General features: G+C 43.0%; 1 protein-coding gene and 1 long non-coding RNA gene across 6 annotated transcripts; one reads left to right on the top strand and one right to left on the bottom strand.

The window, feature by feature from the left end:
* Positions 1-4,848: 4,848 nt before the first annotated feature.
* Positions 4,849-8,524, bottom strand: LOC139153612 (uncharacterized). Its single transcript, XR_011556861.1, has 2 exons — positions 8,292-8,524; positions 4,849-7,571 (listed from the first exon to the last, which is right to left on the bottom strand). It is a non-coding gene; the product is annotated as an uncharacterized lncRNA (long non-coding RNA).
* On the top strand, positions 8,342-82,134 carry PDCD6 (programmed cell death 6). Of its 5 annotated transcripts, none has more exons than XM_070727761.1 (7): positions 8,342-8,546; positions 8,717-8,778; positions 50,038-50,157; positions 71,526-71,570; positions 73,204-73,362; positions 80,641-80,750; positions 81,091-82,134. In XM_070727761.1, exons 1-7 carry the CDS (start codon positions 8,494-8,496, stop codon positions 81,187-81,189), a joined length of 648 nt encoding a protein of 215 aa, XP_070583862.1. In that variant the 5' UTR covers positions 8,342-8,493; the 3' UTR covers positions 81,190-82,134. The 5 variants fall into 5 exon arrangements, with proteins under 5 accessions (XP_070583862.1, XP_070583863.1, XP_070583864.1 ...); XM_070727762.1 differs by having other exon boundaries at positions 8,345-8,546; positions 73,204-73,356; XM_070727763.1 differs by lacking the exon at positions 50,038-50,157 and having other exon boundaries at positions 8,349-8,546.
* The last annotated feature ends 42,993 nt before the right edge of the window (positions 82,135-125,127 follow it).

Here is a 125,127-nt window from a genome sequence, read left to right on the forward strand (position 1 = left end):
AGGCTCAGTTTCTGGGCACCTCCTTAAATGATCGATGTGCCTAGTCCAAACTCGGCCATCGTTTAACAATATTAAATATGTTTTTGGTGCTTTTTGTTGTAACACTGTGCCCTTAAGCCACTTAAGGCCTCCATCAAAACTCCTTGCAAATACACATTGCCCCATAAACATATGTCTCTCAGCATTTTCAGTCATATAATTCTTTGTACAAAACACAGGGTGTAATCTATCCAAGGTTGACCTGAGTTTCCTGCCCATGAGAATTTCTGCAGGGCTCCTGTTGGTTTTTGCATTGGGAGTTATATGTTGTGCCAATAGGAATTCATCTAGATGCTCTTGCACCTCCCCAGGGCCAGCCCTTTTTAATGCCTCTTTGGCAACCCGAACATATCTCTCTGCCAATCCGTTCGCCCATGGCGAAAAAGGAGATATGAGGGCGTGCCTTACCCCTAACTGGTCTAGGAAGAGTTCAAACTGTCTGGCTGTCAGTTGGGGCCCATTATCAGAAACTAACACATCTGGACAGCCATGCGTGGCAAAAAGATGGCGTAAAGCTTTTATAGTTGAACATGTGGTGATGTTATGCATTAAGATTATCTCGACCCACTTAGAATATGCATCTACTACAATTAAGAAATATTTTGAATCAATGGGGCCAGCGAAATCTATGTGCAATCTAGACCAGGGCCCCTGGGGTTGATCCCAGTCCATAGGCGTTGTTTTTGGAGGTCTTGGCCTTGACTCCTGACAAGGGTCACACTTGGACACCCACCTCTCAATGTCGGCATCAAGTCCTGGCCACCAGAAATGCCCCCTTGCTAGCCCCTTCATCCTTACGATGCCTGGATGACCCACATGCAGCATATTCAAAACTTTAGACTTTAAAGTTTCTGGAATTACGACCCGGTCACCCCACAATAGGCATCCTTTAATATAGGATAGTTCTAACCTCTTACTTTAGAACTCAGACAGGTCTGCCCCCAAATTTTCATTGTTCCATCCCTTAAGAACACAATTAACAACCTTCATGAGAGTGGGGTCTTTAGTTGTATGCTCTGCCACTTCTTTGGCAGTTGTCAGGGGGTTATCAGCTAAATCTATCAGTAAGACATCAGCCGAGGGGGCAGGGTCTTCTACTAAATCAGGAATGGGGCATCTGCTAAGGCCATCCGCATGGTTAATGGTTGTCCCTCCTTTATGAATTAGCTCATATTGGTATCCTGACAAAAAAATACCCCATCGTAGTAAGCGAGGGGACATGAATGGTGGAGTTGGTCTGTCTGGGGCTAGAAGGCCTAACAATGGTTTGTGATCGGTTACTAATTGAAATTTCCGACCAAAAATGTAGTTGTGGAATTTTTTAACCCCTGATACTAATGCTAAAGCCTCTTTGTCCAGCTGACTGTAGTTCCTTTCTGTGCTGGACAACGTTCTGGAGAAGAATGCGATAGGGGCCTCCGTACTGTTAGGCAGCACATGAGCCAGTACACTACCCACCCCATAGGGTGAAGCATCGCACGTAAGACGTAGGGGAAGTAACGAACTGTACTGTACCACTACGCTTTTGGACGTTAAGAGATTCTTTATTCGGGAAAAGGCTTCACTTTCAATTTTCCCCCATTGCCAAGGAACTTCCTTCTGAAGCAGCCAGTGTAGGGGTTCTGCTGCTGTGGCCTTCTGCCTCAAAAAAACAGAATAGAAGTTAAGTAACCCTAAAAAGGCTTGCAATTCCGGCTTACTCTTAGGCTCTGGGGCGTCTTGTATTGCCCTGACCTTATCACTAGTGGGATGGATCCCTTCGCCATCAATGGTGTAACCCAAAAAATTAACGCTTCTGGTTCCCCATACGCATTTGCCAGGTTTAACTCTGTCCTGCAGTCTGGTTAGAACTTGTCTTATTCTCGAATTTAACTGGGTCTGATCCCTTCCTGAAATTAGAATGTCATCAAAGTAAGGTATGGTTCCCCCTATTCCTGTTAGCAGTCGTTCCATCAAACTCTGGAAAATTCCCGGGGCTACACTGACTCCAAATTGCAATCGGGTGCATCGGAAAGCTCCCCTATGGGTGACAATAGTTTGGAATAATGATGTAGGTTCGTCTACGGGGAGCTGCTGGTATGCCTGGGCCAGGTCAATCTTTGCGAATACCTTCCCCTCCCCCAGGGAGTGGAGTAAATGTTGTACTACCGGTATGGGGTATGGATGATGTTGTAAGGCTCTATTCAGGGTTGATTTGTAGTCTGCGCAGACTCGCAAAGAGCCATCTGGTTTGAGGGGAGTGACAATTGGGGTTTCCCATGGCGCTTGATCTATTGGAACTAAAATGCCTTGATGGAGGAGTTTGTCTAATTCGATATCTAATTTAGGCAGTAATGGCAAGGGAACTCTCCGTGCTTTGAGACGGATTGGAGGCACTTTAGGGTCAAGCGAGAAAGATATAGGTGGCCCTGTATATGTACCCAGAGTCGGACTAAATACATTTGGAAATTCTTTGACAAAATCAGGAATATCAGAATGTGTAATTGTGTGGATGCCTGAAATTCCTATACCCAGGGGAGTCATCCACTCCAAGCCTAAAAGGGAGTGTGTTGGCCCTGACACCACTAGCAGTGGAAGTTCACCTTTAAAACATTTGTATACAATTGGTACATTTAGCATACCTAGAACAGGAATTAATACCCCTTGAAAATCCTTAATACTTAAATCAGAATGCATTAAATCATTTTTCCCAATATGAGGCAAATAAAGTTTAACCTTTGTCCAAGGCATAATGCTATATCTAGAACCAGTGTCCAGTTCCATCTGGCATGGTTTAGAATTTAGAAGCAAAGAAATGTTAATTTTTGTTTTGTTCGTTGTTACCGTATTATTAATTGAAACGTCCCGGGTACCTCTTATGTAGTCGCGGTTATAGTTGGAGTGCTTGTTGCGGCCGAAAGAGCGGAATCCTCTGTTTCCTCGCAGTTGATTGTTGAATCTGGGTGCCCTTTGAGAGGAGAATGTGTCCTCTGGCGCGGGGGCTCTGCATGCTTCGGCAATGTGCCCACGGCGGCCGCAACGGCGGCAATCGGCGTCCCGGAAGCGGCATTGGTGGCGGGGATGGTTGCCGCGGCAACCAGAACACGGAAGAAATTGACGAGGCTGCCTTGTGGTTTGGAGGTGGTCTTGCCGGATTAGAAAACAGTCGTCTTCGGGAATTGTAGGTGGGCTGACTTCGGATGGAGAGTTTGCTCTGCGAGTAGGCGAATCGATGTGAGCCACGACTTCCTGCTTATCGTTGTGCTTTAGCTCTTTCGCAGCCACCTCAGCCACTTCCGCGGTCTGGCCTAGCTTGATTACATTTTGAAGTGAAGGCTCCTCTTCGGTCAGGAGTTTGTTCCTGACAGTTGAATTTCTCATTCCAAAGATGAGGGCGTCAATCAGGCGTGCTTCCGGGTTTTCAAACCGGCATTTTGACAGGACGGTTCTCAGGCGCGTAGCGTATTGGTTGATCGACTCTGCCTCAAGCTGTCCCATTCTGGAAAACTGGTGTCTATAGACGATTGCCGGCTTCGTAGGTTTGAAGTGGTCGGATAGCTTCATCTTCAGGGAGTCCCAGGAGATGGAATTCGCCGGAGTCGGGTCGGTTAATGTCTGGGCGAGATCGAACATCTCCGAGCCGCAGTAATTCAAAAAGATCGCTCTCTTCCGATCGCTGTCGGCATCTCTCATGCCAGCAGCCTCGAGGAAAACGTCGAACTTCGCGAGATAGGCGTCCCATGTAGTTTTCTCCGGGTTGAAGAATTCCGGAGCTCTCCCGACAGGCAAGGAATCCATAGCGGCAAGCGAAGGCTCGTTCTTCCGTCGTCGCCAGGTGAAGTGACTCGAGACAGCAAGTAAACGAGACGGTTCTCTTTATTATCAGCTCTTTAGGAAGTGACTACCAGCTGGAACGCGTCTCAGCTGGCAAGGGAAAAGCCGGCTCTATTTATACAATTTTTCCCCCCGCTCAAAACGAGCTGTCAGCGCCTTAACCAATCAGGCGCAACCTATTTACATAGTTTCCCCGGTAACAGTTTACACAGAGTACTCAACACCAATCATTTTTCCTTCCATTTTTCTAGGCACAATTTCTTTGCATTCTTCACTAAAGTGCTGCACTTTGCTGCATTTTGGCACTCGTTTGAGGAGGGTCTCCATGCACTTGCCCATGTTCCCGGCTCAGTCACAGCCAACCAAGTGGTCACGAGAGGAGGAGGGAGGAGTATGGTAGCCTGAAGGGAGGGGGGAGAGAGACAGACACACATACATAGAGAGGGGGGGAGGAAGAGAGATAGACAAAGGGAGAGAGGGGGTGGTAGGGCGGGGGAGAGACAAAGAATGGTTTTGTGGCTGGCTAGGTGTGTCTGGGATGGTCATGTGATTGAGAGGGAGAGAGTGACATTGAATTGGCCATGCATCGAGTTGGACATTCTGGTAACACACCGTGAGCTAGGTTTTGTGGCTCCCGGTGTGGTTTTTTTTCTGTAGGAAATGGGTCCAGGTTTACGGTTGCTTGGTCTAGACAGTTTGTAATGGACAAACTGCTCTTACCAAAATGACAGTCAACAAATTCTAGATTACATATAAAATATGGAAACTGGGATACAATAGCTTGTGTAATAAAATTGAGCAGCAATCTGGATAATCAGTATGTAATTTCTTTCTCTTCACTCTCATTTTTACCAACAAACAAAATGAATAGTTGATTTAATGTACAAAAACTAATTTAGAATACTTCAGAGTGCCCCTAAAAATACAAACACTCTCATGAGATCAATGTTTATCCATAGTGATTAAGCATTTGAAAAAATTAAAGGTGCAGTCTTCAGCTGTTGAAAGTTTATTGCTACACAAAAATGCATTAATGAATCTTAATCCACAATTTTCTGATTCAACAGAATAGGACTCAAAGTTATTTTTATATTACATATAATGGTTATGCAACACATTTTTTTGAAGTCTCACAAAATTTTCATTGAAAGTAAACAGAATTTAACATATTAAATCATAATATGGTTTATAATTTTTGGCTTAGCAAGAGCATAGTCAATTAGTTTTCACGAAACAATTAAAAACCAATATTTAGGATGTAGAAGCTCATTAATTCAAATAAAGAATGCCCAAATTACTAATGCAATATTAATTATATTAATATTGTATCATCAATATTGTATCACGTTAATATAAATATATACTGTTGAGGGTCGATACTTATCTCGGCTCTCAATAGTTCAGGTTCAGGTTCAGGCCCAGCTACAGCACAGAAACTGCTTTAGTCTCACAGACAGATGATCTCTGGCAGGCCCAGGATAGGTGTCACTCCTCTATCCTGGTTCTTCTTGACCTCAGCAACTTTCGATACCATCGACCATGGTATCCTTCTGCACCAACTGGAGGGGTTGAGTGTGGGAGGCACCGTACTATAGTAGTTCGACTTCTTCAGTTGGTTGCAGTTGATGTTGGCAGAAATCAGAGGTCAGCTCCTAAGTCCCTCTTTGTGGAGTTCCTCAGGAGTCAGTCCTCTCTTTCCTGCTGTTTAATATCTACATGAAACTGCTGGGTGGGATCATCTGATGACATGAAGTTATTTAGAATCAGTACACTGATGATACCCAATTGTACATCTCCACCTTGTGCCAACTCAGTGAAGCAGTGGAAGTGATATGTTGGTGTCTAGAGGCTGTTAGGGTTTGGATGGGTGTTAATAGGCTCAGGCTCAGCCCCGACAAGACAGAGTGGCTGTGGGTTTTGCCTCCCAAGAACCCCATCTGTCCATCCATTACCCTGGGGAGGGGAGAGCTCTTAAACCCCTCAGAGAAGGTCTACAACTCAGGTGTCCTCCTTGAGCCACAACTGAGCTTAGAACACCATCTCTCAGCTGTGGCGAGGGGGGCATTTGCACAGGTTTGCCTGGTGCACCAGTTGCAGCCCTATTTGGACAGAGTTTCTCCTTACTCCTTACTCATGCCCTTATTACCTTGAGGATCGATTACTGCAATGCTTGCTACATGGGGCTACCTTTGAAGAATGTTTGGAGCTAGTCTAAAATGCAGCCGCGAGAATTGTCATGGGCTTATCAAGGTTTGCCCATGTATCTACATCACTCCGCAAACTGCATTGGCTGCCAGTTGATCTCCGAACAGAATTCAAAGTGTTGGTCATTACCTATAAAGCCCTACATGGCTTAGGACCAAGTTACCAACAAGATCGTCTCCAGCGTCACGTATCCCAGCGATCAGTCAGAGCCCACAGAGTTGGCCTTCTCCAGGTTCCGTCAAATAAGCAATGCCGGCTGGCAGGCCCTAGGGAAGGGGCCTTCTTTGTGATAGCTCCAACCTTCTGGAACCAACTCCCTCCAGAGATTCGCACTGCATCCACTCTGCTGGCCTTCCAGAAGGCCATGAAAACCTTTGCCAGCAAGCCTGGGTCCGTTGAGCTTTGACATTTTGCTTCAGCTGTTAGTATGACTATGGTATGAATGTGAGTGTATGGTTCTTAATTGGGTTTTTAAAATTTTAATATTGGTGTTTTGAATCTGTTTTTGTACTTTTATATCCTGTAAGCCATCCTGAGTCTTTGGAGAATAAATAAATAATAATGTAATGTAATGTAATAATACAACATAATAGTATTAACATTGCTAATACAACATTAGAACATTTTCTGTTAGATATGTTTTCTTAGTTTCAGGAGAATCAAAAGTTTCTAAAGAAATAAGCATTGACTGGAGTCAGAAAAACATATGTAACTAGTTTGCTTATTGATAAGTTATGATTAGCAAGTTATGTAAACTTGGATGAATATTTCATCTTTTGTATGTGATAAGGAAAAAATATATATGTAAAGATGGAAAACAGATTACCCCACCTAAATCCTTCATATATACACAAAGCTGCATGACAGCCCACTTTCTTTTTTTTTAGACGCAATCTGAGAAAGAAAAATAATTGTTTACTGCTTCTTGAATGAAGAACATTCTCAGGGAGAATGTAGGAAGAGACAGATGCAGAAACAAGGAAAAATTAGATCTGTCTGCGCTCCCACTACATACTAAATTAAAATGTGTTTGACTTGTTTGCGGCTTCGGAGAGGGGCGGCATACAAATCGAATAAATAATAATAATAATAATAATAATAATTAGTGCAAAACAAGTCAGAGAATACATGTATAATTGATTGTGTGTGATGCAACATGCAGGTAGTTTGTTAAGTGAACTGAGGGCTAGACTAGCGTGTGAATTAAAACTTGAAGTGTATGATGTTCACATGGCAAGGGTTCCTATCAAGATATTAATACTGATGGCTAAATGTACATAATATGCTGAGGCATGGTTTGCTAAATAGTAAAATGAATAAACTGTAATCTCTAAATAAGCCATGTCCAATATGTGGCCCTGGGCAGCTAGTAATGTGGCCTCACAAAACTCTAATAAAAATAGTTTTAAAAATAAATTGTTATTTGTATACATTACATATTTTATATGCAGTCCAAACCAATTCCTCTTCACTCTGTGTAGTCCAGGCAAGCAAAAAGGTTGGATACATCTGAGCTAGATCATACAAAAGTAATATACCAGTTTAGTATTGTGTCTTCATATATACTTTGTAGGATTCCTTCATTCCTAGAATCAATGGTTAGATTTGTAGATATCATTGGCTACATCCATGCAAATAACAAATTTTCCACCTATATTTTAAACCTGAATGTTATTCAACCACAGCCAGTGAAAATGAATCTGATTCATCAAAACTATTTGCGTAGTTTATTAGGCCAAATCAAATTCTATGATTTAATTCATCAAAGGCAGCCGCGAATATTGCTTGGGTCCACAAATTTGGGCTGCAATCCAGGTAACACTACGTGGCAGCAAAGCAATGCAGAAAAAACCCTTTGTTGCCTCCTGGTTCTGGTATCTATAAACCAGCTCTAATACCTCCGATGTCTTCCATAACCCTATGTCTCAAGCACTGTGTCTCAAGCTTGGCAAAATTAAGTTGGTTGACTGGGGAAATCTGGAAGTTGACGGTTCACACATCTTAAAGCTGTCAAGTTTGAGTCACTGCCCGAACAATGAAGTAATCGCACCGGATGATAAATATTCCATAGTGTGTATAGTTAGATTTAATTAGGTAGTAACTATATCTAAAGGGAATTGGCTCACACAAACAAACATACTAAGGACAAGCCCATGATTTTTTCCAGTCACACTTAGATGCATTTAGACAATATCTTCAAGCACAAAAAACGCAGTAGAAATTGGCTTCAAAACCTTCTTTTAGTCCAGCCCCTTCTCAGAATTCCGTCTGCCGAATTGGGTGCGTCATGATTTGTGGCAGAGAAGCAGAGGTGGCTGATTCCTCTTTTCTCACCGAAGCTCGGACTAAAACCCGGAACTGATTCTGAGAAGGCCTCTTCCTTAACGAGTAGGGGTGGGGTTGGTTTTCTTCTTTACGCAGCTAGTCTGATGCGGCATGGCGTCTATAGGTATGCCTGACCCGAGCTTCTTATGGGGAGTCTTCCAAAGGTGAGTCGTGTGAAGTTTCTCTTTTTCTCTTAGGGAGAGGAGAGATAAAGCTGAATCGGGGAAGGCGACCTCGCCTCCCTCCTTTTGCGCTCGGAATTCTTGATTTGCGTCTTCTTTGCTCCTGTTCTTGGCCCGATATAATTGGAATAGTTTCTTGTGCTTGATTTCAGGGTTGATAAAGACCGTAGCGGTACCATCTCCGATACCGAGCTCCAACAAGCACTTTCAAACGGTAGGATGTCCTCTTTACTCCCTAGAAGTGCTGCTCAGGTGACAAGAATGCCGGGTCCATTCACACAACTCCGTTTTTTAATGTTTTACTTAATCATATTGCCTTTGATTAACCCAGTTCGTTGAGATCGTGTATTTTGCTAAATTCAAACATAGTTTATTATTAGATGCTTTAATGTTTCTGGAGAGCACACTCTCTCCCTCTTCCCTGTGATGTGTATTGTTGTATAGCAGAAATGTTTTCTTTTATTTATTTATTTTGTCCATTACACAATGAGGGTTTTAGTGGGTATATATCTATATACACATAGTAAAATACATGATGAAGGTTATAGAGGAGATACTCATAGTAAAATATATTTAAGAGATAATAGAAAAGAAGGTATAGTAATAGAACATATCAATGAAAGAAAGAAGAGATATAGGAATAGAAGAAACGTATAGGAGAGCAATAGGACGGGATGGAAGGCACTCTAGTGCACTTGTACTTGCCCCTTACTGACCTCTTAGGAATCTGGATAGGTCAACTGTAGATAATCTAAGGGTAAAGTGTTGGGGGTTTGGGGATGACACTATGGAGTCTGGTAATGAGTTCCACACTTCGACAACTCGGTTAATGAAGTCATATTTTTTACAGTCAAGTTTGGAGCGGTTAATATTAAGTTTAAATCTGTTGTTTGCTCTTGTGTTGATGTGGTTGAAGTAGAAGTTGTCTTCGACAGGCAGGACGTTGCAGCATATGATCTTGTGGGCAATACTTAGATCTTGTTCAAGGCGTCTTAGTTCTAAGCTTTCTAGGCCCAGGATTAAAAGTCTAGTCTCATAGGGTATTTTATTTCGAGTAGAGGAGTGAAGGGCTCTTCTGGTGAAGTATCTTTGGACATTTTCAAGGGTGTTAATGTCTGAGATGCGATATGGGTTCCAAACAGATGAGCTGTATTCGAGGATAAGATCATAACCTTCCAAATTTAATAATCTATTTTCTAAAGTTATCCAATCTTTAATCCAAGATAGGGCTGCAGTCTGATAGTATAGCTTCCAATTTGGTAAAGCTAAGCCTCCTCTTTCTTCAATATCTTCTAATGCACTTAATTTTATTCTTGCCTTTTTTTCTTGCCATACAAATTTCTTAACTATCTTTGTTAACTCTTTAAAAAAATTCCCTCCTTGGTTTATGGGTATTACCTGGAATAGAAATAATACTTTTGGTACAATATTCATCTTTATTGTTGAACTTCTCCTTAAGAAGGATAGTTGTAAGTTATTCCATATTTCTAAATCTTTTTTTATTTCGCCAATAAGTTTCAAATAGTTGTCATTTTTTAAAGAAATTGTTTTTGCTGTGATCCAAATTCCTAAATATTTCACTTTCTTAACTGTATTGATATCTGTCACTTGTTCTAATTGTCTTTTTTGTGTTTCTGTCATATTTTTAGTTAATAATTGTGTCTTATTTCTATTAATTTTTAAACCTGCAACTTCACCATATTCTTCTATTGTTTCTATTAAATTTGGTATTGATATTATGGGGGTTTCAACTATAAAGCTCACATCGTTGGCAAAAGCTTGTACTTTGTGAGTTTCTTTTCCAATGTTTAACCCTTTGATTTTATTGTTTGCCCAGATCTTGATCAACAAGACTTCCAAGGTTAATATAAACAATAGAGGTGAGAGAGGGCAACCCTGTCTCACCCCTTAAAAATCTCAAAATTTTCAAGTTGTTCATTGTTTAATATAATTTTTGCTGTTTGATTTGAATACATTGCATCTATTATATTAACAAATTTTGTTCCAAATCTCATTTTATTTAATTGCATTTTAATAAATGTACAATCCACATTATCAAAAGCTTTTTTTGCATCTAGGAATACTAATGACATCTGTCTTCCAGGATGTTGTTCATAAAATTCTAGCGTATTGACAATTCTTAAATTGTTTTTTATTTGTCTACCTGGTAGAAAGCCATTTTGGTCTTCATATATTATTTCAGTTAAAATATTTTTAAGTCTTAGTGCGTAAATAGAAGTAAAAAATTTATAATCAACATTTAATAGGGATATTGGTCTATAATTTTGTATCTTATCTTTATCTGTACCTGTTTTATGTATTAGAGTTATTAGTGGTTCCGACCAGGATTTAGGAATTTTACCATCCATTATAATCCAATTAAAAATTTCCAACATATTCCTCATTACTACCTTACTTTCCATTTTGTACCATTCTGCCGGAATGGCATCCGGGCCTGTAGCTTTATTGTTCTTTTGTTTTTTTAAGATTGTCTATAATTCAACCATAGTAAATGGACTATTTAGGCTCATCTGTTGTTCTTTGGATAATAGAGGTAAATCCGAGGAATTCAGATATTGAAAAATTTCTTTTTTTATTATTTCTTTCTTATATAACTCCTTATAAAATTCCTCCACTATTTTTGATTTTTCCTCAGTTTAAAATTTTATTTTTCCTTTATCATCTACCAATTTCTTTATTACTTTTGATTGTCTATGTTTTCTTAGTTTAAATGCAAGCCATCGTCCTGGTTTGTTTGCATGTTCAAAATATTCTTGTTTGGCTCTTTTAATTTTTTCAGCTATTTGTTCTTATTCTATAAACTTTATTTTATGCTTAATTAGTTCTATTTTTCTTCTTATCTTTTGGTCATCTGAATTATGTTGTGACACTACTTCTAATTCCTTTAATTCTTTTTCTAATTGTTCATATTGTTTCTTTTTTTCTTTATTTTTCCTCACGGTATAAGAAATCGTTTAGGCCCCTAATATATGCCTTTGCTGTTTTGTAGAGATGTTTCTGAGTTTTTATTTGATTTTTAAAAAAAATTCCAATTCTTTTTCTATCCATTCCCTACATTGTGGGTCTCTTATAATATCATCTGCCATTTGATTGGTTTCCTGTGTCTTTTCCAATATATTACTAAGGGCTTGTGGTCCGCTCATGTATTGGTGTCTATCTCTGTTTCTTTAATTTGTTCTGTAGTTGTTTTCGAGGCCCAAGCCATATCTATTCTTGTCCAAATTTTATGAGGGTTCGAGTAGTAAGTATATTGTCTAGTTAGGGGGTATCACTCCCGCCAGATGTCATTTAGTAATAATTCTGATCGCATTTTCTGAAAAGTTATTGGCAATATTGGTTTTTTTTCTTGTCTTTCTTTCCCCCCGAATGGTCCAGTAATCTATTTGAAATTGCATTAAAATCGCCTATTACAATTGTGTTCTCGATAGCTAGTTTATTTATCTTTTGATGTAATTGTTTATAAAATACTGTTTGATTATCATTCGGTGCGTAAAATGGAGACAATAACGAGAGGTTTTGGATCTATATTCACTTGTACAATTAAAATTCTACCCTCCTGATCAGTACAAAGTTGTTTGGAGTTTATTGAATTCTCTATATACATTGCAATACCTCTCTTTTTTTGATCTGATAAACTAGTAAAAATATTCCCTAATTTTGGATTACATTACTATTAGTTTTTTTAATATGAACTTCTTGTAATATAATTAGCGGTGCTTTTTGTTTTTTTAATTTTGAAAATATTTGATTTCTTTTTCTTGGTTCATTTAATCCATTCACATTAACTGAGAACATTTTCATATCCTCTGGCATGTTTATTTGTAATATTTCTTTATTATTATTAATAATAATAATAATTTATTAGATTTGTATGCCGCCCCTCTCCAAAGACGCGGGGCGGCTCACAACAATAATAAAAAACTATTATAGCGAAACAAATCTAATAAATCTAATAGATATGGCGGGAGTCACGGAGCTAGCCGTTCTGGAGGAAAAAGAGATCGCTGCTTAATAGCGATCCCTTGTTCCGGTCCCGTGAGCTCAAACCGGACCCCCTGGTGACGAGTGTAATCCAGGCCCTGGGCTCAAGCTGCTGCTACTCAATGCCAGATCGGTGGTGAATAAAGCTCTCCTCATCCGGGATCTGATCCTGGATGAGGAGGCCGATCTGGCATGTGTTACTGAAACCTGGCTGGGCCCAGAGGGAGGGGTGCCTCTCTCGGAAATATGTCCAGCCGGGTTTCAGATATGGCACCAGCCTCGACCCCAGGGAAGGGGGGGAGGAGTGGCTATTGTAGCCAGGGAGAGCCTCCATCTGCGTAGACTCGTTGCTCCTGAGATCGCGGGTTGTGAGTCATTCCTTGTGAAGTTGGACTTAGGGGTTCAGGTGGGCTTGTTACTCACGTACCTGCCTCCCAGCTGCGTGTCAACAGCCCTGCCTGTGCTGCTCGAAGAGGTGGCCGGGCTGGCGGTGGAGTTCCCCGGACTCATTGTCCTGGGGGACTTCAATCTGCCGTCGCTCGGCGGTTCCTCAGGATTAGCACAGGAGTTCATGGCCACCATGACAGCCATGGACCTGACTCAAGTAGTTCAGGGTCCGACTCACGAGGGTGGTCACACACCCAATATGGTATTCCTCTCGGAGCAACTGAATAGTGGTCTGAGACTAAGGGGCTTAGAAGCATTGCCTTTGTCATGGTCAGACCATTTTCTACTGCGGCTTAACTTCCTGGCTCCAATCCTCCCCCGCAGGGAGGCGGAACCGATTAGGAGGTTCCGCCCCAGACGCCTGATGCACCCTGAGGGCTTTCAGAAGGCGCTTGGGATTTTACCAGACTCGCTCGTCCACAGCTCGGCAGAGTCTCTTGCTGAGGCCTGGAACAAGGCTGCAGCGGAGGCTCTTGACCGAATTGCGCCACTGCGACCTCTCTGTGGCACTAGACCCCGTAGAGCTCCATGGTTCAACGAGGAGCTCCGGGAGTTGAAACGCCAGAAGAGACGTCTAGAGAAGCGATGGAGGAAGAGTAAGTCCGAATCCGACCGAACACTTGTAAGAGCTTTTATTAAGACTTACAAAGTGGCACTCAAGGCGGCAAGATGCGCGTACCATGCCGCCTTGATTGCATCAGCGGAATCCCGCCCGGCTGCCCTGTTTAGGGTGACCCGCTCCCTTCTAAATCAGGGGGGAGTTGGGGAACCCTTGCAGGGCAGTGCTGAGGAATTTAACTCGTTTTTCGCTGATAAAGTCGCTCGGATCCAAGCGGAACTCGACTCCAATTGCATAGCAGTATCGGCTGACAATGAGTCAGTTGAGGTGACTGGGGCTAAACGTCTTTGTCCATCTGTCTGGGAGGAGTTTGACTTGGTGACACCTGATGAAGTGGACAAGGCCATTGGAGCTGTGAGTTCTGCCACCTGCTTACTTGATCCGTGTCCCTCTTGGTTGGTTTCGGCCAGTCGAGCGGTGACACGGAGCTGGGTCCAGGAGATTGTCACCGCCTCCTTGGGGAGGGGGTCCTTCCCGGCTCCTTATAAGGAGGCACTTGTGCGCCCCCTCCTCAAGAAGCCCTCCCTGGACCCAGCCGTGCTTAATAACTACCGTCCAGTCTCCAACCTTCCCTTTATTGGAAAGGTTGTTGAGAAGGTGGCGGCGCTCCAACTCCAGCGGTCCTTGGAAGAAGCCGATTATCTAGGGCCTCAACAGTCGGGTTTCAGGCCCGGTTACAGCACGGAAACTGCTTTGGTCGCGTTGATGGATGATCTCTGGCGGGCCCGGGACAGGGGCTTGTCCTCTGTCCTGGTGCTTCTTGACCTCTCAGCGGCTTTCGATACCATCGACCATGGTATCCTTCTGCGCCGACTGGAGGGGTTGGGATTGGGAGGCACTGTTCTCCAGTGGTTCTCCTCCTACCTCTCCGGTCGGTCGCAGTCGGTGTTAGTGGGGGGTCAGAGGTCGACTCCGAGGTCTCTCCCTTGTGGGGTGCCTCAGGGGTCGGTCCTCTCCCCCCTGCTATTTAATATCTACATGAAACCGCTGGGTGAGATCATCCAAGGGCATGGGGTGAGGTATCATCAATATGCGGATGATACCCAGTTGTACATCTCCACCGCATGTCCAGTCAGCGAAGCAGTGGAAGTGATGTGCCGATGCCTGGAGGCTGTTGGGGACTGGATGGGTGTCAACAAACTCAAACTCAATCCAGACAAGACGGAGTGGCTGTGGGTGTTGCCTCCCAAGGACAATTCCATCTGTCCATCCATTACCCTGGGGGGGTAGCTACTGACCCCCTCAGAGAGGGTGCGCAACTTGGGCGTCCTCCTCGACCCACAGCTGACATTGGAACATCATCTTTCGGCTGTGGTGAGGAGGGCGTTTGCCCAGGTTCGCCTGGTGCACCAGTTGCGGCCCTATTTGGACAGGGAGTCATTACTCACAGTCACTCATGCCCTTATCACCTCGAGGTTCGATTACTGCAACGCTCTCTACATGGGCTACCTTTGAAAAGTGTTCGGAAACTTCAGATCGTGCAGAACGCAGCCGCGAGAGCCATCGTGGGGCTTCCCAGATTCGCCCCCGTTTCTACAACACTCCGTGGCCTGCATTGGCTGCCGATCAGTTTCCGGTCACAATTCAAAGTATTGGTCATGACCTTTAAAGCCCTACATGGCATTGGACCAGAATACCTCCGGAACCGCCTACTACCGCACAAATCCCAGCGGCCAGTAAGGTCCCACAGAGTCGGCCTTCTCCGGGTCCCGTCGACTAAACAATGTCGTCTGGCGGCCCCGACCCTCTGGAATCAACTCCCCCCGGAGATTAGAACTGCTCCCACCCTCCTTGTCTTCCGTAAACTACTTAAGACCCATCTATACCGCCAGGCATGGGGGATTTGAGACACCTTTCCCCCAGGCTTATTATAATTTATGTTTGGTATGTATGTGTTGTTTGGTTTTTTAAATTGATAGGGTTTTTAGTTTTTTCTTAATATTAGATTTGTGCCTGTACAATATTGTTTTATCGCTTGTTGTGAGCCGCCCCAAGTCTTCGGAGAGGGGCGGCATACAAATCTAATAAATTATTATTATTATTATTATTATTATTGTCTGGGTGGAGTTTGAGTTTGTTGACACCAACCCCTGAGGCATCCCACAAGGGAGAGACCTAGAGGTTGACCTCTGATTCCCCACCAACACCGACTGTGATCGACCAGAGAGGTAGGAGGAGAACAATGCCTCCCACTCCCAACCCCTCCAGCTGGCGCAGAAGGATACCATGGTCGATGGTATCGAAAGCCCCTGAGAGGTCAAGAAGCACCAGGAAAGAGGACAAACCCCTGTCCCGGGCCCGCCAGAGATCATCCATCAACACGACCAAAGCAGTTTCCGTGCTGTAGCCGGGCCTGAATCCAGACTGTTGAGGACCTAGATAATCGGCTTCTTCCAAGGACCGCTGGAGTTGGAGCGCCACCACCTTCTCAACAACCTTTCCAATAAAGGGAAGGTTGGAGACTGGACGGTAGTTATTAAGCACGGCTGGGTCTAGGGAAGGCTTCTTGAGGAGGGGGCGCACAAGTGCCTCCTTATAAGGAGCCGGAAAGAGCCCCCTCCCCAAGGAGATGTTGACAATCTCCTGGACCCAGCTCTGTGTCACCTCTCGGCCGGTCGAAACCAACCAAGAGGGACACGGATCCAGTAAACAGGTGGCGGAACTCACAGCTCCAATGGCCTTGTCCAGTTCATCAAGTGTCATCAAGTCAAACTCCTCCCAGACAGATGGACAAAGACATTTAGCCCCAGTCATCTTGACTGACTCATTGCCAGCCGATACTGCTGTGCAATTGGAGTCGGGGTCCCCCCAGATCCGAGCAACTTTATCCATGAAAAACGAGTTAAATTCCTCGGCACTAACCTGCCAGGGCTCCCCAACTCCCCTCTGATTTAGAAGGGAGCAAGTCACCCTCTAAACAGGGCGACTTGTTCCCTTTTGCCCAAGGATATAAACTTTTTCTTACTTCTCTTGTCTGCCTTTAATTTAAAAATAATTTCTTTTAACTTTAAAAGTTGTGGAATCCAAAAAGTTAATATTGAAACTTACTTTCTTCTTTTATTCTCTTCTGTTCTTCTCTGTCAGTCTTATTTTGTTGACTTCTTCCAATCGTCTCTCCCTTCCTCTGGTGCGGTCGTGCTGCTGTGGCTGTGTCCTTGGCAGAGACCAAGACACGGTTCTTCCTTCCCCAAAGCTGCGGGGCAATCCCTTCCCTCCGGGGCTTCGGTGTTAGCTCCTTGGAATCTGGGAGAACCCCTGTTCTTTGATCAGGCCATCCGAGCCCGATCAGATCGCAAATCGGTGACCTTTGGGGGGGGGAAAGGGAGCGTCGGGGACAGAGCCCTGTCCCAGACCTCCCGCTGCAGCTCTGTTCCAAACCGGAAGTCTAAAGTATTTTTTCTTAATATAGTTTTGCTCCCATTACCGCAGGATACAACTTATAATTTGAACTGGTACGGATGAGACAGGTTATCAATAAGTAATTTTGCTACTTAATTCAATGCAAAATATCTTCAAAGTAATTGCATCTGATTTATCTGCTTCTTCACCTAGCTCAGCTCCAACATGCATGTGTGTGTCAGCCAGCTGATTTTTGGCTAGCACACAGGCTCTGGGAGGGCGTTTTTGATTTCCAGAGAGGCTCTGGGCAGATAGAGGAGGGAAGCCTTTGGAGCCTGGGAAGGGCAAAACACAAGCCTACTGAGCCCACCAGAAGTTGGGAAACAGGCCATTTCTGGCCTCCAGGGGGCAGGGAAGCTGTTTTTGCCCTCCCCAGATATTGAATTATGGGTATGGACTCTCGCTCAAGTACGATAGCACACGTGCACACACTCTTTCGAAGGAAAAAAGGTTCGCCATCACTGGCCTAGGAGATACAAAAATGCTACTGCTTTTTGAATCATAGCTGGAACCACCTCTGGATCCCTTGGCACTATATATATATATAAATAAGGCCGAAATAGATCTATCCTAGTTTCCCTTAATTTTCAAATTCAGCAAAAACATGTGACATATATACACACGTACAGGACAATGGCATCGCCCTCCTCCCTTACATCAAAGGCACCACAGATAAAATCAGTAAAATTCTCCGCAAACACAACATCAAGGCAGCCTTTGGTACAGATTAAAAAAAGCCAACATCCTAAGAAACCCCAAAGACAATATCCAACTAGAAAACCAGGGAGTTTATCAAATACCATGTAAAATCTGCCCAGCCACATATATTGGACAAACTAACAGGAGAGTAAATGCATGTGTTGCAGAACATAAGAATGCATTAAGGAAAAAAGAAAAAAACTCCTCCTTTTTCCAACACTTCAAAACCACAGGACATGAAATTGATTTTGACAGTACCAAATTAATTTCCAAAACAGAACACTACAGCAAAAGAATAATCATGGAAGCCATCGAGATAGAAAAACATCCCCAAAATATGAACAAGCGGGATGATACCTCCCGCCTACCAGACATCTGGAAACCAGCCCTCAAACGTATCCCAGCCATAGAAACTGAAACCAGACTCAGAACACACATTGCAAAACAATCAAGTAGCCTGCAAGCTCCAACTACTCAGGATATCACGCCTAATCCACAACCATTAACTAATCAGCATACCTCAGCTACATCAACGACCCCAAGTGTTACCCCACTGACTCACCAGGAAGTTTCTACACAGCAGGCAATTGCTGAGCCATCAAACCACACCCAGCCACCAGTATTTATAGAAGGAAGGCAGCTCAGGTCTCGCTGTGTTCGCCCTAGAACAAGGACAGAAACACCAGCCTGAAGATGACGAGTGGGACCTCGTCGAAACATCAGGCTGAAGTTATAAGCTTCGTGCTGCTGTAAATATGGAATGTTTGCAACTGCCATTTGTTCCTTATATATAGTGTTGGGGTGGAGATTTGGTTTGAATGTAGCAAATAGATTGGGTGACTGTGTTTTAGTGATTTGATTGGTTGGTGGAATCACAATTACTTGAAGGATTGACATGGTGATGATTATGATATGTTTTTTTGTTTAAGGCTGGTTTCCAAATCTCTGGTAGGCGGGACGTGTCATCCCTTTTGTTCATGCAGAGGGGGTGTTTTTTCTATCTCTATGGCTTCCATAATAATTCTTCTGTATAAATTTTCTGTTTTGGAAAGTAATTTAGTTTTTTCAAAGCCAATTTCGTGCCCTGTTTTTTAATGTGCTGGACAAGGGAGGAAGTTTTTTCTTCTTTTTTAACTGCATTCTTATATTCTGCAATGCGTGCGTTTACTCTTCGATTTGTTTGTCCAATGTATGTGGCTGCACATGTTTTGCAAGGGATTTCATAGATTCCTTGGCTTTCGAGTTGGATTTTATCTTTTGGGTTTCTTAGGATGTTTGATATTTTTTGATTAGTGACAAATGAAGTTTTGATATTATGTTTGTGTAGAATTTTACTAATTTTGTCTGGTGCCCTTGATGTAAGGGAGGAGGGTGGTATCATTATCCTGTTCTTGGTCTTGATTTTTGGGGGGTGTCTCTTTTTTGATTAGCTTTGTAATTGTTTTTCTTTTGAATCCATTAGAAATTAATACATCTTTGAGTTTGTTCAATTCATTTTGTAAGTGTTCATGGTCAGCTAGGCGTTTGGTTCTGGTGATGAGAGTTTTGGCTACTGAGGTGATCTGTGCGGGGTGGTGGTGGGAGTGTGCATTTAAATAACGGTTGGTATGGGTAGATGGTGTGTCCTAGGGTGCCATTGGGTTTTTTATAGATTAGGACATCCAGAAAGGGAAGTTGATCATTGGCTTCTGTTTCCATAGTAAATTGTATTTTGGGGTGTAGGCTGTTGAGATGTGTGAGGAAATTGTCTAGTTTTTCTTTTCCATGTGGCCAAATTACAAAAGTGTCATCTACATATCTCAGCCAAAGTTTAGGTTTGTGTTTAGATTGCACCAATGCATTGTTTTCAAAATATTCCATATAGAGGTTGGTGATGACAGGTGAGAGGGGCGATCCCATGGGGGCTCCCTCTATCTGTTTATATCTTTGTTCATTATAGATGAAGTATGTATTTGTCAGACAGTGGTTGGTTAGATCTAAGATATATTTGGGGGGCTTGTGTTTGTTTTGGATAGCTGTTAAGGCTTCTTTAATAGGTATTTGGGTGAAAAGGGATACGACATCAAAACTCAAATAGTGGTACCTCATGATACAAACGCCCCGCCATACGAACAACCCGAGATACGAACCCGGGGTTCAGAAATTTTTTGCCTCTTCTTACAAACATTTTCTGTCTTACGAACCCGCCGCCACCGCCGAGAAGTCCCGCCGCCCAGCTGTCACTTTTTGAAACAGCCGGGGGGCTTCTCAGCATCCTCCTCAACCCGAACGCCAAACCCGAACTTCCGGGTTCGGCGTTTGGGAGGCCGCTGAGAAGCCCCACTGCCCGGCTGTCACCTTTTAAAACAGCCGGGGGGCTTCTCAGCGTCCTCCTGAACCTGAATGCCAAACCCGAACTTCCGGGTTCGGTGTTTGGGAGGCCGCCGAGAAGCCCCCCGGCTGTTTTAAAAGGTGACAGCTGGGCGGCGGGGCTTCTCGGCGGCCTCCCAAACGCCTAACCTGGAAGTTCGGCAAAAGTTCGGGTTCGGGAGGCCGCTGAGAAGCCCCGCTGCCCGGCTGTCGTCTCCCCCCAGCACTTCGCCCAGGACAACAAGCAGGGCGAAGCAGTGTGGGGCAAAGGGAGGTTTCAGCCTCCCTTTGCTCCATGCTGCTCCGCCCTGCCTGTCATCCTGGCTCAAGTGGGCGGCGGCAGACCGTCTTTGTGTTTTTGGCTGGGGGGGAGCAGGAGGACCTTCCTGACTCCCTTCCCCCAGCACTTCGCCCAGGACAATAGGCAGGGTGAAGCAGCGTGGGGTAAAGGGAGGCTGAAACCGCCGGCGGCTTCAGCTTCCCATTGCTCCGCGGGCGGTTTTGCCCGACGCTGCTTCGCCCTGCCTGTTGTCCTGGGTGAAGTGCTGGGGGGAGGGAGTTAGGAAGGTCCTCCTGCTCCCCCCCAGCCAAAAACACAAAGATGGTCTGCTGCTGTCCGCTTGAGCCAGGATGACAGGCAGGGCGAAGCAGCGTGGAGCAAAGGGAGGCTGAAACCACTGGCGGTTTCAGCTTCCCATTGCTCCGCGGGCGGCGGCAGACCGCCTTTGTATTTTTGGCTGGGGGGGAGCAGGAAGACCTTCCTAACTCTCTCCCCCCAGCACTTCACCCAGGACAACAGGCAGAGCGAAGCAGCGTGGGGCAAAGGGAGGCTCAAACCGCCGCCGGCTTCAGCTTCCCGTTGCTCCACGCCGCTTCCCCTGCCTGTCATTTTGGCTCAAGCGGGCGGCGGCAGACCGCCTTTGTGTTTTTGGCTGGGGGGGAGCAGGAGGACCTTCCTGACTCCCTCCCCCCAATGCTTCGCCCAGGATGACAGGAGGGCGAAGTGGCGTAGAGGAAAGGGAGGCTCAAGCCACTGGCAGCCGCAGACCTCCATTGTGCTTTCAGCTGGGGGTGGTGGAGCAGGAGGACCTTCCTGACTCCCCCCAGCGCTTCACCCAGGATGACATGCATGGCAAAGGGGCGGGGAGGATCGGGAGGCTCAAGCCTCCTTCGGTGGTGGCGGCCGGCTTCCTGGTATCTGAGTTTTGGGCTTGCACGCATTAATCATTTTCCATTGATTCCTATGGGAAACAATGTTTCGTCTTACGAACTTTTCACCTTACGAACCTCCTCCCGGCACCAATTAAGTTCATAAGACGAGGTATTACTGTATGTGTGTATATATATATATATATATATATATATATATATATATATATATACAGTGATCCCCCGAGTTTCGCGATCTCGATCTTTGCGAAACGCTATATCGCGATTTTTCCACCCGATGACGTCACTCCCTTCCTTTCTCATCTTTCTTTCTCTCTCTCTTTCTCTATCTTGCTTCTTCCTCTCTCACACGCTCTTCCTCCGTCTCTCATCTCTTTCTTTCCTTTTCTCTCTTTCTCTATCTCTCCCCCTCTTGCTCTCGAGCGGCAAGCGAGCAGCCGGGCGGGCGGGTGAACAGGCAAGCGGAGCGGCCGGGCGGGCGAACGGGCAAGCGAGCAGCCGGGCGGGCGGGTGAACGGGCAAGCGGCAAGCAATCTTGGGGTTTCCCCTTTGCCTGGGCGGCGGGAAGACCCAGGGAAGGTTCCTTCGGCCGCCCAACAGCTGATCTGCTCCGCAGCGCGGAGCCGAAGATGGGGTTTCCCCGTTGCCTGGGCAACGGGGAAACCCCATCTTCGGCTCCTCGCTGCTGCCGCGCTGCGGAGCAGATCAGCTGTTGGGCGGCCGAAGGAACCTTCCCTGGGTCTTCCCTGCCGCCCACACGCAAACTCCACCATCTGCACATGTGCGGCCATGGAAAAAGGGGCGTGCATGCGCAGATGGTGTTTTTACTTCCGCACCACTACATCCCGAAAAATCGATTATCGCGAGGGGTCTTGGAACGGAACCCTCGCGATAATCGGGGGATCACTGTATACACATTATATATAATATATATTATATATATATATAATCAAATCAATTCAAATCAGTTAATTCAGTTCAAATAATTTTCATCTTGAACGTTGACTTCCTAAATACATCGGCTGGTCATTCTTCTGAAGTAACAAACTGTTATATTTCTTGTGGCCAAACGATGTCACTAGGTGATCAATTCTCTAAGCCTTCTGGCTCCTCTCTGGATAACTTTAAATGAATCTTTTACTGTAGTTTCCTGTTTTTCGTACTTCCTGTCTTACGATGTTCTTTGTTTATAGAGGAAAGGAAAGATAAGGATTCCAAAACAAAAGTTTAAAATTTCCTATTCCAACAGGTGGATTTCAATTAGATAGTTGAAAGTAATCCAAATGATGGGCAGTTTCGCTATTTTAAAAGCTTTCGCTGAAATGCCATGTTGCACAGTTAGCTGCCTTCTTCAATCTCAGGCCATTTTAACCCCGTCTAGCATCCAAGAAACAAAGGTCTAAAATCCCATTCAGGCACTTTCTGCTTACCATCATAGACAGAAAAACTGCTTCCCCTCTGCAAGGTAACTCTTTCCAATTCTCTCTTCCAGATGGAATCATTTGACTATCCTCCCGGCAATGGGTAGTCTCTGCAGCTGTGTCAGAACAGGCTGCCTGTCTGACTTCACCACAGCCGGTGCGAGACAAGCCAGTTCACCCAGTGGGACATGCCGGCCCCTGCTAGGCCCCTGGCAGCGTCCCAAGCATCACTCTCCCTGCAGGACCAGAACCCCCGGGCAATGGGACTTGGGGACATTTCCCAGGAGAGAGGGAAATATCCCGGTGCTGCAGTCACGAGACACCCCCTCATCCTAGATTTATTGAAGAGTATTGGGTCTAAAATAAAACCTTGGGCTAGTCCATTACCTATTTCCCTCCATGTGGATATAGTTCTGTTTAGGGCTACATACTGACTATGATTTGTCAGCCACTTACAAATCCCATCATGTAGTAATGTTGTTTATTCTATATTTTTCTAGCTTACCAAGAAATAGATTATGGTCAACTTTGTCAAATGCCTTACTGAAATATAAGCATACTATATCTACAGCATTTCACTAATCCACTGATTTAGTCACTTTATCAAAGAATGAAATTATCTGTTTTTGACAAACCTAAGTTGGCTTCTTATTACGTACCCATATTTATTTATTTGTTTTTTTGTTTGTTTGTTTGACTTCTATGCCGCCCAATCCCGAAGGATTCAGGGCGGCTTACAACAATGATAAAAATACAGTAAAATAGATACAAAAGATAAAAGAATAATAGATACAAAAGATAAATTGGCTTTGGGTCTGCTTTTGGGGCATATAATGAAGAGTTACTTGTTTGTAGAACTTCACGTACATGTTCATCCAGTTGTGCTTACATGCACTAAAATGTTCTGAAATGTGTATATACTGGGTTTGTACATTGGAGTGCACTGGTGAGCTACTTCAGAGTTCTATATGTTGTATGAACTAAGCCTTAGAAAATAAGTTAGAGCTAGAAAGGCTAGAATTTATTGTAGACCCTTGTGAATTACCAAGCATCAGTTTTCTGTGCTTTTTATTTCTGCAAATAGTGTAGCTAAAGAACAGAATGAAAGATACTAGACTTTTAAGTTTTCAAGTCCTCCAAAACCAGGGTTTTTTAATACAAATTGTGACATGGAAATTATGTATATTTTATCCCGGTTTATATAGGGTATACCTTGTTCTAATGGTCCTTTCTGAAAAATGAAGCCAAATTGTGGATTTTTGTGCCACAAAGAATAAACATTAAATTTCATGGAAAGTGTATGAAAATCATATCTGTTTCTTTTCCTCTTTTTTGTTTTGTGGATTTGGTTTGAAATTGTGTACTAAGAAATAACATTGATTTACAGATGGAGAGTTTGAAGCTCTGAAGCTGTATGCAATTCCTCAAGACCTCTACTATAAAGTTTTACCAAAATATAATTTAGAATGTAACAGAAAATAGAAATTAGTCAATATATCACAATAATATATTATTGTAATATATTGTGATATTGTATTAATTATATTTCATTTGTGTTATTTTAATATTGAATTATTTATTAAAAAATAAATGAAATTGTTATTTTTTTAGGATCCATCTACACATTTTTTGAAGTTTGGCCATCAGCATTCCACTCAAGTCTGATCTTTGACCTGGGAAAACTATAAACTTGTAATCGAAATTCTGTCTGCACAACTTTTTTCAAGCTGAAACTATTTTTGTGTTTGAATGGGGGTCTGAGGCCCATTCTGCAAGAACAAAATTGACATAATTAATACAGAGTTCTTCCTCCTTCCCAAGTCTTGAATTTAATTTCCCTTTCTAAGTCACTTATCTTACCCCACAATGAGAATTGAGACAATAAATAATGTTCTTGTAATGTAAACTATATGATTTATTTTCCACCTCTAAAACAATGTATATAAGAAATTTCACAGGCATGATTTACTGATCTGATGTTGTACTCTTAAGAAAAAAAATAATCTCCACTACCATTGCCTGAATAACTTGATTCTTAAAGCGAGATAGGTAATACAGTGGTACCTCGAGATACGAGTTTAATTCGTTCCGGACCTGGGCTCTTAAGTCGAGCAGCTCTTATCTCGAATGACTTTTCCCCGTAGGAATTAATGTAAATAATTTTAATTGGTTCCAGCCCTCAAAAAACTCACAAAGTTAGTCTAAATTATGCAGAAAGACATGTTTTTAATGAAGAAATGTACATGTACATATAAATGAATAATGAAGTTTCTTTCACTTAACTTGTAAACTTTCTTAAACTTTTAAATTTACATATGTTCAACTTCTCTGCCACCCAATCCTGTAGGACAGAGGTCCCCAACCCTTTTTGCACCAGGGACCGGCTTTAAGCGATCAAGAGAGGAATGGGTGAATGAATGGACGGAGGGTGGGAAGGAAGGAAGGAAAGAAAGAGGGAAGGGACAGGAACAGAGGAAGGAAGCAAGGAAACTTATGAAAGGGGAGAGTAAGAGAGGAATGAGTGAAGGGAGAGAGGGAGGGAAGAAGGTGGGAAGGAGAAAGAAAAGAAGAAATAGAGGAAGGGAAGGTAAAAGAGAGAAAGAAAAAGAGCAAGAAAGAAAGAAAGAAAGAAAGGGGGAAGGGACAGGAACAGAGGAAGGAAGCAAGGAAACTTATGAAAGGGGAGAGTAAGAGAGGAATGAGTGAAGGGAGGGAGGGAGGGAAGAAGGTGGGAAGGAGAAAGAAAAGAAGAAATAGAGGAAGGGAAGGTAAAAGAGAGAAAGAAAAAGAGCAAGAAAGAAAGCTGCAAGCACCCCCCCGAGCCCCCCAGGCCGGCTGCAACCTTTTAAAACATGCGCGCCGCTTCGCAGCTGTCTCCTGAAGCCGAACGCGGAAGTTAGCGTTTGGCTTCAGGAGACAGCTCCTTGGCGCTTGTATCTCGAATTTGGGCTTGTAAGTAGAACAAAAATATCTCTCCCCTCCCAGCTCTTATCTCGAGTTGCTCTTAAGTAGAGCAGCTCTTATGTCGGGGTTCCACTGTAAAGTCAAACTGTGAAAAGACATACTGCAAGAAGCAGTATGGAGATTCATGTATTACAAGGCAAAAGAAAATTAAATAGTGAGAAGATAAAAATTGTAGCAGAAGTGTCAAAGGATGTCACTACAAAACATTAAATCTAATGTATCTGCATTCAGGAAAATAAATACTTTTCTAGTATTAGTTTTGTTTTCTTGATAGAAGAGTGAGATCTAAAATAAGATCCCAAAGGCTGCATTAGTTTTTTCTGTTTCAGCTCTTAACATAATTATATTTATAGAAAATAGTATTGGAATAAAAAGCAGTTGACACTGAAATCAATCTACCGTATATACTCGAGTATAAGCCGACCCGAGTATAAGCCGAGGCACCAGTTTTGCCACAAAAAACCTGGGAAAACTTATTGACCCGAGTATAAGCCGAGGTTAGAAAATGCAGTGGCTACTGGTAACTTATAAAAATGGAAACCAATAAAATTACATTAATTGAAATATCAGAAGATTACATGTTTTAGAATATTTATTTTAAAGAAAACCAGTAAACTAGCTCTGTAAATTTAAAACAGGATTCCTTCTCATCATCTCATCATTAATTGGATTTACATTATTGTTCTGTTTTTATATATGCTGTGAGCCACCCTGAGTCCTTGGAGAGGGGCAGCATACAGATCCAGTTAATTAATTAAATAAATAAATAAATAAATAAATAAATCTGTATATCCAAACAGAGCTTCAGCATTAGCTGCTGTGAGGTTATCAGCATAGAAAACCAGATAGGTAGGTAGGTAGGTAGATGATAGATAGATGGATAGATAGATAGATAGATAGATAGATAGATAGATAGATAGATAGATAGATAGATGATAGACAGACAGACAGACAGACAGACAGACAGACTAGTGAGACAAGCAAAACTTGCAAAACACAGACAGCTCTTGTGGTTTTGTATCCTAAATATGCAGGTCCTATTAAGAATCAAACTCATTTTTAAAATATGTAAAATGCTTCCCCTCATACTTGTTAATTGAAACTTGCTCTCAAACCCACTTTGGAATGCAGCTGCGAGAGCAATCATGGGCTTTCCCAAATATGCCCATGTTACACCAACACTCCGCAGTCTGCATTGGTTGCCGATCAGTTTCCGGTCACAATTCAAAGTGTTGGTTATGACCTATAAAGCCCTTCATGGCACCGGACCAGATTACCTCAGGGACCGCCTTCTGCTGCATGAATCCCAGCGACCAGTTAGGTCCCACAGAGTGGATCTTCTCCGGGTCCCGTCAACTAAGCAATGTCGCCTGGCGGGACCCAGGGGAAGAGCCTTCTCTGTGGCGGCCCCAGCCCTCTGGAACCAACTCCCCCCAGAGATTAGAACGGCCCCCACCCTCCTTGCCTTTCGTAAACAACTTAAAACCCACCTCTGCCACCAGGCATGGGGGAATTGAGATCCTCTTTCCCCCTAGTCCTTTACAATTCTATGCATGGTATGTATGTATGTATGTATGTTTGGTTTTTATATTAATTGATTTTTAATCATCAATACCAAATTACTATTGTACACTGTTTTATTGTCGCTGTTAGCTGCCCCGAGTCTATGGAGAGGGGCGGCATACAAATCCAATAAATAAATAAATAAATAAATAAATAAATAAATAATAAAAGGCAACTTTTAAAGATCCACAAACACACTTTAGGAATTCCTGTCTAGCTCTTGCCTTATTAGTTCCTATCCAAGCAAGGATAGCAACTACCACAAAATACCATTTTTTAAACAGTTTAAATCCTTTCAAAGGAGGGGGAGGAGAATCTGACAACAGGGGGCCTTTTTAATCCAACTAAGGGCAATGCAGAGAGAGCAAGGAATAGTTACTGTAAACCTGTTGACAAATACACACAGGGAGTAAAAAAAAAAAGCCTCCGGGTTTCAGCAAGAGGTAGCTGGCTTTTTTCACAGTGGGGGGGAGAGGGGGCATACACACACACACACACACACACACACACACACGACCTCACCGGCTTTCCATTGCTTTTTTCCCCTCTCGGTTGGAGCACATGGCTGGCTCCTTTGCTTGAGCCAGAGAGAGGAAGAACCAGCCCCACCCCTCCCACAGCTCCTACGGCAAGCAAGAGGGGGGAAAAGCTGGTGCCTCCTCGCTCTGGCTCAAGCAATGGCGCCCTCTTGTGGTGACTTTGTCAATGACCCGAGTATAAGCTGAGGTTGTGTTTTTCAGCCCATTTTTGGACTGAAAAACTCGGCTTATACTCGAGTATATACGGTACTTTGCCATTTCTTCAAAACTTTATATATGTTATACAAAAAGGAATTTGTATTTACTCTCTCTTTTTTATGAACAGCAATACATGGATAGTTTTCCAACTTCTTCCTTATTCCAACTATTAATTACTAGTAAAACTCATTATCTTTAAATGGGGAAAACAATACAGCATAGGGCAGTGATGGCGTATCTTTTTTCCCTTGGGTGCCAAAAGAGCGTGTGTGTGCATGCTATCGCGCATACACGAGTGCCCAACCTATAATTCAATGCCTGGGGAGGGTGAAAATAGCTTCCCTGCCCCCCTGAGGCCCTTTAGAGGCAGGAAACAGCCTGTTTCCCAACTTCTGGTTGGTCCAGTAGGCTCGATTTTCACCTTCTCTAGGCTCCAAAGTCTTCCCTGGAGCTGGGGGAGGGAAAAAACACTCTCTTCCCAATCCCCCGGAGGATCTCCGAAAGCCAAAAATGCCCTCCCAGAGCCAAAAATCAGCTGGCTGGCACACACATGAATGTTGGAACTGAGCTAAGGCAATAGCTCGTGTGCCAGCAGATGTGGCTCTGTGTGTCACCTATGGCACCCGTGCCATAGGTTCACCATCATTGGCATAGGGCAATCTTTTTTAACCAAGGTATCATTGGCTAATCATTTTTAATTCAAGATCCTTGACTCTTGACGAAATGAAATTTGGAAAAGTTTTGACTGTTTTAAGTGTATTAGCTACTGCTGGACCTCTACATACCATTTCTAACCTGCACCCCCTCATTCTTTTCCTAGCAACTTCCATTGGCTTTCTCCCTGCAAGCTTCCCACAAACAAAATACATGCAGAAGCTGGCAGAAATTTGTGGAAGGGAAGGAGGGATGCAGTTTTTGAATTTTCTGCCAGCTTTCCACAAAAAAATTCAATCTAAGGTAACCCCCGACCAAATAGCCCAGTGATGGCGAACCTATGGGTGCTACAGGTGGTATGTGGAGCCATATCTACTGGCATGCGACCTCAACGGCACCAAAACCACATGGAAAAAAATAGACAGTGGAGTACCACAGGGCTCTGTCCTGGGTCCTGTACTCTTTAACATCTTCATCAACGACCTGGACGAGGGAATAAAAGGGGAACTAATAAAATTTGCAGATGACACCAAGCTGACGGGGGTAGCCAACACCCTTGAGGACAGGCTCAGAGTACAAGAAGACCTAGACAGACTATCACAGTGGGCCCATACCAACAAAATGAGGTTCAACACCGACAAATGCAGAGTCCTCCACCTCGGCAAAAAGAACCCTAGACATACATACAGCCTGGGAGATACCCCACTCAGCAGTAGTGACTGCGAAAGAGATCTTGGAGTCTTGGTGGACAATCAACTAAACATGAGTCAGCAATGTGCAGCAGCAGCCAAAAAAGCCAACTCAATCCTAAGCTGCATCAACAGAGGAATATGCTCCAAGACCAGGGAAGTACTAATACCACTCTACTATGCCCTGGTCAGACCCCACCTGGAGTACTGCATCCAATTCTGGTCACCTCACTACAAAAAAGACATCGAAACTCTGGAGAAGGTGCAAAAAAGAGCAACCAAAATGATTAGGGGACTCGAAACCAAGACTTACGAAGAGAGATTGAGAGAACTGGGCATGGACAGCCTAGAAAAAAGAAGGTCTAGAGGGGACATGATAGCGGTTTACAGATACTTGAGGGGTTGCCACGGTGAGGAGGGGGTCTCTTTATTCCCCAGGGCACCAGAGGGCCGGACGAGGAACAATGGTTGGAAGCTGACCAAGGAGAGATTCAACCTGGAAATAAGGAAGAACTTCCTGACGGTCAGAGCGATCAACCAATGGAACTGCCTGCCAGGGGAGGTGGTGAACTCCCCAACTCTGGACACCTTCAAGAGGAGATTGGACTTCCATTTGGCTGGGGTGCTGTAGGGTTTCCTGCTCAGGCAGGGGGTTGGACTCGATGACATAACGGTCCCTTTCAACTCTATTAATAAACAAACAAACAAACAAACAAATAAATAAATAAAATTGCCCTAGCTCAGCTCCAACCTGCATGTGTGTGCCAGCCAGCTGATATTTAGCTTGCACAGAGGCTCTGTGAGGGCATTTTTGGCTTCCAGAGAGTCTCCAAGGTGATGGGGGAGTTCATTTTTACCCTCTCCCAGTTCCAGGAAGCCTTTCGAGCCTGGGGAGGGTGAAACACGAGCCTGCTGGGCCCACCAGAAGTTGGGAAACAGGCCATTTCCGGCCTCCAAAGGACCTCCCTGGAGCGGGGGAAGCAGTTTTCACCCTCCCCAGCCATTGAATTATGGCTGTGGGCACTTGCACAAGTGTGATAGCATGTGCCCATGCTCTTTTGGCACCCGAGGAAAAAAAGATTTGCCATCACTGAAGAAGAAAAAAGAAAGAATTCTCTGCTGTTATCAAGAAAATGCTTTCAATGTTTTTGGCAGTTGGGGCAAACACATTCCAAGTACAGGTAGTCCTTGACTCAGAACAGTTAATTTAGTGACCATTCAAAGCTAAAACATCAGGGTGGGGGGAGACATAAGACCATTTTTCACACTTGTACAATCATTCCAATATATCCATTGGCAACATGATCAAAATTCAGACACTTGGCAACTGACTCATATTTATGACAGTAGCAGTGGGATCATGTGATAACTTTTGGGAAACTTGTGACAAGCAAAATCATCTATGAAAATATAATTCTCCCCTCCCCCAAACACACACCTTTTACATTGACCCAAATGCATTCTGGGCAGTTTCCATCATTGTGGTTCTCTATTTCTGTAGAGATGTAGTTATTTCTTATATATAGTGCAACTCAACCTCCTCTTTTATTTTGTTTGTTTCTTTTAAATAATTTAAATCTCTTTAGCTGTGTATTCCATTTGTGAGTTTCATGCCATCAAGTTTCTGTAATGGAAACTATGTCATATCTGCCCTAATTTCTTTAAATTTCTAATTCACTGTTTCTTCTTCATAGAAACATAGAAGACTGACGGCAGAAAAAGACCTCATGGTCCATCTAGTCTGCCCTTATACTATTTCCTGGGTTTTATCTTAGGATGGATATATGTTTATCCCAGGCATGTTTAAATTCAGTTACTGTGGATTTACCAACCACGTCTGCTGGAAGTTTGTTCCAAGGATTTACTACTCTTTCAGTGAAATAATATTTCCTCAGGTTGCTTTTGATCTTTCCCCCAACTAACTTCAGATTGTGTCCCCTTGTTCTTGTGTTCACTTTCCTATTAAAAACACTTCCCTCCTGAACCTTATTTAACCCTTTAACATATTTAAATGTTTCGATCATGTCCCCCTTTTCCTTCTGTCCTCCAGACTATACAGATTGAGTTCATTAAGTCTTTCCTGATACGTTTTATGCTTAAGACCTTCCACCATTCTTGTAGCCCGTCTTTGGACCCGTTCAATTTTGTCAATATCTTTTTGTAGGTGAGGTTTCCAGAACTGAACACAGTATTCCAAATGTGGTCTCACCAGCGCTCTATATAAGGGGATCACAATCTCCCTCTTCCTGCTTGTTATACCTCTAGCTATGCAGCCAAGCATCCTACTTGCTTTTCCTACTGCCCGACCACACTGTTCACCCATTTTCAGACTGTCAGAAATCACTACCCCTAAATCCTTCTCTTCTGAAGTTTTTGCTAGCACAGAACTGCCAATGCAATACTCAGATTGAGGATTCCTTTTCCCCAAGTGCATTATTTTACATTTGGAAACATTAAACTGCAGTTTCCATTGCTTTGACCATTTATCTAGTAAAGCTAAATCATTTACCATATTACAGACCCCTCCAGGAATATCAACCCTATTGCACACTTTAGAGTCATCGGCAAATAGGCAAACCTTCCCTACCAAACCTTCCCCTATGTCACTCACAAACATATTAAAAAGAATAGGACCCAGAACAGACCCTTGTGGCACACCGCTTGTAACCTGTCTGCTCAGAATACTCGCCATTAACAATAACTCTCTGATGTCTATGCTTCAGCCAGCTTGAAATCCACTGAACTATCCAGGGATTAAGTCCAATCTTCACTAATTTATCTATCAGCTCTTTATGTGGAACCATATCAAAGGCTTTGCTGAAGTCCAGATAGGTAATATCTACGGCACTTCATACTCTTATGCGTTAGTGGATATACATTTGAGTCCTTTTAACTGAGTCTGTTTACTTTCTACCTGTATTAGAGTTCCTCTACTTCATCTATTTAAAGTATTTTCCCCCCTAGCCCCAATGAGGTGCTAACAATCTTCCCGGCTCTTCCCAGCTTGCAGGGTTGTTTTCATTGCTACTCCCTCTGAAAAAAGTATTTTTCAGCCCAAAATCTTTGAAGGTTTTTTTTATTCCTAATTTTTCTGAGAAATATTTTTTTAGTCCTAACCAGAGGATAACATAATGTGCTGAAGCTGACCAGACTAAGGATGTTAGCCAGATGAATACCTAGTAGGAAGATTCCTCCCCCCCCCCATTTTCCTCCCCCAAAACTAAGGTGCATCTTATACTCCAAAAATATGGTAGTTTTAGATTGCTGGGGACAGAAATGTTTTGTATCAATTAACTCCCTGTCTTCATTGTTTAGTTTAAATATTTCTCCAGAAAATCCATGAATTTAATGCCAAGTAATTTGGTCCCTTTCTTTGATGGATACAAGCCATTTCTTTTGCAGTTTTTCATTTGACTAGCTGCAGAATATAAGGGGCATTGGTACTTATCTGATACGCCTCTTCTCGTAAAGTGATGGAGTTATCATCCAGCATCGGTTGATCTCATTCAATCAGCTGAGGACTATTAATTGAATGTAGGGGCGCCGTCTTGCAGTCTGTCCATGGGGGCAGATGGGGGCTCAGAGTTATCCATCCCCCAACACATGTTGCAACTTGTGGAGCCCAAAAGAAGCATCCACCAATGTATAGGAATCAATTTTATAGTGACAGACAAACTGGGATGGTGACGCCCAAGTCACTTCTTGAGAGACCTCTTCAAGAGATGCCTGGGTCACTCATGCTGCCAAAGTTACCGCATTGCGAATAGAATGAGCTGTGATACATTCTGGATGGGGTGCCATCGAGGCATTGTATGTGACAATAATTGTTTTTTGAAGCCACTGGCCGAAAGTCAATGAGGAGACCTTCTGACCTAACAATATAGGCAGAACAGCGATGAAAAGGGACTCCATTCTGTGAAATTCTGCAGTTTCTTTAAGATAAATTCGGAGAGCCCCTGGATCTCCAATTTATGATACCTGTGTTCCAGTGTACATTCCAGACAATTTCCATCATTGTTGTGCTCTATTTCTGTAGAGATGTAGTTATTGCTTATATATAATGCAACTCAACCTCTTCTTTTATTTTGTCTGTTTCTTTTAAATAATTTAAATCCCTTTAGCTATATATTCCATTTGTAAATTGTGTATATAATTATGCGATGGATTAGGACAAAAGCTCAGCAGTACAAATTCCTGTGCTCATGGAAACAGGTGTTGATCTTGGCCACAAAAGAAGGGGACAAGTGGAGAATGACCCAATCCCAATGAAAAGCACATAGGTCCTTGTGGACTGAGAGAGCAGAGATTTGGCGGGCGAGGTGATTGCCACCAAGAAGACTACCTTATAAGACAGGTGGCACAGACTGGCCGATCTAAGCAGTTTGTATCGCCGTTGAGTAAGCAAATTTAGACTTTTGTGAGATTCCACAAAGGGAAACAGACAACAGTGGGGATGCAAGTTGGTGGTTCTCCTCAAGAACCGCGAGATGACCAGAACCTGAACCAAGGATTTGGGCTCTCCACAATTCAAAACAGAGGAGAGAGCTGCCACTTGTCTGCAAAGTGTATTGGGAGACAAACCCTTATCCCGGCCCTCCTGCAGAAAGCCATGATTTTTGAGATGGGCACCTGAACTGGGGAGCAGTTCTCCTTAGCACACAAAAGACAGAAGGCCTTCCAGCTAGCTGCATAGATACATATTATGGATGGCCGTCGAGAAGCAAGCATAGTGTTAATGGCTTTCGCCAAGAAATGTTAGAGAGCTAAAGCACTCCGTTCAAGAGCCAGGCAGTCAGTTGAACCAACCCAGATCCAGGTGACCCCGACTGAGCCAAAGAATGGAATCCGCCAACTCGGTGCTACCAACGGGGTTTCGCTTGGGTCAATGGGGAGCCAGTAAAATAACCTCTGTACATTCCTCCAGAATCTTTTGTAGCATCTTGGGAATTAGTGGTTGAGGAGGAAAGGCTGGTCCCTTGGCCAGGGGGCACAAAGAGCATTGACAGCTTCCACTCTGCAGGACAGGAACCACGAAATGAATCTGGGCTTTCTTCAGGGTCATGAAGAAATCGACTGCCAGAGGGCTGAATATGTTGACCAGGTCCCTGAAGATGGAGGGGTGTAGTTGCCATTCTGCCGGATCAACCATCTTCTGCCTGATGCAGTCCGCCTCTATGTTGGTGAACCCGGAGATATGGTCTCCTGGGAGGGACAGGAGGTGCCTCTCCACCCAGAGGCCCAGACTCATCACTTCCTATTAGAGGCTGGGAACAGGTGCCCCCTTGCCTGTTCACGTGCATCTTGGCCGTCACATTGTCCATTAGTACCAATATGTGTTGGCTGAACATCTACGGGTAAAAATGTTTAAGAGCAAGATGGATGGCTCAAAGCTCCTGCCAATTATGGCAGACGCACCACCAGATGAATTTGTTATTGACTGGCAAACTGTACTCAATATACAGTCCTTAATGGAACTACATCTACAGCTATACAGAAGGAAGTAACCAATGAAGTTATTGTTTTGATTTACATTATATATCCCCTGAACTCACCTTTTAGATCTTTTTTTTTTTAATAATAAATTTTTATTGGTTTTTTATAATAGTTTACATAGAACAGACATATAACAGTGCACAGTGCATGTGCCCATCATCTAACAACAACACCCCCCCATCACCCCCACCACCCATTCAAGAGGATTCAAAACAAAATTTAATTGTTTATCTATTATTCCTTGGCTCTATCTTGTTCTAGTATTACTAAAAGAGTGATTGCAATTTATTTTTCATATTTACATCACAGATTCTACTTAACATATAGTCTTTTACCTTGTTCCATCGCACCATCAGCTTCTCAAATTTATTCTTATCAAAATTATTTAATCTTATTTCCATAATTTCAAAATGTATGTGATCCACCATATACCAGTACCAATTTTGTAAGGTCCATTTTGTAGAATCTTTCCATCCTAATACCATCACCGCTTGAGCACTTTCCAGTGCTGCGGTTTTAATTTCCTTAAATTCTCCTAATTCTCTATATTTGATTAAAATTGCTATTTCTTTTGTAATAATCCAGTTAATGTTTAACATTTTATTAATTTCATTCTGGATTACATTCCAGAATTTCTGAATTTCTGCACACTCCCAGATCATATGCATAAAAATTCCTTTTTTCTGGCATCCGTGCCAACATATGCCCTTCTCTTTCCCCTGGAAGTGTGCAATTTGTGCAGGTGTATAGTACCATTTATGTAAGATTTTTCTTCTCATCTCTCTAACTCTCGTATTTTTAATCTTATATATATTTTCTATTATTTCTTTCATTTCTCTTTCATCTATTTGTAAATCATCCTGCCAACATCTTGTTAAACTTTTTGTTACTTCTTCTTCCATTTGTAATAGCATTCTATATATACTACCGGCTTGTGCTTTACTTTCATTTATCTTTTCACTTATTATTTTTTCTACACTATTTTCTTCCCGTAAGAAGGCTTCTTTATTCTCACTTTTGTTTAAGTATATACATATTGCATTAATCTGCAACCATTTCTGTTTACCAATCCACCATTCCAATCTAGTTCTACTAACTCTTCCATCTTTCTCATATAATTGCTCAATTCTCGTTATTCCTTTACTATTTAATATTTTAATAATTCTACTTAGATTAACGTCATCCCCTATATTCAATACATATAACGTTGATAGCCTGGATACCTTTATTCCACTTGTCCTCTGCCATTTAAGCCATATTTCTAAACATGCTTTAAAAGGATCACTTAAGGTACTGGTTTCAATTCTACTCCAATTTTTAAATAATAGTTCTTTATTGTTTATATTATTAATTTCTTTTTCTATTCGTACCCATTTCTTTTCCCCCCATAACTGTAGCTCCATTAACCTTTCCATTTGAAATGCATTTCTATATAATACTAGACTTGGGCTGCCCCGCCCACCCTCTTTCTCTTGTGCAATCTGCCAGTGTTTCCTTATTCTGGGTTTTTTATCTCCTTCAATCCAAAAATTTAGTCTGTTATCCCATTCTTTTAATTTTGCCTCAGGAAAACTACCAGGTAGAACCTGAAACAAATACATCATTTTTGGTATTATCATCATCTTAAGAGCCCTAATCTTAGCCATTCTTCCTAACTTTTTACCCTTCCAATTTTTAATCTGCTTCTGGATTTTTTCCCATATTAGGTTATAATTGACCGTTGCTATTTTTATTGGATTCTTGAATAACCAAATTCCCAAATATTTCATTTTTTTACAACCTAGTTTCAGTCTTGAAGTTTTTTGAATCTCGATTTGCTCTTTAGGGCCTGTATTTAAACATATTATCTCTGATTTGTCTATATTAACCTTCAGTCCAGATTGATCTTTAAATTCCTGAAGTAGTATCATTATTCTTTTCATCATTTCAATTGGGGTTTCAGACATCACTATAGCATCATCTGCAAATAAGTTTAATTTCAGTTCCAATTCCCCTATTTGATAGCCTCTCCATTCCTTATCATTTCTAATTTTGTTTGCTAGGGTCTCAATTGCTAATGCAAATAACATTGGGGATAGTGGGCAATCCTGCTTAGTTCCATTTTGAATTTTAACCATTTCTGTTCTATTGCCATTTACTCTAATTTGAGCCACATTATCCTTATATATTGTATCTATAACTCTACAAAATGTGTTTCCCATATTTAAATCTTTACATAATTGAAATAGGTAGTCATGGTTAACTTTGTCAAAAGCCTTATAGACATCTAATTTTAAAATGCATAGTTTTCTTTTGGTACTGGTAGCATGGTGTAAAACATTGACCACATTTCTTATTGGTTCATAAATTTTCCTTCCTTTCACAAATCCATATTGATCTTCTCCAATTATTTTTGGTAGTATATTCTCCACCCTATTTGCCAATATTTTCATAAATATCTTATAATCTTGATTTAATAGGCTGATGGGGCGATAAGAGCTCGGATCCATAAAATCACGATCTGGTTTTGAGACCATTATAATTTCTGACATTTTCCATGTCTTTGGAGTTTCAAAAGTCTCCAATACATTATTAAACAATTTCTCCATATGCGGTAATAATTCATTCATATATACTTTATAATATTCAGCAGTAAAACCATCTGGACCTGGGGCTTTGGCCGGTTTCAATCCCTTAATAACTCTAGATATCTCCTCACTTGTAATTTTTGCATTTAGCACTTGGACATCTTCTTCCTCTAATTGCTTTTTAACCTCTGAGGTTTGCGAAACAACATACTCTTTTTTATATAGTTCCCCATAGAAATCTCTCATTATTTTTTCCATTTCTACATTACTACGTTTTATTACACCATCCTTATCTTTTAAAGCAGAGATGTAAGATTTCTCTTTTCTTTTTTTCAAATAATGTACCATTTGCTTCATTGATTTATGACTCCAACCTCTAATTCTATGTTTCATAGTCATATTCATTTTGTTCCATCTTTCTTCGTCAAGTAATTGCAGTTTCTTTTTCTTAAATGATAATAATAAATTCCATTCTCTATTTCTTGTAATTTTTAAAGTTTCTTGGATTAAATCTATTTCTTTTAATAAATTATTCCTCTTAACATCCCAGGATTTCCTAATAAAAGCTTCAGTACTAATGCAGTTGCCCCTCATTACTGCTTTATGTGTATCCCAAACTATTGTTTGTTTAACTTCACCTGTTGCATTAATACAAAAGAATCCATTAAGTTCCCTTTGTAATTTAATTCTACTCTCCTCATTTGCTGAGACAATGGGGTTATACCTCCAAATTCTTTGTTTGCTACGAACCTCTATCTCTATCACAGCTAACAGAGGAGCATGATCTGACAGCCAGATAGATTTTACTTCCGCTTTCTTAAACTTTACCTTATCTGTTTTGTTAATTAACATATAATCTATACAGCTAAATTTATTATGTCTTGCAGAATAGAAAGTGTCTCTATTAACCACGTTTTCATGAAGGTCCATCATATTGAGTTTATTTAGATGTAATTTTTTCTTATCCCCCTTCCCTGCTGTTAATTCCAGATTAAAGTCTCCTGCTAAAATCACAATGCCTTCTGCAAATTCATCTAATTTCCGTTTTACATTTATTATAAATTGTTTTGCATTTACATTGGGAGCATAAATTACCGCTAAGGTTACTAGCTTGTTACTTATTTTCCCCTTAATGAAGAGCATTCTGCCATCTTTGTCTCTTTTAATATTACTTAACTGAAAATGCACTCTTCGGTGCAACAAGATGGCAACTCCTTTTGCTTTATTCGTAGCTCTCGACTCATAAACTTCCTGCCACTCTGCATTTGTGAGTAATCTGTCTGTTTTTTCCCTTCCCTTATGAGTTTCAGATAAAAATAAAACATCTGCCTTACTGTCCTTTGCCAGCTTCATGATTCTATAATGTTTTTTCTGTGATGAGAGACCATTTACGTTCAGCGATAATAATCCTATATCACCCATTTACATAATTTAAATACATTTCCTCTTCCAACAAAACAGAGCCTACCGGAAAAATATTTTTTCATTACAATGAATCCCCACCCTGGTGCCCCTATCCTGACCTCCCCCCCCAGGGGGAGGCAACGAAAAACACTTCCGTTACTAAGAGGCACTCCTGGATCTGCGTTCCCTCAGAAGGCCCCCCTTTCTTCCCCATTTTACAACATAATAAAAGATTCCCCCCTCCTTCCCTCCCCTCCCCTTGTTAACTAGCGTGAACAACCAAAAAGAAATACAGAAAAAAGATTAATTAGTTGAAAAACTTGATACCGTGTTAGCAAGTCAACTCAGTTCAGTTTATTATTTTTTTCTTCTGTCGAGTGACTCTTGGCTCGTCTTTCTTCTCCGTTTGGAGCGAAGCCAACTCTCTTTGAAGTGCGGCAATCTTCTCCTCCTTACTTTGCTCTGCCTCGCGAAACGGTTGGAGAGACAACTCTTCTTCTGCCTGGCTCTGGGTTGCTCCCTCTGGATTTAATCCCAATTGGAAAAGCAGCTTTCTTCCTTCTTCTAACGATCTCGCCTGGAAAATCTTGGTATCTTTAAACACAATTATTGTAGCAGGATAACGCCAGGAAACTTTGATTCCATTTTCATACAGCTGGGAAGATACCTCTCTCACCTTTTAGATCTGATGTTACCTGTATGAACTTGGCTGAACTGACTATTGACTATTGATTACTGACAGATTGGCTGAAAATAGAACTACTTTTTTATTACCCATATCTCTATTAATTAGTATTAATTAGGATGAATTTTAGAATTTTAGCTTTAGTTTTATGTTAATTATAGTAATTATAGTAATCATAAATTAATTTTTAAATTTTTAAATTAATTTTTAACTAATTTAATGATGGATGACTGGGAAGGGTGGAATGGTGGGTATGATACATATGAGATGAATGAATGGGGGGGGAGGGTTAAGGTTGGATGCCTGGGGAGGGAGGGCTGATTTGTATGAACTAAATGAGTGGGATGGATGGGATAATATACATTTGAATAATGAGAGCAGTATGAATGCAGAATTTAGCCTACCTGGCGGTAGAGGGACAGGAGAGATGGGGATATCTATCTCCGGGGTGACAGAGGGCCAGAATATTCCGGTCCTGCTGGGGAGATATGGTGGGAGTCACAGGGCTAGCCATTCTGGAGGAAAAAGAGATCACTGCTTAATAGCGATCCCTTGTTCCGGTTCCAAGAGCTCAACCCGGGGTCCTGGTGACGAGTATAATCCGAGCCCTGGGCTCAAGCTGCTGCTGCTCAATGCCAGATCGGTAGTAAACAAAGCTCTCCTCATCCGGGATTTAATCCTGGATGAGGAGGCCGATCTGGCATGTGTGAGTGAAACCTGGCTGGGTCCAGAGGGAGGAGTTCCTCTCTCGGAAATATGCCCAGCCGGGTTTCAGATATGGTATCAGCCTCGACCCCAGGGAAGGGGGGGAGTGGCTATTGTAGCCAAGGAGAACCTTCGGCTGCGTAGACTCGATGCCCCTGAGATTGCGGGTGGTGAGTCACTCCTGGTGAAGTTGGATTTAGGGGTTCAGGTGGGCTTGTTACTCACGTACCTGCCTCCCAGCTATGTGTCAACAGCCCTGCCTGTGCTGCTTGAAGAAGTGGCCGGGTTGGCGGTGGAGTTCCCCGGACTCTGGATTTGCACAGGAGTTCATGGCCACCATGACAGCCATGGACCTGACTCAAGTAGTTCAGGGTCCGACTCACGAGGGTGGACACCCCCCCGACATGATATTCCTCTCGGAGCAATTGAGTAATGGTCTGAAACTAAGGGGCTTAGAAGCATTGCCTTTGTCATGGTCAGAGCATTTTCTACTGTGGCTTGATTTCCTGGCTCCAATCCTCCCCCGCAGGGAGGCGGAACCGATTAGAAGGTTCCACCCAGACGCCTGATGGACCCTGAGGGCTTTCAGAGGGTGCTTGGGGTTTTACCAGATTCACTCGTCCACAGCTCGGCAGAGTCTCTTGCTGAGGCCTGGAACAAGGCAGAGGCTCTTGACTGAATTGCCCCATTGCAACCTCTCTATGGCACTAGACCCCGTAGAGCTTCCATGGTTCAGCGAGGAGCTCCGGGAGTTGAAACGCCAGAAGAGATGTCTAGAGAAGCGATGGAGGAAGAGTAAGTCCGAATCTGATCGAACACTTGTAAGAGCTTTTATTAAGACCTACAAAGTGGCGCTCAAGGCGGCAAGATGCGCGTACCATGCTGCCTTGATTGTATCAGCGGAATCCCACCCAGCCACTCTGTTTAGGGTGACTCGCTCCCTTCTAAATCAGGGGGGAGTTGGGGAGCCCTTGAAGGGTAGTGCCGAGGAATTTAACTCGTTTTTCACGGGTAAAGTCGCTCGGATCTGGGCGGACCTCGACTCCAATTGCATAGCAGTATCGGCTGACAATGAGTCAGTCAAGATGACTGGGGCTAAACGTCTTTGTCCATCTGTCTGGGAGGAGTTTGACTTGATGACACTTGATGAAGTGGACAAGGCCATTGGAGCTGTGAGTTCCGCCACCTGTTTACTGGATCCGTGTCCCTCTTGGTTGGTTTCGGCTGGCCGAGAGGTGACACGGAGCTGGGTCCAGGAGATTGTCAACATCTCTTTGGGGAGGGGGTTCTTTCCGGCTCCTTATAAGGAGGCACTTGTGCGCCCCCTCCTCAAGAAGCCTTCCCTGGACCCAGCCGTGCTTAATAACTACCATCCAGTCTCCAACCTTCCCTTTATGGGGAAGGTTGTTGAGAAGGTGATGGCGCTCCAACTCCAGCGGTCCTTGGAAGAAGCCAATTATCTGGGTCCTCAACAGTCTGGATTCAGGCTCGGCTACAGCACGGAAACTGCTTTGGTCACGTTGATGGATGATCTCTGGCGGGCCCGGGACAGGGGCTTGTCCTCTGTCCTGGTGCTTCTTGACCTCTCAGCGGCTTTAGATACCATCGACCATGGTATCCTTCTGCGCCGGCTGGACCGGTTGGGAGTGGGAGGCACTGTTCTCCAGTGGTTCTCCTCCTACCTCTCCGGTCGGTCGCAGTTGGTATTAGTGGGGGGTCAGAGGTCAACCTCTAGGTCTCTCCCTTGTGGGGTGCCTCAGGGGTCGATTCTCTCCCCCCTGCTATTTAATATCTACATGAAACCGCTGAGTGAGATCATCCAAGGGCATGGGGTGAGGTATCATCAATACACAGATGATACCCAGTTATACATCTCCACCCCATGTCCAGTCAACGAAGCAGTGGAAGTGATGTGCCGATGCCTGGAGGCTGTTGGGGCCTGGATGGGTGTCAACAAACTCAAACTCAACCCTAATGAGACGGAGTGGCTGTGGGTCTTGCCTCCCAAGGACAATTCCATCTGTCCGTCCATTACCCGGGGGGGGGATTATTGGCCCCCTCAGAGAGGGTTCGCAACTTGGGCGTCCTCCTCAATCTACAGCTAACATTGGAACACCATCTTTCGGCTGTGGCGAGGAGGGCGTTTGCCCAGGTTCGCTTAATGCATCAGTTGCGGCCCTATTTGGTCAGGGAGTGTTGTATGGTTTTTAACAGTTGGGGTTTTTTTATATAATTTTTATTATTAGATTTGTTTCATTGTTATATTGTTTTTATTACTGTTGTGAGCCGCCCCGAGTCTTTGGAGAGGGGCGGCATACAAATCCCTTTGATTTTCTTCTCGGCGTCGAGCAGGTAGGTGGACTCTGAGGGCAAAAAACCCAGGAAGCTGCAGCATCGACCACGACAGCAAGAGCAGTGCACAAAGGGAAGCGTGGGGAGGCGGAGGAAGAAAGGGACCTTCCCAAGCTGCCTAGGCTTGTCAAGGTGCGTTTTACAAGCCTCGGCAGCTCGGGAAGTTCTGACTGCTACTGCTGTTGTGGTTGATGCTGCTGTTGCCGGTGTCGCCACCGCTACCGCTCACACCTCTGGAGGGAGGCGCAGGAAGAGGTAGGCTGAGTGAATAATGTAGATCAGCAGCAGCAGAGTCTGCCTCCCCAGCAGGCAAAGAGCCGTTTTCTTTGGGGAGGAGCCGGCCCCCTCCGCCACCATCCTCTCAGCACCAGTCAATCACCATCCAGCGGGGAAAGTTTACGAAAGCGTGGATTGTTCCTCCTCGTCTCCCTCTATGTGAGGTCGCCTTTCTTCCTCCTCCTCCCCCTCCCTTCTGCTGGATGGCAATTGACCGGCACCGAGAGGAGGGTGGCAGAGGGGACCGGCCCCTCCACAAAGAAAACAGCTCTTTGCCTGCCAGGGAGGCAGTCTCTGCCACTGCAGCCGCACCCCTACCGCAGGGGTCTCAAACTCGCGGCCTGCGGGCCAACTGTGGCCCTCAGGACAATAGTTTGCAGCCCCCACCTCAATATCAAAGTTTAATGTTAGTACGGCCTGAGTTTGATACGAATAGCACTTTTCAGTGTTGTGTGCAGAGCTGAATGAACCTAACAATCACAATGGAGTATATTGCTCTTGGAGGCGGGACATCAGCCGAGCTTATTGCAAACTTGCGCCATTACCCAGGCTCAGAAGTGGAGGCGGCTGCAGAAATTGCTACTCAGCGAGACAGGAAAAAAAGCAGAAAAGACACATCAGCTAAAGTTTAGCCGCTAAACACTGAAACAGTGAAACCAAGTGGAATTATATATTACACAGCCCCAAACATGTCTTTTTCAAAGCCTGCAGTGAAGAGAAAGTTTGGTGATGTGCACAGACAATTTCCGGAAAAGTGGGAAGTGCAATACTGTATTACTTTATTGAGCACAGGGGCATCTCGATGTGTCTTATTTACACAGAGAAAATTGCGGTGCACAAAGAATATAATTTGAAATGTCATTACACAACTAGACGTGCTGAGGAGTATCAGATCCAGGGGCTTAAAGCACAGAAGGTTTTGTGCTTTTTTTAGAGGAAATGAAGTCAGAATATGGGGATGTGCTCTACTTCACTGAGGTACGTTGGCTCAGCAGGGGAAACATACTGAAGAGATTTTTTGACTTGAGATCGGAACTGAAAACCTTCATGGAGAAAGATGGGGTTGCTCTTGCTGTTCCTGTTCTAAGTGATCCAAAATGGCTTATGGACTTAGCTTTTTTTGTTGATATCAATACATGAGCTTAATGTACTGAACAAGAAGTTACAAGGCTAGGGGCAACTTGTCAGTGCTGCCTATGACAATGTGAGAGCATCTAGGTTTCTCAGACAAACCTTTGCCATTTCCCAGCATGCAAAGCACTCATGGATGCAGGCACACCATTCAGTGGTGAGGAGTATGTGGATGCCATTTTGAAGCTACAGGAGGAATTTGATCACAGATTTAAAGACTTCAAGACACACAGAGCCACATTTCAAATTTTTGCGGATCCCTTCTCCTTGGATGTGCAAGATGCCCCTCCTGTGCTTCAAATGGTGCTCATTGACCTGCAGTGCAACTCTGAACTCAAAGCCAAGTCCAGGAAGGTGAATGGAAAAGCAGACAAGCTGGCGCAATTTTTGATAGAATTGCCCCCCAGCTTCTCTGAGCTTTCCTGAATGTCCAAGCGGACCATGTATCATTTGGGGAGCACATACTTGTGCGAAAAGCTCTTCTCTACCTTGAACTTCAATAAGTTAAAGTACAGGTCCAGATTTACTGATGAGCATCTTCAACAATGTTCCTTTTAATTTTTTCTTGGTGTGGGCAGAAAAGTATAGTGTCTGAGCGGCAGTCTCTCTGAGACTGGGCAGCATTGAAGTATGTATGTATGTATGTATGTATGTATAAATAAATAAATAAATAAATGAATAAATAGTTGGGAAAAGGCTGGGGGTTTTTCTTATCTTATTATTTGGGTGCTTTTTACCATATGTTTTAAATCAAGAGTCACTTCTCTCTCTGTTTCTCTTTCCTCTTATTCTCTGCCTCAATCATTTTCTCATTTCTCTTTTTCTCCCCTTTTTTCTATCATTTCTCTCTCTTCCTTCCTCTCTTCTTTTTCTCTCTCTCTTTCTTTTTCTTTCTCTCTCCCCTTCCTCTCTTTTCTCTCTCTTTCTCTCACTCTCTCTCTTTCTTTCTTTCTCTTTCTCTCTTTCTCTCTCTTTCTTTCCCTCTCCCTCTCTTTCTCTCTCCTTCTTTCTCTCTTTTCTTTCTCTCTCTCTTGCTTTCTTTCTCTCACTCTTTTTCTCTTCTCATTCTCTCCTGCTTTCTTTCTCTCTTTTGCTATCTCTCTTTCTCTCCCTCTCTTTTTCTTTCTATCTCGCTCTGTCTGTTGCTCTTTCTCTTTCTTTCTCTCTCTCTCTTGTTCTCTCTTTCTCTCTCTGCAGAGGCCGGCAAAGGTCTTATTTTGAATGTTTTGGGCGGGCGTTCCGGAAGCTCTTGGTGAAAGTGAAGCAGCTGCGAGAGTGCTTTCTCCGGGAACGCTTACCCCGCCCTTCTCACAGCCCGTTCACTAGCGGACGGATGAGGAGGAGAAGCCGTAGCTGCTGCAGCCACCATTGCGGGAGGAGCCGCGTCCCAAGGTGGGAGGTGGAGGAGGGGAAAGTTGGAAAGGGGCGGATCGGGCAGGCCAGGGGCAGTGGCGAGAGGCCAGGGGTGCGAGGAAGCCGGAGGCACCTGGGGGGGTGGGAGCAGCAGTGGCGAGAGGCCAGGGGCGCGAGGGGGCACCATCCGCAGGGGCGGCTGCAGCTCCCTCTCCTTTTCCCACCGCCTATGTCTACTGCCAGTGATGGCTGGCGGCGGTAGACAGGTGGTGGGAGAAGGAAAGGGAGCCGCCTTCGCCCCCGCGGATGGGCCGGTGCCAAGCTTCTCAGGTGTGGCCACCCCGCACCCCCCTCCCTGGTGGGCTGGCAGGGGGATGAGGAGCGCATGCGCACATGGGCCCATCATTCAAAATAAGAAAAACCCTTTTTTGGCCTGCACACTTTTGTCGCCCCTCGCCCCAAACTCCAATTTTGCGCAGTCTTGGAAAAGGCTGTGCGGGAGGTAGTTTTTGGGTGTGCGACCATGCGGCCGTGCGCCTTAGAGGGAACATTGATCTTCAAGTCCTACTGAGGGTCTCAACTGCTTCCTCCCCTAAGCCAAATATGGCTCGGCTATGCGAGAGTAAGCGCTGCCAGATCTCTAGCAGCAAGAAGTAGGCAGAAGAAGCCACGTTCAAAACAGTTTATGTTCAATGTTCCATTTGTGTTCAGAAAATTTAATATTAAAGAACTGTTAATACAGATGTTTGAATCTGAATAATAATAATTACATTTCTCTAGTCAGCAACTATATGTGGTTTCTTCAGTCTTCTATATCTGTCATTATTATTATTATTATTATTATTTTCATTTTCATTTTATTTATTACTGATTTTTTTTCTTATGAATTTGTTAATTTATTTTTATTTTTTATCACAAAATAAGATGAAAAAAATAAAGACATTTGATAACATTGGAATGTTTTTTTAAGAGCTTTTCTTGTGAAAAACCTGATGCAGCCCAGACTCACCCAAAGTCTACCTCCAGTGGCCCCTGGATAAATTGAGTTTGAGACCTACCGGAAGAGAGCCTGCCTCTTCCCGCGCTTGCCTCCGGGTCCTGCAGCCCCGGCTTCTGGATTACGATGAGAGAAAGAAAAAGGGAGAGGAAAGAGAGAGAAAAACATAAATGAAAGTGAGAGAAATGAGAGCAAAAAGGGAGGAGAACCAAATGAGAGAGGCAGGGGAGGGAGAAGTACATAGAAGTGAGAGATACTTGGAGGGAAAGAATGAGAGGGAAAAGAGGGAAAAGAGAGAGAGAGAAAAGTAGAGAGAAAGAAAAGGGGAAAAGGGAGGGAAAGAGAAGTGGAGAGGAGGGAAGGAGAAATGGAGGGAAAAAGGAAGGAAGGAAGGAGGAAGAATGAAATGAATGGAGGAACAGAGGAAGGAAAGACTTGGGGGGGTGTAATTTTTTAAAAAAAATTCTCTCAACATATATTCAAACAATACAGTGTACCATCTAATTTTCCCAAAAAAGGGAAAAAAAATAGTCTCTATTTTCAATCAATTAAAAATAATTAACATTAATCTCCCCGACAATTCTAAATTCTGTTCCATTTATACATTAATTCAAATCAGTATCACCTACTACATATCTTATTATAATCAATACTCCTAACTTTATTAAAACAGATCAGCAATTCCTAAATTCATATATCTAAATAGAGAGGTATGTGCAGTGTTCATAGGGATTTGTTCATAGGTTTTTTTAATAGTCCGGTCCTCCAACAGTCTGAGGGACAGTGAACTGGCCCCCTGTGTAAAAGGTTTGGGGACCCCTGCTCTATAGGGATGTTTTGAGGGTTAGTCAGAATAGAGCTGGAAGGGACTTTGGAGGACTGCTATTTAGTCCAGCCCCCTGCTCAAGCAGGAGACTCCATACCTATGATGGCAAACATATGGCATGCATGCCACAGGTGGCACTTGGAGCCATGTGTGCCAGCATGCAAGGTGTTGTCCTAGCTCAGTTCAGCATGCATGTGTGTGCCTGACAGCTGACTTTTTTTGCTCTCGTGGAAGCTCTGGGAGGTCAATTTCAGGGCTTCCAGGATGGCGTGAAGGGAGTGTTTTCACCTTCCCCAAGTTGCAAGAAAGCCTCTGGAGCCTGTGGAGGGTGAAAAATGTGCCTACTGCACCCACTGGAAGTCAGGAAACTGGGGAGTGGGCGGTGTCACCCATCCATTTGCATGGGTGTGAAATGAGTGGGGCGTTTTAAATTATAGGTTTGGGCACCCTTAATTTAAATTTAAACACACACGCATTGCGTGCACACTATTTCAGCACCTGAGGAATAAAAGGTTTACCATCACTGTAATTGACCATGTAGGCATGATCTTGTGCCACTTTAAAGGCTTGGGCCAGATGTCACCTAGAAGACACTAGATTCCAGCCCACATTTCTTCTTTGATTTTATATAACAGCTTCTTGAAAGAGACTCTTCCATTCAGCAATGGAAACTATTTCTCTACTAATACCAAATGCTACTATATCTTAAAAGAGTCATTTACCCTGACACTGGCATTTTGTGTGCTCACATAGAGTACATTGAATATATGATACCTTCAGAGTCTGCATTAATTGCATTGAGAATACCAGCAGCAGAGCCGCGACACCTTGTTTAAAAGAGCAATTGGCAGTCCTACAAAGCAGAGGGTACCTGTACCTTGCTCTTACCAACAGGCACTCTTCCCTCTAAGGTGAGCGGCTACACGGCCGCTCACAGGAAATCAAACTTTAGCGCAGCATTTTCAAGTGCCGGACAATCTTAATGACTCACTTCATTTTCCCTGCGGCTGACCTTTGCACAGCCATTTGTAGCCAGTCACTTCTGCCCCCCCCCCACTGCACAGCGGGAGCTCTTCAATTCTGCTGCCTCATTTAACTCCTCCAACTCGCAGGCAGGAGGGGAAGGAGGCTCACAAAGCCTACAGGGCTCTGCTGCCCAGTGCTGCCAGGTGACTCTTCCACTAGCCAGACTGCTGCAGCTCTCACAAGCAGGCAAGGAGGGGGAAAGTGAAGGGGGGGCTTCTCTGTACTGTAGGAGCGGGTCCAGCATTCATGTGGGTTGCTCACTGTCCAATCCGCATAGGACTGAGCCTGTCTTTAAAAAGATTGCTGGATCCGCCCCTTCCCCAGAATTTGCTCAGTCCTCCTACCGGCAGAACGCATGGTGGCTCAGCTCCTCTCTAAACAAACACCTTCTCTTCTACCAAATCCAGCAAAATAAGATAAGTAATTAGTCCTTCTATTAAATCGAAGCAATTCGGCTTTCAGCCAGCCCTTCAGGGCTCGGCTCTGAGCAGAGAAGCGGCGATAAGGCTTCCAGTTAAATGCGCAATTGCCTTGCCTTATCACTTCAGTCGGCCATATTTCTTCTGCTAAATCTGTCCAGCTGAGAGGTTTTTATTACTTGACTGTTTATTTTCGCACCTCCTGCGGAGTGGGACGCTTTACAAGGGTGTTTGTTCTGTCCCCCAGACTTAGTTTAACTCTTTAGTGACTTTTCTTGACGCGAAGGCCCTCAGCATCGAGTAATACCGGCACCAACAGCCCACCCAAGCACTGGCCGTCTGGCACCATAAAGTCCGCCGCATGGCCCAGAGTAGGCAGTGAGAGTGTCAGACTTGTACTCCCATGCTAGGCCTCTCAACCAGTGTGCCTTGGTTGCTTAATTATTGAGGCCTAGCCCTTCTGGTTTCATTGACACGAAGTCTGGATTAATCAAGGCTTGTCTTTGAGGGCAGACGCTCCTGGGCCTAGGAGCTTGGGGCCTCTTCCTCTTGGGATTTAAATTGTTCAGCCTATTGCTTCTCCCAAATTTTTGGCTCCAGACTTTGTCCCTTTAAATTGTTCAGGCCATGGCTTCTGCTATTCCCAAGAGAGGCACTTCTTCCAGAAATAATCAGGACCCTAGACCTACTGGTGATGAGATTCAAACCATCCCCCAGGCCTCGTCCTCCTCTTTCGCAATTCCTCCAGTGGCAAGGCCCACCAGAGCTGAAAAGAGAAGAGATAAAGCACTCCAAAAAATTCATGAACAATCACCTAAACACTTAAGAGTGCAGGCCCAAGTGCATGTTAGCTCATCCACAGGCAGCCACAGGCCTTTCAGGTCAGGACAAGCCTGCACCTACCTCTGATACACCACAGGACGAGAATCTCCCCTTCTTCTTGCAGGAGCAGGAAGATACCGAGGTCATTCCCATGCCTAAACTATTTAAGGACGCTTTGATGAAACAGTGGGATCATCCAACTCTAAATTCCAATCCTTCCTCTAAAGATAAGAAACTTTATAAAGTCTCACCTTCTTATGAGGATCTTATTTGTCCCAAAGCAGATGAGCCAGTCAAGATCCTGCATTCCGCAGCAGCTAAGTCTTAAAGTCAGAGGACAAATGTCTGGAACAAATGCTCAAGAAATGTTTCCTGGGGCAATCACTTGGGCAATCAAATGTGCAGCGTCAGCATCCTTCTTTACTAGAGCCATGCTTCTGTGGTTGCAACCACTTCAACAGCATATTCCTCCCGATGACTTAAGGGGCCAACAAGACCTCAACAAGGTCTTTGTAGCAGCCCAGTATGTTGCGGATGCCACCCTCAAGATTTGCGGCAAAGTCGGTGGCTGTTTCGACAGTAGCCAGGCGTCTTCTCTGGCTCCGCCCTTGGCAAGTGGGGGGTGAGGCAGAAGTGGCAGCTTTCCTTGGGCCCTCTAAAACATAAGCTATTATTTGGTGATTTACTTGATTGTCTACTTACAGAAACCACTGATAAGAAGAAACTCCTGGGGCCTACTACCAAGAAGTCTCTTAAAACGCTTCAGTCCTTTCGGCGGTCCAATCACCAACAAGATCAGGGGTTTGCGTTTCAAAGAAACTCAGGTCAGTATAATTCCCAGTTTCGTTCCCAATCAGATAGAATCCCCAGGGGCAGAGGGTCTCGATATCAAAGAGGCTCCTCCACCTCGAGGGCCTCAAAAAGGTCCAGGTAGTAATGACCACTCTATCCCCATTGGGGGGCGCCTGGCCTGGTTCGTTTCCAGCAGGCGCCACTCCTGTAAGGACCCCTGGGTTATTTCCACATTGCCACGGGGACTTCGCTTGGAGTTTATCTCCATTTCCCCCAAACATTTCAATTCATGCCCTTCTCCTAAATCCCCTTCGTCCTGTCTCCACATGGAGGAAGCAATCCATCATCTCCTCTCCATTAGGGCTATTCATACTTGGTTTCTATTCCATCCTCTTTATGGTCTCTAAGACCTGTGGAGGATGGAGAGTCATTTTGGATCTTAAAAGATTAAACCAGTATATCAAATATAGAAAGTTTAAGATGCATTCCTTTTCCTCTATCCTGGCATCTATTCACCCCGGGGACTTCATGTCCTCCTTAGACCTTATGGATGCCTATCTCCACATTCCCATTTTAAAAGGCCACAGACAATTTATCCGCTTTGTCTTTCAGGGCAAGCACTATCAGTACAGGGCCATGCCCTTCGTTCTGTCCTCGGCTCCCCGAGTCTTTACTAAGCTCCTGGGCGCCCTGGCAGCTCATATCCTGGCTACCCCCATTCATATTTTGTGCTATTTGGATGACATTTTAGTTCACGGTCCCTCCAAAGAGGGCACCTTTACAGATCTTCAGTTATCCATGCCTCTCCTAAAGGACCATGGTTTCTCCATTAACTTTAAAAAAAAGTCAGTTTCATCCTTCCACCTCCCTTCAGCACCTGGGGGCAGTCATATATTCCAACCTATCTCAGGTTTTCCTTTCTCCTGAAAGGAAGATTAGTATGAAAGAGTGTATCGCTCAAGTCAGATTCCAAAGAACGGTCCCCATTTCCACGCTGTCTTCCCTACTGGGAAAGATGGTGTCATGTATTGGTATCATTCCCATGGCACACCTCCATGCTAGGGAACTCCAATGGCTTTTATTGCCATTCCAGAGATCAGGAATCAGCAACTCAGCGCACTCCATTCTGATCCCTTCCGTCATCCTGAGATCCCTCTCGTGGTGGACTTCCTCCATTCTGCGCAAAGGATCCCTTTTCAGGATTCCAGACCAGTTTACCATCACCATGGATGCTGGTTTCCTGGGCTGGGGAGCCCATGCTCCGGGCCTGATAGCCCAAGGCACATAGTCATCGGAGGAGTCAACCAAGCCAATTAATTGGCTGGAACTGAGAGCAGTGTAGCTAGCCCTCAAGAGGTTCAAACCAGACATCCTCAACCGACATATCCTAATCCTAACAGGCAATATGGCTACAAAGAGCCACATCTGCAGACAAGGAGGCAACCGGTCCAGGGCCCTGATGCAGGAAGGTCTGAAGCTGGGCCTTTGGGTGGAGAGACACCTGCAGTCTCTGTCGGTCAACCACATATTGGGAATCCTCAATGTGCAGGCAGACTGGCTCTCCCGATCGACGCTGGATCCAAACTTATTCCAGCAGATCTGCCTCAGATTCGGTCACCTGTCGCTAGACTTGTTCGCAACCACGACCAATGCTCAGCTCCCTCAGTTCTATTCCAGATTCCCATCCCCGGGAGCAGAAGCAATAATGCACTCAGAACTCCTTGGCCTCCAGGCCTCCTATACGCCTTCCCACCAATTCCAATCCTGCCAGACGTGATCCACAAGATCCTCCTCGAGCAGGCAATACTGATAGCCCCTCATTGGCCTCGACGACCCTGGTTCGCGGACCTCCAGCGGCTATCCGTCCAGGCCCCCTGGCGACTTCCCGCTTCGGAGGATATGTTGCAGCAGGGGTGTCTCATCCAGACCCAGAGTGGTTCCATCTCACCGCTTGGCTGTTATCCGGTGCAACCTAGACCGTCGAGGTTATGATCCAGACGCCTTAGAAATGATCATAAAGTTTAGAAGAATATCTACCAACAAGATCTACGACCATATCTGGTCCAAATTTCACCAGTGGTGTTCCCTGGAAGGCCTCTCTCCCTTGTGTTTTCCCATTCACAGAATCATTTCCTTCCTCATGAAAGGCTTCCACCTAGGTCTCTCAGCCAGCACTATCCGGCGACACCTAGCAGCCTTATCCTCAGTCCTGGCAGGACCCCGAAGACAACCGCTTCGCAGTTTCCCTGAAATACAAGAACTGTTAAGAGGCATCTCGAACCTCAGGCCTCCCACTGTTCACAAATATCCATCCTGGGACTTACCTTGAGTTCTGCATTCTCTTACTCAAGTTCCATACAAACCATTAAATTCTGCCTCCTTCAGATGCCTGTCCTACAAAATAGCATTCCTGGTGGCAATCACCTCTGCCAGATGCATTTCTGAGCTGGCGGCGCTCTCTATTCGCCAGAACGTATGCCATTTTCATCCGGACAAAGTAGTCCTTCGATTGGACCCCACCTTTCTACCAAAGGTCAGCTCCATGTTTCACAGATCCCAGGACATTTTATTGCCTTCTTTCTGCTCTAACCAAAACCACCATTTCTCCATCAGATGGCACACTTTGGACCTTACTAGAGCTCTGCGAATTTATCTCCAACGTACTAGGACCTTTCGTAGGTCAGAAGCCTTATTCATAGATTTCCACCCCAGGTCTCTGAGGTCCAAAGTCTCATCCACCATATTAGGCCATTGGATTCAAGGGACAATCTCCAAAGCTCCCTCAATGTCCCACAAGGCATCATGGCACATTCTACAAGAAGTGCAGCCACATCAGCAGCCTGGGCAACTCAAGCGCCCTTGGAGGAAGTTTGCAAGGCAGCCACATGAGCCTCTCCCAATTCTTTTATAAGGCACTATAAAATTGACTCTTACGCTTCAGCGGATGCTGCCTTCGGTAGGAAAGTCCTTCAATCCGTTGTTGTTGTTGTTGTTATTATTATTATTATTATTATTATTATTATTATTATTAATTAGATTTGTATGCCGCCCCTCTCCGTAGACTCGGGGCAGCTCACAACAATAACAAAGACAATGTAAGAACAAATCTAGTAATTTAAAAAACACAAAAAAACCCATTATTAAAAGCAAGCATACACACAAACATACCATGTATAAACTGTATAGGCCTGGGGGAGATGTCTCAGTTCCCCCATGCCTGACAGCAGAGATGGGTCTTAAAAACTTTATGAAAGGCAAGGAGGGTGGGGGCAGTTCTGATCTCCGGGGGGAGCTGGTTCCAGAGGGTCAGGGCCGCCACAGAGAAGGCTCTTCTCCTGGGTCCCACCAAACGACATTGTTTAGTTGACGGGACCCGGAGAAGACCAACTCTGTGGGACCTAACCGGTCGCTGGGATTCGTGCGGCAGAAGGCGGTCCTGGAGATATTCTAGTCCGATGCCATGAAGGGCTTTATAGGTCATAACCAACACTTTCAATTGTGACCGGAAATTGATCGGCAACCAATGTAGACTGCGGAGTGTTGGTGTAACATGGGCATACCTTGGGAAGCCCATGATTGCTCTCGCAGCTGCATTCTGCACAATCTGAAGTTTCCGAACACTTTTCAAAGGTAGCCCCATGTAGAGAGCATTACAGTAGTCGAACCTCGAGATGATGAGGGCATGAGTGACTGTGAGCAGTGAGTCCTGGTCCAGATAGGGCCGCAATTGGTGCACCAGGCGAACCTGGGCAAACGCCCCCCTCGCCACAGCTGAAAGATGTTTCTCTAATGTGAGCTGTGGATCGAGGAGGACGCCCAAGTTCCGGACCCTCTCTGAGGGGGTCAATAATTCGCCCCCCAAGGTTATGGACGGGCAGATGAAATTGCCCTGGGAGGCAGAACCCACAGTCACTCCATCTTATCTGGGTTGAGTTTGAATCTGTTGACACCCATCCAGACCCCAACAGCCTCCAGGCACTGGCACATCACTTCCAGTGCTTATCTCTCATGATAGCCAACTAATCCCTCCCTAGGGACACATCTGCTGGACACGCTCCTACAGTACGGAGAAGAGGCGTGGATTGCTTACCTGAACGCCTCTTTTCGTATGCTGAGCGGGTACAGCAGTAACTTCCCTCCCTATGTCTTTCTGACTATGCTTGTGTCTTTATTCCTTCCTTTATTATCTTTGAGAGTAGAGCACTATTCGATCCACCACTTTTCGAACCTAAGTCTACGCATTCGTGAATTCTGGGGAAGGGGCGGATCCAGCAATCTTTTTAAAGACAGGATCAGTCCTATGCGGATTGGACAGTGAGCAACCCACGTGACTGCTGTACCTGCTCAGTGTACGAGAAGAGGCGTTCAGGTAAGCAATCAATGCCTATTCTGAGTTCTGTCAGAATAAAACTTGTAAGGTTTCAATTGTTCTATTCATAGCTAACACAAGATATTCAGGACCAGCTTCTCATCCCTTATTTATCACTGAAGGTATGAACAGGAATGTTCAGTATGTCCTTCATTGTAAGTAATCCATAGTGAATGCTACCTATCATCAAAATTTTATGAAAATTTGATAAAGTTATATTTTGAAAATAAGATACCTGTCTATATTTGTTGAAATTATCTATCATGACCTTTTTAAAAGATATTTTTTCAGTTTAGCCTGCTTTCCCTATTTGTTTTTGCTTCCTAAACCTCTGACAAGTTTAACAAAACAAAATCAAGTGCATTATTCTTTTTTGATGTGTCTGCTTGCACAAAGTATAACTGTGTCCTTCAAACCTGGGCTCATTATTAATGCCTCTTAATACCACAGAAAACATCTATACAGAAGGGAAGAAAATCATACACAGATTGTACTTACAAAGTTCAACAAGCCAACTAAATCCAATACAGTATTAAAATATTACATTACATCATAATTTATTACAGTGTTAGTAACATTAGCAATATTTACATTTCAAACAAACTAATCCAGGTAAATAAACTTTTATATCATCTGCCAGAAAATTAAAGCACAGCAAAACATTCTCAGAAACCATGAATTATACAGTGATACCTCATCTTACAAATCCTTCATCATACGAACTTTTCGAGATAACAACCCGGGGGTTTAAGATTTGTTTGCCTCATCTTAAGAACCATTTTCACCTTACGAACCTGAGCCCGGATGTGTGTGCTCTCTTACTGTGTGTGTGCTCTCTTACTGCAGCAGGGATTCCCCTGCCTTGTGACTGCCAAAGGGATTTCCACTTTGCTTGCCACCCCCACCGGAATTTCTTACCTCCAGGCTGCCAACACCCCTTTGCTTGCTGCAGCAGTCCGGAGGCGGGGAATCCCAGCCATGGCAAGGACCAGTGCTTCAGCCTCAGACAAGGCTCTCTGGCTTTCATTCTGTGCCTGGCACCCGCTTCCTCTGGGGAATCCCTTCAGGACTCCCTTGTGGTTATAAAGAAGAGGAATGAAGGGGGGAATTTGAAGCCCCCCTCGAAAAAACGCAGCCCATGCGAAGCCGTGCGGAAAATTTCCCACCCACACTGTTTCCCCTCACCTTTGAAAGAGAAATTTTTCTAATATCCCAAAAACGTGCCCATGTTCCCATTGAATATATCCCCCCCGCCCAAGACGTTCTCCTGTCCTGGGGGAATGTTTGATCTCCAGGAATAACTCACCCACCAGCCGCCTCTCAGGAAGTTCGTGCCAGCGGTCTCCTCCACTGGACAAGTGCACGCATGCCTCCCCTCCCTGCGGGACTCTTGCTCCTTGCTCCCAGCCTCCCCCCGCCAGAAAGACAAAGCCCACCTGAGCCAAACCCACCAGAGGTGGGCGGCGGAAGAGATGACAGCTCCACGTTTGCAGAGCCCCATCGCCGGCTTATTGCCATAGAGCAGTGATTTTCAACCTTTTTTGAGCTGCGGCACATTTTTTACATTTACAAAATCCTGGGGCACACCACCAACCAAAATGACACAAAATGACACCTTAAGTCACTCTCCTCTCTTTTTCCACTCCTGTCTCCTCCCCACCCTTGTGTGTGTGTGTGTGTGTATACACACTCTTGAACCATTTCCAAAAACAGGTGAGGGTTTGGTTTTTCTCTCTCTTATTCTTTGGGTGCTTTTTATCATATGCTTTAAATCAAGAGTCACTTCCATCTCTCTTTTGTTTCTCTCTCTTTCCTCTCATTCTCTGGCTCAATCATTTTTTTCTCATTTCTCTTTTTTCCTCCCCTTTCTGCTCATTTCTCTCTCTCTCTTGCTTTCTTTCTCTCTCTCTCTCTCTTGCTTTCTTTCTCTCTCTCTCTTGCTTTCTTTCTCTCTCTCTCTCTTGCCTTCTTGCTCTCTCACTCTTGCTTTCTCTCTCTTTCTCTCTTTTCTTTCTCTCTTGCTTTCTCTCTCTCACTCTCTTGCTCTCTCTCTTGCTCTCTCTCTTGCTCTTTCTCTCTTTCTTTCTCTCTCTCTTTCTCACTCTCACTCTCTCAGCAAAAAGTTGCGAGACCGGAACCTGATCTTCCTTCTTCGCGGCACACCTGACCATGTCTCGCGGCACACTGGTTGAAAAACACTGCCATAGAGGGTTCACACACACACAACACCACGCCCACTCTTGCCTCCTTTGAAGGCTCAATTGTTGTTGCGAGCAGCTTTTGCAGAACTTCCTCAGAGGAGTAGGGAAAAGAAGTGCGGGAAGGGCAGAAGGGGGTTTGTGGGGTGCGTTTACTGAGGGAGGCCAAGCAATTGAGGGGCTTCCTCTTTTTTGCACCTTTGTGGTACCACCACCTTTCCGGGTCGAAACGGCCCCGCTTTCCCGTTTCCCCAACACATCCACCAGCTTCTTTTTTTTCTACCTTGGCCTTCCCGCCCAGTTCCCTTAAGCACTCAGAGAAAACCCTCTCACAGGGTTTCAATTTAAAATATCACATTTGATTAAAAAACTCTGAGTCATGTAATTTGTTTCAAGTTAGGCACTTGGAAAAGTTATTTGGAAGTTAAAATATTTGAAGACCAAACATATTTGAATATTTGAATAACATGAATTGTCCACCTTTCATGGCCAAATTTTTATTTTATGAATGGTGTGCATGCATAAGATTTCATTGGTTTTTATATAAAAGGGTTTTATTGGGGTTAGTGGGGGTTTTTTTTAGAGTTTATATTCAATTTCCTTTTTTTATTGCTGTATCTTTTTGTATTATTATCCGGTTCCAGTGGCGTGGAAGCAGCAGGAGGAGGTGAGAGCTCCACTGCCTTGAACTACGGTTTTCCCATCTAACAGCAGAATTCAACAACTTATTTAACATATTAGGGGGGATGGGCAGGGTCAATGGCCATGGCGCCATGGGGCTCCCTCGCTCCTACGAGGGTAGTCCCAAATCCCCATCGTCCGGGGACCTGATCCTCCCTGCAGGAGAGGTGACGTAGGGGACGTGGCTGGTGGCCCGATTGGGGGATTGGCAAACCCCCATCGGATGAACCGGCATGTCTCGTGCTGGCAGTGGTGCGAAGTCGGCTTGCTGACATTAGCCATGGACGATCTTCGCAATGCAGGAAATTGAAAAAGAGCGGTATCATCTGGGAAGAGACCAAATAGGAAGCATTGGTTACATTAAGTAATATTAAGCGGTGTGCTGGTGAGTCGGAAGCGCTAAAACATCTTAAAAAGAAATGTTGGAGAATTTGTTGCTTTTGGAATTGGAAAAGCCAGAAATGAGGTCACAGAGGCTGTCTGAGTATGAGGGCATATGTCAGAAGCGTTAGAACAGCGCAAATGCCTGAATTCTATCTTCTTTACTTGAAGAGTTTTTAATGGCTGAAAGAAAGGGGAAAAAAGGTTTTGAGGCGTTCTGGTGGAAATGGAGTCTGGCACTTTGGTTTTCGTCAGAATGATTCCCCTTTGCATATCAGGAAGGAGAAGGGGAAGGAAATGACGTTTCAGTTTTCAACACGTTTCGCCATCTTGGATACAAGGAACTATCGATACCATCGAGGTGGAGTAGGAGAGACTAGCAGAGATACTTCTTAAGATCGTTTCAATAAATCAAGTCATCAAGTCGGGGTTTCTTTTTCAATTACAGTAATTACTTTTGGAGATACAATCGGAGAAATAATCGGAGATACATTACGGAGTGCTATGGAGCGATACGAGGAGCTACGAGGTTGAAATTTGAAAGTCATTATTAACATGATTTTTAACAACCTGACTTCTAAGAAGAGAAGAGAAAGACGGAAAGAAGAAAAAAGGGACAAGGAGATATTTCGTGGCAAGAGACTTTATTCCCATAAAATGTTGGCGTTTACTAAGGTTAGGTTGGACTTTAGATCCTAATTGGACTTATAATATGGACTCAGATTGGACTTATAATATGGACCCAGATTTGACTAAATATTATTAAATATCACTAACTCAAAATTACTTGATACAATTAACATTATATGGGAAGGTCTACCATGAAAAGATGGAAGATGGAAAAGTTGAAATAATATTACAATCATTATAATTATTATAATCATATTAAATGGGGGACTACGTGTATTTGGATTAATTTAGACCATAAGAATTGCATAAAATTAGGGGAATGGTACTTTGGTTTGGGGACGGTATGGTTCGAGGAAAGGGAAACTATTTGAGTAGAAGAAAAATGATATATAATTAAGAGATTTATTAGACTTTTAAAAATATTAGTTGGGTAAACTTAAACTTAAAGTATAAAATATGGATATTGAAGAATGAAAATAATGAAATAATGAATATAGAGATGGGAAATTGGGTTTTTTTGTATTTTTATCTTTGTACTATTTTAATGAAGAAGATTGATATCAATGATGCTGATTATTTTACTGATTTACAAGGAGGAGGGAAGTGGGGTAAACTGATGTGAGTTAGTGTGGAAAACATAAGAAAGTAATATGAAAGAAACAATAGTAAGAAAATTAAGGTATAGTTAACAGACTTTTTTATGAAAAAAATTGACAGAGTAAATACAGAAATAGAACTAAGAATGTAATGAATTTTAATGGGTAATTAATGAATTGCTTTTTGATACAAAGTATTGGGAATTAGAATTAAGATATTTAAACTTTTGATTTAAAAACATAAAACATATTGACTTAAAAAGATAAAGATTGACAATCTAAATCAGTGTTTTTCAACCAGTGTGCCGGGGCACACTAGTGTGCCACGAGACATGGTCAGGTGTGCCGCGAAGCTCGGAGAGAGAAAGAAAGCAAGAGAGAGAGAGAGAAAGAGAAAGAAAGAGAGAGAAAGAAAGAAAGAGAGAGAGAGAGAGAAAGAGAACGAGAAAGAAAGCAAGAAAGAGAGAAAGAGGGAGGGAAGGAGAGAGAGAGAAAGACATAGAGGGAGGCAGGGAGGGAGGGAGAAAGAGAGCAAAAAAGAGAGGAAGGAAGGAAAAGAAAGAAAGAGGGATAGAGAGAGAAAGAAAAAGGAAGGGAGAGAAAGAGGGAGAGAGAAATAGAGCGAAAGGGAGGAAGAGAGAGAGAGAATTTTTTTGTCCAAACTTTTTATAGCCCCCCCCCTGCCCCGCTCAATGTGCCCCGGGGTTTCGTAAATGTAAATAATGTGCCACGGCTCAAAAAAGGTTGAAAATCACTGATCTAAATGATATGGAATAGTATGTATGGAAAAAAAATTTAAAGATGAAATTTATATGATATACTACTGTACTATTTATTGATAATACACAGATTACTGTAATGATTATTAAGTGAATTAATTTACAAAAAGGTAAAAAAATGATTCAGATTTGAGAGGAGGAAGGGTTTTTTTGCTTTATCCATTGGGATCATTAATACTAGAATAGGGCATGAGAATTCCGCTGGCTATACAGCGCTAATATTAGAGTAGGGCACAAAGATACACAACTTGATTCCAGTGGGTATTCAGAGAAGTTTCCTTTTCTTTGATTAGGTTAGTTATTTTTTCTTTTCTTTCCCCTCTCGCCTCTCTTTAAGGTATAAGGCAAGAGAAAGTTTTATCAATAAAATAATAATTGATTAAAGAAATGGATTTTTTTCCTTTTGGTTATTGGGATTAACAAATTTAGAATAGGGCATGATGATTCTGCTGGACATGCAGCGTTAATCTTAGATTAGGGCATGATGATTTAGCTGGGTATACAGCATGTTTCTTTGGAGTTGATCCGAGTGGACTAATGGGGGATTTTTCTTTTCTTGCTTATTTTATCATTTTATTTTTCTTTCTTTTTTTTTTACAATATTTATAGACATGATTGAAAGAAAGTTGGAGGTAAAAAGGAGCTTAAGGCTAAAAGTTAAGGTTTTAGGAATTCATTGGTTCGATATGAAAGTAGGAGGTGAAGTATAAGAGGAGGAGGAAGTTATTTTTCCATTTCTTCCTCCCCTTTTTCTCTTGTTCTTCTTTCTTTCTCTTTTTTCCCTTTTCTTCTTCTATTTTTGTTATTTGTCATGATTTTTTATATAATGGAATTACATATTAGGTTTTGTAATTTTGCAATTCGGCTAATTGGGTGTTTTTAGGAGATGTTATTTCTTTGTTTTTGTTAGGTTCTCCTCCAGTTTGTCACCAGTAGGGGTTTTTTTATGTTCTTTTTTTCTTTAGAAGTTCCTTATTAATGGGCGATTATCATTTTAAAAGGTTATTAATTTTATATATATATATATATGTGTGTGTGTGTGTGTGTGTGTGTGTGTGTGAATGATGAGGCAGCAGCCATCTCGATCACCGGAACATAGAAACTTTAATAAAACCACTTAGCTTTCGTTAGCGTGCTGCTAACTTCGTCAGAGTATTAAAATGCCATGGGAGACAATCACCTTTATAAAGCATTATTCAGTCTGCTCATTGCCCGCGTCATAGGGCCACACCCTTCCCTCCCCTCTGCGGCAAGCCTAATTATGGGCTTGCTCATGCTGGCTAAAGGGGGATCTACCGCTTTTACTCGTGTCTGTTGCCTCTTTCCCTCCCCAAGGGAGGAGGTGGAGTTATGAGGCAATACTTCGGAGGTGTTCGGTATTACTTTTTTTTTTTTTTTTTAGCCAGCATGAGCAAGCCCATAATTAGGCTTGCCGCAGAGGGGAGGGAAGGGTGTGGCCCTATGACGCGGGCAATGAGCAGACTGAATAATGCTTTATAAAGGTGATTGTCTCCCATGGCATTTTAATACTCTGACGAAGTTAGCAGCACGCTAACGAAAGCTAAGTGGTTTTATTAAAGTTTCTATGTTCCGGTGATCGAGATGGCTGCTGCCTCATCATTCACACACATACCTGGAACTCGCATTTTTAGGACTATTCTTTATATATATATATATATAAATATATATATATATATATATATATATATATATATATATATATATATATATATATATATGAAAATCGACATAGAGATATGGAGAAATTTGAATTTTACAGCCTAATCATCTTGAGACATTTTAAATCTAGAACAGCTTAAAATAGGTTTTAGCTAATAATATTTTTTTTCTTTTCTTCCTCTTATGTTGTTTTCCTTTCTTTATAAACTTTATTTTTCAGCTTTTACTCTTAAACTTTATTTCCTTTTTGTTAGTTAGTTGTTATTTGTCATGATTTTTTATATAATGGAATTACATATAAGAATTTGAGTAGCTAATTTTTATCCAGATGTTAAAAGCTAAGGAGGCAGCATTGATCTTTAGATAATGCAATTTGTAAAATTGAACTATTGTAAAGCAACTCGATGTTTTTGGTATTTTTTCAACTGTACTGTGAATGAAGAGAAAAAAATTTAAAAAATTTGAAAAAAACTTATTTAACGTATTTAAACCTGTTCTGTGTCCTTGGCATTATATCATCTTCGAATTTATATTAAGATCTGAATTAAGTATGAGAATTAAACGTGAGGACGGTGCTTGGAGATCTGAGAGCAAGTAAAGATGGTGACTGGCATTACGAGAGCAGAGGAGAGTGAGACCGGAGACATCAAGATCACCAGCTGTGAGAAAGAGTGAGCAACCGAGAGGCAGCAAACATGGAAAATTAACAGCAATTAACAGTAAGCTTTAACTCATTTGAATAGAGAGGGTGACCGGAGTTTAAATTCTATGGCCATGTGAGGTATTTTCGCTGTGGAGAGTGATCGGAGCAGCAATTGTTGGAAGTTACTCTGGGAGCCTGGAGTCACCGAACACACTGTGGATGCCGGGGAACTTTTCCCAGCATCGGGATCAGCGTGCTCTGGATCGGAGAAGCGGTCGGAGTGGTTGGAGACCTTGCGGGGACCACTATAATATTGAGAAACAGATCTATCAGCACCTTGACTTCTCGGGGTTAAAGCCAGTTTATCATCTCTGGCAAGATTTCACCAGGAAGAGAGACCAAGTGAGTGAGCCCTTCTGCTATTTTCGAGCTACTGCTCTCCTTTTGTCCGCGGAATTCTGGTTGCTGCAAGGACTTTTCTGTGTGAATTACTTTGCTTGGATTATATGGTTTATATTTATTGCAGCTGGCACTTTAATCTGTGAGGGAGGAGATGATGAAAGATTTGGACTTCTAGAAACTTCTATATGACTCTATCATAAGAAGATCCGGGATAGAGACCCTTATCTATGCCTTATTAGAACTCAATTGTTTCATCCTTATTTGCACCATCCTGATTATTTTGATTATCCTGACTATTACCATCCTTGTTTATACCATTTTGATTGATTACCAGCTATTAGAATTAATTTTTTGGTCTCAGATTTTGATTGGACCAAGGACTGTTTTGTTATACAGATGCTTATTTTATATAATATCATTATGTTGTTGTTATCAGTGGGGAAGGAGGGAGGGATTTTTATGTAAATTATGACTAATTTATATAGTTTAATATTTTTAGGGAAGACTATTGTTTTAAGTAAATCACTGGGTTTTTTTTTAAGGATGGGTGATTGGGACTGGATGAGGAGTATATGTGATATGAATGAGTGTGCTGTTATGAATGGAAAGGTCAGCTTGCCTGGTGGCATGGAGGCGGGAGGGTTGGGGGAGCTTATCTCTGGGGTGGTAGAGGGCCAGAACATTCCGGTGCTGCTGGGGAGAGGCAGATATGGCAGGATCCATGGGGCAGAACGCTCTCAGGGAATGAGGGAACTCTGCTTGAAAGTGATCCCTTGTTCCAGCCCCATGAGCTCAGCCCAGGGTACTGGTAATGATTGTAAACCAGGCCCCAGACTCAGGCTGCTGCTGCTCAATGCCAGGCCGGTTGTAAATAAAGCTCTCCTTATCCGGGATTTGATCCTGGAGGAGGAGGCCGACCTGGTATGTGTGACTGAAACCTGTCTGGGCCCAGAGGGAGGAGTTCCCCTCTCTGAAATATGCCCAGCCGGGTTTCAGGTATGGCATCAGCCACGACCCCAAGGAGGGGGGGGGAGGAGTGGCTATTATAGCCAAGGAGACTTTTAGCCTACGCAGACTCCCTGCCCCTGAGATTGCAGGTTGTGAGTCCCTCTGTGAAGTTGGACCTAGGGGTTCAGGTGGGCTTGTTGCTTACATACCTGACTCCCAGCTGTGTGTCAACACTGCCTGCACTGCTCGAGGAGGTAGTCCAGACTTATTGTCTTAGGGAACTTTAATCTAACGTCTCTCAGCGAATCCTCTGGGTTAATGCAAGGGTTCATGGCCACCATGACAACCATGGATCTGACCCAAGTAGTTCAGGGTCCGACCCATGAGAGGGGGCATGCACCCGACATGATATTTCTCTTGGAGCAGCTGAGTGATGGTCTGAGATTAAGGGGCTTAGATATTCTGCCTTTCTCATGGTCAGACCATTTTCTGCTATGGCTTGACTTCAAGGCTGCAATCCTTACCCGCAGGGAGGCGGAACCGATTAGATGATTCCGCCCCAGATGCCTGATGGACCTAGAGGGCTTTCAGAGGGCGCTTGGGGTTTTACTACACAGTTTGGCAGAGTCCCTCGCTTTGGCCTGGAACAAGGCTGCAACGGCGGCTCTTGACCGGATTGCGCCATTGCGACCTCTCTGTGGCACTAGACCCCGGAGAGCTCCTTAGTTTACCGAGGACTCCAGGTGTTGAAACACCAGAAGAGATGTCTAGAGAAGCGATGGAGGAAAAGTAAATCTGAGTCTGATCGAACACTTGTAAGAGCTTACATTAAGACTTACAAGATGGCGCTTAAGGTGGCAAGATGTGTGTATCATGCTGCCTTGATTGCATCAGTGGAATCCCGCCTGGCCTTCCTGTTTAGGTGACCCGCTCCCTTCTAAATCAGGGGAGTTGGGGAGCCTTGCAGGGCAGTGCCAAGGTTTTTCGCTGATAAAATCGCTCAGATTCGGATGCACCTTGACTCCGATTGGATTGCAGTGTCGGTTGACAATGAATCAGTCGACGTGATTGGGGCCCGTCTTTGTCCATCTGTCTGGGAGGAGTTTGACCTGGGGATACCTGATGAAGAGGACAAGGCCATTGGAGTTGTAAGTTCCACCACCTGTTTGCTGGACCTGTGTCCCTCTTGGCTGGTTTCGGCCAGCAGGGAGGTGACACGGAGCTGGGTCCAGGAGACTGTCAATGCTTCTCTGAGGGGGGGTCCTTCCCGGCTCCCTACAAGGAGGCACTTGTGTTCTCCCTCCTCAAGAAGCCTTCGCTGGACCCAGCCATACTTAATAACTGCCGTACAGTCTCCAACCTCCCCTTTATGGGGAAGGTTGTTGAGAAGGTGGTGGCACTCTAGCTCCAGCGGTCCTTGGAAGAAGCCGATTATCTAGGCCCTCAGCAATGATGGATGATCTCTGGTGGGCCCGGAATAGGGGTTTATTATTATTATTATTATTTATTAGATTTGTATGCCGCCCCTTTCTGTAGACTCTTTTCTGGTGCTTCTTGACCTCTCAAAGGCTTTCGATACTATCGACCATGGTATCCTTCTTTGCCGGCTGGAGGGGTTGGGAGTGGGAGGCACTGTTTTACAGTGGTTCTTCTACCTCTCCTGCTGGTCACAGTCGGTGTTAGTGGTTTTACTACACAGTTTGGCAGAGTCCCTCGCTTTGGCCTGGAACAAGGCTGCAACGGCGGCTCTTGACCGGATTGCGCCATTGCGACCTCTCTGTGGCACTAGACCCCGGAGAGCTCCTTAGTTTACCGAGGACTCCAGGTGTTGAAACACCAGAAGAGATGTCTAGAGAAGCGATGGAGGAAAAGTAAATCTGAGTCTGATCGAACACTTGTAAGAGCTTACATTAAGACTTACAAGATGGCGCTTAAGGTGGCAAGATGTGTGTATCATGCTGCCTTGATTGCATCAGTGGAATCCCGCCTGGCCTTCCTGTTTAGGTGACCCGCTCCCTTCTAAATCAGGGGAGTTGGGGAGCCTTGCAGGGCAGTGCCAAGGTTTTTCGCTGATAAAATCGCTCAGATTCGGATGCACCTTGACTCCGATTGGATTGCAGTGTCGGTTGACAATGAATCAGTCGACATGATTGGGGCCCGTCTTTGTCCATCTGTCTGGGAGGAGTTTGACCTGGGGATACCTGATGAAGAGGACAAGGCCATTGGAGTTGTAAGTTCCACCACCTGTTTGCTGGACCTGTGTCCCTCTTGGCTGGTTTCGGCCAGCAGGGAGGTGACACGGAGCTGGGTCCAGGAGACTGTCAATGCTTCTCTGAGGGGGGGTCCTTCCCGGCTCCCTACAAGGAGGCACTTGTGTTCTCCCTCCTCAAGAAGCCTTCGCTGGACCCAGCCATACTTAATAACTGCCGTACAGTCTCCAACCTCCCCTTTATGGGGAAGGTTGTTGAGAAGGTGGTGGCACTCTAGCTCCAGCGGTCCTTGGAAGAAGCCGATTATCTAGGCCCTCAGCAATGATGGATGATCTCTGGTGGGCCCGGAATAGGGGTTTATTATTATTATTATTATTTATTAGATTTGTATGCCGCCCCTTTCTGTAGACTCTTTTCTGGTGCTTCTTGACCTCTCAAAGGCTTTCGATACTATCGACCATGGTATCCTTCTTTGCCGGCTGGAGGGGTTGGGAGTGGGAGGCACTGTTTTACAGTGGTTCTTCTACCTCTCCTGCTGGTCACAGTCGGTGTTAGTGGGGGGCCAGAGGTCAACCTCTAGGTTTATCCCTTGTGGGGTGCCTCAGGGGTCAGTCCTCTCCCCCCTGCTATTCAATATCTACATGAAACCACTTCGTGAAATCATCCAAGGGCATGGGTTGAGGTGTCATCAATATGCGGGTGACACCCAGTTGTACATCTCCACCCCATGTCCAGTCCGCGAAGCAATGGAAATGATGTGCCAGAGCCTGGATGGGTGTCAACAGGCTTAAACTCAACCCTGACTAGACGGAGTGGCTGTGGGTTCTGCCTCCCAAGGACAATTCCATCTGTCCATCCATTACCCTGCGGGGACTATTGACCCCCTCGGAGAGGGTCCGCAACGTGGGCATCCTCGATCCACAGCTAATATTAGAACATCATCTTTCGGCTGTGGCAAGGAGGGCATTTGCTCAGGTTCACCTAATGCACCAGTTACAGCCCTATTTGCACAGGGAATCTCTGCTAATGGTCACTCATGCCCTCATCACCTCGAGGTTCGACTGCTGCAACACTCTCTACATGGGGTTACCTCTGAAGAGTGTTCGGAAACTTCAGATCATGCAGAATGCGTCCATGTGAGCAGTCATTGGGCTTCCCAGATAAACCCATGTCTCATCAACACTCCGCGGCTGCACTGGTTGCCGATTAGTTTCCGGACACAATTCAAAGTGTTGGTAATGACCTATAAAGCCCTACATGGCATCGGACCAGAATACCTACGGGACTGCCTGCTGCCACACAAATCCCAGTGGCCGACTAGGTCCCACAGAGTTGGCCTTCTCCAGGTCCCGTCAACTAAACAATGTCACCTAGGAGAAGAACTGTCTCTGTGGTGGCCATGGCCCTCTGGAATCAACTCCCCCCGGAGATTCGAACTGCCCCCACCCTCCTCATCTTACGCAAGACTCTGAAGACCCATTTATGTCACCAGGCATGGGGGGATTAATGCTGCCCCTCTGACTAGTAAGACTTGAGTATGGTATGATTGTGTAGTATCGATTGTGGTTTTTTTTAACGATAGTGGATTTTTAATTTTAGTTTTTAACCATTAGATTTGTGCTATATTGTTATTGTTGTTGTGAGCCACCCCAAGTCCTCGGAGAGGTGCGGCATACAAATCTAATAAATTATTATTATTATTATTATTATTATTATTATTATTATTATTATTTTGTTGTTGTTGTTGTTGTAAGCTGCCCTGAGTCCTTCGGAATTGGGTGGCATAGAAGTCGAATAAATAAATAAATATTGAGCACCCAGGCATGAGATCCATATCTCTTTAATACAATTCAATTCAAATACTGCATATAGTTTATTATTTATTAATTTTACCTTTTGATTCATATCACAGTGAGAGCTCATGCGGAATGTTTCTGCAACACACACAAACGCCGGCATGTGCCTGTCAGTAAAAGCAAGGTACAGACGGCCTTCTGCTTTGGAGGACTGCTGATTGCTCTTTTTAAAAAGGCATCACGGCTCCGCCGTTGGTATTTTCAATACAATTAATGCAAACTCTGAAGGTATCCTATTCCAGGGGTAGGCAAAGTTAGCTCTTCTATGACAAATGGACTTAAACTCCCAGAATTCCTGAGCTAGCATGATTGGCTCAGGAATTCTGGGAGTTAAAATCCACATGTCATAGAAAGGCCAACTTGCCTACCCCTGGCCTATTCAATGTATTTTGTGTGCACGCACAAAATAATGTATTCCTTCAGTTTAATGGGTTTATTCTTGTATGCCAGAGTAAATGACTCTTTTAAGATATGGTAGCAATTGATGAGAATTTCCATTTGCTGAATGGAAGCGTCTCTTCTAAGTAGCTCAGTAGATCAAAGAAGAAATATGGGCTGGAATCAGGTGACATTTGGCCCACGCTTTTAAAGTGCCACAAGAAAATTGGCCAAAAATGTTGTTTGAACCTTCTATTTCATTTCATAGGTAAACCTATGAAGGTCCCGCTGAAATGAACAACACAGAACAGTAGTGTTTAATGGCTGTTTATTTATCTTGCCTTGGTCTAAAATTTCTGTCTGCTTTCTTCACTGTTTATTAGAAATAGATGTACCATCATTTATGCAATCATTGATATTCTAACAAGCCAGAAACTGTTAAGATGAGACAGACTTTCAATGACTAACTGTGTACATTACCCTAAATACCATACAAGTATTTTATTATTGCAGATGCAGACTTGCAGTATTATAAGTGATGCTGATATATAACACTTTTAATTAAGTGGATACATTGAATAAACTTTGAGTTTCAAATAACACTGATTTCATTGTTGTCTTGGATGACATCTGTGAAAAAAATTCAGGTGCTCAGGCATGAAAATGTGCTGCTGAGACACTATACTTTTTCGCCTACACCGAAAAAAAATTAGAGGGAACATTGCCAATAGGAGCGTGTTTGTGTCTGTTGCAGAAACATTCTGCGTGCGTTCCCCTCCTTTGCGCAGTGGATGAGCTTGTCTGGTCTGCGCTGCTCATGAGAGCTGCAGCAGTGGCAAACAGGCTAACTCAGCAGTCCCCAAACTATGGCCCGTGGGCCGGATGCGGCCCGCTGAGGCCCATTTATCCAGCCCGCTGCAGTGTACGAGATTTTACCGGTCTATATAATAAGCTCCCGAATCTCCCGTCCACTCTGCTGCTGAGCATCTGGCGGTGGCAAGGAGGAGGAGGAAAGTGGGCCTGCAATTGGCCCCTTTCTTTGCCACCTTTAGGGAAAGAAACTGTTGCTGCCCTATGGCAGAGCAGCAACAGTTCCTCTCCCTAAAGGTGAGAAAGAAAGGGGCCAATTGCAGGCCCACTTTCCTCCCCACTCCCTGGCTTTCCTCCTCCTCCTCCTCCTCCAGACGCTCAGCTGCAGACCGTCATGGTCCCTCCAGTGCCGCTTTTTTGCTTTTTTTTTTCTTCAGGGATTTTGCACTGGTGAGGTTTGCGCCTTTGGGCACTTTTGGTGTTGGGGGGGTCTGCTGCGGAGAGGGAGAGAGAGAGAAAAAGAGGGAGAGATAGAAAGGGAGTGAGAGAGAGAGAGAGAGAAATAAAGCAACAAAGAGAGGGAGAGAGAGAGTGGGAGAGTGCCGCTTTTTTGCTTCTTTGTCACACCGTGAGGAGGGCGTTGGCCTCTGCCCTCAGCCTGGAAGCCCTGCAAGAGCAGCTGGAGGTGCTGAAGGTGCTGCAGGGCCAGTACCTCCGGGGCCGTAAGCAAGCCATCTGGACCCACCCCTCCCCGCACTAACTGGTTGACGGCCACACCATCCACGATCGCAGGGAGGGGAGCTCTTCCCCGGCCAGGCGACGGTGAGGCCCTCCCGGTGCTCGCCCGATGCCCAGGCCCTGCACTTGGAGCCAGGGGCGACGGGCCTAGCCTCGGCTTCCCTGGCCCCGGTGCAGCTGAAGCACGGGCGGAGTAGGCGGCAGCGGCGCCTGCTGCTGCTCTAGGCCCGCCTCCGAGCTGAGCTTCCTTCCACTTCCTTGGAGGCAAAGCTGCAAAGCTCACCTGCCGCCTCGAAGGAAACGGAAGGAAGCTCAGCTCACCTCCTTCTCCCCACCTCCTCCTCCGCTGTGAGTGGATGGGAGATTCAGGAACCCCCTGAATTTGCCCGAATGGAGGCGGCGGCAGCGACTTCAAGGGGTCAACAGCCGGTCCTTCTCGGCGCTGCTTTGCTGCAGCCTCGAGGCCGCCATCTCCGTTCAGGTGAAGAGATCTCTTTGGTGGGTGGCCTTGGGGGCTGCAGCAATGCAGTGCCGAGAAGAACCGGCTGTTGGTTTTTGAAGCCTCCGCTGCCACCCACCCCCGAGATCCCTTCGCTGCCGCCTCTGTTCGGGCAAAGAGATCTCCGTGGTGGGCGGTGGTGGAGGCTGCAGCAATGCAGTGCCGAGAAGGACCAGGTGTTGGTCCCTTGAAGTCGCCGCCGCCGCCACCTCCATTCGGGCAAAGGGATCTCCGTGGTGGGTGGTGGCGGCTTCAAAGGACCCACAGCCGGTCCTTCTCGGCACTGCGTTGCTGCAGCCTCCGAGGCCGCCCACCGCAGAGATCCCTTTGCTTGAATGGAAGCGGCGGCGGCAGCGACAGGGACCAACAGCCGGTCCTTCTCCGCGCTGCATTGCTGCAGCCTCCGAGCTCCGCTGTTGTCCCCGGGTCATCGTAATGATGAAACGTCATAAGTCGGGGACCACGTAACCCGGGGACCACCTGTAATTGGAGAGAGAGAGAAAGCCATTGCTGGAGAGAGAGAGGGACCGAGAGAAAGAGAGAGAGAGAAAGCAAGAGAGAAAGAAAGCGCGCGAGAGAGAGGGGGGACCGAGAGAAAGAGAGAGAGGGAGAGAGAAAGGAAGAGGGAGAGATAGAAAGAGAGAGAGATAGAAAGAGAGAGAGATAGAAAGAGAGTGAGAGAAAGAAAGCAACAGAGAAAGAGGGACAGAGAGAAAGAGGGAGAGAGAAAGGGAGAGAGAGAAAGAAAGAGGGAGAGAAAGAGAGGGGGGGAGAGATAAAAAGAGTGAGAGAGAGAGAAAGAAAGAGAGAGAGATACAAAGAGGGAGAGATAGAAAGAGAGTGAGTGAGAGGAAGAGAGAGAGAGAAAAAAGAGGGACAGAGAGAAAGAGAGAGGGGGGCTGAGAGAGAGAGGGAGAGAAAGGAAAAGGGACAGATGGAAAGAGAAAAATAGAGGAAGAGAAAAAATGAGAAAATGATGGAGGGAAAGAATGAGGGAGAGGAAAATGAAACATGAGAGAGAAGGAAAAAATGGAGAGGGAGGAGAGAAGTGGAGAGGAAGAAGGGAGGGAGGGAAGGAAGGAAGGAGAAATGAAGGGAGTTTGTTGATTTAAGTTTAAATTTACTTGTTAATAAAGAAGTATAAATTACTATTATTACTATTATTATTACTATTATTATTATTATTATTATTATTATTATTATTATTATTTAGATTTGTATGCTGCCCCTCTCTGCAGACTCGGGCGGCATACAAATATTACTTTATTACTTCTTTATTTTAAATATTGTATTTGTTCCCATTTTGTTTTTTTCTTTCAATAAGGTATGTGCAGTGTGCATAGGGATTTGTTCATAGGGTTTTTTTATACCCTGGCCCTCCAACAGTCTGAGGGACAGTGAACTGCCCCCCTGTGTAAAATGTTTGGGGACCCCTGGGCTAACTGAAGTATCTCTTGATAGCAGTGGGCAGCAGAGGCCCATGGGCTTTGTAAGCCTCCTCCCCCTCCTCCCTCTCCCTTAATTGTTCAATTGCTAGTCATTTATCAGTTTCAGATATTCTTGTTTCTATGTGTACCATGTAATGTTTTCTTTTTCTTTTAGGAACATGGACTCCATTTAACCCAGCAACTGTAAGATCTATTTTATGTAAGTAATATTTGAATTCCATTTGTTTTATACTTAGGCTAAACTTGCTGAAATGGAAACCAAAATTCTAGCCTTTTCAGCTTTATTAATTGAAATACAGGTAGTCTTAAACTTTCAACTGGATGTTTAATGGTTGATCAAAGTTATGACAGACTAGAAAAAAACTACCTACCCCTGTCCTCAAAATTATAATTTGAATTTGGGCACTTGACAACCAACTCGTACGCCATTTTTTAGCAAAAAATAAAACAAAAACTCCACACCCATTCAAGATAATGGGTTTTCTTGATGACAATGTGATTTAGTTAATGATTACGTTATTTACATTATGACCATAGTGATTTATTTTTACAGTAGTCATAAAAATGTGTAAAATTGAGTTTGGTCACGTAATGCCTCAACTTATAATTGCATTGACTTGAAAACAAAATTGTATGTTCCGTTGTGGCTATAAATTGAGGACTATCTGTAAGTTTATTGTTGTAACCACAGGTCATAGCAATGAATCGGTACTGGGATCGTTCAGATAGTCATTTGAGCAATCACAGTTTTTCTGCTTCTCAGAAAGCCATTATGGAAACTCTGGTTTATTTATCTTTTTCCAATTAATAATTCTGAAAGTTTGAAATATTGAATATTAATTTGTATAAAGAAGCCTCTGCAAGGTCCAGTCCTTTCATCAAAATAAGAGTAGCATTAGACAGTCACAATAGAAGCTCTGCCTTTTATGCATGTCTACAACAACGGCTTTTCTCTTTTCTTTTGTTATTGTTTCATATATATATTTCTTTGTTCTGCTTTATTAAATAAAGACAAAAAAGGTGATGGAGCTTGTTTCGCATACTGTAGCTTTAATCATTTGTCTCCTTGAATATCTTTTTAAGGGAGCGTATTTAGAAATCTTGATCCCCTGCATTACAATTAGTAAAACTTTTCCATCCTTCCATATTAAGCTTCTGCATAATTATAAGATTGGCTAAAGTAAGATATTGATGTTTGTATCACTACCCAATGTAGTGTAGTATCACTAGGCAATATAGTATTTGCCAATGGCGTCTGTAGACTATATCTGTTAAAATCAACGTGACTGTATAGGGAGGGTGACAACGCAAGTGTTACTTTTTTTCAACTTGTGTTGCCAATGTCACAGGGCAGGACTTGGATCCTTGCAAATGTTGACACACATACCCTGCAGCTTCTGCTAAATTACAGTGTTTCTTAAAAGATATAACAATGCTTACAATTTCAGGAAAAAAATAACATTCAAAAAATGTTATAGTTTACTTTCTTTCTCCTATACTCATCTGTTCTTCAACTATGGTAACTAATGGACATCTGTACAATGAAAGACCTCCAACCATAAAATGGTTGAAACTAATCTTTTTTTCTCAAGTTCTAGGTAATCTATATTTTAACCTGCATAAAAGCTGCTTTTAAGAGGGGTTTTTTTACATTAAAATGGGAAATAATTTCAGAACAATTGGCTTTTTCTTTGAAATACTTTATTTTCTTTTACTTTCTCCTAATGTAAATTTAATTTTAACTTAATAAATTAAGAAATGGTAAGTCACAAATACATGAATATTTAAATAAATCTAATATTTAGATTAATTAAGATTGATTATTTTTTCAGCTATGTTTGACAGAGAAAACAAAGGTGGTGTAAACTTCAATGAATTCACAGGAGTTTGGAAATACATCTCTGACTGGCAGAATGTTTTTCGCAGATATGATAGAGACAACTCTGGAATGATTGACAAACATGAATTAAAGCAAGCCCTAACAGGTTTTGGTAATTCATTGTAATTATTACAGCATGTAATTTTGGCAAATAGCTTTATGTAAACTTTTCCAGATGTATAGACTTCAACTTCCAGAATTTTTAATAATTGTCAGTCAGACTGAAGAATTCTAGGAATTGAATGCCACACACTGGAGGATATCCAGTGTGGAATAGGTTGCCATTAGACATTTAAATGAATTGATACATTTCATCAGTATATTTCATAGTGTATTAGTCACAAGTTATTTAGAACTTATTTCACAAAAAATTGTGATTGTAGAATCATAATTGCAATATGGGGTCCATATGATACTGCCCTTGGAGAGTATCCAAAAACATCAGTTGGGGCAAAAGGAAACAGCATGAGCAATTTTACACTTCTACTTTTGCCAGCTGCATTTGTCACTGTCTGAGTCCTGGTACAATTTAAGGTGGCAGTTTTGTCTATTACAGCCCTCTGTGACATGAGACTGAATTTTTTAGGGGACCATCTGGCCCTAATTAAAAACCAAGCTGAAGAGATTAAAATGTAATTATGGGGAAGTGATATAGTTTATTCAATCAAGTTTATAAAATAGTTTGGCAATTATTTTTGGTAACCCTTAACTTTTGCAGATTAGGAATTAAGGAAGAGGATTTAATACTTATTGTGGTTAAGAGAGAGTAAGGGGGAAAAGAGTACATCTTTTTGAGTACTGGAAAGAGAATCACATAATATAGCCCCAAGGAAAATCAATAGGCAAATGTCAAGTAGAGCTTGATAACTTGAATGTCATCAGTGTGTCAAAGGATTGAGAAGATTACATTTCTTTAGTTTTATCTATGCTGTAATTTATAGGATATTATATATTAAATTAACTGATTACAAGTCAATTTATTGAAGTTTGAAGGGGGATGTTTTAACCCTGCTGTTCCGTTCGGGTCATATATGACCTGAAATGAAGTTTGAGACCCTGTAAATAATTTTCCTTGCATATCTGAAACTTGAAATTACATGACCTTGCGTCATTTGAGGGGTTATTTTTGGTTGCTTAGATTTTGCTGGGCAAAAAAAATTACTCTTGTTCTGTTCCCGGGTCTACTTGACCCGGAGTTAAAAAAAGGTTGGTTTTAGCTACTGGAAGTATTTTTTTTAATACCTTTTGCATTGGTTTACTAATTTGAACATTCCTGATCATAAACAAATGAAAAATGAAATGAAAAAATTAATGTTTATTTGTTTATTTTGCTCATAAAAGCAAACACCCCCCCCCCCGGTTGTGTGCAATTATTTCACTTTATAAATAGATTAGGATGCAAATTCCAAATTTTTTGAATAGCTTTGGCATTGGTGTAGTAATCATAATTTTTTTAAAATGAAATGAAAAAATTAATGCTTATTTATTTATTTTGCTCAGAAAAGGGCCTCCCCCCCAGCTGTGTGCAATTATGTTCACTTTATATATAGATTAGGGTGCAAGTTTCAAATATTTTGAATACATTTTGCAAAGTAAATACATGATACCGAGACAACTAATATTATGAAAGAAATCCATTGTAATAAAAACAAGGATGTAATTTGGAACTTGCAGTCTAATCTATATATAAAGTAAACATAATTGCACACAGCCCGGGGGGGGGCATTTCTGAGCAAAATAATGAAATAAGCATTAATTTTTTCATTTCATTTTTTATTTGTTTATTATCAGGAATGTTCAAATTAGTATACCAATGGCAAAGGTATTCAATACATTTGGAACTTGCAGCCTAATCTATATATAAAGTGACATAATTGCACACAGCCCAGGGGGGAGGCTTTTCTGAGCAAAACAAACAAAAAACAATTTTTTCTTTTCATTTTTCATTGGTTTATGATCAGGAATGTTCAAATTAGTATTCCAATGCTAAAGGTATTCAAAAAAACCCACTTCTAGTGTTGTGGTTAGCTCTGGCCCAGCTCCTGCTCCAAGGAATGTGGAGGTGGATGTGGGGGAAACATCCACATGCCACAGGCCTGTTTTGCTCCCGATAGAATCTGCCGATGAAGTCTCTTCTGACCAAGGAAGCGTGAGTGACAGGGAAGAGGGGAATTTGGCAGACAGCCCAGGAGACCAATCTTCCTTACCATCCCTGGATTCTGAACAAGAACTTATGACAGATCCATGCATGCGGAGAGTGATGCATAGAAGAGAACAACTGAAGGATTATTACAGGAGATAAGTGAGGCCATCTGTGGTTGGATGGGGCTGCTGTAATTAGTGTTACAGATAAAAAGAGCAGCATGCTGATTTAGCCTTGTGGAAGATTATCTGATTCATAGTTTCGTCAAGATCGTGGTTTTGCCGTTTCCCTGTTCAAGATTGTGTGTGGACTTTCTGGACTTTGGAATTGGACTCAATTTCCCAGTTACTGGGTGAGAAATTGGATTGCATTTAACCTGTGCCTTGTGTGTACCAGAAAATCCCTTTGACATTTAAAAAGGGACTTTGTTCTGCTTTGCATAAAGTTCGGTCTCTTTCAGAAGTCTTGGCTGAGAACCCTCAGTTTGCGCGTTCCCAAAGGTAGTTGGGCGCAGATCATGCCTTCCTCCCACTCCTCCTCCTGGCCCAGCTGCAGAGCTCATCTTCCGCACTTTTCCTCCCCCTCCCCACCCTACCAAGTCACGCTCTCCCCAAGCTTTTTGCGCACCAGAGCTTTACAAATCATTTCGGCTTTGGGTGGCTCCCCTGGGCAGAGCCAACCCCCCCTCCTCCGGCAAACTAAAGTTCAGGTTGGGGCACTGGATGGATTGGCAAGAGGTAGAAAAAAATCCTCTGGGCAAGTTGTGCCGGGAGAGTGCACGCGTGCTGGGCAGAGATCCTCCAAAGTTACAGTTAACCAAAGCCTTGAATAGCAGATCTAGTGGAGGCTAACTGAGTGGGGATACAGGCAGTGAGGGGAATCTGTTCCAGTGGCTCCTGGGCAGCCTCGGTGCAGCTCTTGGAGCAGATGGGACAGGCGCTGTTGGCGGAGGGGGGGCGACCGGCAAGGCGGGCAGGCGGGAAGGTGGTGTCTCCAGGCTCTCCGGTCCATCCAGGAGCTGAAAGTTCCGCCCTTCCCCACACCCGGCTTTGGCCCCTTGCGGGCTTCTGGCAGGAGGGGGCAGCGGGAGATGGATGGCCGGGGTTCCCATGGATACATTTTGGCAGCGAGATGGGGGAAATCCCCTCTCACCCGCTGCTTCCTTGGCTCGCCTCCAAGCAGAGGAAGCGACGGGTAAGAGGGGAAAGTGGCAGCGAGATGGGCCGGCTGCGGAGAGCTCCTCGGACGTGCCCTTCTCTCCCCCCTCCAACACCTTCGTGCTTTGCCCTGACGGTAGCAGAAGGGATAAGGGGTGGAGACCCCGTACGGCAAAGCCTGGCTCCAGTTCTCTTGCAAACATCAGAGCCTGCAAACTTAAAAGCACTTGTTTTTTGAGGAGCCGAGAGAGAAGTGAGGGTTCGTAAGACGAAAATGGTTTGTGAGAAGAGGCAAAAAAATCTTGAACGCCTGGTTCGTATCACAAAAAGTTCGTATGACGAGGGGTTCGTAAGACGAGGTATCACTGTATATAGTCTTTGCGAACAGAACTGCAGGGTTAAAATGAACCATCTTTTGAACATTGTTATTTAAAGCCTGCAGTACCATTCAGTTTGGATTTAAAATGGATCCCAAATCCAATTTAAAAGTGTTACTATAAAAGGGAATGATACTTGGTAGAAAATGTTAAGGATATTGATGCTTATCCACTAATTTTACAAAAAAATTGAAGATTTTACATACACACAGAAAGATATATAGACATAGAGAGAGAGTAGAGAGAGAAAAAGAGAAATCTGAAACAGCTTGTAAAGGTGTCCTTGTAATTTCAAAAGTATGACATATAATAAAAAGTAGGGAAGAAGAAAAAGCATGTCCATTTTTAAAGGTACATTTTATGCCCAAATACACGGGGTGGACAAAAGAATGGAAACACTTGACTTTTTGGCATCATAATGTTTGAACATGTTCAAATCAATCAAAACTTGACATATTTTAATGTTTTTTTTAAAAAAAAAATCTGTTATTTGATATGTTTTTTTTAACTACCTTTTTTTTACAGAAATTTAATGAAATTGTTTATAACCTTCTAGAAATGGCAGACCTCTCACACTTTCAAAGAGGCCAAATTGTTGGTGCTCGAATGGAGGCTCTAGTGTAACAGAAAGTGCCCGAATGTTTGGTGTTTCAAGAGATAATGCCTCAAAAGTAATGACTGCTTTTGAAAGAGAAGGGAAAACGTCCTCGGCCAAGCACAGGTCTGGTCGAAAGTCGAAGTTGTCTGAGAGAGACCATCCGACTCTAAAGCGATTGTTAGAGTGGATCGCAAGACCACAGCTCCTAAAATCACTGCACAGCTCAATAGACACGTACAGAACCCAGTTTCCACAAAAACTGTTCAAAGGGAGCTTCACAAATCTGGATTCCACGGAAGAGCTGCAATTAGAAAACCTATGCTCTCAAAGACAAATGTTTCAAAGTGTTTAGAGTGGTGTAGAAACCGCCAGAAATGGTCCCTCGAGCAGTGGCAAAATGTGATTTTCTCTGACAAATCATCGTTTACCCTTTTTCTGACCTCTGGCCGTGTTTATGTTTGGAGACAGCCAAAAGAATCATTTCATCCAGACTGCGGTCTCCCAACCATCAAAGATGGCAGGGGTTCAGTGATGATCTGGGGTGCTATTTCTTGGAAATCTGCCGGGCCAATGATTTCTCTTCATGGAAGAATTAACAGCCATCACTATTTAGGACTTTTGGCTGACCAAATTCATCCTATGGTTCAAGAACTGTTTCCAGAGGGGGATGCCATTTTTCAAGATGATAATGCACCAATCCATAGAGCAAGAATTGTTAAAGAATGGCACGAGGAACATTCTAATGAAGTTCAGCATCTCATCTGGCCACCACAATCACCAGGCCTCAATATTATTGAGCATTTATGGTCGATTTTAGAGATTCAAGTAAGAAGTCGATTTCCACCACCATCGTCTCTAAAAGAACTGGAGGGTGCTTTACTGAAGAATGGGCTAAAATTCCTTTGGAAACAATTCACAATTTGTATGAATCAATACCTCGGAGAATTGAGGCTGTATTTGCCGCAAAAGGTGGACCAACACCAAATTAAAAGATATTTTGATGAGTTTTCAAAGTGTTTCCATCGTTTTGTACACCCCCTATTATATTTAGATTTAAATACTCCCTGCTTTTAATCCAGTAGAATAGTATGGTTGGTTACATGGAATCTATTTTGAAGTACAGCCCCTCACACCTTGGAACCAAGTTTTCTGGTAAGGTGCCTGGGCTTCTCATATAATGAAACTGTCTTGACTCTAAATATTTTCCAGTCTCTCATTGTGAAGAGCTTACATTTCTCTGAGGGATAAAAGGAATAAATTGGAGTATAATTTTCAGTAAAGTATATTACATTAAGGTCCCAAATGTGCTTTTTCAAAAGGCAACTGGGCTTCTGTTTTTTCTTTGAAGATGTTTTGCTTCTCATCCAAGAAGCTTCTTCAGCCTGGCTTGGAGTATAATTTTCAATAAAGTATATTATATAAGGGTCCCAAAGATTTTTTTTCAAGAAGAAACTGGACTTTCTGGTTTTCTTTGAATATGTTTTGCTACTTTTCCGAGAAGCTACTTCACACTGGCCTGGAGAGAAACCAGAAAGTCCAGTTGCCTCTTGAAAAATGTATTCGTTTGTTTGTTTATGTTTATATGTCACCCAACGCCCTAGGGCAGTGCTTCTTAATTATTTTCTGTTATGCCTCCCCTTAGGAAAAAATAAGCATTTTGCACGCCCCCAATTCTCCGGCGGAACGATTGTTTGCAATTTTCGGCATGCTTTTTCTGAAAAAACTCAAGCAGCTTAGCAGCGTGATTGGGGTGTAATGTGTTTAAGTGACACCTTAATTTATTTGGCTTCATGCTGTCTGCTGCCAATATAGTCTTTCCTCATCTTCCATCATAGATGATAGTCTTTTCTCATCTCCCATCATATTTCCTCGTCTTAGCTTTCAGGAGACTTAACATTTGTCTCATTCTCCTTTCTTTTCCTCCCTGTTAAATATTTTTCCATGGTGTCTTGGCACGTTCCCCGGGGTCACACCCTCCCCCCTGGCATAGATATTCAAACTACACAGCACTATTTAAAAACACACAGTATACTAAGATTTAAATTTAATTAATTTATCAATCCCAGTAAATGTTTTCAGCCATAACTTTTGTTACATTAGTAATAGCACTTGGAGTTTGTTTGTTTGTTTGTTTGTTTGTTTGTTTGACTTATATGCTGCCCCCCTCCGTGGACTCGGGGCGGCTTATAACATTTTAGTAAAAATACAATAAATAAAACATTTCTAGGCTAATTAATAAAATAATTAATTTAAAATTTTCTTTAAAACTAAACATTTAAAATCAAAGAAACACATACATACTATCACACCAAGTACATTCATTGGGCAGAACCTGGGGTCTAATGACCCCAAGCCTGGCGACATAAATGTGTTTTCAAATTCTTACGGAAGACAAGGAGGGTGGGGGCAGTGCAAATTTCTGGGGGGAGTTGATTCCAGAGGGCCAGGGCTCCCACAGAGAAAGCTCTTCCCCTGGGCCCTGCCAGCCGGCATTGTCTGGCTGATGGGACCCTGAGGAGACCAATTCTGTGGGACCTAACTGGACACTGGGATTTGAGCTGCAGAAGGCAGTCTCAGAGATAATCTGGTCCTATGCCATGTAGGGCTTTATAGGTCATAACCAACACTTTAAATTGTGTCCAGAAACCTATCAGCAGCCAATGCAGTCCGTGGAGTGATGGGAAGGTGTGGGCATATTTTGGAAGGCCCAAAACCTCTCGCACAGCTACTTTCTGGACGATTTGAAGTTTCCGAACACTCTTCAAAGGTAGAGTGTTATGCTGCTTCATAGTGCTTTACAGCCCTCTAAGAATATTGCTCCCAACAATCATGTTACTGATCTCAGAAGTACTTCATTGTAACCACTGGGCCGGCACAGCTCTTATCTGTGATAAGTCACAATATGTTTTATAGAATAGACTGATTTTTTCATAAAATAAAAAGGTGTCAGCTAGCTCTAAATGATCTGATTAAAACCACTTTGGTTCCATTCTTCTCTCATATGTGAAACTTCCTGGGTTTTTTAATTTGCTTATTTGAGTATCATGTAGATGGCTACAATTATAGAATGTAATTATTTTAAACTTTGCTCATTAATATTTCCAATTCTATTAAGGATACCGGCTGACTGACCAGTTCTACGATCTCTTGATTCAAAAATTTGATAGGCAAAGAAGAGGGCAAGTGGCTTTTGATGACTTCATTCAGTGCTGTGTTGTGCTGCAGGTAATCTTATACCGGAAAGGGGAGGAGGGGATATAGAGAGGCCAGATGAATCCAGATGATCAAATTGTTTCAAGTATGCAACACGAAAACAAGGATATAAAATTTGAATTTGAATACAGTTTTGTTATGGACCACTGACTTTGTGGTTTTGTCCAGCCAGCCCTTTATCTGTATCCTGACTGATATTTTCATTGTCAGAACTATAAAAAAAATATTTCCCTCTACAATTTAGATTTCAGTATGTTCATCATATCTGTCTCATGATTGTTATGTGCATTTTATATAATGGAACACAGGTATTTTATCTGCAGACAATTTGACATTAACCTTTTTCTTCCAGAAATGGACAGATGTCTTCAGACGCTATGATACTGATCAGGATGGCTGGATACAAGTGTCTTATGAACAATATCTTTCTATGGTTTTTACTGTTGTATGACAGTAAATATTGTGTGTGATTGAGGAATGGAACTTGCATACAGGTAGTCTCTACTTACAACCAGAATTGAGCCAAAATTTCTGTTGTTAGGCAAGGCATTTATTAAGTGAGTTGTTCCCCACTTTTTATTTTTTGCAATCACTGCAGTTATTAAGTGAACCTTGCAGACATTAAGTTAATCTGTCCCCTCATGGACTTTTCTTGTCGGAAGCCAGTTGGAAAGGTTACCAATAGTCATCACATAACTTCAGAAAAATGCAACTGTCTTAAATATATGCCAGTTGCCAAATGATCATGGAGATGCTGCAAAAGTTGTAAGTTTGAAAAATGGACATGTCACTTTTTTACGTGTAGCTGTAACTAAGTATAGTTATTAAACAAATAGTTGTAGGCCAAGGAGCACCTGTGCAAGAAAAATAGATTACTTTCCTCCATACAACACAATAAGTTTAGAAACACATTGCTTAAAGATTCTGTTTCTCATTGCAAAAGGTGCTATAGCTACTAGATTCTGCATTGTATTTGCTGAAAGTTATCTTTAAATGCCAAACAATAGAATTCTTATTCAGATTTGCATGTATCTTTCTAACATATAAAATAGAAAATAAATGAAACATTTACACACAGAAGCAATGACCTTAAATATGCCAGATGTCAAGATAACTAATTTGTATTTCCCCCCCTTTAGATTAGGTTTCATCTACTTGTATCATTTATCATTTATCTTTCTTTTTTTTAAAATAGTATTGTTCTTCTTTCTTCCTAGGATTTTTTAAATTCTGGGTAAGCACAGAGATTTATTACTAAAGCTTTTCTTAATCTTTTGATGTAATAAAAAGATTTTCTCCTTTGCTCTCTGACTTAGAGATATAGCTGGATATAAATATATGCCTGCAGTCATTCTATATATGAAATGCTTTATAACTAAACTTATTGCAATTTTGAGTGGAGTTTTACCTTCAATAGTTACTGTGCTTAGGTTGTGGCACTAGCCTAAATAATGAACTAAGATCTATTCTTCTCTGGCATGGTACATTGGCATTTCAACCATGTCTAATTTATTAAATGCATGGCGCTTCTGCGTCCGGAACCTATCTCTTGTACAGCAAGCAACTATTTACTTCATCTATCTTAGACCACAAAGCCAAAAACTTATTACAGTGATCCCCCGAGTTTCGCGATCTCAATCTTCGTGAAATGCTATATCGCGATTTTTCAGCAAATGATACCATCTCGATCTTCGCGAAACGCTATATCGCGATTTTTAAAAAAATATTAATTTTAAAAAAAACCACTTCCGTGTTTGGCTTCAGGACTCAGCTGGGAAGCGGCGCGGCTGTTTTAAAAGGTCGCAGCCGGCCTGGGGGGCTTCCCAGCAAGCCCCCCAGGCCGGCTGCGACCTTTTAAAACAGCCGCGCCGCTTCCCAGCTGACTCCTGAAGCCAAACGCGGAAGTTCGCCTTTGGCGTTTGGCTTCAGGACTCAGCTGGGAAGCGGCGCGGCTGTTTTAAAAGGTCGCAGCCTGGAGACCGCTAAGGATATCGCTCTGGGAGAGGGGGCAACTGCCCGGTTAAAAGCAAGAATCCACCCCCTATCCAAATGGCTTTTTCCCTGTTTAGCGCTCGAACGCTGTGCTAAACAGGAAAAAAGCCGTTTGGCTAGGGGGTGGATTCTTGCTTCTTAACCGGGAGCAGTTGCCCCCTCTCCCAAAGCGATGTTCCAAAGCGGTCTCCGGGAAGCAACCGAGGGAAAGGCAGTCGTCTGCCTTTCCTTCAGCTCTAAAGAAGCGGCAACTGCCCTGCCTTCCCCCAGCCAGTTAACCGAGCGCTTCAAGTTAACCGGCTGGGGGAAGGCGGGGCATTTGCCTCCTCTTTCAAGCTGAAGTAAAAGCAGACGACTGCCTTTCCCTCGGTCACTTCCCGGAGACCGCTTTGGAACATTGCTTTGGTTGCTCCTGCCTCTCCTGCAGCGGAGAGAAGCGGCAAATGGCCAGCCCTTCCCCAGCGGCTTCACCGAGCGCTTCGGGAAGGTGCCGCCTGTCTTCTCTGTAAGAAAGGCAGGCGCATCCAAAGCATGCGGGGAAGCGGCTGGGGGAAGGGCTGGCCATTTGCCGCTTCTCTCCGCTGCAGGAGAGGCAGGAGCAACCAAAGCAATGTTCCAAAGCGGTCTCCGGGAAGCGACCGAGGGAAAGGCAGTTGTCTGCTTTTCCTTCAGCTTGAAAGAGGAGGCAAATGCCCTGCCTTCCCCCAGCCGGTTAACTTGAAGCGCTTGGTTAACTGGCTGGGGGAAGGCAGGGCAGTTGCCGCTTCTTTAGAGCTGAAGGAAAGGCAGACGACTGCCTTTCCCTTGGTCGCTTCCCGGAGACCGCTTTGGAACATCGCTTTGGGAGAGGGGGCAACTGCTCCCGGTTAAGAAGCAAGAATCCACCCCCTATCCAAACGGCTTTTTTCCTGTTTAGCGCTCGAACGCCGAGAGAGCCCCGTTTCCTCAGAGCGGCGTTGCCTTCAGCGCCGCATCACCCGGCAAGGTTCTTCCCAAAGCCGCCGAAAGGGGGAAAAAACAGCCCCAAAAAACCCCGGGCCACCTTGGCATCGCCACCCAGCCGGCCGCGCATGGACCCTCCCTTCAGTCCTCGCCCGAGAGAGCCACGAACGGCGCTCCCGGCGAAGGGTGGTGGTTTTTCCAGTCCGCGGCAATTCCCCTCAGCACGCTGCTGGATCCAGCGGGGGAGGGGGGGAAGCGATGGGCAAGGGCTGCCAGTGAGCCTTCTCCGTCCCTTTCCTGCTGCACCGGACCGGCTCCGACTTTTCTCGGCTGCTGCCCACGCCCGGCTCTCTTGGCAGGCAGAAGCAACAAGTCCGGCGCGGAGACCTCTTTCTCGCTGGGCGTCTTTGGTTGGGGCTGCTTTCTTTTTTCCGGGGGGGGGAGGAGGGAGAGAGAGCTTCTCCCCACCACCTCTCCCCACCGCCTCACGGGGGTCGCGTGAACGTGCTAGGGGATGCTCCCGGCAATGTTTCTTGGCAGGGGAGGCCAACTCCACGGCGACACGTCTCTCTCTTTGTGTGGGTGGGTGTTTGGAGCTCAGAACTCCGGTTTATAGTTGGGGAGGAAAGCTGTTTAAGCATTGAAGCTATCACCTTCCGCCGACAGCCTGCGTGTATAATTTTAAACACCTATAGCTTTTATGGAGGGATGCAATATGTAGCACGTTCACAGGACCCCCGTGAGGCGGTGGGGAGAGGTGGTGGGGAAACCCTGATTCGGCTCCTCGCTGCTGCTGCGCTACCGAGCAGATCAGTTGCTGGGCGGCCAAAGGAACCTTCCCTGGGTCTTCTCGGCCACCCACGCAAAGGGGAAACCCCAGCTCCTCGCTGATGCCCGCCGCTCGCCCGCCCGCCAGCAAGAGGGGGAAGACCCAGGGAAGGTTCCTTCGGCCGCCCAGCAGCTGATCTTTTCGGCGCAGCAGCAGCGAGCAGACGAAGATCGGGGTTTCCCAGCCGCCCACGCAAAGGGGAAACCCCGGCTCCTCGCTGATGCCCCCGCCGCCCGCCAGCAAGAGGGGGAGAGATAGAGAAAGAGAGAGAAGGAAAGAAAGAGATGAGAGAGGGAGGAAGAGAGTGTGAGAGAGGAAGAAGCAAGATAGAGAAAGAGAGAGAGAAAGAAAGATGAGGAAGGAAGAGAGTGACGTCATCGGGTGGAAAAATCGCGATATAGCGTTTCGCAAAGATCGAGATCGTGAAACTCGAGGGATCACTGTAAATCCCTAAAAAGAACTGATAGCCTTGTTTAGGATACACTGATACCCTGTTTCCCCGATAGTAAGACACCCCCGATTGTAAGACGTATCGGGGGTTTCAGGGGGGTCGGCTAATATAAGCCGTACCCCGAAAGTAAGACATATGTCTTACTTTCGGGGAAACACGGGGGGTATTGCCGCCTCCCTCTCATCTAGCTGCGCGCCGCCTCCTGCCCACGTCCGCACCGTCCCCCTCTCCATACGTCGCCGCGCCGTCCCCTGCACTTGTCACTGCCGCCTCTGCAAATTTACTCGGGCACGTCCCTACTCCAAAGAAACCTCCCCCCCCCCGCCCGTCACAGAAGGTAAAATGCATATACACTAAAAAAACACATTTTACACAGGTTTTTTAGCTGTCAGTGCCCCTTAACAATATAAGACATACCCCGAAAGTAAGACATAGTGGGGCTTTTGGGGATAAAAAGAAAGTAAGACACTGTCTTACTTTCGGGGAAACACGGTATATATATATTTCTAATGGTGTTGTCTTAATGTCATTAAATCAAAATTACAAGTAAAAATAGTAACTAGAACAGAGTTTAAAATGTGCCCCCCCCCCCAATTTTCATGTTAATGGTAAATTTCAGAAATCGTTAGTACTGCTGAAGAAACTAAGTAGTCCTTGCTTGAGAATTCTAATTGGAGCTGGAAATTGTTGTTAATCAGCTTGATCGAAAAACCATTTGATTATTCTAGTTAATGTTAGTGATAAGAGTCACTATCATTAAGTGAAGACTACAAGGGTCATAAAAGGAGGACCTCGTGACAGCACTTGATGCCAGTTCCCCATTGATATTTCTTGTTGTAACTTGACAGGAAAGGTCACAAATCACAATCATGACTGCAGAGATATTATGATGGCTGCTTCCATTATATCTTAATTGATTTCACTTAGAATTTGGGTGGATCCAATAATAACTGGATATTAATTTCTAATTAATATCTAGTTATTATTAATTCTTTTCATCAATCTTAATGCAATAAAATACACTGAGAATAGCTTTTATCATCTTACATTAAGAAGTTTCAGACAGTGCTACAGTAATAGTGTCAAATTCCCAAACAGTCTCTTCTTTCTGCATTGTACTTATTAATTAGTAAATCAATTCTGTTCTCAATTTTTTTCTCTTTGAATTGCCTCTTTAAGTAGCATTCTTTACTTCCATAAATGAATTCTGTTTTCTTTTCTTTTTGAGAAGAAAAGAATAGCCCAATCATGCAAACTTTTTGGGAGGTAAAGATTTTTTTAAATTTTACTCTCCAATCACATGTACACTAGGTGGTTCCGCCCCAGACGCCTGATGGACGCAGAGGGCTTTCAGAGGGCACTTGAAGTTATTCCAGATGCATTTGTCCACAGTTCGGCAGAGTCTCTTGCTGAGGCCTGCTGAGGCCTGGAACAAGGCTGCAGCGGATGCTATTGACTGGATTGCGCCATTGCGAACTCTCCGCGGCACTAGACCCCATAGAGCACTATGGTTCAACGAGGAACTCTGGGAGTTGAAATGCCAAAAGAGACTCTAGAGAAGCAATGGAGGAAGAGTAAGTCCGAATCCAATCGAACACTTGTAAGAGCTCATATTAAGACTTACAAAATGGTGCTCAAGGCAGCAAGATGCGCGTATCATGCCACCTTGATTGCATCAGCAGAATCTCGCCCAGCCGCTCTGTTTAGGGTGACCTGCTTCCTTCTTAACAAGGGGGGAGTTGGGGAGCCCTTGCAAAGTAGTGCCGAGGATTTTAACACATTTTTCGCTGATAAAGTCGCTCAGATCCGAGCGGACCTCGACTCCGATTGGATAACAGAGTCGACTGACAACGAGTCAGTCGAGGTGACTGGGGCCCTTACTTGTCCATCTGTCTGGGAAGAGTTTGATCTGGTGACACCTGATGAAGTGGACAAGGCCATTGGAGCTGTCAGTTCCACCACCTGTTTACTGGATCCATGTCCCTCCTGGCTAGTTTCGGTCAGAAGGGAGGTGACACGGAGCTGGGTCCAGGAGATTGTCAACGCTTCTTTGGGGAGGGGGTCCTTCCCGGCTCCCTACATGGAGGCACTTATGCGCCCCCTCCTCAAGAACCCATCCCTGGACCCAGCCATTCTTAACAACTATCATCCAGTCTCCAACCTTCCCTTTATGGGGAAGGTTGTTGAGAAGGTGGTGGTGCTCCAGCTCCAGCGGTCCTTGGAAGAAGCCGATTATCTAGGCCTCAACAGTCAGGATTCACGCCCGGCTACAGCACGGAAACTGCTTTGGTCGTATTGATTTATTTATTCATTCATTCATTCATTCATTCATTCATTCATTCATTCATTTATTTATTGGATTTGTATGCCGCCCCTCTTCGTAGACTCGGGCCGGCTAACAGTGACAATAAAACAGTGTACAATAGTAATCCAATACTAAAAATGATTAAAAACCCATTAATATAAAAACCAAACATACATACATACATACCATGCATAGAATTGTAAAGGCCTAGGGGGAAAGAGGATCTCAATTCCCCCATGCCTGACGGCAGAGGTGGGTTTTAAGTAGCTTACGAAAGGCAAGGAGGGTTGGGGCATTTCTAATCTCTGGGGGGAATTGGTTCCAGAGGGCCAGGGCCGCCACAGAGAAGGCTCTTCCCCTGGGTCCCACCAAGCGACATTGTTTAGTTGACAGTACCTGGAGAAGATCCACTCTGTGGGACCTAACTGGTCGCTGGAATTCGTGCAGCAGAAGTTGATGGATGATCTCTGGCGGGACCGGGACAGGGGTTTATCCTCTGTCCTGGTGCTTCTCAACCTCTCAGCGGCTTTTGATACCATCAACCATGGTATCCTTCTGCGCCGGCTGGAGGGATTGGGAGTGGGAGGCACTGTCCTTCAGTGGTTCTCCTCCTATCTCTCTGATCGGTCGCAGTTGGTGTTAGTGGGGGATCAGAGGTCGACCTCTAAGCTTCTCCCTTGTGGGGTGCCTCAGGGGTCGGTCCTCTCCCCCCTGCTATTTAATATCTACATGAAACCGCTGGGTGAGATCATCCAAGGGCATGGGGTGAGGTATCATCAGTATGCTGATGATACCCAGTTGTACATCTCCACCCCATGTCCAGTCAATGAAGCAGTGGACATGATGTGCTGGTGCCTGGAAGCTGTTGGGGTCTGGATGGGTGTCAACAGACTCAAACTCAACCCTGTTAAGACAGAGTGGCTCTGGGTTTTGCCTCCCAAGGACAATTCCATCTGTCCATTACCCTGGGGGGAGGGAATTATTGACCACCTCAGAGAGGGTCCGCAACTTGGGCATCCCCCTCAATCCACAGCTTACATTAGAGAACTATCTTTCAGCTGTTTCAAGGGGGGCATTTCTCCAGGTTTGCCTGGTTCACCAGTTGCGGCCCTATCTGGACCGTGAGTCACTGCTCACAGTCACTCATGCCCGCATCACCTCGAGGTTCGACTACTGTAACGCTCTCTACATGGGGCTCCCTTTGAAAAGTGTTTGGAAACTTCAGATTGCGCAAAATGCAGCTGCGAGAGCAATCATGGGCTTCCCTAGGTATGCCCATGTTACACCAACTCTCCGCAATCTGCATTGGTTGCCGATCAGTTTCCGGTCACAATTCAAAGTGTTGGTTATGACCTTTAAAGCCTTTCATGGTATTGGACCAGAATATCTCCGGGACTGCCTTCTGCCGCACGAATCCCAGTGACCAGTTAGGTCCCACAGAGTTGGCCTTCTCCAGGTCCTGTCAACTAAACAATGTCATCTGGCAGGACCCAGGGGAAGAGCCTTCTCTGTGGTGGCCCCGACCCTCTGGAACCAGCTGTCCACGGAGATTAGGATTGCCCCCACCCTCCTTGCCTTTTGTAAACTCCTTAAAACCCACCTGTGCCGTCAGGCACGGGGGAATTGAGACATCTCCCCCAGGCCTATATAGTTTATGCATGGTATGTTTGTGTGTTTGTCTTGCTTTTTAAATAAGGGTTTTTTAGATATTTTTAAGTATTAGATTTGTTGTACATTGTTTTTATTATTGCTGTGAGCTGCCCCGAGTCTACGGAGAGGGGCGGTATACAAATCTAATAAATAATAATAATAATAATAATAATAATAATAATAATAATAATAATAATAATAATAATAATAATACAGAAAAAGAAAATACCATTAATTTTAAGTGGTATTACAATTTTGGTATACATAGTTTAACCAATGCTACCCTCCTGAACATTTGACATCTGAACAAAAATAATTACTCCAATTTCTTATATAATAACAAAAAAACTGTTAGCCAATATACATTTTAGGCTGTTCCTACTCTTAGTCACATCTAATTAATTAGGCCATGATACTTCAGTTTTCTCAGAATCTCCTCTATGTTAGTTTTCATGTATATTTTAAACCTTCTTCCATAATAAATGCCCTTTAAAATAAAAGAAAAAAACATTTTTAAAAAGGGAGCAAAAATTTCTAATTACCTCCAACAGTATTTAAATTAAATTAAACCCTTGCTAAAAGATAGTTTTAAAAATATATGGGGGGGGCACAAAAAGAGAAACCCACCAAATAGTATATCCCAAATATTGCCAAATTAGCACACCAAATTAATAAAACAAATTAAAAATATTTCCCTTTAATAGGTAAAGATAAAAAAAATTAAAAGTAAAAATAAATGAAAATTAGAAAATTAACAAGAAAAGAAAATGAGAAAAAAATGAAAAAGAAAGAAACAAAAACAGCACTGAATACTCCATATACTCATCATACCCTAATCTAGTTGTAACACTTTCAATCCATAACACTTTCAATCCAATAGAATCATCATACCCTATTCTAGGAGGAAAGAAAAAAGAAAAAAAAGTCACTGTAAACCCAGTGGAATCATCTGCCCTATTCTAATTATAACACTTTCAATCCAATAAAATCATCATACCATATTCTAAGAAAAAAAAAGTCACTATATACCCAGTGGAATCATTTACCTTACTCTAATTATGTCACTTTCAATCCAATAGAATCATACCCCATTCTAGAAGGAAAAAAATCATTAAATTAAATTTAGTAGTCATATTCCAGATTAAAAATTCTATAATCAATATTTCTAATTATCATTATTCCCTTTTCTTTAACAAATAGGTATCAACAAATATTATTAAAATTGTTTTCTATTTCCATACTTTTTTTTACATTCTATAGCATAATTCGTCTACTTATATAATTCCATAATCTTTGTTTATTCCTAGTAAAAACCTCTTAGCTGTAACATTCCTTCTCACTGTTATTTTCTTTTCCGTTCCTCTTAATCACCTCTCTCCTCCAAATGTTTAAACCAACAATATTTACCAAATTAATCATTAATATTAATCATCCTACCAAACCTAACCATTTTTAAATTTCACTTTTGATATTATTTCATTATTCCAAAATTTTTCTGACCAAAGTAATTTTATAAATCTCAATAATATCTTAGTTTAACACTATTACCTATGCAACTTATCTAAAATCTTAATCTTTACATTAATCATTAATACTAATCTTCCCTACCAAACCTAACCATTTTCAATTTCTCTTTTAATAATATTATTTCATTCCAAAATTTTACCCACCAGAGTAGTTTTATGAGTCTCGAGTATCTTAATTGAACAATATTACAAGTACAACTCAATTAAAATCTTAATCTTTAATTAATCCCCCTCCATCAGAGCAAATTCTTCCTTGGAATTTAATTACACTTTCCTTTTTATAATAAAGTCCAATTAAAGTGTAGTTTAAATTAATGGTCCAATTAAAAAACTTTAAGTCTTTGTTTAAGTCCCTAAGTATAAATCTTGTTCTTTGTAAATCCTATCAGCGTCCATATTTCCATTTCATGCTCCTTGATCCATACTTTCCCAGATGTGACTCCAGTTTGTCTCCAATCTATCTCCACTGAGATTGTCCAGAATGTCTCCAATCTATCTCCAATAAGATTATCCAGTATGTCCTTTAGACTATGTCCAATATCTCCTCCCGGCTTCAAAAATATTTCTTCCAATTAGCCATGTTCCAAAACAAAGCTGGGAACAGCGTTCTTTCAACAGTATAAATAGGTAACAAACATCTTCCATCCAACGAAAACAAATATAAAACCATCTGGTACAAATATGCATGGTGGAAACTCCTTGTAGTGACTCCTCCGACCGAAAGGTGGCAGTAAATTATCATGATTAATTATTCTCTTCAATTGTTGCAAAGGAAAGTGACGTCCTCAAGAAAAGAAAATACCTTAATAAATCCAGATAAAATTCCAATTTAAGCTCCGAATCTTTAAATTCTTTAAATATCCCCCAAGGGAAAAAAACCACAACAACTTTGGGCAATTTACTATGACTTTAAAGCTTTCGCTAATCGCCCCATAGCCGATCAGCCGCTTCCACACCAATTTTAGGCATTTCTGCTTCCGTAAGTAGAAAAAATAAAAACAATCCATTTTGAATCTCTTTCCATCTCTGCACCCAGCACATTGCTTAAACTTTTTTCACCTCGCCATCACTCAAATCCATCCTCTTTCCAGATGTTTCCAGGCTTCTTCAATCTGTGCATTGCGTAGTCTTCCGCCGCTAGCATCGGCCAGGCATGGCGGCCTGGCCAACCTCGTGCCACTGCCGGCGTGAGACTTAAGCCGATTCATCTGGTGGGGGATGCCGGCCCCAAACCAGACCTCTGTTAGCGTCCCCTATGTCACCTCCCCTGCAGGAAGGATCGGCCCAGGTTTAAAAGAGCCAGGACCCCCAGACTGTAGGAATTCGGGGCTTCCCTCATGAGAATGAGGGAGCCCTGTGGTGCCGTGGCCATTGACCCCTGCCCCTCTTCCCAATTATGCAAACTTTTAAGGACATTTAAGAGCAGAAGATTAATTCGGTAAAATTTTAAAACAGTAAAATCCCCTGTTTGAGTCAATTTTTGATAGACCAAACAATATTATTCAGTGAAAGAACACCCACAACGTCTGGAGGCAAAGTATTCCATTGTCCATCTCATTGTCAGCAAATTTCTAACTTTTAATTCTAGATTAGATCTTTCTTTAATGATCTTCCATTTGATGTTTATTGTCCTACCCTCAGGTGCTTTGGAGATTATGTCAATTCCTGCTTTCTGTAACATCTCCTCAAATATTAGAAGTCTGATATCATGTCTTTCTTTTTGTTAGGCTAGACCAGTGTTTCTCAAATAGTGGGGCGGGAACCCCTGGGGGAGCGCGTAGCAATGCCAGGGGAGATACGTGACCTCGGGGAATGGGCTTTTTTTGCCACAGGGAGTAGCAGGTTTTTGCACCGAACAATAGCACAGAGCAAGAGATACAAAGTGCAGATAACAAACCCTTACGAGACTGCATGGAAAAATATTTAACAGGGATGAAAAGAAAGGAGGAAAGAAACAGAGATAATGAGACAAACATAAGTCTCCCAAAAGCTAAGACGAAGAAATATGATTAAGCGTATTTAACGCTTAGCTTCACTGTGACTTTGGTGGGACACAAAGAAAGACTTGTATGTTTTCTGTGTTTAAAAATGTTGGCAGCGGACAGCATGAAGTCAAATAAATTAAGGCGTCACTTAAACACATTACACCCCAATGATACTGATAAGTCGCTTGAGTTTTTTCAGCGAAAACATGCTGAATATTGCAAACAATCACATAGAGTTGGGGGGAGCACAAAATGTTTACTTCTTCCTGAATGGAAATAAAAAGCAACCCTTATTCTAAAACAGTAATAAAAGAGACAATTTAAACATTTCCAAGAATTATAGTGTTATGAATTTCAAATATTATTTGTCTAGAATTGCTAGGTAATATAGATCAGAGGTGGAAAGGAATCATCACTACTAGTGTTGGGCGAACCCAACGAAGTTCGGGTTTGGCAGGTTCAGCCAAACTTGGTGGTGGAGTTCAGGTAAGTTTGCCGAACCCGATTTGCCTGGTGCAAAGTATTTCTACTTTTCCCAAGGTGACACCCCTGGGAAGGAACATGCATTTAAGCTCTCAGAAACCATCTGTGCCAAAAATATTTTTTTCCGTGGCCATCTGCACAGTTATACCATTGACAGGATTCAAACCCAGAACACACACAAATATTTCCATAGAAATAAACCTGGATATCTCAGCTTTTCCCAAGGTGACACCCTTGAAAGGAACATGCATTTAGGCTCTCAGAAACCATCTGTACCAAAAATAATTTTATTGATGGGCACCTCCAGTTATACCATTGACAGGATTCAAACACAAACTATACACAAATATTTCCATAAAAATATACCTGAATATATATACATGAATTTTACAGCTGTCGGGGGGGAGGTGGTGATGTTGGTAGCAAACACTAACCACTCACTCAGGTGTTGGCACAACCAAGTCCCGTGGGATCCACGCCTGGTTCATTTTAAAGAATGTAAGTATGTCCACGTTGTCTGGATAGGCGGATCCTTTTGTCAGTGATGATCCCTCCTGCGGTGCTGAACACATGCTCGGACAGGACACTTGCCGTAGGGCAGGACAGCATTCCAGGGCATAGAGGGCAAGCTCTGGCCACTTGTCCAATTTATCTACCCAAAAATTGAAGGGGGTGGAGGCATCACTAAGTACCATGAGACGCGTGGACAGGTAGTCGTCCACCCTGCGTGTCACATTCTGCCTTCTGCATTATTGGCCATGACATTCGATAGTGTGGGATGTGTGGGATGATGGAATAGGTTTTCCCACATTGTGGCCATGTTCATCCTCTGAGGTGCTGCCAGTGTCCCTGCTGCATTGGCAACTGTGTCCTCCTACTCTGCGTGCCACTACTGAGCCCTCCAATTCCTGTGGGAACTGCCACTAATGCGTCCACCAGCACATGCTTGTATTCTCTCATTTTGCGCTCCCGCTCGAGTGCTGGGATCAAGAAGGTGATGTTGTCCTTATAACGGGGATCCAGCAGGGTGGCCACCAGTAACTGGCAGAGGTGACGATGCGGGCTACCCTGGGGTCATTGCGCAGGCACTGGAGCATGTAGTGGCTCATGTGAGCCAGGCTGCCCTGAGTCAAGAAGAAGTTGTCAGTAACAGGTCTCTCCTCTTCCTCCTGCTCCTTCCTCCAGCCACGCTTCATTGATGCCCATGAGCTGCACTGGGGGCCGCCCTGTTGCAAGTCCTCCTCCCCCAAAACTATGCTGGCTGGATAGCGGAGTACCTGGCTGCTTCAGCTCAGCCACCCACCCTGCGAGCCACGGATGTGCCCCCCTGCTGCCTGGGAAAATGGGCCTTCCTCCTCCTCCTCTGCTTCCTCCTGTGCCACATCCTCCGTCATGGCCTGAAGGGTTTTTTCCAGTAGGCAAAGGATGGGGATGGTAGCAGTCACAATGGCATTATCAGCACTGACCATATCAGTGACATACTGGAAGCACTGCAGCACGGCACAAATGTCCCTCATAGAGGCCCAGTCATTGATGGTAAAGTGCTGTTGGTCTGCACTTCTACTCAGCTGGGCATTTTGAAGCTGGAACTCCACGATTGCCTGCTGCTGCTCAGATACCCTTTTAAGCATATGCAGCGTGGAATTTCACCTGGTTGGCAAATCGCAGATGAGGTGGTGGGTGGGAAGGCCAAAGTTCCTCTGCAGGGAAGATAGGTGAGCAGCAGCAGGGTGGGAACAGCAAAAGTGTGCGCACACCGCACGCACTTTATTCAGCAGCGCCAACATGCCTGGATAATGGGCCAGGAACTTCTGCACCACCAAGTTGAGCACATGCACCAGGCAAGGGATGTGTGTCAACCCCGCTCGGCCCAAGGCTGCCACAAGGTTCTGCCCGTTGTCGCACACCACCATCTCAGGCTTCAGGTGCAGCAGCAGCAACCACTTGTCTGTCTGCCCCTGGATGCCGGTGCACAGCTCCTGGGCGGTGTGTGGCCTCTCGCCTAAGCAGATGAGTTTCAGCACTGCCTGCTGCTGTTTCCCCATGGTTGTGCTCAAGTCGGAGGTTGCTGCGCTGCACTTACTGGATGTGGAGGGTGAAGAGGAGGAGGAGGAGGAGGCAACAGGAGGCACCGACTGATGTCCAGCAATCCTGGGTGGTGGAAGGAAAAGTAGTAGCGGCTGGGAACGACATATTGTGGGACAGCCACTTCCATAAAATTTTTGAAACTTTCTGTCTCCATCAGACAGTAGGGGAGCATTTCAAATGCCAGCAGGTTTGAAATGCTGGCATTCAGGGTCTGGTCTCGTGGGTGAGATGGGCCAAACGTCCACTTTCTCTCCAAAGTTTGAGGGATGGACAGCTGAAAGCTTCCCTGGGACGGTATAGACAGGCTTGATGGTGCTGGTGCTGGTGCTGCTGGTGGTGTTAGTGTTGGTGGTGATCCTACATTGTCTCTTGTTGGGGAGGTGGTGGCAGGGACCGAGGCAGCCTGGGCAGAAGAAGAAGACCCAGGCGTTTGAATACTTTGAAGGTATTGCTGCCAACCAAGCTCATGTTTTGTATTCAGGTGCCTGGTCATGCAGGTGGTGCTGAGATTTTTAACACCTCTCCCTCGCTTCAGGGACTGGTGGCATAATGTGCCAATGACCTTTGTCTTGTCATCTGTAAACTGCTTGAAAAAGTGGCACGCTCAATCCCTGGCCACAGTGGGTCATAGTACCAGCAGACTGAGCGCTGAGGGTTTGCACCCTTCTCCCTCTTCTGCTGGCTGCCTGGGACTGGGACCACCACAGCCTCTTCCTCCTCTGAACTCTGCCGAACTTTGGTCCACATGGGATCTAGCACCTCGTCATCACCCCTGGCATCTTCTTCCACCCTATCCTCCCCACTAGCCTCCCTCTCAGCCTCAACATTGCGGTAAGCTGCAGGAGCAGTGATTTGGGTCTCATCCTCCATCGTGGTCTTCCCTGATGATGCCCTAGACACCTCCTCGTTATCCAGCAGAAGTTCTTGGCTATCCGGAAGCCCAAGGTCTGCTACTAGGGATGGGGCAGGTGGACGGCCCATGGCATCCCAGTTAGAAGTGTCATCGAAGAGCATTAAAGACCCCACTGCTTCTGGCTGAGACGGCCTTACTGCTTTGAAGGGGGGTGATGACGAGGGCTCTGAACTCGCAGCTGAGGTGGAGTGTGTAGAAGGCAATACCATGGAACTGGTAGCGCTGCGTGCCATATTATCTCCAACTTCTTGCATCACCAGTCTGGAAGCAGTTTTGGGGCCTGCCAATATAGGCCCCAAACCCAGGTGCCTGCTTGCACCACAGATAGGGGTTTGAGGCGCAGATTTTACATGCTCTCTCCCGGCCCCTGCAGCACCAGCTCCATCACCACCAGCACCAAGGCCCTTTTTTGTGGCTTTCTTCATGGTTGAAGCCCTGCAGTGACACTGGCCCAAGAAAATTGGGAACAGAAGAAGGTGTGGCATTTCAGGTGGACCTAGAATTGGAAAAATAAGTGCCCTGTAAAAATTAAATGCCCAGACAGCAGTAGAGCCCCCTTTTATTAGGCAGAAAAAGGAGATGCAGAGAAAGGAAGTGGCCCCATGTTTGACCCAAAATTACAATTGCCAGAGGTCAGTAGCAACAATATAAGACTGACACCCCCCCCCCCACCTTGTTTTAATGCCTGGAATACTTTGATTTATCGCTTCTACTTTTCAAACCTAATCTGCACATAGGACAAGTCTATCGTTGACACAGAGATCAGTAGCAGCAATGCAAGACTGACTGCCCCATTTTAATTACTGGAAAGCCCTGATTTATCACTTCTATGTTAACTTTTTTTCACCCAATCTGCACGTAGGACAAGTCTATCATTGAGAAATCAACCAATATCCCAGAGCTCAAAACAAGGTGCTACTGCTTTGGAATCACATTAGGTTTAACAAGTAGATTAATTAATGTAGTCTCATGTTTCTCAACCACGACATATTTAAGATGAATGGACTTCAACTCCCAGAATAGCGGCCCTGTGACCCAAAATTAAATTCACAGAGAGCACTAGTGGCTTTTTATTAGGCAGAAAAGGGGGACGCAGAGAAAGGAAGTGGCCCCGTGTTTGACCCAAAATTAAATTTACAGAGAGCACTAGTGGATTTTTATTAGATAGAAAAAGGAAATACAGAGAAAGGAAGTGGCCCTGTGGTTGGCCCAAAATTATAAGTGCCAGAGGTCAGTAGAGCAATACAAGACTGACCACCATGTTTTTATTACTGGAAAGCCCTGATTTATCATTTCTACAGTAACTTTTTCAACCCAATCTGCACGTAGGACAAGTCTGTCATTGACCCAGAGGCCAGTAGCAGCAGTGCAAGGCTGACCGGTCCCTTATAAACTCTGGACTGCCTAGATCTATCACTGCTATGTGAACTTCTTTTTTTAAAAAAAAAATTCAAACAAAATTCCGCACATACCAGAAATATGCAACTTTTGTTCCCCTTTCAGTGGCAGCCAGCAGATGCAGCGAGACAGGCCCTCAAAAAGTCTTTTACTTTCTTTGCCTTGGATTGATGGCTAGGCGGCTATGCCCACAGGAACAAAATGGCACAATTGAGAAACGCAGAGACCCAAAGATTCAGGGAAACTGCAAAAAAAAAGTCTTTTACTTTCTTTGCCTTGGATGGATGGCTAGGTGGCTATGTCCACAGGAAAAAAATGGCACACTTGAGAATTGCCCCTTGGGAACAGAAGAACTGCCCCCTGCCCACACAAGTCTTTTACTTTCTTTGCCTTGGATGGATGGCTAGGTGGTTATGCCCACAGGAACAAAATGGCACACTTGAGAACTGCCCCTTGGGTAGAGAAGAACTGCCCCCTGCCCACACAAGGCTTGTTCTTTCTTTGCCTTGGATAGATGGGCAGCTATGTATGTGCCCACAGGTACAAATAGGCACACTTGAGAACTGCCACTTGAGTACAGAAGAACTGCCCCTCGCCCACACAAGTCTTGTTCTTTTGTTACCTCGGATGCCTAGCTGATCTGACCTTTTGAAGACAATTGCACAGTTGAGAAATCTCCCTTTCAGTGGAAGTAGCCACCAGATGCAGCCTAGGTGATCTTAGAAATCTCCCCAACCTATCTCTCCCTGTCAGCAGCAGCAACAGCACTGTCCCTAACTAATAGCTCTTTTAATGGCGATGGACCGCATGGTCCTGCCTTTTATACAGGCAGATCAGGTGTCCCTCCGGACCAATCTCAGCCATGCATGGCCAATCACTGGTCAGCAGGATGCATGGCCAATCACAGCCAGTCTTTGCGTTTCCTGCTTACAACAAGGCTGTTGATTAGGGTTTCGCGGAGTTCATTTGAAAGCCAAACCTAAACACGGACTTTTTAAAAAGTTCAGGTTTGGGTTTGGCATGCTGAACACCGCAAAGTTCAGTACGAACCCGAACTATGCAAGTTCGGTTCGCCCAACACTAATCACTACTATTATAATTTATATTCTGTTTCTTCAGAAACTCAAGATGGTATATATAGCATTTCATCTTCCAATTTTTCCCCAATCAACAAATCTCTAAGGTAGATTGATCTGAGAGATTAATATAAAGTCATCCATTGAGTTTTCATAACTGAGGGTGGTGTCAAGACTGACTCAAAATTTCACCTACTTTCTATTTTGTTTGTAGCTTGTGAAAGAATAGGGTGATGTTGGTAGATTGGAATGCAAGGAAGGGCAATGCCATCCAAGCATCCAGGTTCCCATGAGACATTGCTCCCCCCTCCCGTGAAGGTCACCCAGAGCAAATGTCACAGAGTGGCTGGTGGGCCTTATAACAAAATGAACAGTAGTGATTGGTGGATGCTATGGGTTCTCTGTGGGGAAAAAGTGTCCTCATTAGGAACTTTATCCTTAATTCAAAGTTGTTTATCTCCTTCAGTACTTTGTATCCATTGTTTATTATCTTGCTATCTAGTGCTTTGAAAAATAAATTGATCCCCTCTTCTTTGTTGCATCCCCTCAAATACTGAAGTATTGCTATTATTCCTAATCAAGCTTTCAGTTCACCCTTGGACCACTGGCCATAGCCAATTCCTTCATTCTTTATATGTTTTTGTTTCAATACCCTTAATCATTTTATTTACTCTTCTTTGCACTTTTTCTAAAATATAAACATCTTTTTTTGTAATGTGATTATCAAATCTGGATCGAGTATTCCAGATATGGTCTTATTAAGGATTCATAAAGTGGTACTAATATTTTACATGATTTTGATCCTATGCTTTTGTTTATGCAGCCAAGGATTGTAATAGCTTTTTTGGCTGCCACTGGACACTGCTGTCTCACATTTAAGTGATTGTCCACTAGGCCTCTAAGGTCCCCCTCAGTTACTGTTTTTGAACCTGGTTTCACCTAATCTGTATTTTACCTTTGGTTTCCCCTGCCTAGATGTAAAGGTTTGCTTTTCTCTTCTTTTTAATTAAAAGAAATTAATAATAAAACAAAAACAAAATCTATTACTATTGAAACTAAAACAACCAGCAAAACCAAAACCACAATTATTAAAAAATCCATGCTTTAAAATCTTCATTTCTTAAATATTTATCATAGTATTATAGTAATCTAGTAATACTATGAAAATAAACAGGAATAAACTTCATCGAAAGAAAGTTGATCTTCTGAACTATCTGTACTGTCTGGAAGAAACCATTATAAATAAATGTCTAAATTGCAAAACACACATGAAATAAAATCTTGATGTGGATTATAATAGAACCATAAACGCTATTTGGATTACAATTTGACACAAGTTGATTAAAATGACAACCTGGATTATAATGAATTTGATTTAAATTAAAATCTGAAACCTAGATTGCACTTTAATATGAATTGACTTCCTTTGGATTGTAACATTAATATGAAATATTGGTTTATATTGGGACTAGAACTGGATTATATTTTAAATTTCAAATTTGGATTATAATTGGACATATTTTGGACTACAATTAAAGATTAATTTGACTTTGGAAGAAAATTTTTAACATTTTGGATCTTCTATCAACAAGTCTTTAAAATAGATGCCTGAAGAAAACTATATTAAGTATAGTTAAATATCACTGATCTATTTAATGTCTTTTTAGAAATTACAGCATGTATAGCATTTTATTGTTATAATTATATTTGATACTTATTATAGTGTTTTCTTTTTCTTTTTCTTATTTCGTTTATCTCTGTTTTATTTCTTGATGTCCTTTTTAGATTGATAAATTAATTGACATAATGAATTGCCAATTTTAAACTTCCTCCTACCTGATTTGGTACATTCCAACTTGAAAAACTTGGTTGCTGTTTTTAAAGATTTGATTACAATTTACCTACCTGCTCAACTTTTTTAAAACTAGAATTAATTTTTAACTTTTAAACTTTTAAACTGAAATTAACTCATTAAATTCTATATGATATTTTGTAGCCTATAAGTTCTATAAGTCTTACTAAGTTTTATGCTATTACATTTTACATAAAGTTTTATATAGAGTTTCATATTTTAAATTTTTAAATTACTAAGCTTGTATAATTTTTAGAAATTTAACTACTAAGCAACATTATAGTTTATAAAGTACTCTAAGTATAATATAATTAAGTTTTGATAATATTGACTTAATTTTTATTTATTTTTTCTTTCTTCTCCCTCCCTTTTTTTCTTGTGTGTATAAAGATATATTATAAAACAATAATTAAGTTTATATTTCTGCTAAAGTAATAGAATTAATTTTTATTGTTTTCCTTTTTAAATTGTGATAAAAAAACATATAAGAAGACTGCTTTTCTTGCTTTAATTAGATTTATAGTTGCAATCTCAAATCTTGTTTGGAGTTTATTTGGATAATTGAAATTTGATATTACAAAGTAAGCGAAAATTTGACAAAGTGGAGTGAAGGATCTCCACCTTTTCTATACTAACATATAACTTGCTCCAAATATAGTATTACATATTGGGAAAATAAGAAAGAAAATCTGAACTACTTTAAATAAAATACAGTTTAGAAATATACACAGGATGTCAAGTACATCCACCATTACAAAGACAATTAAAAAATCGACTTTAATTCCCTCTACATCTCCACAAGTGTCTCCACTGCCTTCGCCAGTACATCAAAAAACAATTACAAGTATGTTAGGTAAGGAGAAAGAAAAGGAGAAAGAGAAGGAGAAACCTCAACCACAGCCTACGTTGCAAACAATCCAGGATACACTAGCAGTTATGCAAGATTTTATGCTGAAATCTCAAAATGAAGCAAAACAGCAACGTGAAGAGTTAAAAGTGGAAATGGGGGAGTTGAAAGCTGACACAGGTGAAATGAAAGCAAAGATGAAAGAATTAGATGACAAAGTAGCTGAAATACAACAGACCATGAAAGAAAATGAACAAAGAATTAAGACAGCAGAAGGAAAAATAGATAAAGTTGAGCAAAGAATGGATAACTTCGAGGACAGAAGTGACATACTAAACAAAGGATATGATGAATCAATAACACATCTAGAGTTACAACCTGTTTCTTACGGCTTGAGATTTCAGAATATAACAGAAGAAAAAGATGAAGATCTCTATGCAAAAATGGCAGAAATTATAGGAGGAATCCTTCAGGTGGATCTCCAGGAACTAATAAAAGAAATCAATGAACTTTATAGAGTGCAAACAAGCTACGTCCAAAGACATAACTTACCGAGAGAAGTCCATATTAAATTCATGAGGAAGTCTCTAAGAGATGATATTCTGAAATGGACAAGAAATGAAAAACTACAAGACAAAGGGAAAGAAATCATAATACTCAAACAAGTTCCAAGAAGAGTTCGAGAAAGCAGAAGGGAATATTACTTCTTGACCAGAATTTCTGGCTTATTCCAGAAGGCCACTCTCTGTATTGGCAAGCACAAAGAGTGAAATTGGAGAGTATTGAAGACGCAAGAGAATTTTACGAAACAAATGATATACGCAAATTTGAGCAACCTACAAAGGAAGTATCTTTAAGGAAAGAAGAGTTGGGTGCTACCAGCCAGGAAAAGGAGGAAGCCATGGGTACGAGAAGGAAACAACCACAGCGAGAATCTAAAGACACCAAGAGATACTACAAATAACCATGTAGGACGACATTAAAATATTCTCAGTCAATGTAAATGGACTAAATGAACCGAGGAAAAGAAACCAAATATTTTCTAAACTTAAAAAACAAAAAGCACAGATAATAATATTACAAGAAGTACATATTAAAAAATCTAATAGAAAACTGTTATATAATCCAAAAATAAGGAATATGCATACTAGTTTAGCAAATCAAAAAAAAGAGGCATCGCAATGTATATCAAAAATTCAATAAACTCCAAACAATTATACACAGACCAGGATGGTAGAATTTTAATTGTACAATTGAATATAGATCCAAAACCTCTTGTCATGGTCTCCATTTATGCACTCAATGATAATCAAACAGAATTTTATAAACAACTACTGTACATCAAAAGATAAATGAATTAACTACTGAAAATATGATTATAATTGGTGATTTTAATGCAATTTCAAATAGATCATTGGACCATTCAGGTAAAAAGAAACATAAAAAAAAGAAAACAATTTTGCCAATTACTTTTCAGAAAATGAGGTCAGAATTATTATTAAATGACATCTGGAGGGAACGACACCCTTCAACTAGACAGTATACTTTTTATTCGAACCCTCACAAAATTTGGACAAGAATAGATATGGCCTGGGCCTCAAAAACAGCCACAGAACAAATTAAAGAAATTGAGATAGACATAAATACATGGGCAGATCATAATCCTTTAGTGATATACAGTGTTCCCTCGCTTTTCGCGGGAGATGCGTTCCGAGACCACCCGCGAAAGTTGAATTTCCGCAAAGTAGAGATGCGGAAGTAAATACACTATAATTGGCTATGAACAGTATTACAAGCTTTCCCGTAACACTTTAAACCCCTAAATTGCAATTTTCCATTCCCTTAACAACCATTCAGATTATTACTCACCATGTTTATTTATTAAAGTTTATTTTAAAAAATATTTATTAAAGGCAGACGAAAGTTTGGCGATGACATATGACGTCATCGGGTGGGAAAAACCTTGTTATAGGGGGGAAATCCCGCAAAGTATTTTTTAATTAATATTTTTGAAAAACCGTGGTATAGACTTTCCACGAAGTTCGAAGCCGCGAAAATTGAGGGAACACTGTACTGGAAAAGACACAAGAAACAAATAAATTGGCAGATCAATAGAAATATTATAAGAGACATGCAATATAGGGAATTGATAGAAAAAGAATTAGAAATTTTATTTAAAATTAATAAAAATTCAGAAACATCCCCTCAAAATCTATGGGACACTGCAAAGGCATATGTCAGAGGTTTAATAATCTCCTATACCACAAAGAAAAACAAAGAAAAAAGGATACAATATGAACAACTAGAAAAAGAACTAAAAGAATTAGAAGTAGTATCACAACATAACTCAGAAAATCGAGAGATAAAAAGAAAAATAGAATTAATTAAACATAAAATAAAACTTATAGAACAAAACCAAATAGTTGAAAAAATCAAAAGAGCCAAACAACAATATTTTGAACATCCTAACAAGCCAGGATGATGGCTCGCATATAAATTAAGAAAACATAGACATAAAGAAATTAATAGATGATAAAGGTATGGCAAAATTCAAAACTGATGAAAAATCAATAACAGTACAGGAATTTTACAAAGAGTTATATTAAAAAGAGGAAATAAAAGATGAGATTTTTAAATACTTAAATCTCCTGGATTTACCTCAATTATCAGAAGAACAACAGATAAGGTTAAACAGCCCATTCACCACGACTGAACTACAGACAATATTTAAAAAATCAAAAAAACAATAAAGCTACATATCCAGATGCTATACCGGCAGAATAGTATAAAATAGAAAGTAATGTTGTAGTGACGAACATGTTAGAAATCTTCAATTGGATCATTATGGATGGTAAAATCCCTAAATCCTGGTCCGAGGCTTTAATAACATTAATACATAAAACAGGCTCAGACAAAGATAAGATTCAAAATTATAGACCTATATATTTATTAAATGTTGATTACAAAATTTTTACCTCTATTTATGCATCAAGACTTAAAAAGATTTTAGATAATATGATACATGAAGATCAAAATGGTTTTTTACCAAACAGACAAATTAAAAACAATTTAAGAACGATTATTAATGCGCTAGAATTTTATGAACAACATCCAGGAAGACAGATGTCACTAATGTTCCTAGATGCAAAGAAAGCTTTTGATAATGTAGATTGGAGATTTATCAAAATGCAATTAAATAAAATGAGATTTGGAACAAAATTTGTTAATGTAATAGATGCAATATACTCAAATCAAACAGCAAAAATTATATTAAACAATGAACAATTTGAAAAGTTTGAGATTTTTAAAGGTGTGAGGCAGGGTTGCCCTCTCTCACCCTTACTGTTTATAGTAATCCTGGAAGTTCTGTTGATAAAGATAAGAGCAAATAAAATCAAAGGATTAACTATAGGAAAAGAAACCTATAAAGTTCAAGCTTTCTCAGATGATCTGACTTTTATAACTGAAAATCATATCTAATTTTTAATTGAAATGATAGAAGAATATGGCAAAGTAGCAGGTTTAAAAATAAATAGAAACAAGATGCAATTATTAGTCAACAATATGAGAGATGCACAGAAAAGACAATTAGAACATATTACAGACATGAAGATAGTTAAGAAAGTGAAGTATTTAGGAATTTGGATTACACCCAAAACCATATCCCTAAAAAATGATAACCACATGAAACTTATTGGCGAAATTAAAAAAGACTTAGAAATATGGAATAATTTGAAATTATCTTTCATAGGGAGAATTTCAACAATTAAGATGAATATATTACCTAAGGTATTGTTTTTATTTCAGGTGATACCCATAAACCCAGGAGGGAAATTTTTTAAGGAGTTAACAATGATAGTTAGAAAATTCTTATGGCAAGGAAAAAAGGCAAGAATAAAATTAAGTGCATTAGAAGATATAAAAGAAAGAGGAGGTTTTGCATTACCTAATCGGACGTTATACTATCAGGCTGCAGCCCTATCTTGGATTAAAGATTGGATAGAGCCGAAGTGGCGCAGCAGGTAGAGTGCTGTACTGCAGGCCACTGAAGCTGACTAGATCTGTAGGTCAGCGGTTCAAATCTCATCACCGGCTCAAGGTTGACTCAGCCTTCCATCCTTCCGAGGTGGGTAAAATTATGACCCGGATTGTGGGGGAAATATGCTGGCTCTGTTAAAAAGTGCTATTGCTAACATGTTGTAAGCTGCCCTGAGTCTAAGGAGAAGGGCAGCATAAAAATTGAATAAATAAATAAATAACATTAGAAAATAGAAGAACGCTAAACCTGGAAGGCTACAATCTTATGCTGGGCTGGCATGCCTTTATTTAGTATGAGAAAGACAAAACACATTCTTACTTTAAAAAACATACAATAAGAAAATCTTTATTAGAGGTTTGGAAAGATATAAAGAAAGATCATTTCTTAACTATTCCAGATTGGATCTCTCCAATAGAAGCAATTTCCCACCCTAACTTAATGCAGGAAAGGAAGATACCAAAATATAAGGAATTAATAGATGATTAAATGAAATTAAAATCAAGACAAAAATTACAGGAAGAGGGAATAACAATTGACTGGTGGCAATACACCCAGATACAGTCTAGATATCAAAGAGATACTAAAACATATTCACTTAGGAAGGGTAAAAACTTCTTAGGAAATTTGTTAATCACAAATCAGAGCAAATTAATAGGGAAAGCATCTAAATATATGATAGGATATAAAAATATAGATCAGACTTTGAAAGATAACATGACTTGTAGATCTGAAGGTCAGTGGTTCAAATCTCATCACCGGCTTAAGGTTGACTCAGCCTTCCATCCTTCCGAGGTGGGTAAAATGAGGACCCGGATTGTGGGGGCAATAGCCTAGCTCTGTTTTAAAAAGTGCTATTGCTAACATGTTGTAAGCCGCACTGAAAAATAAAAATCGAATAAATAAATAAATAAGTTGGTGTAAAAATCTAGGAAGAGAAATTGATTTAGAAACTTGGGAAAAAGTTTGGACATTTAACTGGAAAATGACTAAATCAGTCTCATTAAAAGAAAACCAGATTAAGGTGTTCTATAGGTGGCATTTGCCACTCAACAGAATTGCCAAGATGTTTCCTAACATGTCCCCAAATTGTTGGAAATGTAAGCGAGAAATAGGTTCCTATTACCACCAGTGGTGGACCTGTCATAAAGCTAAATCATATTGGAACATAATAGAAAAGTGCATAAAAGAAATTATACTACAGGACATAAAGAGAACCCCAGAATTTTTTTATTAGGTATAACAGAACAAAAATATAAAAAAGATATTCTTTTCTTAATTACTCATATTTTTACAGCGGCTAGAATAGTATATGCAATAATTGGAAGGGAGAAGATATTCCCAAGGAGGACGATGTCATAAGAAAAATCATAGAATGTGCTGAAATGGATATGATGACAAGGCAGCTAAATAATCAGGAAGAATCTGACTTTTATAATATTTGGAATAAGGTTTATGTATGGTTAAATTAAAAAAACCCAAAATGCTAAATGATCTGAAAGTAATGTAAATATATAAAAATAGTTTATTCTTTTTTAATTATAGTTACCAATGGTTAAAATATATATATTAAAAAAAATCTTCTTTTCATTCAAATTACTATGCTGATTTTGCAAATTTTAGTATATTCTTTTTCTGTATTAGAAAGACTTCTAAAATAAGTGGGGTAATTGCAGCCCCAAATACATGTTAAATGTATGTTTGTCCTGTTTGTCCTTTTTTCGAAAATTAATAAAAATATTTTTTTTTAAAAAGAAAATCTATCTGAACACCAATGCATCAGTTAATATATATATCCATATTTACTTTTCTATAATTTCATTCAATATTTCCAAGCTCAATTAATTTTCAGTATTTCCAAACTCAATTAATTTTCAGACACTTAGCATTTACTATTATTAACTTTCATCAATCTCCTACATTTCCAAGTATATTTTAAATTTATAATGCAAACTCATAAAACCATACAATACATATCATAAAACCCTTATTTATCATATGTATCTTCCATTAATTTTACCTATGTAATTCTATATAGTTCTAAAATTCTAATCCAATTTTACAAATTAATACATCCTAATATTAAACAACACCTAAATATATCTTTTACCAATATTCCATATTCCATCAATCCATATTTAATAGTCAATTATCCTCCTCAAATTTCTACCACTGTTCTCATCTCTGGGTACCTCTCCTGTGTCACCGCCTTTTCTCTCCCATTTGTTTCTCATTTCTCCCTCTTTCTCCCTTTTTCTCTCATTCCTTCCCCCTCTCACTTCTTCTCTCTTTTTCCATCCCTGTCTCCTCTCCCCCTTGTGTGTGTGTGTGTGTGTGTGTGTGTGTGTGTGTGTGTGTGAACTCTTGAACCATTTCCAAAAACAGGTGAGGCTGGGGTTTTTTCCTCTGTTATTATTTGGGTGCTTTTTACCATATGCTTTAAATCAAGAGTCACTTCTCTCTCTCTCTCTCTCTCTTGTTTCTCTCTCTTTCCTCTCATTCTCTGCCTCAATCATTTTCTCATTTCTCTATTTTTTTCTACCCTTTTTTCTCTCATTTCTTTCTCTTTCTTCCTTCTCCTTTTCTCTCTCTCTTATTTTCTCTCTCTCTCTCTTGCTTTCTCTCTCTCTCTCTCCCTCCCTCCCCTCCCTTCCTCCTTCTTTCTCTCTCTCTCTTCCTCCTCCCTTCCTCTCCCCTAAATTTATCAAGTTAAAATGCCACTGAACAATTGAGTAGAAAATGTGTCAATTTTAACAGTAACTGCCAGTAAATGAACCCCATAAAAGTCCCTTTGCGGTCCAGCATCCTTTTTAAAAGTGGGAAAGGGGGTTCGGAAGAAGAAAGTTTAGCAGACGCTCTGCGGAACCCCGTCTTCACTATGGTGTCATTGAAATGTGAGGGCGGCCCCAGACCTGCTGGGCAGCATTGGTGAAAGCAAACGGGAGACTCTGGAGGCCCACGCAGGCCCGCCTGCACTCCACATAGCCCTGTAACTGCCTGGAATAAGCACCTTTCCCATTTCGATGCAGAGGCAGCAAAGGCGGAGAGCGGCTGCGGAGGAGGTCTCAGTTTATTCTTTCCACAGAATAAATTACTGCAATTCCCCCTTATGGATTCTAGACTCTAAGATTTCTTTAATCTCAAATTGTTGTTCCCTTTCTACCATAATAGGAGGAGGAGGTGGTTTTGAGTTGGACTGAAAAATTGAACCAGAGATGGGCTTCAATAAGCCACAATGAAACACAAGTTAAACTTGTAGTTGGACATGGAAGTTTTAACTCAACTATCACTGGGTTTATGATCTTGGTGATGAAAAAAGGCCCTAGGTGTTTAGGTCTAGTTTTCTGCAGGTTTGTCATCTGCAGGAACCTAGTGGAGAGCTCAACTTTGTCTCCTATTCTAAACTCCTTCTGAGATGTCCTCTTCTCAGCTTGTTTTTTATGTTTTCCTCATTTTGTCTAGAGCTTTGCAGTCTACAGTCCAAATATTCTGTAGGGTCTATGTCACTCAGCTAATGACGTGCAGAGCTGTGCTGGGGCAGTTCTAGCACAGGGACAAAGTCCAGGCTTGTGGCTACCTAGAAAGTGGGGAAGCTAGTACTTCTGCATACTGAATTATTGTAGGCAACTTCAGCAAAGGGCAGGAGTTGGGCCCAATTGTGTTGCTGGTAACTAATTAAATAATGGAGGCGCTGATCCAGCATACTATTAGTCTTTTCACAGCCTCAATTGGTCAGTGGATAGCGGGAGGAATTTAACTCCTGAGCAGTACTAAAACTTTCATAAACTCCTTCCAAAAATAGAAGTAAATTGGATGCCATGGTATAATGGCAAGATAATGCACTCAGGTGTTCCATGCAGATGGTAGATATGCTGAATGAACATCTTCACCAGGGTTCAAGCCAATGAAATTTTAGAATAGGCCACAAAGTGGACTTGTTTAGAGAAAAGGTCTATAACCACCAGTGAAGGGCTAACAAAATTTTTACTACCACACTGTGGGCGTGGCTTATGCAGGACACCCTGTATTTTCTTTCAACATCTTTCAGTGCAAAATGGGTGCTCTGGGGTGGAGCTGTCACGCTGTGGATTGACAGCCTCCAAAGACATTAAGAAACATCCTGTAGTTAAATGGTTAACTCTGTTTGTTAATGTAGCTCCTCCCTCTCTATGATGTAACACTGCTTTGCTCACTTCCTCCCTCACACAGGAAGAGAAGCTGCAGCCATCTTCTTTATCTTACTAGCTAAGATGTAAGACATGTTTTTATGCCGCTGCGGCAAAAATACTTTTCTCTACTTTTACAATAAAAAGTTAACTTCATTTTAATAATGAATGCTTGTAGCTTTAATTCCTTGACCTCCAGAAAGCCTCACTTCAGTTTTAACAGGCTGAGCTCTCTCAGTGGGATTCTCTTTCCGTCATGGTAGCATTGGGCGGTTGCCCGATTAAAGCAACAAGCGCTTCCTCACGGTAAGCACTTACTGGGCGTACCCTGATGCCGGTTAAAAGGAGAAACAATCCTCTCTTCTCCCAGAGCTTCATAGATGGAATTTCAGAAGGACAGCTAGCTGACCTCAAATCCCTCATCCATACTTCGGAAGAGAAACGAAACTTCATCATGTCTCAGCAGCATATGCTGGAAGCCTCTGAAGCCAGTGATTCTCATCAAACTGTAAGTCATCTTACTTATCTGATTGAGAAGGGGGATGAAGAAGTAAAATCAATTATGGGGGTCCCCATCACCGTTCCCTGTAGGCTGCACGCATGAGCGCGGACGCACCCCAAAATACTGCCCCGCGCGCCATTTTCCATGGGCGTGCAGTCCCCATCCCCCTGCCAGCCCGCAGGGGGGCGTAGAGGCTCCGGCAGCAGAAGGGAAGGGAGCCGCGGCCGCCCCTGCCTCCCCACGGTGCCTCCGGCCCCCTCGGCCTTTCCGCGCTGCCCACCGCCCGCCCGATCTGCCCCCTCTGCTCCTCCGCCACCTCCTGCCTTTCAGCGCAGCTCCTCCCGCACCCGGAACGCACACCCTGCCCGTCTCACCTTTGCCGAGAGCACTTTCGTCCCTGGCTCTCAGCAAGGGGGGCAGCTGTTCTCTCAGCGGAGGCCGGCGAAGGTGATATTCAATGTCGGGGGTGCGCGGGCGGTTGCGCGGGCTCCCTATCTCCCTGCTAGCCCACTCGGAATATTCAAAATAAGAAAAACCTTCGCCGGCAAAGGCTTTTCTTATTTTGAATATTCCGAGTGGGCAAGCAGGGGGATAGGGAGTGCGCACAACCGCCCGTGCGCCCCCGACATTGAATATCACCTTCGCCAGCCTCCGCTGAGAGAACGCCTGCCCCGTCTCTCCTGCAACCCCCTTGCTGAGAGCCCGGGACGAAAGTGCTCTCGGCAAAGGTGAGACAGGCAGGGCGTGCGCGCATCACCGCTGAGAAGAACGGAGAGAGAACGAGAGTGAGTGAGAGCAACAGACAGCAAGATAGAGAGAAAGTGAGAAAGAGAGAGAGAAAGGGAGAGAAAGAGATAGCAAGAGAGAGAGAACAAGAGAGAAAGAGTGTGAGAAAGAAAACAAGAGAGAAAGAGTGAGAGAGAGAGAAAGCAAGAGAGAGAGAGAGAGAAAACAAGAGAGAGAAAGTGAGAAGAAGAGAGAAAGAGGGGGAGAGAGAAAGAGAGAGAGATGAGAGAGGAAGGAAGAGAGTGAGGGAGAGGAAGAAAGCAAGAAAGAGAGAGACAGAGAAAACAAGAGAGAGAAGAGTGGAAGGAAGAGATAGAGAGAAATAATAGAAAAAAGGGGAGAAAAGAGAAATGAGAAAATGATTGAGGCAGAGAATGACAGGAAAGAGAGAGAAACAGAGAGAGAAGTGACTCTTGATTTAAAGCATATGGTAAAAGCACTTAAATAATAACAGAGGGGAAAAAACCAGCCCTCACCTGTTTTTATTAATAGTTATGTTTTTGGTTTTGCTGGTTGATTTAGTTTTAATAGTAATGGATTTTGGTTTTTTTAAATTATTAATTTCTTTTAATAAAAAAGAAGGGATTTTTTTCTTATTTATTTATTTATTTATTTATTATTCTATGCCGCCCAGTCCCAAAGGGACCCGTCGCTCAGACACTATACTTTTCCGCCCACACCGAAAAAAAAATTAGAGGGTACATTGGTCCCCATAGAATCTACTTCTAGCCAGCAAAGTGAAGAGGAGGAGGATGAAACTCTTGTCCCCTCCCAAAGACTTAGCTTCCAGTCATTTAGTCTTCCGTTAAAGGCAAACGCTAAAACAAAGCATCTTGATGATCAAGTTTCCCAAACTTCCAACAGAAGCAGGCAAACCCCCTCAAATCTGGAGAGAATAGAGGGAATGATTGAGAAGCTTCAGAGTGAGATCCGTGATTTAGAATCATTCTGTATCTATGTCGATAATCAACCTGGAGGGAAAACAGTGCAGCAGCAAGATTCATATGTATGTTATTTGCAACAAGTAACAGAATCTAGAAAGGAATTGAGAGAATTGAAGAAATTGCAGTTTAAACTGTTAACTGATCAAATGGAATGTGTTTCACTTGCAAACCGCGAGCATGCGCAAAGCAAAGAAGCTGATAGTGATGGAATTCTTTTGTCCTGTCCAGCTCAAAGCGGTCATGCGCAGTTTGGTCAAGATACGTCTGCAATCACTATGTGTGACCCAGTTCAAACTGGGCATGCCTCAATCTCCCATTATTTTCCAGCTGCATTCCAACCAGAAAGCTTATTGCTAGGAGCTGAAAAAAGGGGGGTCAAAATGCCCACTGCAGCTGCAGACAGTGCAGCAGCGGCCTCTAGTGGATGGTATGGCCAAAAATTAAAGTCATTTCCTGAAACAAAAGCCTATTTACCTGAGATGTTTAATCCTTTCGATGTCAAGCCAACATTCTCATAGGCATTCCAGGCTGCACAAATGCAACGGGATGGACCTCCTCAAGTTCCAGCAACCTCTGTACCACAACAGAGACCACCAGTCCTGACTCCTCATCTGCCACAACCAGCCCAGCCCTCTCAACCTTCAGCCTTGCCACTGGGTGTTGTGCCCCAAGCGCAACAGCCACCTGCAGCAATGCCTGCTGCATCTACAAGGCAAGCCATCACCTCATCAATCCTGAAAGGTGAGTCTGTGTTGAAAGCGAACGGGCATAACTATAGAATTTGGCTCCATAAGATGAGATTGCTTTTACTGGCACATCAGATAGACCAGATCGCTCTGAATCCACCAGTAAGGCATTGGACTGAAGAAGAAAGAGAAGCTGACATAAAAGCCACGCTCCTCATTCTTATGAGTATTGACTCAGAACTATCAGCCAGGTACTCACCTGACATTACTTCTGCTGAGCTGTTAGAGTCATTGGATGGGTTGTTCAGGCCAGTTTCAGAAGAAGGCAACTTCCTTCTGTTATCCCAATTCCATAGTGCCAAACTTAATTCTGGGAATGAAATTGCTCCACATTTGTCCAAGATGTTATCAATGCACAAGGACTTAGAGGAGAGAGGGTACCACATGGACTTCTTGCAAGTCAACGCTGCCATCATAAATTCCCTTGGCCCTGAATGGAAGGAGGCAGTTTTCAGATTTAGCAGCTTCCCATTGGCCCATAGAACAACACAGAGACTCTGTAACATGCTAATTGAAGAAGAAAATTTGCTGCACACCAGGTTTAGACCAATGTCAGCTACATACAAACCTAACTTGGCCAAGAGCGGTCAACAGAAAAGTAGCACACCGAGATACACACGCCAGAAGCAGTCTAAGAAAGATGACACTCAGAAATCTAGCGAAGTGTTCAATCTGGTGAATCTGATTCTCCCACATATCCAACTCAACCCAAGGCGGTGCAAAAGAAAGGATCCAGAGGAAAGAGTTCCGGAAGTGCCAAGTCAACTCCTAAGGACTCCAAAGGTGAGAAACGTGTTTATGTTAACACTCTCCTCCTCAACACTGTTCCTGACAAGAGTCCACAGTATGACATAGGTCACTTATGGACACTCGACAGTGGAGCAGCCATGCACATCGCATACCAGAAGGGATTCTTCACTGAGCTCCACCAGACAGATGTCAAAGAGGTGATTGGAGTTGCAGAATACCTCTGCAAAGTGGAAGGAGAATGAAATGTCTACGTCAAAGAACTGGACAGCCACATCTCATGTGTTTTCTACGTTCCAAGTGCCAAGAACAACATTCTCAGCGTGTATCGCCTGAATGAAGAATTAGGGACTGCAGTAACCCATGAACTTTCAGAAGCTTACATTATGAAGGATGGCAAAATCCTTGCCACTGGCATTCCTATTAGAGGTATTTACTATTTAAAACCTAAACCTCCACCTAAGGGTGATGTAAGTATAAAAGTTCCAAAGGGCGAAAGCACAGGTCCAGAGAGAAAACTTGTTGCAACTATAGATTCAGAGGCTCCTAAAGCCAATGAAGTCTCTGAGATTCCTAATGCTGTTTCAAATGTTAAACCTGTATTAACAAACAAATCTTTTCATTCCAGGTGTGTTCACAGATGGCACCGTCGCTTGGGGCATGCGTCTTACCCCGTTTTAGCAAAGATGCCTGAGTTTGTGAATGGTTTCAAAGTTGATGGTGGTTGCAAAATTCATCTAGACTGTAAAGTGTGTAATTCAGCAAAATCTTGTGCAGCTCCAGTTGCAAAATTTGCTCTTCAATTGTCCTCACGCATTTTTGAATTGGTCCATACCGACGTTGTCGGTCCATTTCGGCCTACTAAAGGTAACAGTAAGTATTTCTTAACTGTTGTTGACAGTTACTCACGTTATAGTTTTGTCTTTCTGATGAAACAGAAATCTGAGGCGTTTCAGGTCTTTAAAGACTTTGCTGCAGAGGTACTTACCCAATACGATGTCTGGATCAAGCGAATTCAAAGTGACCGCGGTGGAGAATTTATGTCCCAGCAGTTCCATGGATGGATGAAAAGGAATGGAATCCGTCAACAAACCTCAGCACCCTCAAATTCCGCTCAGAATGGTGTTTCTGAGAGAAGGAACGGAGTTTTGCAGACAATGTTCCGTTGTCTCCTTGAGGATGCAGGCATGGACTTTTCATATTGGGGCGAAGCATTAAGGTATGCTAATTACATTGTTAACAGAACATGGAGTAGTGCAATACAAGAGACTCCTTATTACTTGCTTCATGCTAAGAAGCCTGATGTTCAAAACATCCACATTTTTGGTTTTTATGCCACTGTTAACATTCCACTTGACCAAAGAAGAAAAGGAGGTCCTGTGTCAGAAAGAATGAGATTCATCGGCTTTGATGAAAGCTCTAAGTACTACAAATTTGCTGACACTTACCATAGAGCTGTTGTTTCCAATTCAGCCAAATTTGAGGAAGACACTAATTGGTCCAGTATACATAGTAATGATACTTCAGTTTATTTTCCTAAGGATGACACAGATAGTATGGCGAAACCTGATTCTCAGGCAGCTGTTCCAGATAATCCTGATTATGAACAGTCTTCGACAGTCGCAGAGGAAATCCCTGACGATGAACTTGGAGACAGAGATGATGATGAACAATGGACCAAGGTTCCAAGGCGTTCAAAGAGAACTACAAAAGGAACTCCTCCAAAGAGATTTGCACAGCAAGTATCTCAATCTCCTTTTTCTTTCATGTGTAACAATCTTACACTTCCACCTGAACATTTCATCAGATTAAACTTTTGCCTGAATCTGAACAAGAAAAATGGTATGAGGCTATGGAACGTGAACTGGACTGTTTAAAGAAACTTAAGGTGTTCCAACAGGTGGAGCCTCCAACAGACAAGAAAGTCATTGGCACACGTTGGGTGTATAGAGTCAAACAAAAACCTAATGAAGGAAAGCTATACAAAGCTAGACTCGTACCTCAAGGATTTTCTCAAATTTATCCAGATGACTACACTGATTCATTTTCACCCACTGTCAGAAATGAAAGTGTCAAAATTGCCCTGATCACTGCTATTGCTTTGAACTTAGAGGTTTTTCAGTTCGATGTAGAGACTGCCTATTTGAACGCTGATCTAAATGAAGAGATCTACGTCAAGAGTGCTCCCGGGTTCCAGGACCGAGAAGGTGATGTCTGGTACCTGCACAAATCTCTTTATGGCCTGAAACAGAGCACCCTAATGTGGTACCGCTGCCTCATTCAAAAGCTAAATTTAATGGGCTTTATTAAGTCCGTCTCAGATGAATGCGTGTTCACAAAAGGGCAAGGTAAGACTTATGAAATTGTTCTTGTTTATGTTGATGATATTGTTTACATTGGTCCCAATGAACGCATGAGTGAAACTTTTGCTAAGGGTCTTGAGAAACATTTCACTTTAAAGAGCCTAGGGCATATTAATGATTATCTAGGTGTTCAGATTGAAAAAACTGAGAAGGGGTTCTCTCTTTCACAAGAAAGCAAGGTTGAACAGCTTTTGCAGAATTGTAACATGTCTGATGCGAACACTTGTCGTTCTCCTATGCAGACTGATTTTTACAGGTTAGCCCGAGAAGAACATCCTGAGTTTGAGAACCAAACGCTGTATCGGTCAGTGATTGGATCGCTACTGTACATCAGCAGTTGGACAAGACCTGACATTTCACTGAGTGTGAATCTACTGTCCAGATACGTTGGCAAGGCAACTACGTTTCATTGGTCTTGCATAAAGAGACTGTTGAGATACATGAAGCTTACAAAGGACATGAAGTTGTTCCTTAAGCCGAAACATGATAAGTACCCTGAAGTGATTTGCTACTCAGATGCTGACTGGGCAGGTGATGTAGATACACGAAAAAGTACTTCTGGTTACATACTGTTTTTAAATGGTTGTCCTATCTTTTGGAAAGTTAGGAAGCAGAAGTTTATTTCTTGCTCTTCAACTGAGGCTGAATATGCTTGTGTTTCTGATTGTTGTAATGCATTAACTGTTGAATCCTATGTAAATAGTTGCTGCCTATGTAAAAAACGCTGTCTCTATGTAAACTGTGTAAAAATAGAAGTCGCGCCTGATTGGCTCAGGCGCTGACAGTTCTCTTTTGGCGGGAGCCGCAAAAGAATAAAAGGAGTGTCTGTTCTCTGTTAAACTCAGACGCGTTCCAGCTGAATGTCACTTGTCTAAAAGAGCTGAATAAAGGAACCGTCTAATTAGCCTCCTATCTCTGGACTCTTCACTGGCGACGTCGGACGGAAGAACCACGCTCTCAATATGAACAACCTGCCTGTCGGCCAGGCTCCTGAGTTCTTCGATCCGGAGAAATCCTCCTGGGACGCCTACATGGCCAAGTTTGAGATCTTCCTCGAAGCTGCCGGGATGAGGGACGCCGACACTGAACGGAAGCGGGCAATCTTCCTGAAGTACTGCGGCTCAGAGATATTCGATCTCGCCCAGACCCTAACCAATCCGCTACCGGCCAACTCCATCACTTGGGACGTCCTGAAAACCAAGCTCGCCGCCCACTTCAAGCCCACAAAGCCAGCCGTCGTGTTCCGGCATCAGTTTTCCAGAATGGGCCAACTTGAATCCGAGTCAATCAACCAGTACGCTACGCGTCTTCGTACGGTGCTGTCAAAATGTAAATTTGACAACCCAGAAGCTCGCCTCACCGATGCCCTCATTTTCGGCATGAAAAATGCTACGGTCCGCAACAAGCTCCTCACAGAAGACGAGCCTTCTCTCCAAGCAGTAATCAAGCTGGCACAAACCGCAGAAGTCGCCGATGCTGCTGCCAAGGAGTTGAAGAAAAATGACAAGCAGAAAGTCATCGCCCAGATCGACTCCAAAGCTTCCCGCGCCGAGGCCCCAGACGACCTCAGCCCACCTGCCTTCTCCGAGGACAGCTGTTTCCTGCTGCAACAGGACCAGTCGAGACAACCCAGATACCCTCGCCCCATCGCCCCCTGCTCCAGCTGCCGAGGGAACCATCCGCGCCAACGCTGTCCTTTCCGGGACGCCATCTGCCGCCGCTGCAACCGCCGGGGCCATATCGCCGAAGCCTGCAGAGCCCCCATGCCAGAAGACTCTTTTTCCACCCCGCGGCCTCCTCGGTTCCAGACCCAACCAGCCCAACCGCGCGAAAACCGACTTCCTCGGTTTTCCGGCCGCAGAAACTACTCAACCTTCAACCGCGACTACGCAAGAGGTAAAAAACATTTTTCCGTAAATAGCACGGTAACAAGAAACAGGAGCAAAATCATAATTTCGCTGCTCCTAAACAACAAGCCGTGCAACATGGAACTGGACACTGGGTCTAAGTATACCATTATGCCATGGGAAAAGCTAAAATTGTACATGCCTAGTCTCTCAAAATCTGCTCTTATGCATACTGCATTAGTTATTAAGGATTTTCAGGGGGGAATAATACCAGTACTGGGAAAGGTAAATGTACCAATTGTGTTCAAAAATGTCAAATGTACCCTTCCTTTGATTGTTGTTGCAGGGGCTAGACACTCTCTTCTGGGATTGGCATGGATGGATCCCCTGGGTGTTGAAATCTCTGGTATTTGTAATATTAAATCAAATGACATTCCTAATTTCTTGCAGGAATTCCCTGAGGTCTTCAGCTCCACTTTGGGGTCTTACAAAGGGCCACCTATCTCTTTCTCTATCGACCCTAAGCTCCCCCCTGTCAGGCTCAAACCCCGTAGGGTTCCCCTACCGCTTCTTCCAAAGCTTGATCTCCAGCTTGACAAGCTTATAGGCCAGGGCATTTTAGTCCCCGTGGATCAAGGGCCTTGGGAAACACCCATAGTCACGCCTTTAAAGCCTGATGGCTCTTTGAGGGTTTGTGCTGACTATAAGTCAACGCTTAATAAGGCCCTGCAACATCACCCTTACCCTATTCCAGTGGTGCAACAACTTCTTCACTCCCTGGGGGAAGGGAAAGTGTTCGCCAAGATCGATTTGGCGCAAGCTTATCAACAGCTCCCTGTCGATGAGCCAACCGCACTCGCGCAGACTATTGTCACCCACAGGGGTGCGTTTAAATGTACCAGATTGCAATTTGGGGTAAGCATAGCCCCTGGGATTTTTCAAAGCATAATGGAATGCTTATTGTCAGGAATTAAGGGCACTATTCCCTATTTTGATGACATATTAATTTCAGGAGAAAACCAATCCCAACTTAACCAGAGAATAAGGGAGGTATTACATAGACTACAAGCTAAAGGTCTAAGAATCAAACCAGACAAGTGCATTTGGGGAACTAGCAGTGTGGAATTCTTAGGGTATAGGATTGATGGCGAAGGCATCCACCCAACTACTGAAAAATTAAAAGCCATAAGAGAAGCCCCAGAGCCTCAGAATAAGACAGAATTGCAGGCATTTTTAGGCCTTCTAAATTTTTATTCTGTTTTTTTTTAAAGCAGAAGGCAACAGCAGCAGAGCCTCTACACTGGCTGCTTCAGAAGGGAACTCCTTGGACATGGGGGAAAACTGAGCACGAAGCTTTTTCGCAAATAAAGCAGTTGTTAACTTCCAAAAGTGTGGTAGTTCAGTATAGCACTTTGCTACCCATCAGGCTTACTTGTGATGCGTCCCCGTATGGGGTCGGGGGGGTCTTGGCACATGTCTTGCCAAACAACACAGAAGCCCCAATTGCTTTCTTTTCCAGGACAATGACTAGTACCGAGAGAAATTACAGCCAGCTAGATAAAGAGGCTCTAGCTATAGTGGCTGGGGTAAAAAAGTTTCATAACTACCTTTTTGGCAAGAAATTTGAGCTATTCACTGACCACAAACCCTTGCTAGGCCTGCTAGCCCCTAACAAACCAACACCTCCTTTTATGTCGCCTAGACTAATCAGATGGGCATTGTTTCTTTCAGGTTACCAGTATGAGCTTATACATAAAGGAGGGAAAGCCATCAACCACGCAGATGGTTTAAGTAGGTGCCCTATGGCAGAAATAGTTGAGGACCCAGCCCCATCTGCTGATGTTTTAATTATAGAGCTTGAGGACAACCCACTAACAACAGCAAAAGAGGTTGCTGACCACACTCAGCAGGATCAGATTTTACAAAAGGTGGTAAATTGTGTACTCAAGGGGTGGCATAACGACTCTTTAGAAGCAAACTTAATTGAGTTTAAAAACAAAAGACTGGAACTGTCATATGTAAAGGGTTGTCTGTTGTGGGGTGATAGAGTAATCATTCCTGAAAGTCTAAGGACTAAGGTACTCACTATGTTACATATTGGCCATCCTGGTATTGTAAGGATGAAGGGTTTAGCTAGGGGGCACTTATGGTGGCCTGGTCTGGATGCAGACATTGAAAGGTGGGTAGCCAAGTGTGACCCATGCCAAGAGTCACGGCCAAATCCCCCCAAAACAGCTCCAGTTGAGTGGGAGCAACCTGCAGGGCCTTGGTCCAGGGTCCATATTGATTTTGCAGGGCCAGTGGGGTCTCAATATTTCTTGATAGTGGTAGATGCGTTTTCAAGGTGGGTTGAAATTATTGCAATGAATAATATAACCACTAGTGCTACCATTAAGGTTCTGCGCCATTTGTTTGCCACCCATGGCTGTCCTGACATCTTAGTGTCAGACAATGGGCCCCAATTGACAGCCAGGCAATTTGAGTTGTTCTTGGATAACTTGTGGGGTCAGACATGCTCTCATCTCACCTTACTCGCCATGGGCTAACGGGTTGGCAGAATGGTACGTTCGGGTGGCAAAAGAGGCATTGTGCAGGTCAGGCCCTGGGGATGTACAACAGCATCTGGACCAATTTTTGTTAACACAACATATCACCCCTAACTCCCACACACACAAAAGGCCTGCTGAAATTCTAATGGGAAGGAAACTTAGATCCCCATTGGATAGACTACACCCAAGGTAGTGTACTCATAATTCTATGTATGTAAATCCTGAAAGACAATTGTACTTGGGTCAAAGTATTTTTGCAAGAAATTTTGATGGGGGGTTAAATTGGATGAAGGGAACAATTGTACAGCAAACAGCCCCTAAAACTTATGTTGTAAAATTGGACGATGGCCGAATGTGGAGAAGGCACATCGATCATTTACGAAGGCGTTTTGAGGCCTCCCCTGTACAAACCGCTAATACAGACTCTTCCCCCTTACTAGACTTTAACGCGCAACCCGTCTTAATGGACATACAAATGGACTTACCAAGACGGGAAAGGTCCTCCAGCAATGTCGAGCCATCTTCGTCCTCGGAGGTCGGTGTTGTGCCTGCCAACTCAACACAGCGGGCTGGAGCTCAGCCTCGGCCCCAGCCGCACTGTGGAGGTACTAGCGAACCGACCTCCACCGTTGAAAGCGAGGACTTGAATGACTCTGCGTAGGCCAAGCCGATTGGAGGACTTTGTCACATGGCTGGCTGACTGACTTGTCTCTGACTAAGGAGGGAGGGGTGTTGAATCCTATGTAAATAGTTGCTGCCTATGTAAAAAACGCTGTCTCTATGTAAACTGTGTAAAAATAGAAGTCGCGCCTGATTGGCTCAGGCGCTGACAGTTCTCTTTTGGCGGGAGCCGCAAAAGAATAAAAGGAGCGTCTGTTCTCTGTTAAACTCAGACGTGTTCCAGCTGAATGTCACTTGTCTAAAAGAGCTGAATAAAGGAACCGTGTAGTTAGCCTCCTGTCTCTGGACTTTTCATTAACCTCTGTTTCTGCTCTTATTGATAGTATTTGGGAATGTCCAAAGAAACCAATTGTTATCATGGAAGATAATGTTTCAGTCACATATATTGCTGAAGCTGAATGTGTTGGAGCTCGTTCACGGCACATTGACATCCGGTATAGAAATACCAGAGTGTGAAAGCAGGATTCGTGAAAATTCAGTATGTGCCTACTACTGAGCAGATCGCTGACTTGCTGAATAAGCCGTTGCCAGATGATCAACATGAATACCTCTCCAACAAAATGTGCCTTAAGTGAATTGATGTCTTGATGTCCCTTATGTCTCTGATGACTGCCAAAGAAGGGGTGTCACGCTGTGGATTGACAGCCTCCAAAGACATTAAGAAACATCCTGTAGTTAAATGGTTAACTCTGTTTGTTAATGTAGCTCCTCCCTCTCTATGATGTAACACTGCTTTGCTCACTTCCTCCCTCACGCAGGAAGAGAAACTGCAGCCATCTTCTTTATCTTACTAGCTAAGATGTAAGACATGTTTTTATGCCGCTCCGGCAAAAATACTTTTTTCTACTTTTAAAATAAAAAGTTAACTTCATTTTAATAATTAATGCTTGTAGCTTTAATTCCTCGACCTCCGGAAAGCCTCACTTCAGTTTTAACAGGCTGAGCTCTCTCAGTGGGATTCTCTTTCCATCAGGAGCTCCATTTTTATTACCCCCCTGCATTCCCCCCTGTCCGGGCAGTAGCCCACCCCTGATAACCACCAAATCACTGTATTTCCAGCACTGTGAGGTAACTCCACAATAAAGTCCATAGAAATCTTCCAAGGGGCATTCAGGTTGCAACAGCATTTTCTCCAAGTAACTTTTCATTGAGATGCATCCTTTCAACTAGCCACATAATGTTCAATGTCCTTTTTCATGGGTGGCCATCAGAATTGCCACTTCACCAGATAGAGAACTTGACAAAGTCCACAGTGCCCTGCAGTTCTCCCAACCGTCAAACATGGTGGGAGTTCAGTGATGATCTGGGGTGCTATTTCTTGGAAATCCGCCGGGCCAATGATTTCCCTTCATGGAAGAATTAACAGCCATCACTATTTAGGACTTTTGGCCAACCAAATTCATCCTATGGTTCAAGAACGGTTTCCAGAGGGCGGTGCCATCTTTCAAGATGATAATGCACCAATCCATAGAGCAAGAATTGTTAAAGAATGGCACGAGGAACATTCTAATGAAGTTCAGCATCTCAACTGGCCACCACAATCACCAGACCTCAACATTATTGGGCATTTATGGTTTATTTTAGAGATTCAAGTAAGAAGTCGATTTCCACCACCACCATCTCTAAAAGAACTGGAGGGTGCTTTAATTGAGGAATGGGCTAAAATTCCTTTGGAAACAATTCACAATTTGTATGAATCAATACCTCGGAGAATTGAGGCTGTATTTGCCACAAAAGGTGGACCAACACCATATTAAAGAATATTTTGATGATTTTTCATGGTGTTTCCATTTTTTGTCCACCCCGTAACTCAATAACTATAAATGTATATATAATGTTCAAATTATTAGACTTATTTTTTAAGGAGTGCTTTATTATTGTTCTTGACAGCTTAACAAAATGAGGCAGCTTTTTAAATAAATGATTGATCTGAGGTGGCCCAGTGCTATTGTATCTTCTTTTAAATAGCAGAGAATAATTCCAGAAAGCCACATCAATTTTAAAGATCTGTAAAAGTATAATCTGAAATGTCCTGTTTTAGTATTAAGTATTAGTATTAAATATCAGTATTAAGATAAGGCAGTTGAGTTAAACCCTCACTTAGTCATGTTTAGAGTAGTTCTATTTAAATAATTGGGAGAAGTTAAGTGTCATTACATTTAAGAAAACTTTATGGGATTAATATACTGTCATAATGTACATTTCTCCAATTCTTTGCTATTTCTATGGGTCAGGCACACATGCATAGAAATATACAGCAAACAGCGTATATCATCTGTGCTGTTTGCTGTTTGGCAAAACACTAGGAGGCAGAGGCCTTTTTTCCTTGTTTTCCTCCCACAAAATTAAGGTGCATTTTATATTCTGGTGCATCTTACCCTCAAAAAAAATATGGTATATGCAAGTAAAGATTGAATAACAGGTGAAGGTGAGTGGTCAAGAGAATGGGGATTTTCGGGATTTAAGTCTTCCTGCTGATAAATCAGGGAGGTCTGCATGCAGCAGTACAAGTGAGTTGTTCATATATTTTCTGTATTCTCTCAGCAGTGCATCTTGCCTTCATAAAGTTGATAGTGTTTAAAAAATGGCTCAGAATAGGAAATTAGCAAATAAGCAGATGCATTAAAACCATTATTTTATTGATTTTTTTATAGTAATAAAACAAATACAACACAAAAACAGTGCACAGTGATATGTGCTCCCGCCACCCAACATTAATCATTCAATCCCTTCACCAAATGAGGGTGTACTAATTTATAATATTTTAAAACCAGGAACATTAACATATTTACAAAGTATAGAGTGATTCCAATTTGTTCTTTATAATTTAAGGTGACCAGACGTCCTGCTTCTGAATGATTTGTCCCACGTCCCGCTCACTTTCCAAAATGTCCTGATTTTTTAATGGAAGAGTGGGGTGGCCAGTGGCTGTCGGAGAGCAGAGAGGAGCGTCCGGGGTGCTTTGGAGGATCTTCTCTGGGTAACTTCCAGGGCTCCTGAGCTGGACCGGACCAGGCGAGCTAGACCGGAGAGGCTTGGAAGGCATGCTGTCGCCCAGGCGGAAGCTGCAGCAACTCAATTCAATTCAATTTATTAGATTTGTATGCCGCCCCTCTCCAAAGACTTGGGGCGGCACTCAGCACTGCAGGGATTCTCAGGGGCATTTTAAGGCCGGGAGAACTTATCTCCAGCCAACTTTTTAACACCTTTTTTCCCAGCTCTCGCCCACCTCGCTACTGCCACCTCGCCTCAGCCTGCCACTGGCTGCAGCCCCAGGCCAGATCTGTTTTCCCCTTCTACAGCACTCGCCCCACATCCCCCTGGGCCCTTTGCACAGCTGAAGCTTTGCTCCCAGAGCGTGAAGCCTGTTCGAGGTGTGTCACAGTGATTTCCTGTTTGCGGGGAGCTACAGAGAGAGAGAGGCGGTGCTGCTTTGGGAAGAGGAGGGGAGGGAGGGGAGGAGCAGCCGGCTCTGCCATGGTGTCGATCCCCCACCCCGGCAGACTTAATTGCTGACTGGTCCCTTTGGGAACCTGCGGGAGAAACCAGATGGAGAGATGAAAAGGTGGCCAAAAGCGGGCAAACCTTTTGCGCGCACAGGAGTACACAAACATGGGAATAGGGGTGCGGGTCTCCACAGGTGATGCTTGCCCAAAGGTTGGGTTGCTTAAAACTAAGGTTCTGTAGATTCAGGTATTCAAGGTCATGGTCTTTTTCTTTCTTTCTTTCCTTTCCTTCCCTCTCCCTCCCTTCCTTTCTCTCTCTTCTTCTTTCCTTCCTTCCTCTCTCCCTTCCCTCCCTCCTTCCTTCCTTTGTCTTTCTCTCTCCTTCCTTCCTTTCTCTCCCCTCTCCCTTCCTTCTTTTCTCTCCCTTCTTCTTTCCTTCCTTCCCTTCTTTCTCTCTCCCCCCTCCCTTCTTTCCTTTCTCTCTCTTCTCTCCTTCCTTCCTCTTTCTTTTCTTTCTTTCTTTTATAGCAATAGCATTTAGATTTATATGCTGCTTCATAGAAAAAAGAGAGAGGAAAGAAAAGAGAGAAAGAAAGAGAGATGGAGAGAGAGAGAAAGAAAGAGAGGAAGGAAGAGAGAGAAAGAGGAAGGAAGGAAAAGAGAGAAAGAGGGAGGGGGAGAGAGAAAGGAAGAAATAGAGAAAGGGAGAGAGATAAAATATTTTTTTTTGCTTCATATAAACCAAATTTTAATCAACCCACCCCCCCGCAATCAATGGTGCCCCTCTTTAACAATGTAAACTTCTGGTCACTTTATAATAACTCGGTCTCAAATTCTACTGGCCATAAAACCTCTGACCATATCCCATCTTCCCATCAGTTTTTCCGCTTTATTTTCATTGATTATATTCATTTTAATATCCATGATTTCAAATTGAATGTGTTCTACCATGTACCGATACCAATTTTGTATTGCCCATTTTGTTGCATCCTTCCAACCTAAAACTATTACCACTTGGGCATTTTCTATAGCTGCTTTCTTAATTTCTCTGAAATCACCCATATCCCTCCTCGTTACTAATACTGCCATCTCCTTTGTAATCACCCATTTTATATTTAACATCTTATTAATCTCGTCTTGCATGTCTTTCCAGAATTTCTGCACTACCGAGCACTCCCAAAACATATGCACGAACAATCCTCTCTCCTGACATCCATGCCAACAAGATGCCTTAACATT

Source organism: Erythrolamprus reginae, chromosome Z (assembly GCF_031021105.1).
Source record: "Erythrolamprus reginae isolate rEryReg1 chromosome Z, rEryReg1.hap1, whole genome shotgun sequence".
NCBI classification, from domain to species: domain Eukaryota; kingdom Metazoa; phylum Chordata; class Lepidosauria; order Squamata; family Dipsadidae; genus Erythrolamprus; species Erythrolamprus reginae.

Excerpts from the sequence above, each read along its gene's own strand:
- PDCD6 (XM_070727761.1), top strand. The coding sequence starts at position 8,494 with ATGGCGTCTATAGGTATGCCTGACCCGAGCTTCTTATGGGGAGTCTTC. Across the intron at positions 50,158-71,525 it reads TGCGTTTCAAAGAAACTCAG|GAACATGGACTCCATTTAAC; the intron begins GTCAGTATAATT and ends TTTTTCTTTTAG. Across the intron at positions 71,571-73,203 it reads AACTGTAAGATCTATTTTAT|CTATGTTTGACAGAGAAAAC; the intron begins GTAAGTAATATT and ends TTATTTTTTCAG.